This window comes from Oryctolagus cuniculus, chromosome 9 (assembly GCF_964237555.1).
Source record: "Oryctolagus cuniculus chromosome 9, mOryCun1.1, whole genome shotgun sequence".
Classification (NCBI taxonomy): domain Eukaryota; kingdom Metazoa; phylum Chordata; class Mammalia; order Lagomorpha; family Leporidae; genus Oryctolagus; species Oryctolagus cuniculus.
In genome coordinates, this window is record NC_091440.1 from 66,404,198 (window position 1) to 66,548,376 (window position 144,179).

Consider the following 144,179-nt stretch of genomic DNA (forward strand, 5'->3'; position numbering starts at 1 on the left):
TTTTGTTCTGTTATTACTGCTTACCTCTCTTACCTTCATGAAGACATGTCTTGGACCTCTGTAATTATTCCTTTTCTTATTGGTGGGTTTCTCTTATTTTTTCCATTGTTATTTTCCAGTACTCCCCAAATGTAACCCTTGGCTCACAACTTTAGAATGCTATGTAGTTTTCCTGATCCTAGACAATCCCATGTAATTTTCAGGAATTGCATTATTAGCAATGGTACTGGCCCTACAAGCTACACTTTTAACTTAATTCTTCCAAAACTTCAGATTCATATATCCATATGTAACTTGACAGTCCCCTGAAAATTCTGCCCTTTGATCCAACAGTCCTACTACTGGACATATAACCCAAAGACATGGATTCATTTTATCAATAAGCTATCTGGCCCACAATGTTTATTACTGTTCACAATAAAAAATCTGGAATCAATCAAAGTATCAAAGTATCCAGCCAAAATTTGGAATCAGTCAAAGTATCAAAGTATCCATCATTGAATGAATGGATAAAGAAAACGTGGTGAACACGCACACACTCACAATGGGATATTATTCAGTTAAGAAAAACAGCAACAAAATGGCTAGAACTGGGAGATGTCATATTGAGTAAAACAAGCCAAATGCAGAAAGACACAAACACTGTATGTTCTCCCATATATTTATGAAGTAATTTTTTTACAAAAAGAAAAAAAAACTCTAAATGCCCATGTGTATCAGTTTTGCTGCTAACACAGTGTTTTGTCAAGCAGACTTATAGGAATTATATGCAGCTATTGTTTTAATGATTTTGCGACTGTTTTAAAACATGTCTGAGTGAAGCAGAACATCTTTTCACCTGATGGTGTTTGTATCCCTTCCCTACTTTCTTGCTAGGCTATGATCCTTTTCCTTTTTATGTGTTGAACTCTTTATTTAGTAGAACCATTAAGCCTTTGACTTCAACATAAATTAAAAATGTGTCATCTCACAAAAACAAACTAAATATTAAGTTAAAAATCCCAAATTCAACAGATCCCAAACTAAATTTGTCATATTCTCACCTAATTTGCTTTCTTCCCATTTCTCTTCTTCTGCGCCACTATCACATATTGAGTCTCTGAAGTTAGACATTGGAAACTCATCCACAATCCTTCTGTTTGTTTCACACCACAGATACAACACATATTTGGTCAATTCTACCTCATCTGTATGTCTCAAATCCAACCCTCACCTTCAGTTGGCCCTTAAACCATGTTACAGTCACGTCTCTTGTCTGCACTGTAATCATCGCTTCCCAATTTATCTCCCTGCTTCTGGTTTCATCACCTCTCAAGCTTCCAGAGTGACCCACCTGAAACACAAACCTTTGCCTTCAAGGTATGCCCAGCGCCTCTCAGATAAACAAAGAGCTCCGTTGTTTGGCTATAAGGCATTCACAATGTATCTTCTTCATATTTCTCCAGTGTTACCCGTGTTCTTCCTTCATGTTCCCCTTTGGCTGAATTCCATGTGCATCCTTGAGCTCTGTCTGGTGATTTTCCCCCTGAACCCAACTCAAGCACCCCACCTTCCTTACGTTAACTCTTTGCTATGTTTTCAGTGACTGCTCAATTATATTATCTTTGAAAAATTCCCTTCCTACCCTGATGCCCAGCTTGTAGTAAGAGCCCATCCTTTATGTCCCTAGGAAAGCTCAAGTATATGTCCATGATCACATCCTCCAGACTGAATTATAAATATATATGCATTTCTGTCTTTACCTCCCTACTTTTAACCTCAAGAGAAGTGGCTGCGTAAATCTGTCTTTGCATCCCAAATGCCAACTGAAGTGCCTAAAATACAGTAAATCTCAATACATACTTGCTAAATGAATTAGTTGTTGAGTTTTAAATTACTGTAGTTTTGAATTATATGCATTTAAAAAAGATATTCTCACTTCCTATTTTACTCTTTCTGAATATATTTTTCTCTGATAAATCTTTAGCAGAGAAATTATCTTCTATTATCATCAAAATAAGACAAGAACACTGACTAGGATATCTTTATTAGGTATCTGGCACTGTGTTCAATACTTCACATGCGTGTTCTCTCTAATTTGACAAACACCCCTATAAAATAGGTCTAATTATTATCATTCACTGTATAAAGTGTCAGAGGCTTGGAGAGATTAACTTTCTCAAAGTCATGTAGTTAGAAGGGGTAGAATCCACATGATCCAACTCTACCATCTTCCTTGATCTCATTAAAGAAACACTTAGCAGCTACATGAGAGGCCATAGGAACTCAGAAAAGTTTTCACAAAAAAATCAATTTTTGTATTAAGCCTTAAAGACTGAGTAAAGTTTCTGAGAGAAATATGAACAACACACACACACACACACACACACACCCATAAAGACATCCCAGGCTGGGGGAAAAAAAAAAAACCTGCCTAGGATGAAATTCATAGAAAAGGAAGATAAGGGAGTGATCAAACGAGGATGAAGGACCTTTGGGCTGTGGAGTGCAGAAAGAAACTGACAGGTGGGGACTCGGGATGGGAGTTCATTCAAGTCTCCAAAAGGCCATGGAGGTTGTACAAAAAAGTTTAGATTTCTCTGGAATGGAGAAAAAGTTCAGGTTTTTAATCAAGGATCTAATATCAGAAGCATACCTTGTTTAGCAAAATGAAAGCTTCAATGGAATGAGAGTTTATATGAAAAGGAGCAGTACCTGTACTTATTGTCTCTATTTTCTTATCCTTCCTAATTTTAATTTGTTCCTTGGTAAGTTCTTCGGGGTTGGGTATATAAGCATATGTGTGTGTTTATATATAAAATATACAACATATTATTCATAATACATACTACATGTATAACATATATAACCTCACCATCTCCATGTGAAACATCAATCAGTATGGACATTTTCTTTTCTATTTGTTTTGTTTCTATCATAATACCTCCCGTGATTCTTTGAACAAAATAAGTGCTGGGCTGCTGCTCACTTAGTGACTTAGTATATCCTTTAATATGTAAGTTATCTGGAAGGCATAGGCTTACTATTCTTAACATTTCTTAGGAGGAGATAATTTAGATAAAAATAATGATTGATTTTATGCTGAACCTATAAAACATACTTTAAAATCAAGCACTGGTTTTCCAGGAAAAACACTAACCATAATTTGTAATTAAAACTTTAGACAAAAATAAATGTTAGGCAATGTTGTGTGATAGATGACGTCCCTTGTTCTTTATTTTTATATTCAGCCTCTATGTCATGTGGCCTCTTACACATTTCTATTTTGCTATCTCTTTTAAAAAGGAGTGATATACATGCATGTTTTGTGGTGTGCACGTGCAAATGTGTCACACCATGTAACAATGGCTTTGAAAGTTTTTGCAGAAGATGATGGTGAATATTAAATGTCATAGACTGTGATCTACGAGCTCCTTCTTTGTTTTTAGAAAGAATGGTCTTTAAGCAATGAGAGCTTTTAATGCTGAGTTCTTTTTATAATTCTTGTGATGTCCTTTCTAATGGATACATTTTTCTCTATGTGTATTTTTAGCTGTAGTTATCATGAAAACAGAACAAAATGTCAATCTTTGCCCAGTCCTCGCATCCATCAATTTTCCCATCTTCTACACTAATAAATAGTCATCTCACTTACCTTGTACTGAAAGGCTGTTTTTAGGGATCTTCTTGTAAATTACCGGGTATACTTTCCTTTTATTCCTGAGACCATTTCCTGAACAATGGCTACACAGATATTTGGATTACAGTAGATATTAAGTGTTTGAATAGGTGTTTCTCTATTTAGGATTATGATACTGGGGATGTCAAGATGTCACCAGCAATTTAAAGGCCTTTATCTCATACCTGCCAACCTAATTCCATTTATTCATTAAGAATTTATAGGAAATCTATTATGTGTAAGATTAAGTCATAAGCTCACAGTATTTACAGTGCAATGAGGGAGAAAGCAAGCAAACTGTAACCATAAGAGAGCCAAATTTTGAAAAAATAAACAAAACTAAAAAGGAAAGAAATGGCAGTGTTAATCAGTTTTGGTGCAAATAAAGTGTTTTGTCAAACTTAGGTTTAAATTCTGGCCAAATTGTAAAGAATTATATACTACTATAGTTTTAATGAAATTAAAAGAAAGTGACTAGGGACTACAAAAGTGAAATATAGGTGATGAAGATTTCACCAATCAGTTATGCCCCGTTCTATGGTCACTATGGTCTTGAAGAATAAGAATAAAGTGGCAGAAAGCGTTAAAGCATATTTCACTGAAAGACTAACAAAAACTCATAGACGGGCATGTATCAGACATAGAGAAATTTCTAATGACCTAGACTGAATTCCAGGCACACCCATGCCCTTCTTAGCACTGTGAGAATTACAGCTCAAGAAGAGTTTTTTTTGCAATATCAAAAGGAAAGCCTTACTCAACTATGACGTTGAGTTTACTGCTACGTCTGGGTAGTTTATATGATTTAAGATTAGTTATTCATTACTACTATAGAATGGACATGGTTTGAACGTGTTCTGAAGGCTTCATGTACTGGGGCCAGGTCTCCGGAATGAGAGCATTCAGAGGCTGTGGGGCTTTTAAGAGGCCTGGTCTAGTGGAAGGATGAAGATTGTCACCCTGCTTTCAGTGTGGCTCTTTCTCTTACACACTTTCCTCATTGTAATCCCAACTGCTGTAAGACCTTCGCCAGAGCTAGCACCATGTCTTTGATCTCCCAGAAATACAAGCTAAATAGACACTTTTCTTTATAAAGTTACCCAGTCTCAAATATTTCATTATCGTGACAGTCCCGTACGATTACATAATGGTAAAGTAAGAAGATTGCAAAAGCAAATGTGAAAGCAGCTGCAAATGTTTTGGAACCCCTAGAGGAACTGAGCATAGAGGAAAATTTCAAATCTTCAATGTGGGAAACTGCAAATCTTCAATATGGACAAAATTTCCCTATTCTGGAAATAGACACCTGAAAGGCATTTCATCCATAAGGAGGTCCAGTCAACATCATGTTTCAAAAATTTAAAGAGGAGATAACACTCTGGCTTTGGGGTAATGTTTCAGGCTACCAATTGAAACACTCCGTGATCTGGCTCAGGAAGAACCCCACTGCCTTCAAGGTTATCAATGAGCAGACACTCCTCGTGTAACCTAGAAGCAATCAGAAGTCACGGATGACTCACTTCCAGAACACCTTCCTGAACTGCCATGCCCACAAAGTGGACAAGCACTGGTTGAACAGCGTATCTTTCCAGGTTCTTTTTATTGTTAATCGTAATCCTACCCTTCCTCCCTTTAATGTTGATTTTTTTTTTACATTATCAAAGAAATATTTCTCTCTCCAATACGACCTCTTGCTCCAACAAATGAACTGAGGAGTTGTAGGAGTTGTAGGAGTTTAAGGCCGACTACCTGAGAAATATCTTTGTACAGGACATTGCTGCAACTGAGGAAGACAATGAAAGTTCTGGAAGGATCACAATGATGTAAGGAAAAGGGTGGGAGGTGGTACAGCAAGGATACAGGGTGGAAACTTGCAGCCAGAAAGAATTTATTCAGGAAACATGAAGTCGCAGAGGTGGGTGACCAGCTGCCATCGTGCTGTGAATGAGAATGACATTGAGGAACTCCTAGAGGTGGTTCCTAAGGAATTAGCTAATGAGTTACTGGAACTAGAACATGAACATGTAGTGGAACAAGAGGTAAGAGAAAAGACAACTTCAGAAGAAGAAAAAAAGAACTCACAAGAAAATTCACAGTGCGGAGTTTCACAGAAGCTTCTTCATGCCTCAAAGTTTCTTTAAAAAGTTTGAAACTGAAAGGTTTTCATTAATAGAAACATTCACAGTGCATTATCAGCTTACAAGCAAAAACTATGATTAAAAAAAAAAAACACACAAGAAAGCAACCATAAACATGTTTGCTGTAGAGTGATCTTCCTCAAGAAGAACCCAAGGCAAATCTTTCAATGAAAGCCTTGTTATCGTAGGAGATGACAGCTCTGTTGTCAAAGAGGTGGGAATAGTGACATTGATGATACAGCCCTTTGCGAGCCCAAGCTAATGTGTCTATTTGTGTCTTAAATTTCAACAGGAGTTTAAAAACTTAAAAACAAGTAGAAAAAAAACTTATAAAGACATAAATAAAACACCTTTTCTCATTTGTACAATGTTTTTGATTTCAAATATGATTTCAAAAGAGTTGAAAAAGGTAAAAAATTTAAAGTTTATAAAGTAAAAAATTACATTAAGCTCAGCTAAATTTACTATTCACAGAACATTTTTTATAAATTTAGGGTTAATTGTACAGTGTTCATAAAGTCTATAGGAGCACACAGGAATGTCCCAGGCCTTCACAATCTCTCACCACTCACTCAGTGACACACCCAAAACAACTTCCTGTCCCACGAGCTCCATTCTGATTAAGTGCTCTATACCAGTGTACTAGTTTTTCTTTTATGCCATATTTTTATGTACCTTTACTATGTTTTGACATAGAGATGCCATTGCATTATAATTGCCTATAGCAATCAGTGGAGTTAACATGCTGTATATGTTTACAGTCTAGGAGTAAAAGGCTGCACTATGGAGTCTAGGTATGTGGGCTATGCTGTCTCAGTTTCTGTAAGTTCACTGTACAGTGTTCATACAATGGCAAATATGTAATGATGTACTTCTGAGAATATATTCCTGTCATACGAATATATTCCATACTCTATCTCCAATGATCTTTTAATTTGAATGTGAGAACCTGTCATTTTGAACTTTTAACTAAATATGCCATCCATTTTTTTTTTTCAAAACAATTATTTTTAAATCTTTCCAAATGGTGATGTATGCTGCCAGGGACATTTTTGAGTTAATTTTATTTTTTCTTCAAGTGAATAACTTTAATTCTAATATTTTTCTCCCCTTTTCAGTCTTTTTGATTAGATTTTTATTTATTTTCCTTTCATTTTTTTCTAAATTTTTGAGGCAATGTTTAATACATTTATAGACTATATTATTCAAATATATTTATATTTTTACAATCATGAATACATATGTATTAATTACATATTATTCCTGAGAAACTTAAAGGAAAGAAGGGGGATTGAGGGAGGGAGGGGAGGGAAAAGGAAGTATTGTTATCTGAGAAATATATGTATGAAATAGATGAAATCTGTTCTTTATATTAATAAACATTTAAAAATATATGTAATTATGAATTGACCCCCACTACTTAAACTATATTTTATAGACTCTGATCTGTAACACGGCTATTAACATTGATTTTTTAAAACTTCAACTTTAAATTTTGCACTTACTTCTGATAATTTTTGATAAAATTTAAACTTTCCATGTAGAAGTAATTTTTATTTTTATGGATTCCTGTTTTATTGCATTGAGACAGTGAATGTTTTCTGCATATTCTCAAATTTTAGAATTTTCTTTTCATTTTTTTTAAAAATTTTATTTGAGGTTTACAAATTTCATGTATTTTATATGTACAGATTTAGGAACATAGTGATACTTCCCACCCTACCCTCCCTCCCACCCATGCTTCCACCCTTCTTTCTCCTCCCTCTCCTATTCCTACTCTTAATTTTACAAAGATCTATTTTCTTTTTTTTAACTTTTATTTAATGAATATAAATTTCCAAAGTACAGCTTATGGATTACAATGGCTTCCCCCCCATAACGTCCCTCCCACCCGCAACCCTCCCCTCTCCCACTCCCTCTCCCCTTCCATTCACATCAAGATTCATTTTCGATTCTCTTTAACAAAGATCTATTTTCAGTTAACTTTACTTAGTTAGGGTTAATCTTATGAATATAAAGAGTTCAAAATAGTATGAAGAAAAAAAGTTGTTCTTCAGCAGTAGAGACAAGGGCTATTACAGTCATCAAATCTAAAAATACCAATTTCACTCCAATACACTACATTTTAGGTACTCTCTTAGTTACCACAGATCAGGGAAAACATATGGTATTTATCTTTTTGGGACTGGCTAATTTCATTATGTATAATGGTTTTCACTGCATCCATTTTGTTGCAAAAGATTGGATTTCATTTTTTTAAAATCACTGACAGTAATCTATAGTGTATATATGACATAATTTATTTGTCCAGTCAACAGTTGATGGACATCTAGGGTGAATCCATATCTTAGCTATTATGAATTGAGTTGAAATTAACATGGAAATACAGATAACTCTTTCATATGCTGATTTCTTTTGGCTTGTGTAAATTCAGGAGTTGGATGGCTGGATTATGTAGTAGGTCTGTATTTAGATTCCTGAGGTATCTCCATACTGTCTTCCACAGTGGCTGGACGAGTTTACATTCCAACCAACAATGGATTACGGTACCTTTTTGCCCAAATCCTATCCAGCATTTATTTTTTGTAGATTTCTGTAGAGAGCTGTTCTAACTGGGGTAAGGTGAAACTTCATTGTGGTTTGCTTTGCATTTCTCTGATGGCTAGTGATCCTGAGCATTTTTTTCCATGTGTTCAATGCCCATTTGAATTTCCTCTCTTGAAAAAATGCCTGTGCAAGCGGCCATTTGGGGGTGAACCAATGGAAAAAGGAAGACCTTTTTCTCTGTCTCTCTCACTGTCCACTCTGCCTGTTAAAAAAATAAAAAGAAAAAAGAAAAAAATGCCTGTGCAATCCTTTGCCCATTTCTTAATGGGATTTTTTTGTTGTTGTTAAATTTCTTGATCTCTTTATAGATTCAGGATCTTAACCCTTTATCGGTTGCATAATTTGCACATATTTTCTCCTATTCTGTTTGCTGCCTCTTTGCTTTGCTAAGTGTTTCTTTTGCAGTGCAGAAGCTTCTCAGCTCAATTTAATCTCACTTGTCAAGTTTGGTTTTGATTGCCCATGCTTCTGGGGTCTTTTCCAAGAAGTCTTTGCCTATGCTAATGTCTTGCAGAGTTTCCCTAATGTTTTCTAGTAATTGTAATGGTATTGAGTCATAGATTTAGGTCTTTCATTCATTTTGAGTGGATTTTTGTGTAAGGTGTATGGTAGGAATCTAGTTTCAATCTTTTCTATGTGGAGATCCAGTTTTTCACAGCACCATTTGTTAAGAGACTGTCCTTGACCCAGGGAATGATTTTAGCTCTAATTTGTCAAAGATAAGTTGGTTATAGATGCATGGATTGATTTCTGGAGTTTCTATTTTGTTCTATTCATCTATATTTCTATTTTTGTGCCAGCAACAGGAAATTTTGATTATACCTGCCCTGTAGTATGTCTTGAAATCTGGTATTGAGATACCTCCGGCTTTGTTTCTGTTGTATAAACTTGCCTTAGCTATTTGGGGACTCTGTGTTTCCATATGCATTTTAGCATTTTTTTCTAGATCTGAGAATAATATCCTTAGTATTTTGATTGGGATTGCATTGAATCTGTAAAATGTTTTCAGTAGCATGGACATTTGATATTAATTCTTGCAATCCACAAACCTGGAAGATTTTTCCATTTATTTTTGTATCTACTTCTATTTCTTTCTTTAATGTTTTATAATTTTCATCCCAGCGATCTTTTATTCCTTTGATTGAATTTATTCCAAGGTATTTAATTTTTTTGTAGCTATTGTGAATGTGTTTGCATTTCATGAGTGTCAAATCAAAGTCAGGGACCATTACTGAAAATTTTGAGGGTTTTTGCCATATATTTAGATAAAAATTCAAAATATTGGCTGCTTATAGATGAAACAGCATAGGACAGTTTTTATTATTTACTCAGCAAGAGAAATATGCAGGAAAATAAGAACTTTTTTAGGGAAGAAAAGAAGTCTAGCAAAGAAAGAAGTCTAGAAACTAAGTTGAGTCCATACCAGGCAGAGGGCAGGCTGGGAGCCACGTGGAGCAAGCATGCAGTTAGCACAGGTGACATAGTGCAGTCAGGGAAGCAGAGAGTGAGACCTGTCACTCCACACCTTTTATCTGCTTCCAAAAGGGGAGTGGTTATGTAGTGGTTATATACAGGTGAGGTCAGGTGGGGCATGAGATCACAAAAGGGGGCAGAGTGAAGGTATTATCTCCAGCCCACAAATCTAATCAACCTAAGCCAATCTGACTGCCTATATCAAAATGTGTATATGAAAACATGATGTGTTTACATTTTTAAGGAAATAAGTCTAACATGTATTTCTATATGCACCTTAGAGTAGTGAATTAAAGCATTTGAGAGTATAGGTTACACTAGAACATTTTCTCCAAATTACTCTATAAATATTGCTGCTGTGTAATGACACTTAGTGCTATAAATCATTGGTCTATATTTTAGTTAATATTTTTGTAGCCTGAGTCCTACTTCACCTAATTGTAAAATCTGTTCCCCCTTAGTTTTAAATTTGTTAAATTAGTTTTGTATATTTTTAAACAAAGAGAAATCCAATCTTTTTATATCAATCATGTCTCCATTATCCATTCTTTAACTGGGAGAGTTAAATTGGATATCATTGTTGGGAATTCCCTTTTACTCTCCCAACCTTTTAACTTCACACCCGCCACCAGTTTTGGCAAACCCTGCAGCACAAATCCTCATAGATAAGAAGGTAGATCTCTCAAATTTCTCATTTCTCTCATTGACACCATGATAGTTAAGCTGATATCATTGTCCAAACTTCATGAGGATCTCCACTCTGGTCTCCTTTCTCCCTCTCCTCCCATCCTTCTTGCCAATTTTTTGCCTCATGGTAGTAAGAATTATCTTTTTGTCACTTGAATTAAATTGTCATATATTCCCTACCATACTATAAATAATTTCAACTAAAATCTAAACTCATAAGTTAGTGTATATGGACCTATGTGGTCTTCCCCACAACCAATTCTGCCCTCATCTCATGACACTCTCTCCTAAGTGCTAAATCTTCTGGTTCTTCCAACCCAATACTCTTTATATTCTGGATGTTATCTGTTCTGTTCCTTCTACTTAGAACATCCCTAGCTTCACATTAGTTTCTGTTCATCATCCCAATCTCATCTCCAGTATAACTTTCTCAAGAGACGATTCTTGACCACCCCATCCCCATCTATATTAAATCCTTCCAGATTTTTTTTAATAGAAAACCACTGTTTTCCTTTCTCACATTTACAATTTTTACTTCTACAGTTACATGTGGTCTATTTATCTCTCCTCCACTAAAGTCTTGCTCTGTTAGGGGAAAGACTTTTTTTTTTTTACTTAGCCTCATACATCTAGGATCCAGCATAATTTTAAGCAAGTAGTAGGTCCTCTATAAATACTGTTGTGTTAAAAAGATTTAGTTATATATGAGCAAATGGTCTTTGAGAATCTATTATTTTGCTTTTACTTTTTTTACATTTTAGGTCTAGTTATGCCCTAAGAGATTGTGAGACATTTTCACCATGCACATCCATAAAGGTTAAAACTGTGTCAAAGGTTTACACTACTCTACAAGACCCGGGTGCTTACTGGCAATGCAAACATTGCCTCTGTAGCCTTTGTCCTAAGGGTCTTCAGCCTTTCAACACAGCCACATGCAGACAAGGCTGTTATGAGGACCTCTGCCCTAGGACTGCCAGGTCAGTTAGACCTTAGAGCACAAGACATACTTGGTAAAAATCCATCACTGTCTCCACCAACACTATCAGTAGATTTCATCTTTGACTCAGAATATGCTAACCCAAAAATATAACAAGAAGACTGGACCGGTTTATCTCATGAAATGTAAAACATTAACATGACCAATATCACTGTTATTTTTCCATGAGGTTCTCTTAAAAGAAGACATAGACATTCAAAAATCTAAAACAAAAAACAGCATTTAAAAATTCCCATTCTTTCTATAACAGGAGCCAGAATAGAATAAAAATATAAAAGAAGTTTTAAAAGCAGACTTTCAAATGATATTCAACTTGTCAGGAAAGACAAAATAATCCCTGAGAACTTTCTCAATATGGGAAGTGTGGATATTCTTGGCCTAATTCCTGTCTAGCACTTCTCTGTACTGTTCTCCTCCCCTCCACACCTCCCCCAACCTCTCTGCTAGGGAGTGCTCATTTGCATAACTAATCCCCTCTGCTGGGATGCTGAAGAGTAGAACAGGGCTTGCAGGGAGCCTGGGGATCTTCAAATGCCTTCCTCACCTATATCCCACAATAATAGTGAGACTGCTAAACCTTCTGAAGAGAAGGGAAGTTGTATACTGACAGTCACAATGTCTGTCATCTGTTTTGTTACTCATGGGCACACAGGCCTAAGGACCAAAAGAAATAGAGCACAGCCAGGGGGAAAAACTAGGAAGAGTGAGAGCTGAAGTGAATTAAAATGCACTTGGCAGCTCTTGTTGCTGGTCAAGGCTGACCCAATGTAGCAGACATGACTTAATTCATTAAATTTCAACCACCAGATTCCCTAAATTACCTCAGTTTACCTCAGGGAACTACTGTTAAGTTGCACATAGCTATTTGCTGATTGATGATCTACCAACACACATGTATATGTCTGTAACAACAAAGATTTTTTTCTTTTGTTCTTTGCATAAAGCACAGAGGAATAAGGCAAAGGGTTAATAATTCTGAATAGAGGAATAGAGAAGAATTTGGGAGAGGTGAGGGACAGTTTCGAGCTATTGAATTTTGACCTGAAAGAACCTGCAGCATAATGTCTCAGGCACAGAGGTTGCTGTGTGAAACAGGAATTGGCCTTCCTTAGCTTTGCCATAGGGCAGCTCTGCTAATGTTTCCAATCATCCGTTGTTTACCTGTTAATAATCTTAATAGGAAAAATTGGTTGGTGGTTCCAATCATCTGTCATTTACCTGTTAATAATCTTAATAGGAAAAATTGGTTAAAATATTTGTGAGTTGAAACTTACACAGGCTTTGCTATGTCTTAGCTGATGACTGAGTGGAAGAGTTGACCAGAATCCAGGGCACCGGAGTCCGTGGTGGAAGTCACTGGATCTTCCACTTCTGCAAAGACTCAACCTCCACCCTGCCCTACATCTCTCCTGAACAATATTTGTGCCCATGGATGAGCATCTTTCTATGCATGTGCAGTGTGATTGACAGGTTGTATAAGGCCTCGCCATCCCCCTTCTCCATTCGTACAACCTAATACCTCTGCTATGGAATATAAGCTTCAAAACTGCAGGTGCCCTATCTGATTTGCTCATTGCTGTATTTCTAGTACTCAAACCAATGCCTTTTACATAATTTGCACTTAATAAATATTTGCAACAAATAAATGAATAAACAGGAAGCTGAAGTAAAAGCTGAATGGAATAACCAATTCACCCAAGATTTAGAGTGAACGTCTTCCTGCTCTCCTTAGTAATAATTCTGGGTAAATCAGGATAGGTGATGACACTAATGTCCAACCAGACACAGCTGAAACTCATGTGAAGGTATGAAAATTTAACCACCCAACAAATATTTTTTTAGAAAGCTTTTATTTAATAACTATAAATTTCATAGGTACAGCTTTAGGAATACAGCAGTTCTTTCTCCCGTATGCACTCTCCCACCCCCACTCCCTTCCCACCTCCTACTCCCTCTCCCACCCCATTTTCCATTAAGATTCATTTTGAATTATTTTTATATAAAGAAGACCAACTCTATACTAAGTAAAGATTTCCACAGTTTGCACCCACACAGACACACAAAGTATAAAATACTGTTTGAAGACAAGTTTTACTGTTAATTCTCATAGTACAACTCATTAAGGACAGAGGTCCTACATGGGGATTAAGTGCACAGTGACTCCTGTTGTTGATTTAATAGTCGACACTCTTATTTATGAAGTCAGTGATCACCCAAGGCTCTTGTCATGAGCTGCCAAGGCTATGGAAGCCTTTTGAGTCCACAAACTGTCAGTATTTAGACAGGATCATAAGCAAAGTGGAATTTCTTTCTTTCCTCCCTTCAGAGAAAGTTACTGCCTTCTTTGATGGCCTGATCTTCGCGCTGGGATCTCACTCACAAAGATCCTTCATGTAAGTCATTTTTTGCCACAGTATCTTGGCTTTCCATGCCTGAAACCCTCTCATGGGCTTTTTAGCTAGATCCAAATGCCTTAAGGGCTAATTCTGAATCCATAGTGCTGTTTAGGGCATTTGTCATTCTAATAGTATGCTGTGTGGCCTGCTTCCCATGTTGGATCATTCTCTCCTTTTTAATCCTATCTATTGTGATTACTGGATACTTGGTCTTATTTATGTGATCCCTCTGACACTTATTCCTATCTATGTAATTACACACTTAAAACGATTACTTTAACTAGTGAGATGGCATTAGTACCATCCAGCTTAATGGAATTTGGAGTCCCATGCAAGTTTTTAGCTTTACCCTTAGGAGTAAATCTGTAGGAATGTGTGCCAAACTGTACATCTCCTCCCTCTCTTATTCCCATTCTTATATTTTACTGGGATCAATTTTCAATTGGATTTTTTTTTTTGACAGGCAGAGTTAGAGAGAGAGAGACGGAGAGAAAGGCCTTCCTTCCTTTGGTTCACTCCCCAAATGGCTACTACGGCCGGCGCACTGCGCCGATCTGAAGCCAGGAGCCAGGTGCTTCTCCTGGTCTCCCATGCGGATACAGGGCCCAAGCACTTGGGCCATCCTCCACTGCCTTCCTGGGCCACAGCAGAGAGCTGGACTGGAAGAGGAGCAACTGGAACCAGAATCTGGCACCCCAACTGGGCCTAGAACCTGGGGTGCCGGCGCCGCAGACAGAGGATTAGCCTAGGGAGCCGTGGCACCGGCCTTCAATTGGATTTAAACACCTATGAATAATTCTGTGTTTTGTAAAGAGTTCAACAATGGCATTAATTAGAAAACGAAAATAGTAAAAAAAAAAAAAAAAAGCTGTTTCTGGACAGTCAGGGCAAAGACTGTTCAAGTCATTGTGACTCATAGAGGTCTAAGGCATTTTTCGTTTTTTCCAATTCTCATATTAATGTGATATTAATATAAAGAGAACAGATTCATTGTAGTTCACAGATAAAATTCTTGTGTGTGTATGAATATCTATTTAATTGTATATGTATTTAACTGAAACTGTTATAGTTGACTAATTTGGAGACAGTAAATATGCCATGTATATTAGCCACTTGAAAATGACATTTGACCACCTAAGTAAGCAGTGGTTCAGCTTTAAAAACACTCCATGTCTGAGTCAGTGCTGCAACTCACAGGCCCTCATTGCTGGCCATATCTGCTCCCATTTCTTAAGCAGAAACTTCTAAAGAATACCATGTGCTATGCTGATCAAAAAAGCTCCCATTTCTTTGTTTTTCCTCTTCTCATTTCTAATCTAGCATGATGAAAAGTCAGTGATTTCTTTCTGCCTATATTGAAGTTGACAGAAGTCCTTGATTCTACCAGCATTAATTTGCAACTAAAAGGAAACATTTCTTGGAACCTTTCATTGTTATGGTTTAAATTTTATTTTAAAACATAACTTTCTATAAATTAAAATCAGCATTTTCATAGATACTAGCCAAATCCCTTAATCAAAAATTAACAAAATATGATTAATGAGGAAGTTGAAAGTTTCACTATTTCTTACTTTGCAGTAGAGCTGCTTCACTGTATAATTGCAATATATTGCAAAATTAGGATAGTGTTGTTCTTTCTCTGGCACTGTACAAATAACAAAATCTGTTCTGCATTCCCAGTTACTTCCAATGGAAAGATTATTACATATTTTGACCCCAATCCAGGGATGGGTATAGGCAAATTAGAATATTACATAAGGCTTAAGATAACAATGTTACCCTTGAATTACATTATTTGTATAACTAGTTTTTACCACAGAAAACTTCATGTATTCTGAATACTAGTGCCTAGAGCCTAGAATAAAAATCACAAGGTACTGTGAAAAAGATGTGCATTGTGTCCATCTGTAGTCATTACAAAGTTAGGGGAGATTTTCTTCCACTAGCAGAGTTGAAAGTATTTCTTCCCATCGATATTGCTAAAAGTTGCTATTTCAAGTTCTGACTGCCACTAATTTAAGATAACACTGTGCTGGGTTATGTCGTTCCATACTAGTTCATGGAAGGGTTCCACTTTCATTCCTCAATAGATTTTATGTATTTCTCAAAGGCTTCTTCACTCATTAGTTCATCTACTTCTGAAGGGTTACTCAGTGTCATCTTGATCAGCCAACCATCTTCATAACAAGCTTGGTAGATGAGTCCTGGGTTTTCTGCAAGGACTTCATTGATTTCAGTTACTTCCCCTGATGGAGGAAAAGAGAGTTCACTAGCAACTTTCACACTTTCCAAAGCACCAAGCTCATCTCTTTCAATTTTGTCCCAATTTCAGGCCAATTTGCAATAAACAACATCTCCCAAAGTTTCCTGTGCAAAACTGCTGATTCCCACTGTTCCAGTACCATTTTCTGTTGTTATCCATTCATATTTCTCTGTGAATTTATCCACCGGGAGCAGAGCTGGTCCCTTGTGCAGCGTCCAGATGGCCTCTGTGCACAGATGGCAGGGCAGAGGGGAGCAGGGTGTGGCGGTGCAGAGGCTGCCACCAGGCTGCAGGCCATGGCCCGAAGGCCCCAAGCCACTCACTGCACCATGTTCACAGGCTGCCAAGGGTTGCCTACAATTCTAAGAATATAATGATACTTTCATTCTTTCCTCATTTTTTCTTTTTTTCTTAAAATTTTGAGATGATATTTTTAATTTACATTATATTTGAAGGCTTAATGTTCCACTAAATAAAGAGTTCAATAAGTAAAATGTAACAAGACCATAGTTCAACAGGAATATAGGCAGGGGCTATAAACAATAATAAAATTAAAAGGTATCCATTTCCTTCATATACAGGAAGTTTAAAAATAATTACAGGATATTAAAACTACAGTATTATATAAATTATCTACCACAAATGAGAGACTATTTTTCTCTTTTTTGTCTGCCTTATTTCACCTAGCATGGTGACCTCAAGTTTCATCAGTTTTATTGCAAATGTCATCACTTATGGCAGCTAGATTGTTTGCATACTTAGCTATTGTGAATTGAGCTGCTATAAACATGGGTGTGCAAGTAACTCTTTTAGATGCTGCTTTCATTTCCTTTAGGTATATCCCTAGGAATGTGATAGCTGGGTCATATGGTATACCCATTTTCTAGTATATCTTCCATAATGGTTGCACCAGTTTACATTCTTACCAACACTGCAATAGGGTACCTTTTTCTCCACTTTCTGTTATGTGCCAGACAGTGTTCCCATTACAAGAGCTACAGCAGTGAACAAGACACATAGGCATGTACTCAAATGGAGCTGCCATTCTGGTGTGACCACCATCAAATACACAATCAGATGTACACATAATATAAAATCAAGTAGTGACATGTTATGAAGAAAAATGAAGCCACATAAAGGATAGAGGGAAATGGGTTGGGAGGCATTGTTTTAAACATAATGGTCTGCACAGGTTTGCTTTCAGCAGTGCATAGATTAGACAAAGTGAGGGAGTGAACTTAGAGGATATGTGCAGAAAGAGTGTACGAAGAAGAAACAGCAGGTGCACTATGAAGCAAGGGGATGCTAGGCTTGTTGGAGAAGTCACACTCTATTCTGACTGGAATTACACTCTGGGGTTATAGGTCTGCAGGGAATACCACTTCTATGACAATCTCTCCTGATTTGTTCAGTCTTTATTCATTATCATCTTTCATAAACATCTTGCTCAGCGCTGACTACATGCCATTGGCCATGCCATGTACTGCCTGCAAAGATGCCATTGTGCATCCTTTTCTCTAGGGAATAGGACCACTTTCATTTTTCTCAGGGAGTGGCTGAGGAGTTACTCTGAACACACCAAAGATTTTAACCAACCCCGTAGCCTGACGCACTTCTAAAATTGACATTGCTGGGATCACCTTCTTTTCAGCCCTGCCCATGAAATTTGTCACTACAGCAACTATTTAGAGTGTGAGAACAGAAAGGACTCATGAAACTCCATGGGGGCTGCTCATTTAACTTATAATGAAAGCTAGCAGACAGTTCTCAGGATAAAAAAAGTGTAGGCAACCATCAGAGAGATCAGAGACTTCCAGATGCAATTGTCAGAATCCTCTCTTGACAGCATGAGTTGTCTTCATCTTTGATTTGTTAACCTCATGGCACCTACTAAGATACACTGGTCTCAGAGAAGCAAAACGCAAGTGGATTGAAGGATCTTGTGTATCCTCTGGCCAGGTGGCTAAACCCCAGCTGTATAACCAGTTAAATCGGTTACATATTTTCAGTAGACAATGCAAAGAAAGTAGTGAAAGTGCACTGAGGAATGTTTTGGACCTTCATCAACACATCATGTAGAAATTGCATGCACTATTTTTCATCCTTATCTTGGCTCAAGGTTAGTACCAGTTCCAGGCACACCCACAGGTAAGCATAGGGCAACCCCACACCAGATGCAAGGTAACTCAATCTTCCCTTAGTCACCAGTCCCTTTTCAGAAAGCCTCACACCTGGGCCTGGGTCGCTTCCATGACCTCCTTTCCTATCTGCAATTCTCAGTTGTTCCCTGCATGTGCTGGAATTTTAGTCTCTCTGTGCTTTTGCCACTGTACCTGCTGCTGCCCTCAACATTAAGCTGGAGGGAAAAAAGGGTAATCCAGTCTCCACCTATCTTCTTCTCTTCCTCTTGATCTCAGCTCGGTTATGATCACCTGATCTCTCCCACATGTGTCACTTTCCCCCATCTATCTTACTCTGTCCTTCATAGGTCCACATAGAAATCTAGTAATAGCCCCAATGTTACGTGTTCCAATAAAATCCTTATTCTCTTGAATCTCTTCCCTTTTCCAGATATCCTCATCTTAACATATGGCATTAAAACTCATCCAGACAGACATTCCCCATGATGGAAATGAGGGAGGAATATATGAGGAACTTTGAAAAAGTTCATGGAAAATACAAATTCCAAAAAAAGCTACAAATAGATTTCAAAAATGTTTTGCAAACAAAATAAACTTATCTTTTAATTTTGCTTTTCCATAAACTTTCTGAAGTCCCTTCACATTCTTCATTCTTTTTAAAAAATTATTTATTTGATAGAGCAACAGACAGATGTACAGAGAGGGAGTGAAAGAGAGAGAAAAAGAAAATTTTTATCTACTGATTCACTTCCCAAATGCCCACAATGGCCAGTGGTGGGCCAAGGCCGAACCTACAAGATAAGAACCCAGTTCAGGTCTCTCTCATAGCTGGCAGCAACACAGCTGTTTAGTTCTTGGTTTGGCATTAGCAAGAAGCTGGAGGCTAGTATCAAACCTGAGTACTTTCATATGGGATACAAGCAACTTAACCACTAACTGAATGCCTATCTCTCTTATTCTTGTTTCTTGGCTTCCCCTTGAAATCCATATCTAAAGATCAACAAGTCAGTTAGCTTTACTTTCATAAATATTCCAATTTTGACCCCAACATGCTGCATGTTAGAGATTTATAGGAGAATATGCAAAACAGGGCAAGCAGGAGGGCTGGTACAGCTTAGGTGAGGTTTATCTGACTTTCCTGCAGGGTGAACTTGTAATGCTCAGAGACCAAGAAAAAGAATTTTGTGAGGAGTCAGAAGCACACAGATTCTGAGTATCAGAACAAAGCCTTCTGAAGCCCTACCAATAGGCAAACTCAAAATTAAAGCTGTAAGTGCCTCAGGTAGGAAACCTATGGCATAGTTCCTGGCAGGAAAAGAAACAATAAAACCAGTTTAGGTTAATTTCAACCTGTTTGAGATGGGATTGTGTAGTGCTGGGGTGAGGGCAAACTCAGAAAGATAGAAGATGAACTTATTTTGGTTAAGGTGGATTGTGTACAATCAGAAAAAAAGAATTAGTTCCTTAATGCCAGAGAGGAAAATTAGTGAATTCTACTTAGAATTCAACTCCAAGAACGAACATCTTTTTTTTCAGAAAAGCTTTGTTTAGAACTTTTGAGATTCGTAAAATGTTGGCAGGATTTGGCTTTCTGATCCAAATGCAAACAAAACCAAACAGCTGTAGGAGCCCAAATAGACTTAGTTGCATTAGGGGCCATAATTCAGAACAGATTAACAAATTTTCTCATGAAAATTACAATTCATAGAAGTTTTGCTAAATAGGTATTTAACATCTTTCATCTAAAAAATAAGTTACTTGGAATTGCCAATAGCGATGCTATCTGTAACGGTATATACGAGTTAATTGCCATCACACCTGAAGAAAGTTCACTTCCAAAGGACATAGTAAGTGAGGATGAGGTGCAACACAAATGGGAATGGCAAAGGCAACATCTTGTAATTAATCAAGAAATCAGGTGATGGAAGCCTCTCATTTAAAAAAAAGGAAAGAAAAAACAAACGCTAGCTAATAGCATTTACTGAAGAAGCAGTTCTGGCCGTGACTTCCAGCATTAGAGCAAAACTGCCCTGGATATTTTCATTTGCTTTCCACACAAACATGGCTTTTCAATACAGATATTAGACATTATACAACTTAAAATAAATTACTTTAAAAAAAGTTAACTGTTTCAGCCTTGGAAGTAACTTGATGAAACTGATTTACCAACTGCTCTAGTAATTTAAGATCTTTTTAAAAGAGGATAATGGTCTCACAATGTAACTTGATTACATTTACACTTGAAACATTTGGAGTGGGATAAAATGCTGGCATTTTAATGTGACAGTATTATATAACATGGTAATAAATACTTAGCTATAATAAACTTCTACAGGAGTGGGTAGAATGATGATGAAAGGAGAAAAAACTTCCAAATTTAAAAATCTAAACTGTGATTAGCTATAGATCTATATTTGCATTACTGATTTGTGTGAAATATTGAGAAGCCACTACATCAAAATGTCTAGTATGATGTATCCTCAATTAAACTGAATTTTCAATGCAATTTTATCATATACCCAACCTCTTTTTCTGTTAACCAAAAATACTCTTTTCCCAAGTATTTTAGCTATACTATATAAAAAGCCCAAGTATATCATGACGCTATAACTGAAAATGAAAACAACTGTTTCCCCGGGTCATGACAGCCCAACAGTGCTGAATTAACTCATCTCAGATCAATCTCAGAATATGCTTTTCTGCCCCAAAGCAGAACACTGCAGGCAGAGGATTAGCTTAGAAGAAGCAACAGACAACATAGCGTAATGATTCTTTTCTATATCAGCTTTTCCAACTTTTCTGCATTTCAGCATTGAGTGACTGTTCTATTTTGGAGAAAATTATTTAAACATGCTTCGGTTTAAATAAAAAAAAAACAGAATTATTTAAATTCATAACCAATCTAGCTTTTTTTTTTTCTCTTAAAACTAGTGGAAAGTTCTGTGGTACAAACTCCACAGAGAAATCAAGGGAAAAAAATAATCACTAGCTGTATGTATTATACATTCAGATCCCTTAGTGCGGCAGACACATTTTATCGGTCTTTGAGCCTCTGTGCTCTTAAACGTCTTCCAGAGAACGAACTGTCAACAGTCCTTCATCCCAGACAGGGCCCGCATTGAAGCTTCTGCAGCACAAGGAAGAAGCAAACTTTGCCGAGATGTAATTCAAGACCCCATGAATTTAGACGTGAATTTTTTTGTTGTGAGCTTCTCATTCTACAAAATTAAGTCCGTTGGCAAAAAGGAATTTGGCAGAATTTGATGACTGTCTATACTCATCTCAGCCTCAGGCAATGTAGCTTCAGCAGCAGGAGTATCTGGCTCTGTATTTAACAAGGCAAAAGAGTGACTTGAATTAGTTCTCACATTCCCTGAAAACCCTGAATCATTTCAGCTATATCTTCATATTAATTTAATCAGTAAATGATAGTGACATGTTATTTTATTAACAGTAATATCTTTTTTTAAACTTTTATTTAATGAATATAAATTTCCAAAGTACAGCTTATGGATTACAATGGCTTCCCCCCCATAATGTCCCTTCCAGCCACAACCCTCCCCTTTCCCACTCCCTCTCCCCTTCCATTCACATCAAGATTCATTTTCGATTCTCTTTATATACAGAAGATCAGTTTAGCATACATTGAGTATTATCTTTTTAAAACTGTTTTATTTCTATAAGAAGAACAGATTTCATGTGTTTCATATATTCAATTTTAAGCCTATAATGATACTTACCACACCCCTTCCCCCTCTTTCTTTTTTGTAACTTTTAATTTTTTTTTTTTGACAGGCAGAGTGGACAGTGAGAGAGAGAGAGAGAGAGAGAGAGAAAGGTCTTCCTTTTGCCATTGGTTCACCCTCCAATGGCCGCCGTGGCCGGTGCGCTGCGGCCTGCACCGCGCTGATCCGATGGCAGGAGCCAGGTACTTCTCCTGGTCTCCCATGGGGTGCAGGGCCCAAGCACTTGGGCCATCCTCCACTGCACTCCCTGGCCACAGCAGAGAGCTGGCCTGGAAGAGGGGCAACCGGGACAGAATCCAGCGCCCCGACCGGGACTAGAACCTGGTGTGCCGGCGCTGCTAGGCGGAGGATTAGCCTAGTGAGCGGCGGCGCCAGCTAACTTTTATGCAGATTTAGGAACATAGTGATACTTCCTACCCTATTCTCCCCTCCTGCTCATGCTCCCATCCTTCCTCCCCCTTTCTCTTATTCCCTCTCAATTTTTACAATGATCTACTATCAGTTTACTTTATACTCATAAGATTAACCCTACTAAGTAAAGAATTCAACAAATAATAAGAAAAAGAACACTGTTCCTCAGCAGTAGAAAAAGAGCACTGTAAGCAATCATTGAACCTCAAAATGTCAATTTCATCTTATACATTATGGCCTGGGAAAAGAAACAGAAGGTTGCCCGAATACATCAGCCCCTGCACCCACTTAGAAACCCAGAATGAGTTCCTGACTCGGCTTCAGCCTGCCTCAGATGCGGCCATTGCAACCATTTGGGGAGTGAATCGGCAGATGGAAGATGGATCTCTCTCTCTCTCTGTCTCTTCTCCCTGTGTACTTATGACTTTCAAATAAATAAATAAAATATTTAAAGAAAAATGAATATTGAAAGACCACTGTTCCACAGGAATATAAACAAGGGCTATAAACAATAATCACATCTCAAGATGTCAATTTCACTCATGCATGTTACTTTCTTTGTACTCTGTATGTTAGTTTTAAATCAAAGAAAATACATTTTTTGTCTTTTGGGGGTCTGGCTTATTTACTAAACATAATGATCTCTAGTTGTACCCATTTCATTGTTTTTTATGGCTGAGCAGTATTCCATCATGTATATACACTATATTTTCTTTATCCAGTCATCAAATTGATGCACACATGGGTTCATTCCATATCTTAGCTATTGTGAATTCAGATACTGTAAACATTTGGATACAGCTATCATATACCAATCTTCTTTCCTTTAAGTAAATTCCCTCTATTTTCAGATCTCTGAGGAATCTCAATACTGTCTTCCATAATAGTTAAACTAGTTTACATTCCCACCAAGTAGTAGAGTACTTTTTTCCTCTATATCCTTGAAAACAATTATTTTTTTTTGAATTTTGGATGCTAGCCATTCTAATTATAGTGAAATAAAACCCTTTGTGGTTTTTATTTGTATTTCCCTGATGGCTAGTGATCATGAGCATTCTTTCATGTGTCTGTTGGCCATTTGTATTTCATCCTCTTAAAAGTGCCTGTTCATGTCCTTCACCCATTTTTTTCAGGGGATCGTTTAGTTGTTAAGTTTTCGCATCTCTACTTTTATGCCAATAATAGGCTGTTTTCATTATAGCTGCTTTGAAATCTGGTATTGTGATGACTCCAGCTATTTTGTTTGAGATTTCTTTGGCCATTTGGAGTCTCTTGCTTTTAAGATTTTCTTTATGTATTTGAAGGAGAGAGAGAGAAAATGAGAATGAATGTTTTCTACCCATTGTTCCACTCCTCAAATGACTGTAATGGCCAGGGCTAGGCCAGGACAAAGCCAGGAACAGGATCTTCATACAGGTCTTCCATGTGGGTGCAGGGGCAAAAGGACTTGAGCCATCTTTGGCTGCTTTCCCAGATGCATTATCAGGGAGCTGTGTAGGAAGTAGAGTAGACAGGACTTGAACCAGCACCCATATGGGATGCTAGTATTGGAGGGAGCAGCTCAACATATTAGGCCACAGTGCTGGCCCCCAGAACCTCTTGTGATTCCATATGAATTTTAGGATCATTTTTTCTGGACTTGAGATGAATGCCCTTAGTAGTTTGATTGGGATTGCATTGAATATATAAATTATTTGGGGGGTAGTATGGAGGTTTTGATGATATTAATTCTTCTAATCCAAAACAAGGAAGGTTTGCCCATTTTTTAATGTCTTGTATTTCTTATTTCTTTGTAATTTTCATTGTAGAGATTTGTCACATCCTTGGTGAAAAATATCCAAATGTATTTAAATATTTTTTGTAGCTACTGTGAATGGAACTGAAGTTACAAGTTCATCTCAGCCATGGCATTCTTTGTATATATAAATGCTATTGAATTTTGTGTGTTGATTTTATATCCTGCCACTCTACCCAACTCTTTTATGAGTTCCAACAGTCTTTTAGTTTAACCCTAGGTTCCTACATATGGGATAATGTCATCTGCAAACATGAATAATTTGACTTCATTCTTTCCAATTTGTATCCATCTGATTTCTTCTTTTTCTTGCACAATGACTTTAGCTAAAACTTCAAGAACTATATTGAATATTAATGATGAAAGTGAACATCCTTGTCTGGTTCTGCATCTCACTGGGTACGCTTCCACCTTTTCATCATTCAGCATGATGCTGGCTATGGGTTTGTCAAATAATGCCTTGCTTAAGTTTAGGTATGTTCATTCTACACCCAATCCACTTAGGATTTTTATCATGAAAAGCTGTAATATTTTATAAAATGTTTTATCTATATCTATTGAGATAATCGTATGGATTTTATTCTTCAATTTTTTAATGTGATCCAACACTTTATTTGCATATGTTGAACCATATCTTTATCTAGGGGGATTAATCCCATTTGGTCTGGGTGGGTAATCTTTTTGATTTATTGTTGGATTCTATTAGCTAGTATTTTGAGGATTTTTACATGTATGCTCATCAGGAATATCGGTCTATTGTTTCTTTGTTATATCTTTTTTGGTTTTGGAATTATGGTGATGCCAGCCTCATGGAAGGAGTTTGGGAGGATTTCTTCCCTTTCAATTGTTTTTGAATAACTTGAGAAGAATTGGAATTAGTTCTTCTTTAAAAGTCTGGTAGAATTCAACAGTGAAGCCATCTAGTCCTAGGCTTTTCTTTCTTGGGAGAATCTTTACTACTGAATCAATATCTGTCTTGGTTATTTGTCTATTTAGATTTTCTATGTCTTTGTGCCTAACTTTTGGTAGATTGATTGTGTCCAGAAATCTATCCATTTCTTCCAGATTTTCCATTTTGTTAGTATATTGTTGTCTGTAGTAATTCCTGATAGTTCTTTTTATTTCTGTGGCATCTGTTGTAACGTCTCCTTTTTCATCTGATTTTATTGATTTGGATCCCCCTCATTTTTTTTTTTTCGTTAGTTGGGCCAATGGTGTATCAGTTTTGTGTATTTTCTCAAAATACCATCTTTATTTCACTGATCATTTTGTGTCTTGTTTCAACTTTATTTCTTTAATTTTTAGTGTTTCTTTTCTTCCACTAATTTTGAGTTTAGATTTTCTTACTTTTACAGGTCCTTTTTTTTAAAAAAAAAGGATTTATTTATTTATTTGAAAGGCAGATTTACAGAGGCAGAGAGAGAGAGAGAGGACTTCCATGTGCTTGTCCACTCTCTGAATAGCCTTAATTGCTGGAGCTGGGCCACCCAAAGACAGGAGCCAGGAGCTTCTTCCAGGTCTCCCACATGGATGCAGGGACCCAAGGACTTGGACCATCTTCTACTCCTTTCCAAGGCCATAGCAGAGAGATGGATCAGAAGTGGAGCAGCCAGGACTTGAACTAGAGCCCCTATAGGATGCCAGCACTGCAGACAGCAGCCTTACCCGCTACACCATAGTGCCAGCCTCATTTTATAGGTTCTTGGTATACATTGTTAGGTCATTTGTTTGATGCTTTTACAATTTTTTTTGTGAAAAAGTACACAAAAATAGATTTTATTCAAAACAAGAATTTGAAAAACATCCCAAAACACCAAAAAATTAATAATGTAAGTGGCAATCACAAATCCAATTCTGAGTCACTATAGGAAAACAGTTCACTGCAGGAAGTAAAATATTACATATAAATATTTAATAGAGTAACTGTCTACAACTTGTTGAAATAATAAAAATGGAAACCATTCAAGATGTAGAGATTGTTTGGCCTCTAGGCCATCCTAAACTAATAGTATCTCATTGATATCCTTCCCTAAATGTTGAATACATTTGATGCATAAATTGTTATATTATTTTTTGTAATTCTTATTGAGTTCTCAGTTTCTTAGTATTCTTGAAAAGCAAAAAGCATATTCAATTATTTCTTAACTTCATATCCCCTTTTCCTAATAACTTGATGCCTTCATGGGGCTAGAACAATAGTGATGGCTTCCCATCCTAACAGATTAAAAATTTTGTTGGTATTTACTGATATAAGCACTAATCGCAAAAAAATTTTTTCTTAACATTGATTAATAGAATCTTATCTGAGGACACCAAAAATGTCTTTTTCTTTTTTGCCATAAAAGAACATAATTGTCTTTCCAATACATAACTTCTATATAAATAAATAAATAAGACACCACAGTAAACTACAAGAGAAAATCATGGTATTTAATTTGCAATGCATGGTAGAATGTTAACATAGTTAATCACAAATGAACCTTAGAAATAAAAAAAGAGACTAAGGCTATATGATGATGATCTCAGTTAACATTTATGGAAGAAAAAAGAAAATTATTACACTGCATTTGCAATGATTACAAATATTGATATCTAATATTTGTATAATTTATCCAGTGGCTTTTCAAGATGATGTTGTATGAGAATCCAACAGTTCTCCACTTTAAAGTAGATATTCCTTTGTTTTTGAAAGGTAGAAGGTTTCAGAGCCCATGCCTTTATTTCAGAAATACCTTGCTGTTCAGTGTTCAGAAAAATGTTAGAAGGCTAACAAGTTAGTTTAGAAAACATTAGCACCAATACCAAGCCTTGATATCAGCTATGCAGTAAGGAATTACATGTTCCTCTCAGAGACCCAAAGAAAGAAATGAAAAACTGGCCAATTTGAAAGCATAAGCTATTTTTAGTATCTATAACAAAATGTGAATTTACATTTAAGTCAGAATGTTCATTTGATCTGGAAAAGTAAAACAAGTGGTCCTTATACTATTTTTTTAAAAAGAACAAAATGTGCCCAGTAACAATTTCTAGGAAGAGACACAAAATCACCATTAACCTATTGTTCACATGTTAGAGTGAGAAACTAAAGGTCTTACTAAATAATGTAGATTCTGAACCTGGACAGCCTTTGTGCAGATTTTGAGGGAGAACTGCTTGTATTCACTGTATTTTTAGGGTGATTGTGCTGCAAAATATTGCATGATCTTGGGGACTTGAAAGCATTTACATGCAACCAAATGTTTGCAAGAGAGCCAGAGTGCATGGAGGGAAGACATGGATGAAAGTGTTCATTTCATGTTAGTAAAGGAACTGAAAATGAAAAGGTTTTTTTTTTGTTTGTTTTAATGGAAAGCTTTTGACTTGATTTGAACTGAACTCTCGTGCTAAACATGTAGTTATTTAAGATAAGATGCTCTGATGTTGTATTTGCCTGCTATGCTTTGAAGTATTTGCCCTGATTGAAGTCATAGAGACATATGAATGGAATCTCAGCAAGCTTTCATTCACAGGCCTTACAAACTGGGAATGATACTTTGTCCTTGGAAGCACTTACTGTGGGCTCTTTCCTTGGTATCAAGCTATCTATGCTGGTACCAAAAGGAAGCAATGCGATACTCCCAGCCAGCATGGGATAAAGAATGGCATCCCGACTGGGATTATCTAGAAATCTCATAAACACAGAAATTGGAAATAGCTTCTTATGTTGGGTTTTGCCACCTCTTTTCCTCATGGAAAGGGACAGTCTGCCCCTTCTTTAATATCACCTGCCTGGTAGTTTTATTATGTGTATAACACAGTATGTAACAAGAGGGTTGAATGGGACTTTTCCTGCATTAGCTTCCACTGAGATGGCAATTTGACACTAAAGTGAATGTGGGAGTGATTCCCCCACTATCAGATTACTTGAAGAAATGTCCCCAAGATAGCTCCATGACTCTCGGTTCCTTGGTCTGATTAGGAGTAGGAAAAGGCTTTGGCAAGGACAGGCAGGGCATTGGTGAGATTTATTACGAGACAACCTGTCACAGGTTGTGAGGTAAGCTGCCCCATCTTCAAGTGGGAGTGATGCTTCCTTCTCACTGCAAGTTTAGTGATGGGAGCCATAATGGGCCTCTCAGACAACTTCAACATTGCTCTGGCCTCAAAAATCTAGGGTCTAAAAAGACCTGGAAAGCAGTTCTGGGAGTGTCTGCAGTGCCTGCACACGTTGATCTGAAAGCAAATGACATGTGGTGCTTTCCTAGAACAAGTGAGTCTTGCAGGAGAGAACTCTGTGCAAGGATCTCTTCAGAATCCTGTCAAAAACAGGTTGTAATTTTGAACTGACTGTGCATAGCTGTGGGCAGAGAGATGTCCACTCGAGTCATGGAGTTGGAAGCAGATATGGAAGCATCACATTGATACATGTAGACTGGTCTCCAGCCAGTCCCCCAGCTCTCAAAGGTGGAATCAGGGACTAGAACTATTGAGCACAAAACCACCCAGCCAGGGAGGAACAGTCTTACCTTTCACCACTACTCTCTGTCTGGGTTTAGAACTTGGAGGAGTCCTAAACACCAAGCACAAAGGGCCAGCAGCTTGGGAGGAAACTTTAGGAGGGTGATCCTTTCCTTACCCGCAGACTCTCAATCAGAAGGACCTAACTAGGGAAGGGAGGAGACTTAACACAGGAGACAGACAATCTCAGTGGTTGTACTTTGGGGAAAGATTTCCAGAGAATTCTGATGTTTCCCCCAGATGATATACAATTCATTTATATGTAGCCATGGATTGTAGGTCAATAAAAACATGTCACTATAACAAAATAGGATTGGAGAAAAATATGGCAAACTTCAGGAAATTCATTTTGAGCTAGATGAGCTATGCTATAGATATTGTGCAATATTTCTTCTGTGAGGATTGGTAAGTGATGCAATGGGATTAATAGCTAATGCTCTAAATAGTGGTTTATATGCAAACATTGGGATCAAGCGGTATTTGGCTTGAGGAACAATGAATTGTTGAACCCAGAGAAGTGGCTATTCAGTCAGAAGAATGTGGTTTTCCCCACACACACTGATTATGCCTTGTTTGAGCCACACAAGGTAACAACACGGAGTAGTTCTACTACCTGGGGCACCAAGACCCTCACAAGCCATGAGCAATCTGTTAGCTAAACTGGTGTGTGACTTAAAATCAGCAGACCAAAGTGTAGGATGTCTTCCTTGAGGGCCTGTCATCATTTCTTTTCCACTGAGCACCTGGATAGCCAAGGATGGACAAATTTCTGAGAATTAAAAGAATTCAGTATGTCTCACAATTAACTAGCAGCTACTCTCAGAATTAAGGGTGGTGTGAAAAACGATACAACTAAACAAACTCTGAGACAGAAGGTCCCTAACCTCCTTCAGTACAGCTGAAGAGCAAAGGTTGCATCATTCTGGCATTTTCAATTAGAAACTTAAAAAAATATCCTTTACCATACACAAGAGAGGGTGAGTGAAATGAGATAAACTGTCTCAGCCCAGAGTTCAACATCTGTGAAGATCACAGCTCTTCCACTTCATCTCATCTCTAACTAGTTGCTTAGCCTCTGTGAGCCAGCTTTATTATATTAAAAAAAGGCACGTTTTAAATCACATTGGTATAGCTCAAGCATTGCTGGATAGGCTAAAGAAAATGACTCTAAGGCAAGAGATCTAATTTAAAATCCCCCCCCCCACCATGTAAGCCCATATAAGATAAAATTAGTAAAACTTGCAGACTTCATTTTCCTCCCATATTTTGGCCTGTTACATTTATTAAATTCTTTCAAGGACTTGCTAAGTAAAAGCTCAAGTGTCTAAATAAGGAAAAGGCATCTAATTTGAGCCCTGAGTCCACACAGTAGCCATATGACCTTGGTCAAAATCCCTTACATTCTACTCAACATTGTTGTGACATTGTAAAAGCAAATAATACTAGCTACCTTTCTCACTTTATATTATTTAGATCACATAGGCTAAACTATGTGAAATGACTTTATGAGCTGCAGATCACTACACAAATAATAATCTCTACAGGATGTCTCATCACTAGGCAGCACATGTTAAAACATTTCAGTCTTCACCATCAAAATATGGACCAGTCATCCTAGAGCCTCACCATGGCTTGCATTCAACTCCTCTCTCACTATGATCTGGTCCTTGACCTTCTTGGCATTATCCCTTGCTTCTGAACCCAACTTAATGACAGAGGTGACTTACCTGTGTGAACCTCTGGCAAACATCCTACTTAAGTCATGGTCACCACGGAACCAATCTAGCACCCTGCCCCTTAGAAGATGTGCCCTAGAGGGAAGAAGGGAATATATTACTTTCTCTTACCTCTCTATTTCTATGCCCGTTTCCTGGGGACAGGCAAAATGACTCTTCCTAAGCACAAAGGACAATCCTTTGACTCAGCTGAGGATAAGAGGGACCTGACCTACTCGCCACAGGGTCAGCACTGAGAGGCCTAAGAACGTCCACCTTCATGGAGACCGATGGGGCTGTACCAGCTCCACCTGGAGATGGACTCCCAGAAGCTTTGAGAATCAAGGGACAAAGAAGCTCTTCTCTGCTTTGTTATCAGGGGGGAAAAAAGCAGCCCATTGCCCTGTGACTTCCAGGCCTTTATGCTGATGAATACGTTAGCAAAAATAAGCCTCAAAAGAGCCTGCAGAGACTCAAACCATTTCTCTGATCCAATAAGGAAAGACATTCAGCATCATACTATGAGGTGCACCACACAGGCAAAACACTTAACATCACTCTTGAACCTCTACAGAGTGGGGTTTTTAAATTCCTCACCAGAGATGAAATGAAAGGAAACAAAGCTATTTTGCTGCCTCTGTGTCTCAGGCACTGTGGAGGATGCTCTACAACGTGACCTCACTGAGCATTCTCACCCACTTTGGAAGGCAGCTGTGAACATCCGTCATATGTGGCTGCCTGATGTGTTATGAACCCCTCCTTACATTTTCATAATTTCCCGTGTTGATAATTCTGCTCCCAGTCAGATGCACCTGCATGAGACTTCCTCTTGTATGTGAGCAGTAGCAGTGTGGAGGCTTTTTGGGGTATTTGTGTTGCTGGCATGGGTGGTGATAGAAGAGTCCCGGTTTGCAAGAGGAAATTGCAGCTGTAGGAAGATCAAGCTCTGGAAGATGGGTTCTCGCTGGCAGAGGAGGCAGCAGCAGGAGGGTCCTCATGAACTCACTCCTGCAGCATGGTTTTCATCGTTGTTTTAGAAAACTTAGCTTTGAGTCTGGTTCTCTTGCCTGCTCAACAATTTCTGAGCTACCTAGTGTGCTTCAATAAGCTCCTTTCTGTAAATATCATAAAATTGGCTCACACAGGCCAAGCAACTGTCCAAAATCACACAGCTAGTTAGAAATGAAATGGAAATGGAAAACTTCAATCTCCATAGGATGTTGAGCTGTTTACTGAGGCAGCTGATTTCATTTCAGTCCCCCTCTCTTGTGTACTGTAATATTTAACTTATTGATTCAGCCTTCTTTGTTCCAGGCTAGAACCTACAGATTGTGTGGCCATCAAAATATTATGATCTTTGGGGTAGAGAGGGAGGCTCTGCAGAGATTTTCAGCAACTGCCCATGGCATAAACACTAAGTGGCACAACGTGCTGTCAACTGAAATGATCCTTGGTGACTCAGACGTGTTCTTTCGATGCGAGGTTATGCACTCTGTGACTCTCTGAGTCATTTCAAGGCAGAATGTGTCACTGAATAGAATTCCCAGCTCTTTATCAGACAGAAACACATTTCTGAGGAATTCTGGGTGCCTCAGGGGTGACTGGGCTTGGTTAGTGACTCAGAAGGGAGGCAACAGGGACTTAAGAGAGACATGGTTTTACTGCTTCTGTGTGATTTTCATGAGTGTTTTTGACCCAGACACTGTAATGATGAGGAAGCAAGTGGGTCTCCTGGGGACAAACATGTGCCTTGGGAAATACAAGAAACAGGAATTCAATAGATGAGCAGGCGGGGAAAGACCCAAAGTTAAAAAGTACGTGTTGTGACCAGGCATTTATAAATTGTACAGAGCAGCAGTTTAATCCCAGTCATTTTCCCCCTTGCTATAAATTGTATTTTTTCCATTTTTAAATAATTATTATAAAGGGAATCAATTTCATGTATTTCATACATACAGTTTTAAGAACACAATGATACTTTCCAACCTCCCTTCCTCCCCTGCTCCCAATCTCCATCCTCCTTCCTTTCTTGTTTTTCTTTTAATTCCCAAGAAACAGTGGTTTTTCTACCTACAACTTGTTGAATTCTTTATTTAGAGGACGATTAAGCTTGTGATTATAAAGCAATTTGAAACTATGTCATCATAATCCCAGTCTTATATCTCCCAGCCATCTGCTGGTGTGTTCAGAGAATGAAATTAGCTTAGATGTCCTTCTAAAGGACATCATGGGGAAGCAAATCTGCTGAGAAAAGTCATCACAATTCCAAAAGTAAACATTTTCAAATGATCAGCTTGTCTTTGCTATGATCATCTCCCATTGCACCTGCTATATGAACCCCAAAACACTCTCTTGTGATATTAGCCCTGAAAGCAGTGTCTATTATTGTTCTTCCTCACCTACCTCAGTAGTATTTCTCTGGCACATGATGCCGCCTGCAGCTAGGCATTAACTTGCTTTCCAAGTCTTTTCCTAAATGAATTGAAGAAAAGTCATCAATTGGTAGAAGTTTTAAGACATGAATTCTATGTAAGATAAAAACATAATTCGCACTGACCTCCTGAATCAACAATTTTCAGACTTGTGGTCACAGAATTCTTATTTCAAATGAAGATTTAAGACTCCAGTATATAAACTAAAAATAAGGGCTATTTTATTTGTACAAGGGTAGAAATTTAAAAATTGCCAATTTACTTGTTTCGACATGTCAATAATAATGAAACTATCTTGATAGTCACAAAACTGAAATCAACAGTTTGGTAATTATAGTCTTATTTTAGTGCCCAAAAGCAATGCATCTCTATATACTTATGGTAAAAAAAATTTAAAAAGACATAATTCACACAGAATATACTACAAATGTGGAAATTTTAACATCTTGCCTCAAAACTTCAAGATCTTCTTTAATACTTAAGATTATAGAACTTAAATAAGAGTATTACGAGATTATGTTCCAAGGTTGAACATTATGAACAAAGAAGCCAGACAAAAAGCACGAAGTATGTACACGTTCCAAAAATATCAATAAAATAATATCATAATGATGCAACCTACTACATATTCACCTGTTATTACACAATTGAAGATGACCCAGTGGCAAGGGCACAGACTGAGAAGACATGTCTAAGCATTTCAAATGATTGTTTATTGAAATTTCTGTTTAATTATATGCATGTACTCCCCTGTATATAAATCCATAAACAGAATCAAGTTTACATGAAGGTATTACCATTTCCCCAACCTAATACTTTCACAGAATGCTCACATACATGTGGTGTCTCACTCATGGATGCCATAGCAAATCATCAGAAACTTGGTGACTCAAACATTTTCCTCTCACAGCCCTGGAATTTGGGAAATCCAAAATCAGGGTGCCAGCAGAGTCAGCACCTTGGAGGGCTCAGTTTTCTGTTTTGCGGAGCCATCTTTTCATTATAAGGGCACTAATCCTATTCATGAGAGCTTTGCCCTCTTGACCTAATTCCCTCCCAAAGGCCTATCTTCTAAGATCATCACATTAGGGGTTATGATTTCAACTTATGGGCTTTGTGGGGAAATATATACTCAGTCAGTAACATGTAGGAATCACATAAGCTTTGTTATGAAACTTAAGCATATGCACACGTGTGAATGCACACACCCACACAAGTTTACTAAAGCTACATGGTAACAAATTTGAGATTCTCCTCATGATAAAAATATAGTATGTCATATATCTGAATGGTTCCTTGTTTTCATATTGTGGTTTTAAAATTACTAAATTTAGTCCAATGGTAGGTAAACTGCCAAAACTTTGAAAAACTTAGTTTATTTGAACTCTAAAAACCTCTGTAGTAAACCAAAATCAACAGATTGAAATAACAAAATTAAAGAAGAGGCAAACTCTTCATCCTCCTCATCATGACCTTCACACAGCAGAACCAAATCCTCCAGGTACATGCTAACATGGACTGGCTTAATGTGTCAGTGGTTCCTCAAGACCTGCTGTGTGAGATCAGCCATGGAAGATCCCACTAGGACCTGCCTTTCAAGCTACACAAGTTGCTAGTGTTCATGTAATCATGCTTAAAACATAGGCGTACATATGAAGAAATTCTTATCCACAAAACAAGATAAAACCATTTTGATCCCAGAATCTCGGCCTCACTCAATACGTAGTTTAGTCTCTGCTTCTACAGAAATCTGAGAAGGGGTCATATATTTTGAGGACTCTCCTGTGCGTAGAATATATTCATGCTGGGCATAGGACACATGTATTCACAGAGCAACTTATGTGTTATAGTTATCTTTAGGAGAGGTGTATATTTTCCTAATAAGCCCTTTTTTCTTTGAAACAAGATACAAGCCATCAGTTGACTGAGAAGTACATGTATATAAAAGAATTGAAATCATCAGGAGACCTATTTATCATAATGATGGCCTGCCACCAATGAATGTATGAAACTGAGCAGAGGTGAGGACTCAGGGAAGAATATATAACCCATTAAGTATGTTTGCCTCCCAGCAACCAAGGCATTATTTTGTCAGTAGCAGAAAATCTTTTTGGCGGAAGGCCCATAAATCACTTAAATGCCCTATCCATGTTAAGTATATGAATAGCATTGACTTTTGGCAGCATAGACACATATTTTGACATTGGGGGTTAGGATTTCAGTATACGAATTTTGGGGGAGGCTACAATGTTCAGTTCATAAAATGTATAAGCTTTTTGCCACTTTCTGTCTCTTTGCCTTTCCAAGAAATACAAGTAAGAATACTATAAAATAAGTATTTATGGTTGTACAATTCAATCACTGAATGTTAAAACTATCAGTGAAAAGAGTAATTGTGATATATCTAGGAAGTTAAGAGAAGAAATTTACATATCATGGATGCAATAATGGTGAAGTTCCTGTAAATTAGAACTGCAATTCTTCTTTCATTAACATATCTTTAACCTTAACACAGAATGAACCCCTCTCCAATTCAACAAAACATTGTTTTAGCCTAGAAAGAACCAAATAAATAATTTAATTCACTATTCTATTCTCATTTTGGAAATAAGTAAAGTGAGACTTGGAATACAGAAGTCATAGGAGTAGTTGGTAATTGTACAGGGACTGACTCATATGTTGGTCTTCTGATCCTTAGCCTTCTGCACATTTTTTTAAAACCCATCACTGGGTAGAGAAGGGACATGGTTATCCAGCTGCTATAATAATCTACATTTGGGTTCTCTCTGACCTGGTCCTGTGTGACACTCGGCTCATACAGGATTTCCATTTTCATGTATTAGTTGGCCTCTCCAGGCACGGAATAGGAAAGCACAATTTCCAGGTCAGCCATGATTCTAGCATTAATAGAACTCCTGAGACAGGTCACACCTCTCCACAGCGTGTCATGCAGATAAGCCCACCAAATGTGCCCAACACTCTAACATTACATCATTTAGAACATTTTGAACATTTATTTGCACTGGGAAGACTATCAGTAAAGCCAAAGATTGGAGTGAACCAAAGTCAGCTCAAATTTTCCCCTTTCCTTTGACTTCTCTGTTCTATACATTATAAACGATTAAAGGATGGTTCCATACTCTAGGCTGCTTATGAAAAATACAAGCTGTTTGCCAAGATACTGAAATTACCTAGATTCATCTCATTGAACCCCCAGGTTATCCAGGCATGTATTTAAATGAAAGACTGGATAGTTTCTTAGTAACTTGTACTTTCATTGCTAGAGCGGAGTAAAGTAAAATGGTAAGACTTAGGAAAATCCTGTCCAAAGGTGAAATTTTAACATAGTTTGAAGGAACATTTTCTAAAAGAACAATATTAATATCCCAATTACTGGAAAAAGAGGAGACTTTGAACAGTGACTGTAGTTTTCAGATGATAGGTAAGGGCCTGAGATGGTTCATTATCATCCTGGAGGAGTCATTAAAAGGCTACACCAAACTGCATATTTTTCTATATAGTGAGACCTGAAAAGTTATTTTCCTTATTACTGTCATTGTTATAATTACTGCTAAAATTATAAGACAGCATTACACAACAAGAATGAATGAGTTCCATCCCTTCCAAATGTGGTCTTGTACTGTCAAGGAGGCATTCTAGAATAATATCAGGTCATTGGAGCAAATTTGTAGTATACCCAAAACTCTGAGTTATGGAAAAGTTATCTTCAACCCCCTAGAGATGCAAATTTTCTTATTACGTCCATATTAAAACATAAGTGTACGAGTTTAATAGAAACCTGAAAGGAAGGAATGGATGGGTTTGACATCCAGATATTGCCTTTGAGACACAGTGAGGTAGATCAACTTATTCAAGTTTTAAATTTTTGAAAATCTAGTGAAGATGGTTTTTAAGTGTAGAGGGATAAAATAAAGGAATAATTACTGGGAGGAGTCAGATGGGTCAATAGGCAGTCAGGGTGGCCCCAGTGGAATCTGGGGTGTAGAATGCTTGCTTTCAACATAAAAGGTTATCTAAAGGTCCTCCCCTACTTCCTTAGAAACCTTCACATTTACCATGATTATAGCAGGGGAGTGGTGACTGCATCTTCCTGAGCTCACCGTCTATTGTGAAAACAAGTGAGCTATCCCACCCTTCTGGATACTTTTTTTTGTTTTATCATGAGCAAGCCAGACAGGATAAATGATTATAAATCAGGTCTTTTGATGGGTTTTGTTCCTGCCTGGTAACTTCCAATCTGATTATTTTTTTTCCTTTGAAATTGTACTTAAAAACCTCAATGCCACAAGGTCTGCAGGCACCTCCCCCACCCCACCCCTTGCCTCTCTGGCTGTAGATCTCTGACACTACTAAATGTTGCTTTTATACCTTAAAGAGAGAGAGAGAAGAAAGAACAACTGGGAGATAAATAAGGCAAGTAGAAGAAATACCAAAATAGATCAAGAGTCAGAGGCTCAAGCCTCACTTAAATATGTGACTCCTGTTTTTTTAATCATGTTTATTGAAGAACTTATATCTATAGTAAAACTCACCCCTTTTAGTGTGACAATGCATATGAGTGCCCAACTGTAGAGTCAAAATAAAAATGGAGTAAGTGTGACTAACAGCTAATTGCAGATCTCTTATTTCTGTACGTTAACTCTGATAGCTCAAGGCTCAGGGTGTATCTTGTGAAACTATTAGGGCCCAAATTCCTAAGTTGAAAGAAATGTGTCCTGCACAGTCATCTTAACAGCCATATCTTGGGTTTGTGACTGGATTGTTCCTGGGTTTGTTATTGTTAACTGTTATCTTACAACCATGTTATATTTTTTATTGCCCACTGCATACCAACGGTTCAAAATTGTGAGCCCTAGTGGACAGAATACTATAAAAAGCTGTGTAACTCACTGTTGGGGGTCACACTCTGGTAAGAAATGTTGGTCCCTCCAGGTTGCCTTGCCTCTCATTTTCAGTAAGATTCATGTGTGACTGTCACTGGTTTTTGTAATATTCTATTTTAGCTGACAAGTAGACACTACAATCAAGATAAGAAACATATTCATTACCAAAAAAAGTTCTCACATGTCCTTTATAACCAGGCCCTTCCCTTTAATAAATGTTCACAAATTTTAGTTCCTTTTGATCTAGTCTCCCTTTCAGTTTAGTTGAGCTAATATCAGTTGATTTACTCTACTTCATTTTACTGACCCTCCGTACCTCCACAAAGACTATGGAATAAGAGACTATGGTTTCTGGTGATACAGTTTTGATCCCCACATTTATGATTTCTTTTGATGAAATCAAATATGTTATTTTTTCTTCTGTAATTTTTATTTTTTAGATCATCTATTGAAACTATTTTCTAACCCAAGATTCCAATGATTTTTAAGTTTTACATTGCCTTTGTAAAGGGTTATAGAGTTGTGGGCTGATTTTTTTTCTTTTTTTGCACATGGATATACAATTATGCATGCCCTATTTTTTAAAAGATTATGCTAACATGTTGGCATTTGAAGCTGGCTGTTAGCTTGGCCTTCAGCTGGTGTCGTCTTCAACACTAGCTCCATTTGATCTGGGCTTCGGCACAGCATGCTCATGTCAGTGTTGTTACATTTCTTACATGGCTGCACAGACTTTCAAAAGCAAGTGCTCCAGCTAACAATACAGAGGTTGCACCACCACGGAGGACTTAGTCACAGCAGTATTTCTGCTGCACTCTCTATTGGCTCATGTGATTACAAGCCTTCGCAGATTCAGGAGCAGTGTACTGGAGGATTGAGAAGCCCACACTGAAGAAAAGCATGCAAAATATTAGTGTTACCAATACTTTCCTCAGAAAATACATCCTTCCACACTGAGCCCTCTTTATTTTACTATGCTTGATCCAAGGATTAATTGTGAATTGTACTCTTTCCAAAAAGCCAGAAAGAAGTTTTTGGATTCCTGGACAACATGAACTTCCATGAGGCGAGATTGGCCTTCAGGAAAAAAAAAAAAGATGGATTTATGTGAATGAATCCAACAGAGGAACAACATATCCCAGTGAAGATATGTTCATTTTGTCCTTAGGTTGCATAGAAGTGATCATAGAATTTCTTACCTCCTCACATAGTAGAGAGTGAAGACTGATAGGGGAATAAGAAACATATAACTTATTGACACCACCTTCATGGCTGAAAAAATAAGTTTGGAGTTTGACCCCAAGAGGCTCTCTCTTGTTCTTTGTCTTCCCATTGATATGCAGTCTGACCAGAGGACTACGGGTCAGTATCAGACATCCCCTCACTGATCAGGATGGCAGACAATATAATGAAACTTGCCAAATGTACAAAGAGCTGGACCTCCAGACACAACCTCAAGATAGTTGTTTTCTTCCACATGTGGCAGGTATTTTTTTTTTTGCCAAAAAAATTAATTAATTAGATGTTCATAGAGATGCTATCAAAGTTTACCAAGAGAAAAAATATAAAATTATCAGTGGGACCACCCATAAAAATAATTGAGTGGAACATATAAAATATCCCTTCTATCGTTTAATCTTGTAGACACACATATTGTTCAGCTATCTGATGAGATTTTGTCTATTCAAGACTTGATTCCTAAGCCCAATGACTATTTCAATTTTTGGCTCATTATGGAATGTGGGTTGTCATTGTTAAGTGTAATGTACAAGTTCCAGATTCTTAGGGAATTATTTTCTTACCTTCTTATTCCAATTCACATAGAATACATATGTGACACAGCTGAATAATCTGGATCTTCGCTACACAAGCAGCCTGGAGTTGGATTAGGGTCTTGGGCAGATTAGAGCTCTAAGGGAACCACGTGTGATTTTACATTGGGTTTCTGGAGAGGACTATGCTTTAGAATTGTGGAAATTTTCTTCAGAAGGAAAGAATTATGTGTGATTTTACTTCCCAGATGATACACTCCCTGAGTAGGGGGGTAATTACAGCTGGTGACTCGAGGTGGTGAAGGAGATGAGATGAAAAGATAGGATTCCCTGGATAACTGGTGGTTAGTCCCAGAAGAGCTCAGACTCTGCATGTCTCAAGTGAAAGGCATGGCACAAGGAACAAGAGTGAAGCCCTCTTGGATGGAAACAGACACACATTCTAATCTGAAAGGGAATGCAAACTTCCCTGCAGTACATACAATCTGTGACACAAGTTGAAGTGAGTCTATTTAAAAAGACCAAAACACTGCAGTGGATTAGATGTGTCTTTACCTTGTATATCACCAAGACATATGTCTTTCCCTCAAAAATGCAAGAGAGCAGAGAAGGGTGGAGAGAGAAAAGAAATAAACACAGAAAGAATGGGAAGAAATAAATGAAAAAGAAAAAAAAGAAGGGGAAAGAACAAATGAAACATCTTAATAGGTTTTTCCCAGTCAGAGAGCAGTCAGAGAATAATGGACGAGGCAGGTAGACCCTGAAGCCTTGTTTCAGTTGGAAGAAGGTACAGGAGCTGGCTAGTCTTTTTGACAAACTCCAAAGCTGCTCTGAGCTGAGAAGTCAAGGCCGGATTGACAGTCAATATAAATTCATTGCAGACCACTAAACCCAATAAAACAGCCACACTCATCATCATCCAAGTGTACAGAATCCAGGCAGTTCTTTCTGCCAATAAATGACATGAGAAAAAGAGTTTTAAGAAATCTATGAACCAAATAAATGTTTTTGACTTGCTTGAATCCTGACCCAAATGAAACAATCATACAGAGATATTTTCACACAATCATTGGAAAAGTAAGCAAAGTCTGGATATTAGATAATATTAAAGAAATAATGTTAATGGTTTTAGAGTGATATTACTTTGTCATTTTCTATTAGAATTATATATCTGACATATAGGTGAAATTCAATTATACATGAGATTTTATACCTTCATCTATAGGAAAATGTAAGGTGAAAGTGAGACCAGATTGGCCAAATATTTATACCTATTGAAGTTCAGCACTGAGTAAGCAGAGGTGATAATAGTAATCTCTTTGTGCTTTGTGTTTGAAATTTGTCCAGGTGTTTTAAAGCATTGCTTTAATTATTATACACAATGATAGCTATAACTAAATATAATGGTTATAGGCAACTCCAAGAGGCTAAATAAGGTAAAGACATGCCACTTTTGGCCAGGGGAAGATATCAGTAGTGAAGCAGAGGAAGTGCATTTCCAGGGGAGAGTTGGAGAGAAGTTTGCAGTAGAAAAAGGGATGCCATGGAGCAGCGTGGAAGATGAGGATACACAGTGATGAGGAGTGAGGACACCACACACAACCCCTGCAGCCAGGGGCAAGGGGACACACCACCATCTGATGTTGAGGTGAGGGCATACTGTGGCAGCCCATGCCACAGGTGAGATTGCCTGAGGGAGATCTTTGTGGACCACACTGTCTTTGAGTTTTGCCCGGAGTCCTAGTGGTGGACAGGGTACTTGTCTAATCCAGCAAGTTCTTTGTCCCATCTTCTCCCCACAAGGGTGACCAGTAACAGGTGGGCAAATGTAAAATCATCAAGAATGACTTCAAAGAGGTATGTGCCAGTGAATTTGAAAATCTAACAGAAATGGATAGATTCCTAGACATATACAATTTCCCAAAATTGGGGCACAAAGACATTGAAGCCTAAACAGACCACTAATCAAGATGGATATTGAATCAGTAATTAGAACCCTCTGAACAAAAAAGCCCTGGTCTAGATGACTTCATTGCCAAATTCTGAGAGATTTCTAAAGAACTAATTCCAATTCTTCTCAAACTATTCAAAGCAGTTGAATTGGAGGGAATCATCACAAACTCCTTCTATGAGGCCAGCATCACCTTAATTCCAAAACCAGAAAAATGTACAGTGCTGGGGACACTCTCCCCCTCCCTAATAGCTCTAGGCGTGGAAGGTGCCTGCATAGCCTCTTGCCCTGAGGGCTGAAACATTCTGCGATAACTAAAGAACATCCTGTGGTTAAGATAACATGTGCCTGCTTGGGATAACTATGTCCTGCCACCTGACCTTCAACCCTGAACAGATCCTGAAACAGCTCCTCTTTCCCACCCCCTACTGCTTCCCCTAAGAAGTATATAAACCCCTGTGTACAAAATAAACTTTGCAGCTTGATCAGAACTCTTGTCTTGCTGCCTTCCTTGTATCTCCTGTCCCTTCATTCCTCCTTCTAGGTGCTTGGCCCTAGTTGATGTTCTGTGGGACAGGACAGTATAGCAAATAAAGAGAACAGTATCACTGATGGAAATAGATTCAAAAATTCTCAACAAAATACTAGCTAATTGAATTCAATAACACATAAGAAAAGATAATTTGCTCTAACCAAATAGGATGTATCCCTGGTATGGAGGCATGGTTCAAAATATGCGAATCAATAAATGATACAACACCTTAATAAATTTCAGAATAAAAACCATATGATTCTATCAATAAATGCAGGGATACAACATCTTTTCATGATAAAACCCTTAAGGAAACTGGATATAGAAGGAACATTTCTAGCCGGCACCGCAGCTCACTTGGCTAATCCTCCACCTGCAGCGCCGGCACCCCAGGTCTCGTCCCGGTTGGGGCACCGGATTCTGTCCTGATTGCTCCTCTTCCAGTCCAGCTCTCTGCTGTGGCCCAGGAAGGCAGTGGAGGATGACCCAAGTGCTTGGGCCCTGCACCCACATGGGAGACCAGGAGGAAGCACCTGGCTCCTGGCTTCGGATCGGTGCAGCTCCAGCCATTTGAACCAATGGAAGGAAGACCTTTCTCTCTGCCTCTTTTTCTCTCATTGTCTAACTCTGCCTGTCCAAAAAAAAAAAAAAAAGAAGGAACATTCCTAAACATAATTATGGTAATATACAACAAAGTCAAGGCCAGCATTATATTGAACAGGGAAAAATTGGAAACATTTCCACTAATATCCATAACCAGACAAGGATGCCCACTGTCACCACTGTTATTCAATATGGTTCCAGAAGTTTTAGCCAGAGCCTCTAGGCAAGAAAAGAAATCAAAGTGAAATAAATTGGAAAGGAGAAAGTCTAATTATTTTGTTTGCAGATGACATGATTCTATAAATAGGAGAACGATTATGGGAACTCATTAGAGTTTGGTAAAGATGTAGGATATAAAATTAATATGCAAAAATTATAGCCTTTGTATATATAGATAGTACCTCGGCTTAGAAAGAACTTGTAATATCAGTCACATTCACAATAGTTACAACAAAATTTAAATACCTTGTAATAAATTTAATCAAGGAGGTAAAAGATCTCTATGACAAAAATTATAAAACATTAAAGAAAGAAATAGAAGACTCAAAAAATGGAAAAATCTTCCATACTCGTGGATTAGAAGAATTAACATCATCAAAATGTCCACACTACTAAATACAAATGCGACCTCGATCAAAATACCAACATTCTTCTCAGATCCAGAAAAAACGGTGTTAAAATTCAAATGGAAACACAAGAGATCCCAAATAGCTAAATCTATAATAAACAGCAAAAAACAAAGCTGGAGACATCACCATAGCAGATTTCAAGATATATTATAGGGTAGTTATAATCAAGATGGCTTGGTATTCAAAAATAGACATATAGACCAATAAAACAGAATAGCATCCCCAAAAATCAATGCATGTATCTACAACCAACTAACCTTTGATAAAAGTGCTAAAATAAATCCCTTGAGAAAAGAAAGTCTCGTCAACAAATGGTGCTGGGAAAATTGGATTCATGTGTAGAAGTATGAAACAAGAACCCTTCTTTATACTTTATACAAACATTCACTGAAAATGGATCAAGGACATGATACCATCAAATTACTGGATGAGAACTTCAGGAAAACTCTGTAAGACATTTGCATAGGTGAAGATTTCTTGGAATAGAACACAGAAGCATATGCAATCAAATCAAGAATCCAAGAATAAAAAAAAATAAGGAAACATCACACAGATTCAGTGTCAGACACAAGCTACCTAAAGAGCTGATATATGAATATTTCAGGCATGTTTGATTGTACCAAAATGGATGTAACTGGAAATCTTTATACTTGGTGAGATAAGCCAGTCCCTAAAAGACAAATACCATATTTCCCCCCTATCTGTGGGAACTAACAGAGTTTACAGTATGTAAAGTATATTTATTTGCATTTCACTCTGCATAAAATTATTTCTGTGCATAAACTGTTGAGGGGAAATTGCTTAAAGTCTAAATAAACTTAATTATTTTCTAGTAACCACACAGTAAATATTTAGATGCTCTAATTAATTATAAGAAATTATGAATGACTAATTAACCAAAGAAAAACTATATATCAGTGAAATGGTCATTTCTTCATTCAATTATTATTTATATTTGTTGTCTTTATTGCCATTAAATGAGAGTCTTTTTGTTTTTTACTTGTTCTTATTTGGTGAAGTGTTAAGCCTTTTTACTTTAATGTAAATTAACAATTTGTTAACAAAAAAGAACGGTATAAGGAAGGGGTTGGGAGACAGGGAAGGAAGTGCAAGGGAAGGGAGTATTATTATGTTCTTAGATTTGTAGCTACAAATCATATTGAACCTGTTAAAATTAAAATATGAAAAAGTATATAATGTTTACAGGCATAGCAGAGGGAAAAAAAAAGCCTAGTAAAGCAAATATCTCTGTATCTTTACATCCTTACTTTTTCCCAAGGTATTAAGAGTTGAGGCTTGTCGTCCTCTCAATGAGCTGGATGTTACCTTTTACTACAGGACCTGTTAGTTTTAGGTTGTGCTTCATATATTTACTTACATGGGAGGCAAAGGCAGAATAGAATTTGAGACAGGTAGCCTTACCTCCTTGCCCTACTATTGATAATACTTTTCTGAGTTTTCTTCCTTTTCCTTTTGTGTGTATGTGAGAACCACACCAAACAATAAAATTGTATGGCAATGTCAAATATATTTGTTTTTCTATATTCTTCTTTATATTTCCCATACCATTTTTCATGATGTAAATAAAATATTTTTCAAAATCTTTCCCTCTCTTGAGGTGAATGCCTAATAAAAAAGCTGAAAGGAAATAAGCCAGTTACAGAAAAACAAATAATCTCCTCCCTCATGTGAATGCTAGCAAAACCTAATCTGAACATAGAATAGTAAATGCTGGAGCATGGGAGTGCTGGAGAATAGAGAGGAATTCTACAGCTCTGTGTGATGACAACAGTTCACAATACTATTACAAATTTTCTGAGCAAATAGGAAAGAGGGCTCTAGGATGCCACTCATAAAATAGTGACAAGGAGGGGAATTGTTAATTACCCTGATTTGATCAGTATACTTTGCATATGTGAATTGAAATATCACACTGTATTCCATAAATTTGAACCATTGTTAATCCTTTGTTACTAGTGAGTTCTCTAGTTTTCCTTAGCATTGAAACTGATGCACAGTGTATCCATTACTCCTGCCACTCAGGAAAGTCCAATCTTATCTATGAAAACAAAATACAGCCGCGGGTGCCGCGGAAGCCGCAGGGTCTGCGCCAGTGCAGGAAGGGGAGTGCATGTCACACAGACAACAGCGGGGAGAGTTGGGACGTCCAGGGCTCTGAGTCCACACATCGGCGCTGGAAGGGGAGGTGAGCTCAATAACCCGAGATATTGGCAGGGAAACGGGGGTCAGAATCTGGAGGGGGGCCAGAAAGTGCAGCAAACTCACTACCGGAAAAAAGGAAAAAAAAAAAAAAAAGCTTGGGGGTTTCTCTTTCCCCTAACCTTGCAAAGGTTGCAAGGCTGCAAGGCTTGAAGAATTCGCAAGAGACAAAGAGCAGGCCACCTCTCTGGATTTACATATCAACAGGGGAGAGCTAAGGAACTGAGTCACTACAATTCAGTAGCCTAGGCAACCCAGTGGGAGTCCAGAGGAGCCTACACAGACTCTTTAGGTAGAAGCCAGAGACTGGAAGCTAAATACCATCAATTCTGCACAGCCGTGCCGTGTGGTATTACTTACCCCCTGAATAAATAAAATAAAATAAAATAAATAAATAAATAGAGAGAGATTTACCACGCATAACCTGAGGGCGTCACCTTTGCACACCCTTAACCAGGAAGAACCAAGCAGAGCTCTCAGGCCGCACCCATCTCAAGCCTCCAAGGCTCCTCCAACAGCAGGCAGTTCACTTAACACGGACATAGTATAAAACAAAAAAAAATTAAAAAAAAAAAAAACGCACAGTGACGAAAGAAGAATTAACAATAGTCACATTAAACATTAATGGTCTGAATTCTTCAGTTAAAAGACACCGCTTGGCTGATTGGCTCAAAGAACACAACCCAACTATTTGTTGCCTACAAGAAACACATCTCTCTAACAAAGAGGCATGCAGACTGAAAGTGAAAGGTTGGAAAAAGATATTCCATGCCAACAGAAACCAAAAAAAGCAGGTGTAGCCATACTAATATCAGACAAAATAAACTTTAATACAAAAACTGTTAAGAGAGACAAAGAAGGACACTATATAATGATTAAGGGTTCAATTCAACAGGAAGATGTAACTATTATAAATGTATATGCACCTAATTACAGGGCACCGGTCTATTTAAAAGATATGTTAAGGGACTTAAAGGGAGATTTAGATTCCAATACAATAGTACTGGGGGACTTCAATACTCCACTCTCAGAAATAGACAGATCATCCGGACAGAAGATCAACAAGGAAACAGCAGATTTAATTGACACTATTGCCCAAATGGATCTAACATATCTACAGAACTTTCAACCCTACATCTACAGACTTCACATTCTTCTCAGCAGTGCATGGAACCTTCTATAGGATTGATCACATACTAGGCCATAAAGCAAGTCTCAGCAAATTTAAAAGAATTAGAATCATACCATGCAGCTTCTCAGACCATAAAGGAATGAAGTTGGAAATTAGCAACTCAGGAAACCCCAGAAAGTATGCAAACACATGGAGACTGAACAACATGCTCCTGAATGAACACTGGGTCATTCAAGAAATCAAAAGAGAAATCAAAAACTTTCTGGAAGTAAATGAAGACAACAACACAACATATCAAAACTTATGGGATACAGCAAAAGCAGTATTGAGAGGCAAATTTATAGCAATAGGTGCCTATATCAAGAAATTGGAAAGGTACCAAATAAATGAACTTTCAGCACATCTCAAGGACCTAGAAAAACTGCAGCAAACCAAACCCAAATCTAGTAGGAGAAGAGAAATAATTAAAACCAGAGAAGAAATTAACAGGATTGAATCCAAAAAAAACACTACAAAAACTCAGCCAAGCGAGAAGCTGGTTTTTTGAAAAAATAAACAAAATTGACACCCCATTGGCCCAACTAACTAAAAAAAGAAAAGACCCAAATCAATAAAATCAGAGATGAAAAAGGAAACGTAACAACAGACACCACAGAAATAAAAAGAATCATCAAAATTACCACAAGGACCTGTATGCCAGCAAACAGGAAAATCTATCAGAAATGGATAGATTCCTGGACACATGCAATCTACCAAAATTGAACCATGAAGACATAGAAAACCTAAATAGACCCATAACTGAAACAGAAATTGAAACAGTAATAAAGGCCCTCCCAACAAAGAAAAGTCCAGGACCAGATGGATTCACTGCTGAATTCTACCAGACATTTAAAGAAGAACTAATCCCATTTCTTCTCAAACTATTCAGAACAATCGAAAAAGAGGGAATCCTCCCAAATTCTTTCTATGAAGCCAGAATCACCTTAATCCGTAAGCCAGAGAAAGATGCAGCACTGAAAGAAAATTACAGACCAATATCCCTGATGAACATAGATGCAAAAATCCTCAATGAAATTCTGGCCAATAGAGTACAACACATCAGGAAAATCATCCACCCAGACCAAGTGGGATTCATCCCTGGTATGCAGGGATGGTTCAAAATTTGCATATCAATCAATGTGATTCACCACATTAACAGACTGCAAAAGAAAAACCATATGATTATCTCAATTGATGCAGAGAAAGCATTCGATAAAATTCAACACCCTTTCATGATGAAAACTCTAAGCAAATTGGGTATAGAAGGAACATTCCTCAATATAATCAAAGCAGTTTATGAAAAACCCACGGCCAGCATCCTATTGAATGGGGAAAAGTTGGAAGCATTTCCACTGAAATCTGGTACCAGGCAGGGATGCCCACTCTCACCACTGCTATTTAACATAGTTCTGGAAGTTTTAGCCAGAGCCATCAGACAAGATAAAGAAATCAAAGGAATACAAATTGAGAAGGAAGAAGTCAAACTATCCCTCTTTGCAGACGATATGATTCTTTACTTAGAGGATCCAAAGAACTCTACTAAGAGACTATTGGAACTCATAGAGGAGTTTGCCATGTGGCAGGATGTAAAATCAATGCACAAAAATCAACAGCCTTTGTATACACAAGCAATGCCATGACTGAGAAAGAACTGCTAAGATCAATCCCATTCACAATAGCTACAAAAACAATCAAATACCTTGGAATAAACTTAACCAAGGACGTTAAAGATCTCTACGATGAAAATTACAAAATCTTAAAGAAAGAAATAGAAGAGGATACCAAAAACTGGAAAAATCTTCCATGCTCATGGATTGGAAGAATCAATACCATCAAAATGTCCATTCTCCCAAAAGCAATTTATAGATTCAATGCAATCCCAATCAAGATACCAAAGACATTCTTCTCAGATCTGGAAAAAATGGTGCTGAAATTTATATGGAGGCACAAGAGACCTCGAATAGCTAAAGCAATCTTGTACAACAAAAACAAAGCCGGAGGCATCACTATACCAGATTTCAGGACATACTACAGGGCAGTTGTAATCAAAACAGCATGGTACTGGTACAGAAACAGATGGATAGACCAATGGAACAGAATTGAAACACCAGAAATCAACCCAAACATCTACAGCCAACTTATATTTGATCAAGGATCTAAAACCAATTCCTGGAGCAAGGACAGTCTATTCAATAAATGGTGCTGGGAAAACTGGATTTCCACGTGCAGAAGCATGAAGCAAGACCCCTACCTTACACCTTACACAAAAATCCACTCAACGTGGATTAAAGACCTAAATCTACGTCCTGACACCATGAAGTTATTAGAGAACATTGGAGAAACCCTTCAAGATATTGGCACAGGCAAAGAATTTCTGGAAAAGACCCGGGAGGCACAGACAGTCAAAGCCAAAATCAACTATTGGGATTGCATCAAATTGAGAAGTTTCTGTACTGCAAAAGAAACAGTCAGGAGAGTGAAGAGACAACCGACAGAATGGGAAAAAATATTTGCAAACTATGCAACAGATAAAGCGTTAATAACCAGAATCTACAAAGAGATCAAGAAACTCCACAAAAACAAAACTAACAACCCATTTAAGAGATGGGCCAAGGAGCTCAACAGACATTTTTCAAAAGAGGAAATCCAAATGGCCAACAGGCACATGGAAAAATGTTCAAAGTCACTAGCAATCAGGGAAATGCAAATCAAAACCATAATGAGGTTTCACCTCACCCCGGTTAGAATGGCTCACATTCAGAAATCGACCAACAACAGATGCTGGTGAGGATGTGGGGCAAAGGGGACACTAACCCACTATTGGTGGGAATGCAAACTGGTCAAGCCACTGTGGAAGTCATTCTGGAGATTCCTCAGAAACCTGAATATAACCCTACCATTCGACCCAGCCATCCCACTCCTTGGAATTTATCCAAAGGAATTTAAATTGGCAAACAAAAAAGAGGTCTGCACCCTAATGTTTATTGCAGCACAATTCACAATAGCCAAGACCTGGAACCAACCTAAATGCCCATCAACGGTAGACTAGATAAAGAAATTATGGGACATGTATTCTCTAGAATACTATACCGCAGTAAGAAACAACGAAATCCAGTCATTTGCAACAAAATGGAGGAATCTGGAACACATCAGGCTGAGTGAAGTAAGCCAGTCCCAAAGGGACAAATACCATATGTTCTCCCTGATTGGTGACAACTGACTGAACACCAAAAAGGAAACCTCCTGAAGTGAAATGGACACTGTGAGAAATGGTGACTTGATCAGCATAGCCCTGACTGTTAATGAACAACTTAATACATTATCCCTCTTAGTAGTTTTTTTGTCTGTTCTACTTAATATGACTGGTTTAGTTCTGTAATTATCACACAGTTATTCTTAAGTGTTGAAAATTAACTGAAATGTGATCCCTGTTAAACATAAGAGTGGGAATAAGAGAGGGAAGAGATGTATAATTTGGGATATGCTCAAGCTGACTTGCCCCAAATGGTAGAGTTAGAAACATACCAGGGGATTACAATTCAATCCCATCAAGGTGGCATGTACCAATGCCATCTCACTATTCCAAGTGATCAATTTCAGTTCACAATTGATCATAATGAAAGGACTAAGAGTCAAAGGGAGCACATAAACAAGTCTAGTACCTGCTAACACTAACCGATAGAATAAATAAAGGGGAGAGTGATCCAACATGGGAAGCAAGATACTCAGCAGACTCATAGAATGGCAGATGTCCTAATTAGCACTCTGGCCTCAGAATCAGCCCTAAAGGCATTCGGATCTGGCTGAAAAGCCCATGGGAGTATTTCAGGCATGGAAAGCCAAGACACTCTGGCAAAAAGATCTCTGTGAGTGAGATCCCAGGGGAAAGAACAGGTCTTCAAAGAAGGAGGTACCTTTCTCTGAAGGGAGGAGAGAACCTCCACTTTGACTATGACCTTGTCTAAACAAGATAAGAGTCGGAGAACTCAGAGGGCTTCCATAGCCTTTGAAACTCATGACTGGTGCATAGGGAGATTACTGATGCCATAAACAGGAGTGTCAATTTGTAAAGTCAACAACAGTAGTCACTGTGCACTTACTCCTCATGTAGGATCTCTGTCCTTAATGTGCTGTACATTGAGATTTAATGCTATAATGTGTACTCAAACAATATATTTTACTTTGTGTTTCTATGTGGGTGCAAACTGTTGAAATCTTTACTTAATGCATACTAAACTGATCTTCTGTAAAAAAAAAAAAAAAAGGAAAAAGAAATTATCAATTCCCAACTTGACTCTCACTGGGATTAAACATGACAATAGGTCTGATCTGATTTCATCATCATTTAAAAAAATCATCTATTATTTTTCACTTTATGTTTCTGTGTGGGAGCAAACTGTTGAAATCCTTACTTAATGTGTACTAAGCTGATCTTCTGTATATTAAGATAATCGAAAATGAATCTTGATGTGAATGGAAGGGGAGAGGGAGTGGGAATAGGGAGGGTTGTAGGTGGGAGGGACGGTATGGGGGGGAAGCCATTGTAATCCATAAGTCGTACTTTGGAAATTTATATTCATTAAATAAAAGTTAAAAAAAAAATACAAACTCAGCCTAGGTAAGATCAGGGTCATTTCAGCCTTGAAGTTTTTGTGTATCTCTTAAAAACATTGGTTATACAATGGGTTTGCTGTCATACTACCCCAACCCAGCCAACAGGAAAATTAATCGAAAATACCCAATTAGAGGTTATACCCCCCGCCAACTATAGATGCACCAGTAGTTGCTATAAGCAGAATTCTGCAGAATGCTAAAGTCTCATCAGAGAGATGATGAGTTTAAAGCCTACCACTGTGATCTTAATTAGACAATGGAACAAGGAAACATCACACAGACTCAGTGTCAGACACAGGCTACCTAAAGAGCTGATATATGAATATTTCAGGCATATTTGACCTGTGGTTTACATACCTCCTCTGAAAGAAGTTTAAAAGAATATTGAAATAATACTTCTATTCCCATTTCTCTATTTTGTTCTCCTTCCAAATTGGTTAATAGGAATCTGTTATTAAGTTTATGAAGATGCAAAATTGAGGTCCCTACCAACTCTAGGTAATCATAGATGATACATAATTATTTATTTTCTCTATGTCAGCTAAATCTTTCAAGGTCCCCTACTACCTGCTCAACAGTGCTTTATTTTCACCTTTTTAAAAAATTTTATTAACATGTAGTACTCGTACATTTTATGGGGTACTATGCAAGATTCCAACACATGTATATAGAATAAACTAATCAAATACAGTAACTAAGATTTCTAATTCCTCATCTTTGTTTTGTTTATGTGTAGAACCTACCAGCTCCTCTCTTCTGGAAAAGTCATAGAGTATAGAATACATTACTGGAACCATAGTCACTTCACTGTTTTGTTTCCTTTTGCCAGACATCCACTGCATTTCCTACTTGCTTATTCTTTCAGACTTTATTTAAATAATCTACTTTCCAGAAAGTTTGTCTTGGCTCCAGATAAAAATAACATCTGATACACATTTCTTTATCATAGTATTGTATTTATGTGACTCAGCATCCAGATCCCCATCCTATTTCTTTCTTTCTTTTTTCTTTTCTTTTTTTTTTTTTTTTTTTGACAGGCAGAGTAGACAGTGAGAGAGAGAGAGAAAGAGAAAGGTCTTCCTTTGCCGTTGGTTCACACCCCAATGGCCGCTGCGGCCGGCACACTGATCTGAAGCCAGGAGCCAGGTGCTTCTCCTGGTCTCCCATGCAGGTGCAGGGCCCAAGCACTTGGGCCATCCTCTACTGCACTCCCAGGCCACAGCAGAGAGCTGGCCTGGAAGATGAGCAACTGGGACAGAATCCGGAGCCCCATCCGGGACTAGAACCGGGGGTGCCGGTGCAGCAGGTGGAGGATTAGCCTATTGAGCCACGGCGCCGGCCATCTCCATTCTATTTCTACCTCCATCTGCATTCCCTAGTTTACTATGTTGCTTGAATAAAAGTCCCTAAGAACCACTTTTACCTCTAACTTTGAGCAGCATTATGCCTGGCACATAGTTTTGTCAAGCTGAGTTGAATATCAAATAGACAGAAGAGAATTCTCTCCCTATTTCTCCCTTCCAGTTGTTAAGTGTTTATTAGCCTTGCTGCAGCAAGCTAAGGCTGGATGTGTTTCAAATTTAATTGATGATGTCATAACCTCTGGACTGCACATTGTAGTGACTCTGATTAAATTATTTTAGATAGAAAGAGTTTTGTGCTGTAGACTTCTCCAAGATTAGTGGCTTTGGGGAGCCAAATCTCCAGGTGGGATTTCAGAGACCCACGTAATGCAGTTTCCTTTGATCTCATGCTGCCCTTCTCTGGGAACATAAGCAAGTTACTTAGAATCCCTGTCCAAAACAGAAACAGTATAATATAGTACTGGCAGCCTAGCAACTTCTCACATCAAGATATGATAATGTCTATAGAGTGTTTTCTTCTTGTTAGATGGAAAGTGCTTTTGTACAAATAATCCATTAGTGGCATGGTGAAAGCAGTACCTGCTGCAGCATGGTCATATTGCCCTACATTTTCTCACTACTTTTCTAATTATCTGAAGAGCTAAACTCTCGACAATTGGAAATCATTTTAATAGTGTGTGCACAGGGAAACCTCAGTTAACCAATTCAGAACAATAGGCTTTGAGAAACCACCATTTCTACTGTGTGCCAAGAACTCCTCTAAATGTTTAATGTGCAATTCCTCAATTATCACAGCCACCCTATGAAATAGATAATATTATTATTCCCAATTGACAGAAATAGGATACCAAATTCGGCAATCTGACTCAGGGTGCAGGATCGCAGTCACTATTCCTATCCAGTAAGAAGGAAAAAGGATGAATACCATGAGAGGAAAAAATTATATGACTTTTTGACATCAGCAAAATTTTTCATGTTATTTCCAGTTTTAGGGCTGGATTATACACACAAGTTATAGAAGGGAAGGAGGTAGAAGCCCCTGTTAATATCCTGAAAGGATTATAGTTTCAGAAAAATCTTATGCGGCCATAAGAAGCCTTCATGGATAGGTAAACAACATGTCCAGCTGGGACCTGTAGGCTTCTATAGACCATCTGCTCCCTAGAGTTTGCTAACACTGCAGACAATGCAGTACAATCGTGAGACCACTCCCAATTTAGCCTTGATCTAATAAAAATTTCACTCAGTGAAATTAATTAGGAAAAGAGGTGATAAGAAAAGGAATCCATGTGCTCACAAGTTATTTTGACCACTGCCAATTACTTTTTAGAAAAGAGTCTAGACTGGTTGATAAAGAGGATGCCATCAAGTTGCAATACCTGGAAGTCAGGAAAGGTTTCAGACAAATTACTCAAATTTAGGCTGGTGATGACACACATGGATGGACTTAGACCTTGTTGTAGAACTATTGAGGGCTCATTAATGAAAAGTCAGTTTAATGGAATGCAACTGGTTTCATGATGCACAGAATTTGCCTGTTGTCTTCAACATTTCTGGCAGTAATTTGGATGAGAACATAAAAAACAAGCACATTTAATTTGCCGATTTCCAGAAGCTTTAGGATACCTAAAAACTGAATAACAGAAGCAGAAACTAAAGCTTAGAAGATTGCAATTAGGGATTCAAATGAACAAAACATAACATAAACAGGGCTTGGTTCATTCCCAGAATTGCCAGGAGAATTTATTTAAAGGCAAATTTTAGTTAACTCTGATAGGTATCTTTCTAACATTACTACTATTTTAAAACAGTTTAAAATAAGTATCTTATGAAAATTAGAGAAGTAGCCCAGGAAGTTTTATATTGCATCATTGGTTGCCTAAATGGTTTGAGCTCTTGAATAGAGTACTGGATGGTCTTTAGATTTATAAAAGCATCTCATGTGTTTAAAAAAGATGCAGATATGTCATTGGCAAAATAGAAGTTATTAGCCTCTCTATAGTTAGCGGGGTTTCTTTAAAAATCAACTCAAATAAAAGAAAAAATGTAAACATTTTCAGCATCCATGAAGCCAAGCTAGGAATAGAAGCTGACGCAATTTTGCTTCACCAGCAGAATTGCCTGTGTATGGCTATTTAATCACACTCCCTTATCTCCAGACGTAGTGATGTGTGAGGAGAACATCCAGAGGCACCCAAAAGCAAAGAGTACCTTAGTTTTCCTGTGCTTGAATTTAATGTACTATTAACTTTCCTGCATACATGGCCCCTAAGGTGTATTTTTAGCCATTTTTAAATTCATTTATCTCACTAGACAAAAAATAAGATAAAATATATCAGTGGTAAAATTAGATTTTCAGAGTCTACTTTATCACAACCAAGATTTTTTGTTTCTTTTTAACCAATACCTTCTAACATCTAAAGAGATTTTGTAGCCCTAATTTTAATTCAAAAGCTGTTGAGTTTTCATTTTCTTGTTACTCAAATTCCAGTAATAGTTTTATTATATGTGTTCTGGATATGGTCATTAAAATTTAGAAAACTTTGGAGGAGGGAACAAGATGGCAATATAGCAACAGGACATTCTGAGTCTCGTGGGGCAAAATAAAAGTTAATAACAGAGGAGATACAACCTGGTGATGAAGTCATAGAAAGTTTGCTCAGAGAGGCCCAAGAGCTCACCAGAGACTGCTCAGGTTCATGATAAGGGGGCAAAAAGAAAGGAGAATTGGTAGAGGCACCCTGAAGGTACAGTAGAGAGGATGAACCAGGAGATTGGTGCCCCCCACCCCCAAACACATGGGGAATGAACAACATTCTTCTGAATGAATAATGGGTCATAGAAGTAATCAAAATTTTTGGAAACAAATGAAGATGACAATACAACATACCAAAACTTAGAGATACAGCAAAAGCAGTGTTAACAGGAAAGTTTATAGCAATTGGTGTCTACATCAAAAAACTGTAAAGACACCAAATAATGAACTCTATATAACTCAAGGATCTAGAAAAACAAAAGCAAACCAAACCCAAAACTACTAGAGGAAATAATTAAAATTAGAGAAGATAACAACAAAATTTAAACCATTTACAAAAGATCAGCAAAACAAAGAGGTGGTTTTTTGAAAAAATAAACAAAATTGACACACCACTGGCCCGAAAAACCAAACAAAGCAGATGGAAGACCCAAATTAATAAAAATTAGATATGAAAAAGGAAATGTAATAACAGACACAACAGAAATAAAAAGAATCATCAGAAACTACTACTAAGAACTGTATGCCAACAAACTGGGAAATTTAGAAAAATTAGATAGATTCCTGAATATATACAACCTACATAAATTGAGCCATGAAGACATACAAAACCTAAACAGACCCATAACCACGACAGAAACTGAATCAATAATAAAGACCCTTTCAACAAAGAAAAGCCAAGGACTCTAACAGAAACCAGAAAAGAGCTGGTGTAGCCATCTTAATATCAGACAAATAAACTGTAACACTAAAACTGTTAAGAGAGACAAAGAGGGGCACTATATAATGATTAAGGGATCAATTCAACAGGAAGATGTAACTATTATAAACATATATGCACCTAATTACAGGGCACTGGTTTATTTAAAAGATATGTTAAAGAACTTAAAGGGAGACTTAGACTCCAATACAATAGTATTGGGGGAATTCAATACTCCACTTTCAGCAATAGACAGATCAACCAGATAGAAGATCAACAAGGAAATAGCAGATTTAATCGACACTATAACCCAAATGGAACTAACATATCTACAGAACTATTAATCCTACACTTAAAGAATGCACATTCTTCTCAGCTGTGCATGGAACCTACTCTAGAGTTGGCCACATACTAGGCCATAAAGCATCAACTTAATCCCTAAACCCAGAAAAGATGCACCAGAGAAAGACCAGTTACCATGATGAACATAGATACAAAAATCCTCAATAAAATTCTGGCCAATAGAATGCATCAACTAATTAGAAAGATCATCCACCTAGACCAAGAGGTATTTATCCCTGGTATGCAGGGAAGGTTTAACGTTCACAAATCAATCCATGCAACACACCACAATAACAAAATGCAGAAGAAAAACCATATGATTATATCAATAGTTACAGAGAAAGCATTTGATAAATTCAACACCCTTTCATGATGAAAACTCTAAGCAAATTCGGTATAGAAGGAACATTCCTCAATATAATCAAAGCAATTTATGAAAAACGCATGGCCAGCATCCTGTTGAATGGGGAAAAGTTGGAAGCATTCCCACTGAGATCTGGTACCAGCAGAGATGACCACTCTCACCATTGCTATTCAGTTTAGTACTGGAAGTTTTAGCCAGAGCCATTAGGCAAGAAAAAGTAATTAAAGGGATACAAATTGGGAAGGAAGAACTCAAACTATCCCTCTTTGCAGATGATATGATTCTTTATTTAGGGGATACAAAGAACTCTACTAAGTGACTATTGGGACTCATAGAAGAGTTTGGCAAAGTAACAGGATATAAAATCAATGCACAAAATCAACAGCCTTTGTATACACAAGCAATTCCTCAGCTGAGAAAGAACTTCTAAGATCAATCCCATTCACAATAGCTACAAAAACAATTAAGTACCTTGGAATCAACTTAACCAAGGACATCAAAGATCTCTACGATGAGAATTACAAAACTTTAAAGAAAGAAATGGAAGAAGATACCAAAAAATGAAAAAATCTTCCATGCTCAACGATTGGAAGAATCAATATCATCAAAATGTCCATTCTTCCACAAGCAATTTACAGATGCAATGTGATACCAATCAAAAGACATTCTTCTAAGATCTGGAAAAATGATGCTGAAATTCATATGGAGGCACAAGAGACCTCGAATAGCTAAAGCAATCTTGTACAACAAAAACAAAGCCGAAGGCATCACAATACCAGATTTTAGGACATGCTACAGGGCAGTTGTAATCAAAACAGCATGGTACTGGTACAGAAACAGATGGATAGACATATAACAGAAACACAAGAAATCAACCCAAACATTTACAGCCATCTTATATTTGATCAAGGATCTAAAACCAATTCCTGAAGCAAGGAAAGTCTATTCAACAAATGGTGCTGGGAAACTGGATTTCCACATGCAGAAGCATGAAGCAAGACCCCTACCTTACACTTTACACAAAAATCCACTCAACATGGGTTAAAGACCTAAATCTGCAACCCGAAACATCAAATTATTAGAGAACATTGGAGAAACCTGCAAGATATAGGTACTGGCAAAGACTTCTTAGAAAAGACCCCAGAAGCAAAGGCAGTCAAAGCCAAAATTAACAGTTGGGATTGCATCAAATTGAGAAGTTTCTGTACTTCAAAAGAAACAGGAAAGTCAAGAGGCAACCGACAGAATGGGAAAAAATATTTGCAAACTATGCAACAGATAAAGGGTTAATAACTAGAATCTACAAAGAAATCAAGAAACTCCACAACATCAAAACAACCCACTTAAGAGATGGGCCAAGGACCTCAATAGACATTTTTCAAAAGAGGAAATACAAATGGCCAGCAGACACATGAAAAAAATGTTCAGGATCACTAGCAATCAGGGAAATGCAAATGAAAAGCACAATGAGGTTTCACCTCAACCCAGTTAGAATGGCTCACATACAGAAATCTACCAACAACAGATGCTGGTGAGGATGTGGGGCAAAGGGGACACTAACCCACTGTTGGTGGTAATGCAAACTGGTTAAGCCACTGTGGAAGTCATTCTGGAGATTCCTTAGAAACCTGATTATAACCCTACCATACAACCCAGCCATCCCACTCCTTGGAATTCACAAAAGGAAATTAAATAGGCAAATAAAAGAACTGTCTGCACCACAATGTTTATTGCAGATCAATTCACAATAGCTAAGACAGGGAATCAACATAAATTCCCATCAACAGTAGACTGGATAAAGAAATTATGGGATATGTATTCTATAGAATACTATATAGCAGTCAAAAACAATGAAATCCGGTCATTGGCAACAAAATGGAGGAATCTGGAACACATCATGCTGAGTGAATTAAGCCAGTCCCAAAGGGACAAATATCATATGTTCTCCCTGATCAGTGACAACTAACTGAGCACCAAAAAGGAAATCTGTTGAAGTGAAATGGGCACCATGAGATCTGGCTAAAAGCCCATGAGAGTATTTCAGGCATGGAAAGCCAAGACACTGACACTGTGGCAAAAAAAAGGACCTAAAAGAAATATCTCTGCAAGTGAGGGCTCAGCAGAAAGAAGGGGTCATCAAAGAAGGAGGCACCTTTCTCTGAAGGGAGGGGAGAACTCCTACTTTGACTATGGCCTTGTCTAAATAAGATTGGAGTTGGTGAACTCAAGAGGTTTCCATAGCTTTGGCAGCTCATGACCAAAACCTCTGGGGATTACTGATGTCATAAATACGATTGTCAATTATTAAATCTACAACAGGAGTCATTGTGCACTTACTCCTCATGTAGGATCTGTCCTTAATGTGTTGTACTATGTGAATCAACGGTATAACTAGTACTCAAAGAGTACTCTATACTTTGTGTTTCTGTGTGGGTTCAAACTGTTGAAATCATTACTTAGTAAATACTAAATTGATCTTCTGTATATAAAGTTAACTGAGAATGAATCTTGATGAAGATGGGATGGTTGCAGGTGGGAGGGTAGTTATGTGGGTAAAAAGCTGGTGTAATCTAAAAGCTATAGTTTGGAAATTTATATTTATTAAATAAAAGTTAAAAACAAAAAGCTGAGGACCCGATGGCTTCACTGCTGAATTCTACCAGACATTTAAAGAAGGACTAATTCCAATTCTTCTCAAGTTAACATCAGAAAGAGCATTGACCCGGAACAAGTGGGATTTTTCCCTGGGATGCAGAGATGGTTCAACATTCTCAAATCAATCAATGTGATACATAATACAAATAATTGAAGAACAGAAACCATATGATTATCTCAATAGTTGCAGAGAAAGCATTTGACAAAATACAATGCCCTTTCATGATGAAAACTCTAAGCAAACTGGGTTTAGAAGGGATTTTTGACAAACCTATGGCCAACATCCTATTGAATGGGGATAAGTTGGAAGCATTCCCACTGAGATCCGTTACAAGACAAGGATGCCCAGTCTCACCATTGTATTCAATATAGTACTGGAAGTTTTAGTCAGAGACATTAGGCAGGAAAAAAGATGTCAAAGGGATACAAATTGGGAAGTAAGAACTCAAACTTTCCCTATTTGCAGATGACATGAATGTATATATAGGAGGACCCAAAAGACTCCACTAAGAGACTATTGGAATTCATAGAAAAGTTTGATAAAGTAGCAGGAAATAAAGTCATTATACAATAAAGAACAGCCTTTGCATAAACAGACAATGCCATGGCTGAGAAAGAACTTCTAAGATCAATCTCATTTACAATAGCTACAAATACAATCAAATACTTTGGAATAAACTTAACCAAGGATGTAAAATACCTCTATGATGAGAATTACCAAACATTAAAAAAAGAATTATTAGAAGATACCAAAAAATGGAAAAATCTTCCATGCTCATGGATTGGAAGAATCAATATCATCAAAATGTCCATTCTTCCACAAGCAATTATAATGCAATGTGATACCAATCAAAATATCAAAGACATTCTTTTCAGATCTGGAAAAAATGATGCTGAAATTCATATGGAGACACAGTGGACCTCGAATAGCTAAAGCAATCTTGTACAACAAAACAAAGCTGGAGGAATCACAATACCAGATTTTAGGACATAATACAGGGCAGTTGTAATCAAAACAGCATGGTACTGATACAAAAATAGATGGATAGACTAATAGAACAGAATGTAAATGCCAGAAATCAACCCAAACATCTACAGCCAACTTATATTTGATCAAAGATCTAAAACCAATCCGTAGAGCGAGGAGATTCTCTTCAACAAATTGTGCTGGGAAAACTGGATTTCCACATGCAGAATTATGAAGCAAGCCCCCTACCTTACACTCTTCACAAAAATCCACTCAACATGGGTTAAAGATCTAAATCTACAACCTGACACCATCATATAAATTGAGAACACTGGGGAAACCCTGCAAGAAATTGGCACAGGGTGTCAAAGCCAAAATTAACAAGGGAAGTGATATCGACAAATAACAGAGCTATCTACACCTCCATGTTTATTGCAGCTCAATTCACAATAGCTAAGACATGGAAACCACCTAAATGCCCAACACTGGAAAACTGGATTAAGAAAGTATGAGGTATGTACTCTATGGAATACTGCACAGGGGTAAAAAACAATGAAATCTGGTCATTTGCAACAAAATGGATCTATCTGTAAAACTTCATTATTAGTCAAATAAACCAGTCCCAAAGGGACAAATTCTATATGTTCTCCATGATTTTGAGAACTAATATAGCAACTAAAATGAAAGCTGTAGAAGTGAAATTGTCACTTTGAGAAGCAGTAACTTGAATAGCCATTTTTTGATTGTTGAGGAAGATTTTTTTTCTCCTCTTCTTACTATTTGTTGAACTCTTTACTTAACATAGAGTTAATCATATGTATATAAAGTCAATTGAAAATAGATCTCAGTAAAAGTTGAGGAGGAATAAGAGGGAAGAGGAAGTTCTTAACTATAAAGCTGTATAGTTCTAGATACATGTCTATGGACTTACTTCTAAGGGTACAATTTAAACACTTGTCATAGGAATCCAAATCCCATTAAAATTGGTGGTAAAAATGCCATCTTAATCGCTAAAGTGAACATATAGATATGATTAAGTTTTAAAGAGATCATATAAATAGCATCAAGTACCTGGTAGTAATAATAGACCGAATTAAAAAGGAGGGAATGCTTAACATGGGAAGCTGACTCATCAAATGACAATTGCTTTAAGTAACACTCTGACCTCAGAAACAGCCCTTAAGGCATCCGGATGTGGCTGAAAAGCCCATGAGAGCATGTCAGGCATGGAAAACCAACACTGTGGGAAAAAAGATGCTATATGAAGGATTTCTGTGAGTGAAACCCCAGTGGAAAAAAACGGGCCATCCAAGAAGAATGTACTTTTCTCTGTATGGAGGAGAGAACTTCCACTTTGCTTATTGCCTCTTCTAAATAGAGTGTGTGGTCACAAAAAGTTACCATTGCCTTGGCAGTTCATGGCAAGAGCCTTGGGTATCTGTATGAAGTATCTTCCAAATGCCATTACTTTTATGGTGATTGCTATCTTGTTTTCTACAGTGCTAATTAAAGTTCCTCTTAGATAATTCTGTTGTAAGAATGGCTGCTGTGTGGTTTAATTCTTTGCAGTTTCTCTGGAAAAAAGTAGCCAAAACAACAATGACCACATTCCTCAAAACTAATTAAATGAAGTTCCTAGAAGCATATGTTATTCATGTTATAAGTTCTTTTTTTTATAAAGTTGCTTAACTTTGTACTTATTATTTTCAATTTCCAGTTTCAGAAAAAGGTAATTTAAAAATCAGATTACTTGTCATAGTTATTCATCTTTTCTTAATATTCCACCCACAGGACTACCTCCAGATGGAAACTCGCTGTGTAGAGTACATTCTTTCCTAATGTAAATGATCTATGGGGCTCGTATCAGTTTCTATCACTTAAATCACATTGGAGAAATCCCAAGGTCAATTGAAAACCCCTAAAGTATGGAGAGAGAAACTGGTTGATTGAAATTTTTACAATTGGGAAGATGTTTCTGATCTTTTTTTTTTTTTTTTTTTTTTTTTGACAGGCAGAGTGGACAGTGAGAGAGAGAGACAGGTGAGAAAGGTCTTCCTTTGCCGTTGGTTCACCCTCCAATGGCCGCCGCGGCCAGCGCGCTGCGGCCGGCGCACCGCGCTGATCCGATGGCAGGAGCCAGGAGCCAGGTGCTTTTCCTGGTCTCCCATGGGGTGCAGGGCCCAAGCACCTGGGCCATCCTCCACTGCACTCCCTGGCCACAGCAGAGGGCTGGCCTGGAAGAGGGGCAACCGGGACAGAATCTGGCGCCCCGACCGGGACTAGAACCCGGTGTGCCGGCGCTGCAGGCGGAGGATTAGCCTAGTGAGCCGCGGCGCCGGCCAGATGTTTCTGATCTTTTAAAAAAAATTTTATTTGCATGTATGTCAAAGGTCAATACACATGGCCGGCGCTGCAGCTCACTAGGCTAATCCTCCGCCTGCAGCGCCGGCACCCCGGGTTCTAGTCCCAGTCAGGGCGCTGGATTCTGTCCTGGTTGCCCCTCTTCCAGGCCAGCTCTCTGCTGTGGCCAGGGAGTGCAGTGGAGGATGGCCCAAGTCCTTGGGCCCTGCACCCCATGGGAGACCAGGATAAGTACCTGGCTCCTGCCATCAGATCAGCGCGGTGCGCCGGCCGCAGCACGCTGGCCACGGCGGGCATTGGAGGGTGAACAAACGGCAAAGGAAGACCTTTCTCTCCATCTCTCTCTCTCACTGTCCATATTATGTCCAAATATTAAGAAAAAAAGTTCAATACACACAGAGTAGTGCCATGTGAGTGGCAGGAACCCAACTAGTTGAGCCATCACCTACTGCTTCCAAGGATGCTTTTTATCAGGAAGTTGGAATTAGGAGAAGAGCCAGAACTCAAACTCAGACATTTGAATATGGGATGCACGTAGCCAAAATGACATCTTAACCACTCTGAAATAGCTGACCCATATATAAACTTTTCTAAAGTCTCTTGCTCATAAAGTTTAAAATTAATTGATATTCCTGTAATATAAGCCTCCAAATTAGCGATTTTATTGGATTGCTCTCTTTTTTTCTCCAGCATCAGTGTAATTAGAGGAGAGAAAGTGGTACTGGATGTTGGAGTTCACATTTACCCAATAGTCCCAGATTGAAATTGATTGTTACATTATGCATTTGAAATGTATCCTATTGGCAAATTTAAAATTAAGTCTGATTTCCAAAGATCATATACACACATACACACACATATATTTCTAAATTTTATTCATTTTATTTGAAAATGTTTGCATAGTTTTATATGATATCAATTGTATTCTTTCTAATCTCTAAATTTCTGTATAAATGTAAATAAGTAATATTTGTCTATATGATTGCATTTCTTTGTTGGCAGTTGGGAATGGTGTTTTCTAACTGGAGAAAGAGGAGAAAATGTAGTAAACATACTTTGTAACTTTTAGAGGGATGTCCCATTTGATATTAATTTGGCAGATGAACTTTTGTTACCTCTTTTCTAAATACAACTACAGCTTGTCATAGAAACCAGTTGCATGGTTAGAACTCTCCCTGAGTGCAAGCTAGATCCTCTTATATACATTTTTGTTTCCATATCCATTTCTTGGGTACCCTGGGTTACTTATGCATCTGATGAATTAATATTTTCAAACTCTAACTGACATCAATGGTTTTCCATACACATCGTTAAATTATTAGATATTTGAAACATGTAGAGAGGTACAAAGTACATGCAACCCATTGTTGAGCCCATTAATATTCTAACATTTTCATACATGGGGCCAGCACTGTGGCTCACTTGGTTAATCCTCCGCCTGCAGCGCCAGCATCCCATATGGGCACTGGTTCTAGTCCCGGTTGCTTCTCTTCTAGTCCAGCTCTCTGCTGTGGCCTGGGAAGGCAGTGGAGATGGCTCAAGTGCTTGGGCCCTGCACTGGCATGGGAGACCTGGAAGAAGCACCTGGCTCCTGGCTTCAGATCAGCGTAGCTCCGGCCACAGCAGCCATTTGGGGGGTGAACCAATGGAAGGAAGACCTTTTTTCTGTCTCTTTTTCTCACTATCTGTCAATCAAAAAATTAAAAATAAAAAAAAAATCATACACAAGAGCCAGGTCCCTGTGTCCCTCTTCTTTCTCCTCTTCTAGATCTCATCACAAATGTAACCATACAAATATATAACTTGGTGTTGTACATTCTTATTCACATTGGTATAGATTTATGCTCTTCCTAGAATTTTTGCAGGTATATAAAGTTGGATAGATGTTCAAATGCAATATACAATTTTATACAATATTCTTTCACTCAAAACTATGTCTCTGAGATTTAACCACATTTATATGAGTGACACTGGTTTACTTATTTTCACTGCAACAGGATTATCCATCTTCTGAATATATTCAGTCATTTATCCATCTTCCTTTCAGTGGTTGTTTCTATATTTTTACTTTCAATAAAATTTCTGCTACAAATATTTGTATATCTTTCTCCCAGGGCACATATACCTGAGTGTTTCTAGGATATATTTCTAGGGGAGAAACTGCAGAGTTCTGGAAAATGAGCATCTTTGACTTTGGTAGGTGTCACCAAGTTGTTTTCCAAAAAAATTATTTCATCTTTCTTCTACAGGAAAGATGTGACAGCTATTTCCCTACATTATCTTCACCATTTTTTTTTGAACAGGTAGAGCTATAGACAGTGAGAGAGACAGAGAGAAAGGTCTTCCTTCCATTGGTTCACTCCCCTAATGGCCGCTACAGCCAGCGCTGCGCCGATCCGAAGCCAGGAGCCAGGTGCTTCTTCCGGGTCTCCCATGCAGCTGCAGGGACCCAAGCACCTGGGCCATCCTGCGGTGCCCTCCTGGGCCACAGCAAAGAGCTGGACTGGAAGAAGAGCAACCGGTACTAGTACCTGGCGCCCCAACCGGGACTAGAACCCGGGGTGCCGGCACTGCAGGTGGAGGATTAGCCAAGTGAGTCAGGGCACCAGCCTGTCTTCACCATTTTTAAAGTCAGATGATTTTGTCTCATTTTATTGGTATAAAATGATTTTTATCATTGCTATAATTTTCATTTCCCTCATTGCTACTGAATTTGAGCATTGATTCATATGTTTATCTGCCATACATGTTTTTGCCTCCATGAAATTGCCTGATTATCTGAAATTCAGAGTCACTTCATGATCTTAAGTGAAATCCAAAACAGATGACATTTATCTTTCAAAGGATGTCTCTTAGAGATAGGAAACATGAAAAAACTTAAGGTTTTTCACACTACAGTGGACAATGGCCCCTGCACCAATGCATATCATCCAAATTCTGAGCTGGAAAGAAGTGAAAAGGGAATCAGGTAAAATATGGATGCCACTAATTCATTTAAAATAAATAGACTTCTATGAGTCTCTACCCAAGAGATTTTCATTTAAGACTCATTGGCTAGAATTATGCCATGTGGTCATCTATAATACTGAATAATGGTTTAAGTACAAACTGTTCCACTTGTGATTCATCTCCCTGCTAAAGCACCCTGGGAAGCAACAGAAGATGGCCCAAATGTTCGGGCCCCTGCACCAATATAGGAGACCTGGATGAAGCTCCTGGCTCGTGGCTTCAACCTGGCCCAACCTAGCTGTTGGCTCTTGCCATTTGGGGAGTGAATCAGTAAATGGAAGATATTCATATTCTCTCTGTGTCTCTGTCTCTCTCTGACTCTGCCTTTCAAATTAATAAATATATGTTTTTTTAAAAGAAAAGAAAATCTCCCATTCTGTCGCTCTGACTTTGAAATAAATAAAAATGCATAAATATCTAGCACATCTACCACATACCAGGCTTCTTAATATAGATAGAAATATAGGTAAAATGTGGCTCTTTCTTCTAAGTTAGTGAACTCTGTCCCACTAATACCAATTTTTGATGTTATAAATGCAGTTTTATGCATAAACACATCTATAGAATTGTTACTTACAACACTAACATATGTCTTAACTACCCTTCATCTCTTGGACTTTGGTCTCCAGCTATTTACTAACACAAGTATGCTTCTACCAATACAAGTAATTAAGTTTGCAAATGAAGATGACAATTCTTTTGGATTTACAGCAGTGGTTGTTATTCACAACGGTTATGTTCTATAAAGCCATCGCACATAATGAATTAGTAAATACTGAGCCATTGCTCCTAGGGAAATACATGGTTAGGTTGCTGCAAATCTCTAACAACATTTTTGTCAACTAATCAATGCATGACCTCATTTTGTGTGTGTTTCTGTATAAAGACACCATTGACCCATTAGGATTTAACTCAGGACCAACAGTTCTATACCTCGGACCTTAATAAAACCCATCTAACAGATGTATTTTCTCTGAAAGACATAGACCAGCCTTCTTGAACATAGGAACTCCAGCACTTCACAGAAAAACCACTAACAAACATATTTTTAAAAACATGCTAGTAATTGAAACATGGAAAGGACACTATTCTACAGTGTGAGAGCTACAATAGGAAAGGCAGAGTTTAGCCTTGTTGAACTTCAACTGGCAAGATGTGTGTTAAGAGAATGAGATATTTTGCTCCTCTACCTGTGTCGAGGAAGACAATGAGTTTTGATTTGAGAGTCACAAATAAATTTTAGTGAATAAGTCAATTCACCTGTACAGAATCTACAAATAATAAATAGTCTTACAGTTCATACTTCCAATGGAATATCTATGATTTATTATTCAAATTGCTAACATAAGTTGAGTACCTTTAAACAAAAAATGTCAAATCCAAATGCTTCAAAAATAAAAAATGTTTGAGCACTGACATGATGCCATAAGCGGAAAATTAGATACTTTACCTCCTCTTGCAGTCAAAATAGTCACCCTATAAATACTGTATAGAATTACCTTCAGCCACTCCCAGCTTTTATTTGTTGAATATTGTCTTAGACTTAACTAAAAATCTGACCCCTTTCTGGCTCTCAGACTTTGTTCTTTGTTACTTTCTCTAAATTTCTATTGCCCATATAAAAATACGCTATTTCCAGACTAAGTATATATAAAATGTTTATGAAACATACATGAATTTAATATTTAGACTTCCAATATATCTCATTGTATAGAATATGCAAGTGTTCCAAAATCTGGAAAAAGCTGAAATCCAAAATACTTCTGGTCTCAAATCTTTGGATAAGGGATGCATCAATCTGTAATGTACGGCAAACATTGACCAAGCAAAATAGCAGATAATTGTCTCTAACAACCAAACCATGGCAGGAGGCAAGAAGCTTAGATCTAGAAAAGATCTAGAAACCAAGTTTTCAGGATCCTCTCTCTCTCTCTCTCTCTCTCTCTCTCTTCTCTGTTGTTCTTTGAGATTCCCACTTTCCACTCTCTCAAAAACACTTTACTCCTTTTTGCCAAGGACATGACAATACTCAGCTCTGGCTTACGTTCTATCATGTCCTATTTCACAATGAAAAGAAGTCTCTAACCCAAGTCTGAAAAATCTTAAGAACATGAGTGGTTGAGGCCTCAATCCCATTCTACTAGCAGGGATTAGTGGAGGCAGGCTTTGTGATCTTAAGTGTGAGTAGTCTAGCTGCGGCTTACATAGGATGCTATCTGCCGTCTAGTCATCATCACATATCATAGTTATTCCTTCTGTAGCATGCTTTGAATACATTAAAAGCAGAATCCATGGGACGGCATTTAGCCTAGTCATTAAAATACCAGTTAAGACGCCTGCATCCCATGTTGGATGCCCAAGTTCAATTCTGGGCTCAATTCCAAATTCAAGTTCTGCAATGCAGACTTTGGGAGGCAGCAGTAATGCTTCAATTAATTAAATTCCTGCCACCCAAATGGGAATTGAGTTCCAAGCTCCTGACTCCAAATCCTGGCCAGGCCCCCACTTTTGTCTGCAGATACTTGGGGAGTGAACCAGCAGATGCAATTCTCTCTTTCCTCTCTCTCTCTCTCTCTCTCTCTCTCTCTCTCTGTGTATATCTGTGTGCCTCTCAAAAGCAAAACAAAACAACAAAACAAAGATGAACCCATATACTATTCACCTTAATATTCTTATGATTTAACAATGATCCCAGAGTTGTTGCTTAATGTTCATTAAGTAACTATCACCAGACTGCACTCAGAAGGACAATTTCTAGATGTTTACCCAGAAATCTTCCAACAATGAATTATATCATCGTAATCCCAATTTTCTAGCTACTAACAAAAACACCTTAAGTTTAATAAGAAATAAGATAAATATGCCACAAGATAATCATAAAGTACAGCTTTAAGAAAAAACACCCTGCTGTAAATTTTTAACACCTTACATGGAAGAAACAAAGGAAAAACCCCAGAATAATGCAAGTTGATGTTCCAGATAGTGCAGTGAATTGAGAAAGCATCCCAAAGAGTTTTAAATAAATATAAAGCTGTACTGTATGAGACTTCTTGTTTTGGAAACACTGTTTACACAACAGGAGATACACTGGATCTAGTTGCAGTAAACTACAAGCTGCCTTGGTAATCCATTTAGAATCCAGTTCCTTTCTCCAGCCACTCATTTGTAAACACCCAGGAAGAACACACTACTACTGGTGGACACTATTCCTGTTTAACAAAGATAATCATGAAATGTATTATAGACCAATTATTTATTACTCTGGTGTTATCACTGCTTCTTCCCACACTAGAGAAAAGAACTTAATTGTGGTAAATTTATAAAGTACTGTACACCTTTATACCTTCCAAAGTACCTTCAGATAGTATCACATTGTTCCTATTGTTAAGAGGAAGCCAAGTTATTATTCCTGTTTTATTTGAGATAGTATCTTAAGGCAGAGGTTCTGAAATCTCTCCACAATGTACATTTCAAAGACATTTTTCTGTAACTGAAATTATTGAGCTTAAGAGACCAGAATTCTAATATGTCTTAATAATAAATCATTGTTTCACAGCCACTCCCCTAATCTTCATTTGGAAACCAAAAAAGTAATAGGAATCTCTCACTGAAGCCTGGTGAGCAGTCATGGAGTGAGGGAGTCCTAGCATCTGAGTCAGAGGCACCGGATTCTTGTTCATGCTCTTGGTGTCCTCACCTTGAGTGACCTTGACCTTGACTGAGCTACTCAACAACCCTGGGCCTCATTTTTCTATGTAACTGGAGAAATAGCGACATCAATTTCAGAGGGTTCTTGTGAAGATTAAAGAAGATAATACATGAGAAAAATGCTACAAAATTAGAAATCAGTATTTCTAAATATATGACATAGTTCGATATGTGCACCTGACCAAATATGCTACTAGACAAAATATTTCATGAAAGCAGAGTCTGCATGTCTTTTATCTCAATTAATCCCTCTAAGATAGGTCATGGTAAATGGTATATATAAATGTAAATACTTTGTAAAATAATTATATAAAACCAGAGAAAATTAGAGACATGAAAAACTATATTTTCCTCATGTTTCAAACTTAATTCAAAGGAAGGAAGAGAAAGAAAATTGGAGAAGGAAAAGAAGCTAAAATTTGTTGTACAAACTTTATATTCTAAGCATAGCTTGAGGTCCTTGCATAAATATCTTAGATAATCATATAAATATCCGCACCAAATAAGAATTACCACTTTTATAAACAAAGAAATGATGCCCTGAGAGCTAATGAATTTACTAATCTCATTCAACCAGTGCGCAGTTTAAATCCAGATGTTACTTTTTCCAAAGCCCTTGTTCTTTGGATCCTGATGTCTTCTTCTAAACATATTAAATTGCCTTGGGTCTCTTAGTTATCCCTGATGAAATCAAGAAGACCCATTTTCCACTTGGCCAAGAACAGATACCTGCCCTGCACCATCTGTCATCCTATCTGAAATCAACACCATTGCTCAAAGTCTTTATAGCAGTGGGTCCCAAAATGTGGTCCATCTAAACGTTTTCCCATGGGATGCTCCACAATAAAAAGTCACATATTATATCACTATACAGGGATTCATATGGTGTTATGACAAAATAAGGACTCTGAGAAGCCCTAATATAAGGAAATCTGTTACTAAAAGTATCTTTTGAATATGAAAGCCTTTCTCTTGCCACATAGTACAGATTAACATCCAGGAAAATAGAATTATGCATTGGGAAATATTATTTTAGGGAATTTTTGGAACAATGCTCTTTAACTAGATAAAACATTATCATTGTATGAGACATAAAACTAGCGCACAGGATCATAGGTTCAAGTCCAGTCATGTACCCTTTACTAGAAATTAAACAAAAGTGCAATGGTAAAGGATACAATCATTCTCAACACAGCAGTTGCAGGGGAGAAAAGTTCTGGGTCATTAGTGTTAGTTCCCTGATAGAGGAATTGCTAAATTTGCAGGGTGAATAGGTAAACCCTGGGGAAAAATTTACCTTCTCCATTATTTTACTCAGTGACTCTGAAGGAACAAAAGGAAATGTTTTGAAAATAAGAAAGTAAATTTAGGGGACGGTTCTGTGGTGTAGTAGTTTAAGTCTCCACCTGCGGCACCAGCATCCCATATAAGCGCCAGTTTATAGCCCAGTTGCTTCTCTTCCAATCCAGCTCTCTGCGATGGCCTGGGAAAGCAGTGGAAGATGGCCCAAGTGCTTGGGTCCCTGTGCCTATGTGAGATATCTGGAAGAAGCTCCAGGCTCCTGCTTTGCAGCCTTTTGGGAAATGAACCAGGGTATGGAAGTCTTCTCTCTACTTTTCTCTCTGTCTTTCCCTCTCTATGTAACTATACCTCCTAAATAAATACATAACTATTTAAAAAGAAAATAAATATAATTATACAAATATGTTAAACTGGGGTTATCATTTGGGTATAATTCTGGGATGCTCATGGAAAGATTGCATGTAAAGCCTAAAGTCCTTTTTGAAATGGAAAAAAAAAAAACTGAGAGTATGTTTCCTTATAAGTGAACTAACTTGTCCCAAGAGGGGGTCATGAAGACTATATGTTAGTTTATTATAAAATTATGAACCAAGGAAGACCCTGAAGAACATGATACCAAGAAAAAAATATGCTACCAATCTACTTTCATTTGAAATGACAGGTAGTAGAGATGAGAAACCCTGCATTTGTCAGGATAACATCCAGAGTGGGAGCTTCTGCTGCAAGCATCTGCCCTTATCAGGGAGAACTGGGATTACATAATTCTCTCTGATCTCAGGGAATAGTCCAGTACTAGCAAGCCAGTTCCCAGCCATTAATATTCCAAACATCCATTGTAGCTTTACTTGTAATATAACTTGTACTCATACTAAATTTCCAGGTATAGGATTCCTATTAATACTATTCGCCAAGCTCATCAGATTACTTTGCTTGCCTTCATTTGTTATGTTCTTCGAGCTGGTGGTGGAGCTTGGGCAGTAAGCAAGGAAGTTCTACAGCATGTCACTGTTAGGTCTCACCCCACTCTTCCTAGTAGTCACGTCATTCCAGCCCTGGAAAGTCACTCAAGATGGGAAACAGTTTCTTCTCTCTTATTCAACAATTTGTTTTCTTTAACTGATTTTGGAGATCTTTCTCTGTGTTCTGGGAAATCAGACAAGTAAAATAAATTTGCTCAACTAGAAACATCTTGGTTCACATACTATTTTTAATTCCTAATATTATGGATTGCAGACTCACAGGCAACAGTAACAGACTAAATTTCCAACAACAAACTCATAATACATTTGTTTGATCTAAAAGGAAAATGGGCTATCTCCGATATCTATCTCTGCTTAGTAGGAACAAAAATTTATTAATAAATGAAACAAAGGGGTCTTATCCAGCACCCTCAGGTCAGTTCATGAGAACAATTTCCTAAAAACTCCTGTCATTGGAGCTTATATGTAGATAAGATCAGGGCCTACAAATTCTACCTTGAAAATTGCATGCTTCAAATCCCACTAGAGACTCCTGCAGAATGAAAGTAGACTATATTTAGAACATAGAGACTACTTCTGCCAGGAAAGAGAAAGGCCTGGGAACTCTGACTCATGTTTTACTGCCTTGAACCTACCTTTTCTAATTAGGCAAATGAAAGGAATCTGGGGATGGGGGAATAAATGAAGGTTGATGTTATTTCTCACCAAATGGGAGCCAATCCATGAAGTACCTTACATTAGGAACCCCTTAAGAGGTAAAACCCAAAAGGTAGCTGTGATGGTTAATTTTATATGCCAACATGACTGGTCCATGGGTATCCAGAAATTTGGTTCAATATTATGCTGGATGTATCTGTGAGTTTGTTTCTGGAAAGGAACAGCGTTTCAGTCAGTAGACTAAGCAAAGAAGATTGTCTTCGCCAATGTGGGTGGTCCTTAGCCAACCAACCAGAGGTCTTAATAGAATACAAGACTGAGTAAGGAAGAAGTCACCATGTCTCTGAAAGCTGGGAGACTGGAACTCACACCCAAAGCTCTCCTGGTTCTCAGGCCTTCAGGCTGGTATTGGAACTGGGCCAATAACACTCCTTGTTGTCCAGGTTGCCAGCTAAATATTTGGGATATCTCAGCCCCATATTCATGAAAGTCAATTCCTTATAACTGATCACTCTTTCTCTCTGTCTCTGCACATGTACATATGTATATATAAGGTATATTCATATATATAAATCTCTACATACATATATAAATCTATGTAAATATTTATGAATATATGTATATATACATACATAGATATATTCTTAATACTTTGATAGTGTTCACTTCCCAAATGCCCACAAAGCCAGGGGCCTAGAACTCAATACAAGTCTCCCTTGTGGGTAGAAGGGACCCAAGTACTTAAGCCAATCTGTAGCTGCTCACGGTGTGCATTAGTAGGAAGCTGGATCAGAACTGCAAGAGCGAGGATTCAAACCAGGTGCTCTGATATGGGAAACAGGCACTACAAGCAGTGTCTTAACCGCTGTGCCAAATGCCTACCCCTAAACCTTAAGTTTCAAACGATAAAATAATCAGGAGGCATAGTTTACATCTCAGAGACTACATTTTTTGGAATACACCATCAGGTGTAAATATTACTCAAGGTTCTGAGGGTGGAAACTTCCCCATTCTGAGGATCTTTCATTCTTTGTCCCAACCTCATGTAATAAATCAGAGATGAAGAAGGAAATTTAACAACTGATACAGTAGAAATCAAAGAATCTCAGGAATTACCTCAAAGAGCTATATGCCAACAAATCAGAAAGTCTAGAAGAAATGGATAGATTCCTGGACACATACAATCTAACATAATTGAGCCATGAAGATATAGAAAACCAAAATTGACCAATAACCAAGGCAGAGATTGTATGAGTAATAAAGTCCTTCCCAATCAAGAAAAGCCCAGCACTGAATGGCTTCATTGCTGAATTTTAGCAGACTTGTAAAGAAGAACTAATTCTAATTCTTCTCAAACTATTCAAAAAAATTGAAAGGGAGGGAATCCTCCCAAACTCCTTCTCTATAGCTTGAATCACCTTAATTTTCAAACCTGACAAATATACAAAACACTATAGAACAATATCACTGATGAACACAGATTCAAAAATCCTCAACAAAATATTAGCTCATGAAATCCAACAAAATGTCAGAAAGATCATTCACCCAAACTAAGTGGGTTTTATCCCTCATATGTCGGGATCGTATAACTGCAAATCAATAAATGTGATATATCACATTAATAAACTGAACAACAAAAACAATATGATTATTTCAATAGATGCAGAGAAAGCATTTAATAAAATACAACATCCTTTCTGATGAAACCTCATGCAAATTGGATACGGAAGAAACATTCCTCAGCAAAATTAAGGCAATTTATGACAATCTCACAGCCAGCATTTTTACTGAATGGGAAAAAGTGGGAAGAATTCTCATTAAGATCCATAATCAGACAAGCATGCCCACTCTCACCATTGCTATTAAATTGACCTGAAAGTTTTGGCCAGAGCCATTAGGCAAGAAAAAGAAATCAAAGGGCTACAAACTGTACAGGAGGAAGTCAAATTATCTCTATTTGTAGATGTCATGATTCTATATTTAGGGGAACCAAAAGACTCCAATAAGTGATTATTGGAACTTACAAAGGAGTTTGGAAATGTGGTGGGATATATCAAATAGCCTTTATGTACACAAATAATACCATGCTGAGAAAAAACTTTTAAGATCAATCCCACTCAAAATAGCTACCAAAATTACTAAAATCATTGGAATAAATTTATTCAAGGAGGTCAAAATTACTACAAAAATTGAGGAAATACTGGAAGACATTGGCATAAGCAAAGACTTCTTGGAAAAGATGCAGAAGCACAGGCAATCAAAGCCAAATTATCAAATGGGATTACATCAAGCTGAGAAGCGTGTGAACTGCAAAAGAAACATTCAGCAAAGTGAAGAGGCAATCAGTAGAATGGGAGAAAACATTTGCAAACTATGTAACTGATAAAGGATTAATATCCAGAATCTATAAATAGCTCAAGAAACTCAACAACAAAACAATACAGTTAAGAAATGGTCAATGGACTTGAACAGGCATTTCTCAAAAGAGAAAATTCAAATAGCTAATAGACACATGAAAAAATGCTCACTATCACTAACCATCAGAAAAATACAAGTAAAATCCCCCATGAGGTTTCATCTTACCCTAGAAAGAATGGCTCTTATACAAAAAAAGGGAGGAGAGAACTTCCACTTTGACTATGACCCTGTCGGAATAAGATCGAAGTTGGCGAACTCAAAAGGCTTCCATAGCCTTGGCAACTCATGACAAGAGCCTAGGGAGATTACTGACGCCATAAACAAGACTGTCAAATTGTTAAGTCAACAACAGGAGTCACTGTGTACTTACTTCTCACGTGGGATCTTTCCTTAGTGTGTTGTCTAATGTGAAGTAATGCTATAACTAGTACTGAAACAGTATTTTACACTTTGTGTTTCTGTGTGGGTGCAAACTGATGAAATCTTTACTTAATATATACTGAATTGATCTTCTGTACATAAAGATAATCGAAAATGAATCTTGATGTGAATGGAACGGGAGAGGGAGCGGGAGATGGGAGGGGTGTGAGTGGGAGGGAAATTATGGGGGGGGGAAGCCATTGTAATCCATTAACTGTACTTTGAAAATTTATATTTACTAAATAAAAAAAATCAACAAATAATAAATGCTGGAAAGGATATGGGGGAAGGTACCCTAAGGCACTGTTGGTGGGAATATAAACTGGTACAGCCATTGTGGAAAACAGTATGGAGATATCTCAGAAATCTGAATATAGATCTATCATATGCCCCAGCCATCCCACTCCTTGGTGATAGATGCACTTCCACTGATGACTGGATAAAGAAATTTCATATATATATATATATATATATATATATATATATGACACTACATATATATAATGTAACATACACACACACATATATATATAAAATGTAACACTACTCAGTGTATAAAAAATGAAATTGTGTTTTACAACAAAATGGATGCAACTGGAAACCATTATATTTAATGAAATAGACCAGTCTCAAAAAGACAAATACCATATGTTCTCCCTGATCTGTGGTAACTAATAGAGTACCTTATAGGTACTCCGTGAAATTGACACTTTGAGATGTGATTATTTTAACACCCCTTGTTTCAACTGTTGAGGAACAGTGTTTTTTTTTTTTTTATTCATAATATTTGCTGAATTTCTTTACTTAGTTTAGGGTTAAACCAATAGGTATAAAATTAACTGAAAATAGATCTTTGTAAAAAATAAGAATGGGAATAGGAGAGGAAGGAAAAGAGTATCAGAGTGTGAGCAGGAGGGAGGGTAGGGAAATAAGTACAACTATGTTCCAAAATCTGTGTATATGGAATACATGAAATTTATATACCTTAAATAAAATTAAAGAAAAAGAAAGCAGCATGAAGAGCAATAATCAAGGCCTTTGCTGCTGTAAATCATTAGCGACTCATGTCATTATCCAGCAACTACAGTGTTACCAGAAACTGTCCATCTTAGATTGTGGATGGACTTGACTTTCAATGGGAACCTGTCTCTATTTCAATACAGCATCGATACCAAGGTTCAGACTGCACAGGTAGATGGACCTTCTTGCAGACACATTGGCCACTCTCTGGCAGTTCTGCTTATTCTCTTGTGATCAATGTGTTGTGGGTTACATAGTTGGAAAGAGGAATGTAAGGGAAACAGATTGGTTGAAGCATTATGAGATCAATAATCATGCTTTCCACTCTCCATTGGAAGAAAAGTAGTCATAGCTGAGTGAACTGGGTATTGGATATGATCTCAAAGGACCTGAATTACAATTCCTAGTCTGCAACTAAGTGACTGTGCAATGAGCACTCAATATCCCTGACATTGTTTCTTCATCTATCAAAATTGGCCATGATGACAAAAGGATAGACACAGAGATCAGTGGATCAGAATATATATCTCAGAAATAGGTACACATAAATATAATCACATAGTCAACTGATCTTTGAGAAGGAAGCCAAAGCAACTCAATAGAAAAAGTATAGTCTTTGTCTTTTCAACAGATGATGCTGCCACAAATGAGTATCCCTATGATACCAAATTTACACAATTCACAAAATTAATTCAGGATGGTTGATATACCTAAGTGTAAAGTGCAAAAATAAAAAACTTCGGGGCCAGTGCTGTGATGTTGTAGTAGGTTAAGCCTCTGCCTGCAGTGCCAGCATCCCAAATGAGCCAGTTTGAGTCTTGGCTACTCAACTTCCTATCCATCTCTCTGCTAATGGCCTCAAAAAAACAGTGGAAGATGGCCTAATTGCTTGGGCCCCTACTGCCCATGCAGGAGATCCAGAAGAGCTCCTGGCTCCTGGTTTCAGATCAGCCCAGCTCCAGCTATTGTAGCTGTTTGAGGAATTAACCATTGGTTGGAAGATTTCACTCTCTGCCTCTCCCTCTTTCTCTAACTCTGCCTCTCAAATAAAAAAATAAATCTTTTAATATCAATTACTAAAAACTTATAGGAGACAACACAGGAGAAAATTTTATCAATGAATTTTTAGATGCCATAATTTAGATATCAGTAGCATGATCCAAGAAAAAAAAAAACAATTTTTAAGTGTGACTTTAATAAAATTAAAATTTTTTCCTCTGTGAAAAATATTGTTAAGTGAATAACAAGAGTAACTACTGATTGGGAGAAAATATTTCCAAAACACATGTTGAATAGAAGACTGGTATCCAGAATGTAAAATTGGACAAATTGAAATTTATCTTGTAAAAATATTAAATTAAAGGAGATGCCAAATGTAAAAGTTGTTGACTTACAATATGAACTCCATAACAATTTGCTTAATCTGAGGGCAAATGTAAATAGGCTATCCTGTAGATATATAGCTTCAAATCAATACCGATATTTTATTCTATGTGCTTTTTTTTTTTTTTTTTTTTGACAGGCAGAGTGGACAGTGAGAGAGAGAAACAGAGAGAAAGGTCTTCCTTTTGCTGTTGGTTCACCCTCCAATGGCTGCGGCAGCCAGCACGCTGCGGCCGGTGCACCGCGCTGATCCGATGGCGGGAACTAGGTACTTCTCCTGGTCTCCCCGGGGTGCAGGGCCCAAGTACTTGGGCCATCCTCCACTGCACTCCTGGGCCATAGCAGAGAGCTGGCCTGGAAGAGGGGCAACCGGGACAGAATCCGGTGCCCCAACCTGGACTAGAACCTGGTGTGCCGGCGCCGCTAGGTGGAGGATTAGCCTGTTGAGCCGCGGCGCCGGCTCTATGTGCTACTTACACAGGCTCATAAGGAACTCTTTATGATGATAATGCTGATGGATATTTTCTTTTTTGCCTCACTCATGTAACAGTTACTTCTTTATTGTGTAGGTAGGAGTCCAAAGAATGTGCAATTTACAACATGTCTGATTCTGAAGCTGCCTAAACAACACTAAATTAATGATGAGTCATGCTTTCTGAGAAAGACAGAAGATGATAATCAGAAATACCTGTGAAAAAGCATATCTAAGATCATACACAAAGAAGTATTACTTAGATCTAGACACATGGAAAATTTTCTAGAATGCTTTACCCACAGGCCCCAAATTCATTGGTGAAATTTAAGAATGATAAAAAATTTTGACATAAAATCAGCAAAATCTGGTTACTATTTTCATGCACAAAGTCAAGTTGTACAATCTTTAAATTGTATAAATTATCTTAGTAATGTGTTTCATATATTAATACAAAATGGTAGATCATTGGGGACATAAGATAGTAAGACAAATTTCAAAGTATTTCGTTGACTACCTTTAATAGAGACTGGCTGATTTGCGTAAAAGATCCCAATCTACTGTGGTCCATTTCACTTCTGAGCACCTGTCATTGATGCTCCATGCAGACTCACTGGGTTTTTACTAGTTAATATGTATAAACTTTCTCCTCTCTGATGAAATAAATTTCAGTGAGTACAAGGACTTTCTGTTGCATTTTGTCAAAGCACTCAATTGAGGGTCCATGAGACAGAGCCAAAGATGGTTCCCAGAGAAGCAGAAGCTATGGACCCTAGTAGGGAAACTAAAACATCCAGGGCTAGTACTGTGGCTCAGTTGGCTAAGCCGCCACCTGCAATACGGGCACACCATGTTGGAGCATAGTTGGAGTCTCGGCTGCTCTGCTTGTGATCCAGTTCCCTGTTAATGCACCTGAGAAGGCAGCAGCAGGTAACAGCCCAAGTGCTCAGCCACCTGCATGCATGTGAAAGAGTCAGATGGAGTTCCAGGCTCTAGGCTTCTGCCTGGTTCAACCTGGTCCATTGCAGCCATTTGAGAAGTAAACTGGAAAATAGAAGATCTCTTCATCTCTCTCTCTCTCTCTCTCTCTCTCTCTCTCTGTGTGTGTGTGTGTGTGTGTGAGTATGTATGTGTGTGTGTGTGTGTTTTCCTGCTTCTATCACTGTGCCATTCAAATAAACAAAAATCTTTTTTAAAATATATCAAAAGCCTGAGATTATAAAGTAAAGTGAAATTATGATATTGCAAAAATTAAAGGAGAAAAGAACAAGGTAATGAAGGGGTCTTGAGGGAGGAGGAGGGAAGTATAGTTATCTTCTTAGAATTGTATCTATAAAATACATGAAATCTGTTTCCTTTATGTTAATAAAAATTAATTTAAAAAAGAAATAGCATTGACAGGGATATTTCTCTCTGGTAACAGCCTACATAAATTTGCTTTGAAAATGAAATTGTGATACACAAAGGAAGACTTTTATTCCACTTTAGATTTTAAAAAAATTGGGAAATTATCTGAAGGCTATAAGAACATGGATCATGGCCTAAGGCTTTATGAATCTGAATAGATGGTAGGTTAGGAAACCCTTCTGGGGAGAGCTGGTGATCCTGGAGGTAGGCCTTAAATTAGGGGAAGATAAGGAGAATGTTAAAACAGAGATGTTGGGCAGGACAAACAGCAAGAAGGAAATTAACTTGACCAATGGTAAAAAGTGTGTGGAAAATCCCAGGGCTGTCATGGAGAAGCCATTTGGGTCAAATAGGGAAGAGGACATAAGAAAGGAAAAATTGGATTTGTGGAGAATCCAAGCCACTTAATGAAACTTTCCTCATTTTCAATCCTATTGTCTGTAAGTGATCTCCAATGCTCTTGTCCGAGTAGTGCTTATTACATCTAGGATGGTTCCTGACAAAGACTTCAGGATTACTTCTCATCCAGCAGCTGTGACAAAGAACCTGACCTTGTTAGCAGATGCAACTGGGAAAAGCAGCAGGTGAACGTGGTCTCTTCACGGTAGAGGCTGATGCCAAAGTGGGCTGAAATTGACACAAAGGTCAGATACCTTCTAATCCTTTAATCCAAATCAATCACCACATACTGAAAGCTACATCTTATATTCCCGGAAGAAAAAAAGAAAAAAGAACTCATGTCTAAAAGCAGAATGAAAACAGATCTTTATCGACAAAACTCTAGCATTCTTGATTTAGATCCTAAGTAAATTTTTTATTTTCTCCCACCAGTAGTTCCTCCCCATTATGATACTGTCCAGGAGAGATGAAGTTTTAGCAATGCCATCTTTCCTCCCAGATGACTGTGGGGAGTGAAAATGCTCCAAATATAATCAGCCTATTATCTGGCATCAGGAGTAAAGTGTTCTTTTTAATTTGGCTATCATCACACCCTAAGAGTGTCCTCCATATGCTAAGGTGCCATAACCTGTAGGCTATAGCTTGCTTTTGCTTTGCAGATTTCTCAGTGTAATTGCATGTAACACTTTATTTATAGTATTGAAAAAGTACTTAAAATCCAATTATATAGCTGGAAATTGCATATCTCTAAACAGATGCAGAATAATTAAAAGAAATCCAGTGCATATCTATAGAAACTCTTTCGAATTAGCAAAATGACTTATTTCAGCATCTGCTAAGCAGTTCCTCCAGTTAAATTGCTAGCCTATACTGGGCGTAAGCGCTGGTACATATTTCACATGGCTTAATGGGAAACTAAAATAGAATCTATGTGCATTTGTTTTTCTTTATGGCCACAATAATGCATTTGGCAGCAGTATGTTTCTGTGAATTTTCTTTTCCAAGAGATGGATTTAGTGAGGAAAATTTCTTGCTGGGAAGAGTCCCTAAGGTATTTAGTGATGGGAAAAGGTAAAAGGATTGGTTTTTTGATATAGGTCAGGAAAAGTGTGTCTTTGTGTCACTAATATTCACTGATGGTAACAAGTTGCTCAGAAATTCAAAACAGCAGGAATCAGGAAATCCCTGGTCAAGATCCATTCACTTTGAGGGCAGACAGGATAGCATGAGTAATAGCACGAATAATGGAAGTCCACCAAGAGTAGTGTTATTACTTCTCTTAACTAGTCCCTTCTGAACCACCCCCAAAACAAACAAGCAAACATACAAACAAGCCATTTATCGGTGTAGAAAACAGCCATTTTTCCCTTTGGTAATGGAATGGTTGCTGCATTATAGAAGCTAACAACTCACATAAACCTCACAGTTGTTAATGAGAATATTTTGCATAAAGGAAGATTCCTATTCCCTTTTGCAGTTTAAAAAGTCACTCTCAGAACTCCAGGGCTTAATAAAAAATAATCTGTTTGAAATTTTATATTAAAATTTTTAATAGAGTATTCATGTAACTTTCAGATTTAATTTATCTGGCATAACTGAAAACATTTTCAATAATAAAAATATATGTATTATTTATACCTAGTATGGAAGAGAAGTTGAACTTACTATGGAAACCATGAATTTATTAGCTAAATTTATTTCTTCTTCATAATGGCAACAATCGCCCTAGTGCAGTCATCCTTCAGTATCCTGGGGATTTGTTCCAGGATTCCCTGCAGATATCAAAATCCAAAGATGATCAAATGGCATCACAAGAGCTGCGCTGTGGCATATGCGTGCCAATGTGATTGCTGGCTGCTCCACTTAAGATCCAGCTCCCTGCTAATGCACCTGAGAAAGCAGCAGAAGATGGTACAAGTGCTTGTGCCCTTGCATCCACGTGGGAGACCTGGAAGAAGCTCCTGGCTCTTAGCTTTGGTCTGGTTCAGCTCTGGTCATTGCAGCCATTTAGGGAGTGAACCAGTGAATGGGAGATTTCTCTCTCTCTCTCTCTCTCTCTCTCTCTCTCTCTCTCTCTCTTTTTATTTGACAGGTAGAGGGTAGAGTTATAGACAGTGAGAGAGAGAGAGAGAGACAGAGAGAAAGGTCTTCCTTCCATTGGTTCACGCCTCAAATGGCCGCTATGGCCAGGGCTGCACCAATCTGAAGCCAGGAGCCAGGTGCTTCCTCCTGGTCTCCCATGTGGGTGCAGGGGCCCAAGCACTTAGGCCATCCTCCACTGCCTTCCCGGGCCACAGCAGAGAGCCAGACAGGAAGAGGAGCAACTGGGACTAGAACCCAGCGCCCATATGGGATGCCAGCGCCGCAGGCAGAGGATTAACCAAGTGAGCCACTGCGCCGGCCCCCTCCCCCCTCTCTTTCTGTCTCTCCCTCTCTCTCTGTAACTCTGTATTTCAAATAAATAAATCTTTTAAAAAATGGCATTATATTTGCATACAACCTACACAAATTCTCCTGTATACTCTAATTCATCTGTAGGTTATACTATCTAATGTAATCTAAATTCTATGCAAATAGATGTTATGCTGTATTATTTAGGGAATAATGACAATAAAAATGTTCACATTTGTTCCTACAAATGGCAATTTTCAAAATATATTTTCAATTCCCAGTTGACTGAGCCTGTGGATACAGAACCAGTGGATCCAGACAGCTAGGTCTGTGCTTTTCAACTGTCAACATTTTTGAGAAGCTCTTCTCCTATGTTTGCATGTTTTTTTTTTTCTCATTCTTGTATTCTTCAATACCTCAATGGAAATTTAGGAAAATTATTCCCAATCAGTATGAAGGTGACACTGCATCCCTTGGGCCCTCACCTCCCTATTGCCTCCCCTGGCTTTGCCACATCCTTCAGGATGAATCATTACTTTCCTTTAGTGGGGGGTGTTTTCTTCCTCTCTCCTCCTGCCCGCTTTCTTATCAAAGCAGCCTGGGTCCAGTCTCTATCATATGAGTGGGATGAGTCAGTCGCTGTGTTATCTTTTCAGGCAAAGAGATGCATGAAATGGGAAAAAGCTTTACTACACAGCTTCAGATTATTATCAGCAATATAATACCTCATTTATCAAGGGGAAGAAAGGATGGTCCGTTCAGATTTATGGATCAAATAAATCTCGGTGTGGCTCTGTGACTTCTAGGGCTCTAATTACTCACTGACATGTTTGGCAGAAGATCCAGCAATTTGTGACTTTTGCTTCACCATTTACTGGTCCGTACTTCCTATTATCCCTATTAGCAAATTAAGGGACTTATTTTATTTATATATAACCTGTTTCTTCTGTTTCTATCTGGCTAAATGAAGCATTCTTCTGATGATTCATTTTTAAGGAAATGAGTGTACCTATTACTCCCATTGAGCAGCTTTATTTTTTTAAAAAATTATATTTGAAAGAGATGAAGAGAGAGGGGAATAGGCAGATAGAGAGAGATCTCCCACCCACTGTTTCACTCCTCAAACACCCGCAGAACTATGCCAAAGTCAGGAGTGCAGAATTCAATCCAGATCTCCCATATGAGTGGCAGAGACTCAAACACTTGAGCCACCACCTGCTATCTCCCAGGGTGTACACTAGCAGGAAGCCAGGTTGGGGAGCAGAGCGAGGACTCAAACCCAGGTACTCCAATGCTGAATGTGGGTACCCCAAGCAACATCTCACTGCTGTGCCAAATATTTGAGTCGAAGATAATTTTTTAATGATGGGTTAACTATGTAGCTACATCGCCTTCTCATTATCCCAGATGGAGAAGTCCATTCAGACAGGTAAGGGACTTAGGTGAGGTAACATGGCAGTCTCAAGTAGTCACCAATGATTTCCATCACCACTAGAAGTTTTCAATCCATCTCTCAGTTGACTGGTTTGTCATGCACCTGGGCAGGGAAATCAAGAGAATTATGGATTACCAGGCTAAGACAGACGCTGAGTGCCATGTAGAAGGAGCTCTCTCTGGCAGAAATGGTTGCCTCACTCAGGCATACCTTCCACTCTGCACAATCTATCATTAAAAGTTTTCTTCCATGAGGAAACTCAGTTGGGAAAAAAATTACCCCTCAGTCTTTAGACAGTTCTTTACCAAGAAATTATTAGGCATCTTCTCTTTCCTGGGCACCCTTAACCATATGGCCAGGCAAAGGATTTGCAATACAAGCACTGATAGGAGATAATGACTCCCATTAAGAAGCTCTCTGCATGGAAGAATATTTTGGGCCATGATACTAGAAGGCCAGAGTGCAGGGATGCATGGAGAAGAAACCAATGGACTCTAGACTAGGGATTCTCAATGCCTTCACAGAGGAGGTGATATTTAAGCTGAGTAATGAAGGATTAGAGAAGTTGACCCAAAAGAAAAGTGGGGAGCAATACACAGTGCTTCCTGAGAACCATCATCTGTGTGGTTTGTATGGGGAGCAGATGGAAGATTGACAGAAAGCTGGAAATCAAGGTTGAAGAACGATTTCAAAGTGAATAGAGTGCTACAATAAAGAGTTTGAATTTCTCCTCTAGGTGATAGAAAGTTTTATTCAAAGAAACAGTATGGTCTAATTTTATGATTTTTAATTCAGGGATAAGAAATATAGATAAGAAATGAACCCTAAGGCAGGGTGACAAGTTAGAGAATGTATAACTAAACTACCAGAAATATAAAAAAATTAACTAGGGTCATGGTAATGAAAATAAAAGAGACAGAAAGATAATGGTGGCCAAGTCAACAGAAAAAAAGTCCTTCTTGAATGTCTATGCTACTTATTGTCTAGTCTTTGGTGCTGACTTTAAGGAAGACATTGAAATCCATAGGACTGAGAAATAAAGAAGTAGCTGGAGTCAGAGGTTCTGCAAATTGAAAACTCAGCCTTCCTCATGCTGCTGCAAATGATGTCAATCCAGCCCCAATCACCTGACTCCTCAGAAGTGAGGATGACAGATCAGAGAGGGTAGGAGAAGGTCACATTTGCATAAGAACTTCACATGGAAGTCAAAGTGAGTAAAGGCTGAGCAGCCAACATCAAATATCCCTACAGCTCTTTAAGCTATTTCTTGGAAGTTTTAGGCTGGATTCTATGACTATAAGGTACAGTTGTAGACAATGTGCTCAGAGCATTTTAAATTCCAAGTAGAAACAAACAATATCCCATACCACACAAGGCAGAACCCATGAAGTCTCCATACTCCCCAGTTACTCTGAAGGTATACAGTGCCCAGAGCGGCTCATCCAGTAAGATTAGAGAAAAAAGCAACATGAAGTCTTTGGGAATTTCCCTGATTTTGGAAATATGGGACCAGCTTCAGTTAATATAAATAAAGCTTGGTAATTATGCAACTGAAGAGAAAGCAAGCCAGTTCATTGGATGAAATTGACCAAGTGGGCCTTAACATTCCCTTCAGCTTGACTTAATCCAGGCAGGTCTTGTCTTATTGTATGCAATTTACCTCCCTTTATTACAGCATTTATATTAGAAAACTTGCGACTGTAAATTCTGTCTCTTCTATGAAATACATGTCTTCTCCCAGCCTCTTGCCAGTTTGATGCACAGGGACTGGGGACAGCATTCATGACTCCCACAGCTAGAGGCTGGAGGAGACACCAGGATCTGAGAGACAGGTAGGACCAGACAGTGGTGACAGTGGCAGCCACTGGTGCCACTAGTGTTGTTGCCTGAGGGAGAGCTTAGTATTCTTTACGGTCATTGTGTCTGGCCTGAAGCCCCAGCAGGGGCCAGAGTACTCCACGATCTAGCAAAGGAAAAGCACATTTTTTCTCCCTATCCCCACACAAGGGTGCCTGGCAGGGAGAAGGCACCATCTTGACAGCAGGAGAGGCTATAGCGGCACTTATGCTCACAACCAGGGGATTTTAACAGAGGGAGCAATCTGCATTTCACTCTGCCTTTGGAAGGATTGGGAGGATTGTCAAGGGGCTGAGCACGCACTTAAGATTGTGAGGTGCCCCCATCTTCTCAACCTATCAACGACTCCAGGACTCAAACTTCTAAGGCAGAATGCACACAGGCAGCTGACTCTGGAAGTGACCCTTCTCTCTCTCGGGATGGGCAGGCTTATGGGGCAAAGAGGAGATTCTCAGCATGCTGTGATTATGGGAGCCTTGTGCACTGTGGATGTGGGAATCCTGTGACTGCATGATAGGCTGTGAAGTGTGGCTGGGTCTCTGGGAAATAAATGTGCCTGGTGTTAGAGGCACACTGCTCCCGGACTGCTAGGAGTGGGTCATTACTGAGGGCTGTGACTATAACAATAGACGTGATCATACCCTCCCCTCTGCTAACAATAGAATAGATCTACCATGCCCAACTGGGTTTCACCCTGGATTCTAACTCCAACACTGAGAACTGGCAAGAGTTTTCTAGCCCAACCAAGCAGATGCCTCGTTATTCCTGAAGGAGCAGACACTCCAATAAGCCATAGTGGTACAGTTTAAAGATAAAACCAATCAGTGGAGAAAACCAACAAGTGTTTTCACAAATGCCTAAAAATAAATGCATAAATACACAAAACAAGAACAGAGAAGATGAGATGACTCACCCGAAGAACACAACCCTTCAATATTAGAATGTGAAGACAAAAAGATCCATGAAATGCCTGAAAAGGAATTCAAAAAAATGATCATAGGATTACTCAGAATCAGTGAAAAGCAAATTAATGAGTTAAAGAAATCCATTCTTTCAGTTGCCTCTTCACGTTGCTGAGTGTTTATTTTGCAGTACAGAAGCTTCTCAATTTGATGTAATCCCATTTCATCATTTTTGGCTTTGATTGCCTGTGCTTCTGGGGATTTTTCCAAGAATTCGTTGCCCGTGACAATGTTTTGTAAGGTTTCTTCAATGTTCTCTAATAATTTGATATCAGTATGTAGATTTCGGTCTTTGATCCTAAATCTACATGGATTTGAGTGGATTTTTGTGTAAAGTATAAGGTAGGGGTCTTGCTTCCCCAGAGGCACACACAATCAAAGTTAAAATTGATAAATGGGATTACATAAAATTGAGAAGCTTCTATACTGCAAAAGAAACACTAGCAAAGAGAAGAGGCAACTAAAAGAATAGGAGAAATTATTTGCAAACTATGCAACTGATAATATCCAGAACTGATTAATATCCAGAAATTATAAAGAGCTCAAGAAGCTCAACAACAAAATAAACCACCCAGTTAAGAAATGAGCAAAGGACTTAGACATTTTTCAAAAGAGGAAATCCAAATGACCAACAGACTCATGAAAAATTGGTCCAATCACTAACCATCAGAAAAATGCAAATCACATCCACAATGAGGTTTCATAACACCTCAGTTAGAATGGCTTTCATACAGATATCAACAAACAACAAACAGTGGTGAAGATGTGGGGAAAAAGGTACCCAAATTCATTATTGATGGGAATCTAAACTTGTGCAATTACTGTGGAAGACAGCATGGAGATATCTCAGAAATCTGAATATAAACCTACCGTATGACCCAGCCAGCCCACTCCTGGCAATTTACCAAAGGGAAATGAAATCAGTGTATGAAAGAGTCATCTGTACCCCTTGTTGATTGCAATTCAATTCACAATAGCTAAGATATGGAATCAAACCAAATGTCCATCAACTGAAGACTGGATTAAGAAATTATGGGATATGTACACCATGGAATATTACACAGCAATAAAAAATGAAATTCTTTCATTTGTAATAAAATGGAGGAAAATATTATGCTTAGTGAAATAAACCAGTGCCAAAAGAAAAAAATACCATATGCTCTGCCTAATCTGTGGTAACTAACAGAGTACCTAAAAGGCAATCCACAAAAGTGAGATTGACACTTTGAGATATGATGATTTTCAATATCCCTAGTCTTGACTTTTGAGGAACAGTTTTTTTTTTTCATACTATTTGTTTAACTCTTTATTTAGTATAGGGTTAATATTATGTGTGTAAATTTAACTGAAAATAGATTTTAGTAAAAAAATAAGAATGGGAAAAGGAGAGGGAGGAGAAAGAAGGGTGGGGGTACAGGTAGCGGGGAAAGGATCACTATGTTCCTAAATTTGTATTTGTGAAATGCATGAAGTTTGTACACTTTAAATAAAGTTTTCTTGGGAGAAAAAGGATGAAGAAAATGTTCAAAATTGACTGGTGATGGTTGCAAAATATATGTATATACTTAGAAACTCTTCATTATATACTTCAAATACAGCACACTTTCATAATGAAAACTTAAAGCAAATTGGGAATAGGTGGAACATTTCTCAACATAATCAGAACAATATATGAAAACCCACGACCAGTGTCCTACTAAAGAGGGAAAAGTTGGAAGCAATCCCCCTGAGATCCAGAACACAACAAAGGTGCACACTCTTACCATTGCTTTTCAATATAGTCCTAGAAGTCTTAGCAAGAGCCATTAGACAAGAAAAACAAGTCAAAGGGATACAAATTGGAAAGGAGGAAGTCAGACTATCCCTATTTGCAGATGACATGTTCCTGTATAAAAAAGGACCCAAAAAACTCCACTAAAATACTTTCGGAACTCATAGAAGAGTTTGGTAATGTACCAGGATATAAAATAAACACACAAAAATCAATAGCCATTGTATACATATATAATGCCACAGCTGATAAAGAGCTTCTAAGATCAATCCCTTTCAAATTAGCTACCAACAAAATCAAATACCTTGGAATAAATTTAACCAAGGATGTCAAAATCTCTATGACAAGGATTGGCACAGCGCTGGCTGTAGCAGCCATTTGGGAGTAAACCAACAAAAGTAGGACCTTTATCTCTGTCTCTCTCACTGTCTGTAACTCTACCTGTCAAAAAATAAAAAATAATAAATAAATTTTTAAAAAATAAAAAATCAATATAATCAAAATGTCCTTAATAAAAAAAGCAATTTACAAATTCATCACAATAACAATCAAAATACCGAAGATATTCTTCTCAGATATAAAAAATGTTGAAATTCATTTGGAAAAATTGCATATGAAATTCACATGGAAAAACCAAATATCTAAAGCAATCTTATATAACAAAAACAAAGCCATAGGCATACCAGATTTTCAGACATAATACAGGGCAGTTATAATCAGAACAGCCTGGTACTGGTACAAAAACAAATGGTTAGACCAATGGAACAGAATAGAAACACTTGAATTAAACAACTACAATCAATTAACCTTGACAAAGGAGATAAAAATCAACCCCTGGCACAAAGACAGTCTCTTCAACAAATGGTGCTGATAAAACTGGATTATCACATTCAGAAGTATGAAGCAAGACCTTTATATGACACATTTCACCAAAATCCATTAAAAGTGGATTAAAGACCTCAATATATGACCAGGCATCATCAAATTATTAGAGAACATTGGGGAAACCCTATAAGGCAGAGTTCTTGGAAAAGACCCTAGAGTCCCAGGCAAAATTAAAACCAACAAATGGGATTACATAAAATTGAGAAGCTTCTGCACTGTGAAAGAAACAATCAGCAAAGTGAAGTGGCAACAGAAAGAATGGGAGAAAATATTTTCAAACTATAAAACTAGTAAAGGATTAATACCAGAATATATAAAGAGATCAACAATATCAAAAATCTGGTTAAGAAATGGGCAAAGCACAAAGGGATCCCATAAACAAGACTAGTGTCTGCAAATACTAACTGATAGAATAAAAAAGGAGAGAACAATCCAACATGGGAAGCGAATACACAGCAAACTCATAGAATGGCAGATGTCCCAAACAGCACTTGGCCTCAGAATCAGCCCTTAAAGCATGCGGATCGGGCTGAAAAGCCCATGAGAATATTTCAGCATGGAAAGCCAAGACACTCTGGCAAAGAGAAAAAAAAACAAAAACAAAAAAAAAACACAACCCTAAATGAAAGATCTCCGCTAGTGAGATCCCAGTGGAAAGAACAGGTCATCAAAGAAGGAAGTGCCTTTCTCTGAAGGGAGGAGAGAACTTCCACTTTGACTATGACCTTGTTTAAATATGATCAGAGTCAGTGAACTCAAAAGGCTTCCATAGCCTTGGCAACTCATGACTAGAGCCTAGGGTGATTACTGATGCCATAAACAAGAGTGTCAATTTGTTAAGTCAACAACAGGAGTCACTGTGCACTTACTCCTCATGTAGGATCTCTGTCCTTAATGTGCTGTACATTGTGATTTAATGCTATAACTAGTATTCAAACAGTATTTTTCACTTTGTGTTTCTATGTGGGTGCAAACTGTTGAAATCTTTACTTAATATATGCTAAACTGATCTTCTGTATATAAAGAGAATTGAAAATGAATCTTGATATGAATGGAAGGGGAGGGGGAGAGGGGGAGGGAAACGGGAGGGTTGCGGGTGGGAGGGAAGTTATGGGGGGGGGGAGCCATTGTAATCCATAAGCTGTACTTTGGAAATTTATATTCATTAAATAAAAGTTAAAAAAAAAGAAATGGGCAAAGGACTTAGACATTTTTCCAAAGAGGAAATCCAAATAGCCAATAGACACATGAAAAAATGCTCAGGATCACTAGTCTTCAGAGAAATGCAGATCAAAACCACAATTAGGTTTCACCCAACCTAGAAAGAATGGCTTTCCATACAGAAATCAACAAACAACAAATGCTGGCAAGGATGGGGGAGGAAACGTACCCTAATCCACTGTTTATGGGAATGTAAACTCATAAAGCCACTATGGAAGACAATGTGGAGATACCTTAAGGTCTGAACATAGGCCTACCATATGACCCAGCCATCCCACTCCTGGTATCTACCTAAGGGAAATAAAATCAGAATATCAAAGTGCTATCTGTATCTCCATGGTTATCACAGCTCAATTCACAATAGAAAAGACATAAAATCAACCCAAATGCCTGTCAACTGAAGATTGGATAAAGAAATTATGAGATATGTATGCCATGGAATACTACATAGCAGTAAAAAAAATGAAGTCCTGTAATATGCAACAAAATGGGTAAAACTGGAAAGCATAATATTTAGTGATATAAGCCAGTCTCAAAGGGACAAATTCTGTATTTTCTTGCTGACCTCTGATAACAAAGAGAGTACCTAAAAGGCAACACGTAGAAATGAAATTGTCAATATGAGAAGCCATGATTTTGAACAGCCCTTCTCTTGATGTTGGCAAGAAGCTTTTTGTTCTATATCTTTGATTATTTCTTCCTTTCTTTTCCTTTATAATATTTTCCTTATCTTTTTTTCCTTTATACAAATCATTGAATTCTAAACTTAACATAGTTAATCATATATTTATAAAATTAATTGAAAATAGATCTTAGTAAAGAATAAGAGTGAGAATAAGAAAGGGAAGAGGGAGGGGAATGAAGTCTGGGTGGCAGGGCAGGCATGATGGAAAGAATTACCAAGATCCTAGAGCTGTAATTTTGAAATGTATGATGTTCTTAAGTGCAAAGCAGTATAGTCCTACATATTTCACTATGGACTCACTTCTAAGGGTAAAGCTAAACAACTTGCCATAGGATCTTAAAATCCCTTAAGCTGGCTAATAAAAATAGCAGCTTAAGTGTTATAAAGCCCAAATGGACAGGATTAAGTGGTAAAATTACCATATAGATAGGATCAAGTGATAAAGTGATCATATAAATAGGACTAAGTGTATGAAAACAATAACGGAATTAAAAAAGAGTAAAGGCTCCAACATGGGAAGCCTTCCATACAGCAGACTTATAGAATGACAATCGCTTTAAATAGCACTCTAACCTCGGAATCCACCCTTAAGGCACTCCGGGCTAGCTGGAAAGACCAAGGGGAACATTTCAGGCATGGAAAGCCAAGACACTCTGGCAAAAAAAGTCTTACATAAAGGACCCCTGTGGGTAAGACCCCAGAGGAAAGAAGAGGCCACAAAGAAGGAGGTACTTTTTTCTGAAGGGAGGAGATAACTTTTACTTTGCTTATGGCCTTGTCAAGCTAGTGGATACAAAACTCTTAGCCAAGGCAGATCATGTCAAGAGCCTTGGGTGATCACTGAAGTCATACATAAGAATGTTATTTGTTAAATAAACAATAAAAGTCACTCTGCACAAACTTCCCATGCAGGACTTCTGTCCCCAAAGAGCTGTACCATGAAACTTAATAGTAAAACATGCTCACAAGAATCACTTCCTTTTAGTGTATTAAAAGGAGGACATTACTATGTCTCATAAGTTATAGTTATGTCTAAGAGATCACAAAAGATGTATCATCCATGGGTTCTTCTTTAAAGACAATTCAGTTTCAAAAGGAAAGAAGGGAGAGGAAGGAAGGGAAAAGAGGGAGGGGGAAAAGTGAAATCACCTTCAAGAAGCAATAACAGGGGCTGGCACTAAGGAGTAACGGGCAAAGCCACTGCCTATAGGGCCGGCATCCTACATGGGTGCTGGTTGGAGTCCTGGTTGCTCCACTTCTGATCCAGCTCTCTGCTATGGCCTGGGAGAGCACTGGAAGATGGCCCAAGTCCTTGGGCCCTTTCATGCACACAGGAGATCTGAAAGAAGTTCCTGGATCCCAGCTTTGGATCGGCACATCTCTGGTCATTGAGATCAGTTGGGAAGTGAACCAGCAGATGGAAGACCTCTCTCTCAGCCTCTCCTTCTCTCTCTGTGTAACTCTGACTTTCAAATAAATAAATAAATCTTTAAGAAAAAAAGGAAGCAATAGCAGCAATAACATAGAATAGCCCTTGTATCAATTGTTGAGGAATAGTTCTCTCAGTTTATTTTACTTCATTCATTATTTTTTCTTTTTCTTTCTTGGATTAAACAGAAGAGGGAGCAGGAGGGGGGGAGAATGAGTGGGAGGGTGGGGACAGCGGGAAGAATTACTATGTTCATAATGTTGTATTTATGATATATATATACAAATTAAAAATTTTAAAAAGAAAGACATGAGTATTTGAAATTTACCAAAAAAATACATTTCAACCAGTAGCTTTCTTTTGGATGCTAATAATGAATGCACTGAAAGAAACCAAGCAAGAAATTCCATTTACAATAGCCACAAAAAAAAATCAAATATTTAGGAATGAATTTAACCAAAGCAATGAAAAATCTCTGCAATGCAAATTATCAAATACTGATGAAATAAGTCATCAAGGACACAAAAAAAAAAATGGGAAGATACTCCTTGATCATGGATCAGAAGAATCAATATCATTAAAATGTCTGTACTACAAAAGCAATCTACAGATTCAATGCAATCCTTATCAAAATACCAATGACATTCTTTACAGAATTAGAAAAAGCAATCCTAAAATCCATATGGACTCACCAGAGATGCAGAACAGCCAAAGCAATCCTGATCAAGAAAAATCTAGCTGGAGTCATCAGAATACCTGATTTCAAAGCATACTACGAAGCTACAATAATTAAAACAGCATGGTACTGGCATAAAAACTGATAGATAAATGGAACAGGAGAGTCCAGAAATTAATCCACATACATACAGCTAACAGATTTTGACAAAAGTGCTCAGGCCATCCAGTAGAGTAAGGATGATCTCATCAACAAATGGTCCTAGGAAAACTGGATGTTTTTATACTATACAGCAGTAAAACACAATGAAATCCAGTCATTTGCAACAAAATGGAGGAATCTGGAACACATCATGCTGAGTGAAATGTGCCAGTCCCAAAGGGACAAATATCATATGTTCTCCCTGATCGGTGACAACTGAATGACCACCAAAAAGGAAACCTGTTGAAATGAAATGGACACTATGAGAAAGAGTGACTTGATTGGCCCTTGTCCTGACTGTTGATGTACAACTAAATACTTTATCTCTTTTAGTATTTTTTTGTTCTACTTAATACTATTGGTTGAACTCTATAATTAACACCCAATTATTCTTAGGTGTTTAAATTTAACTGTAAAGTGGCCTCTGTTAAATATAACAGCGGGAATAAGAGAGGGAAGAGATGTACAATTTGGGACATGCTCAATCTGACTTGCCCCAAATGGTAAAGTTCGAAATGTGCCAGGGGATTCTAATTCAATCCCATCAAGGTGGCATGTACCAATACCATCTCACTAGTCAAAGTGATAAATTTCAGTTCACAATTGATCATAATGATAAGACTAAGAATCAAAGGGATCACATAAACAAGATAGTGTCTGCTAATACTAACTGATAGAATTAAAAATGGAGAAAACGATCCATCATGGGAAGTGGGATACACAGCAGACTCTTAGAATGGCAGATGTCCTAAATAGCACTCTGGCCTCAGAATCAGCCCTTAAGGCATTCAGACCTGGCTGAAGAGCCTATGAGAGTATTTTAGACATGGAAAGCCAAGCCACTCTGCCAAAAATAAAAAATAAAATAAAGGAAAGATCTCTGTGAATGAGATCCCAGTAGAAAGAATGGGTCATCAAAGATGGAGGTACCTTTCTCTAAAGGGAGGAGAGAACCTCCACTTTGACTATGACCTTGTCTAAATAAGATCAGAGTAGGTGAACTCAAGTCTTCCATAGCCTTGGCAACTCATGACAAGAGCCTAGGGAGATTACTGATGCCATAAACAAGAGTGTCAAATTGTTAAGTCAACAACAGGAGTCACTGTGCACTTACTCCTCATGTAGGATCTCTGTCCTTAATGTGTTGTCCAATGTGAATTAATGCTATAACTAGTACTGAAACAGTATTTTACACTTGATGTTCTGTGTGGGTGCAAACTGATTAAATCTTTACTTAATATACACTAAATTGATATTCTTTATATAAAGATAATTGAAAATGAATCTTGATGTGAATGGAATGGGAGAGGGAGCAGAAGTTGGGACGGTTGTGGGCAGGAGGGAAGTCATGGGGGGGAAGCCATTGTAATCCATATACTGTACTTTGGAAATTTATATTTATTAAATAAAAGTTAAAAAAGACCTACATGAAAGGTCTCTGCGAGTGAGATCCCAGTGGAAAGAATGGGCCATCCAAGAAGGAGGTACCTTTCTCTAAAGGGAGAGGAGAACTTCCACTTTGACTATGACCTTGTCTAAATATGATCGGAGCCTGCAAACTCAAAAGGCTTCCATAGCCTTGGCAACTCATGACAAGAGCCTAGGGAGATTACTGACGCCATAAACAAGACTGTCAAATTGTTAAGTCAACAACAGGAGTCACTGTGCCCTTACTGCCATTGTAACATCTCTTTCCTATTGTGTTGTTCAATGTGAATTAATGCTATAACTAGTACTCAAACAGTACTTTATACTTTGTGTTTCTATGTGGGTGCAAACTGTTGAAATCTTTACTTAATATATACTAAATTGATCTTCTATATATAAAGATAATTGAAAATGAATCTTGATGTGAATGGAATGGGAGAGGGAGCAGGAGATGGGAGGGTTGTGGGTGGGAGGAAAGTTATGGAGTGGGGGGAGCCACTGTAATCCAAAAGCTGTACTTTGAAAATTTATATTTATTAAATAAAAGTTAAAAAAAACTGGATGTTTTTATGTAGAAAGATAAAATTAGATCCATATCTCTCACAACATACAAAAATCAACTCAAGATGGATCAAAGACCTAAATTTAAGACCTGAGGCTATGAAGAAAAAGTAGTGGAAACACTTTACAGCATTGGTGTAGGGTCAGCTTCTTAGACAAGACCTCCAAGGACAGGCAGTAAAAGCAAAGCTAAAATGGGCTATATCAAATTTAGAAACCTTTGCACAGCAAAAGAAATAATCAAGAGAGTGAGGAGACATCCAACAGAATGGGAAATACTTTTGCAAACTATATATTTGACAAAGGATTAAAAGTCCAAATATATCAGAAACTTTAAAAACTCAATGTTAGAAAAACAACTACTCTTTAGAATATTATACTGCAGTAAGAAACAACGAAATCCAGTCATTTGCAACAAAATGGAGGAATCTGGAACACATCATGCTGAGTGAAATAAGCCAGTCCCAAAGGGACAAATACCATATGTTCTCCCTGATCGGTGACGACTGACTGAACACCAAGAGGGAAACCTGTTGGAGTGAGGTGGACACTATGGGAAATGGTGGCTTGATCAGCATAGCCCTGACTGTTAATGAACAACTTAATACATTATCCCTCTTAGTAGTTTTTTTTATCTGTTCTACTTAATATGGCTGGTTTAGATCTGTAATTGATGCACAGTTATTCTTAAGTGTTGAAAATTAACTGAAATGTGATCCCTGTTGAACATGGTGGTGGGAATGGGAGAGGGAAGAGATGTATAATTTGGGACATGCTCAGGCTGACTTGCCCCAAGTGGTGGAGTTGGAAGCATACCAGGGGATTCCAATTCAATCCCATCGAGGTGGCATGTACCAATGCCATCTCACTGTTCCAGGTGATCAGTTTCAGTTCACAGTTGGTCATGGTGAAGGGACTGGGAGTCAAAGGGAACACATAGACAAGTCTAGTACCTGCTAACGCTAACCGATGGAGTAAATAAAGGGGAGAGTGATCCAACATGGGAAGTGAGATACTCAGCAGACTCATAGAATGGCAGATGTCCTAAATAGCACTCTGGCCTCAGAATCAGCCCTAAAGGCATTCGGAGCTGGCTGAAAAGCTCATGAGAGTATTTCAGGCATGGAAAGCCAAGACACTCTGGCAAAAGATCTCTGCGAGTGAGATCCCAGTGGAAAGAACAGGTCATCAAAGAAGGAGGTACCTTTCTCTGAAGGGAGGAGAGAACCTCCACTTTGACTATGACCTTGTCTAAACAAGATAAGAGTCGGAGAACTCAGAGGGCTTCCATAGCCTTGGAAACTCATGACTGGAGCATAGGGAGATTACTGATGCCATAGACAGGAGTGTCAATTGGTAAAGTCAACAACAGGAGTCACTGTGCACTTACTCCTCATGTAGGATCTCTATCCTTAATGTGCTGTACATTGAGATTTAATGCTATAACGAGTACTCAAACAATATATTTCACTTTGTGTTTCTATGGGGGTGCAAACTGTTGAAATCCTTACTTAATGCATACTAAACTGATCCTCTGTAAAAAAAAAAAAGAAAAAAAAAAGAAATTATCAATTCCCAACTTGACTCTCACTGGGATTAAACATGACAATAGGTCTGCTCTGATTTCATCATCATTTAAAAAAATCATCTATTATTTTTCACTTTATGTTTCTGTGTGGGAGCAAACTGTTGAAATCCATACTTAATGTATACTAAGCTGATCTTCTGTATATTAAGATAATCGAAAATGAATCATGATGTGAATGGAAGGGGAGAGGGAGTGGGAAAGAGGAGGGTTGTGGGTGGGAGGGACGGTATGGGGGGGAAGCCATTGTAATCCATAAGTCGTACTTTGGAAAATTATATGCATTAAATAAAAGTTTAAAAAAAAAAAAAAAAAAAAAAAGAAAAAAGAAAAAACACAAATGGCCAGCAAATATGTGAAAAACTGCTCAACATCACTAGCCATAAGGTAAATTCAAATCAAAATCATGATGAGATATCCCTTTACCACATCAGAATGGCCAAAAATTCAAAACACAGAGAATAACTTATGCTGGTGAGGATGTGGAGAAGGGGGAACACTTATTAACTGTTGGTGGGAATATAAATTAATGCAACCACTGTGGAGATTCCTTAAAAAACCTGGAAATAAACTTACCACATGATTCAACAATCCCACTAGGATATATATCCAAAAGACTTGAACACAATGAATCATAAGACACTTGCCTCCCCATGTTTATAGCAGTACTGTTCATAATCACCAGAATTTGGAATCAACCAAGGTGCCCATAATCAGATGGATGAATAAGGAAAATGTTGTAAATTTATACAATGGAGTATTATTCATCCATAAAAAAGAATTAACTTCTACCATTTGCAGCAAAATGGATGCAAGTGGACAACATCATATTATGTCAAATAAGCCAGAACCAGAAAAATAAATTCTGCATGTTCTCTCTTATAATGTGGGAGCTAAAATTTAAAAAATAAACAAATGTCCATGTGTATCATTATTGCTGCAAATATATTTTTGCAAAACTTTGTTTTCTATCTTTGTCAAACCGATGGTTAAGAATGTTATTCTACTATAGTTTAATGATCTGTGATTAAAATTTACTGTATATGTGTGAAATGGTCATTCTTCCATTGAATTATTGCTTAAAGCAGTTGTCAATATTCTAAACTAAACTAGGGTTTTGTTTGCTTTTTACTTGTTAAACTTCTTATTTAGTGAAGTATGATGCCTTTTTACAATAATGTAAACTTAAAATATGTTATCTCAAAAACTAAAAAGCAAAAGAAAGGGAGAAAGGGTGGGAAGGAGAGAGAGGCAAGAAGGGAGGAAAGGAATATAATATTCTTAGAATTGTATCTACAAAGCACATTGAATCTCAAAAACTAATTAAAAATTAAAATTTAAAAAATACATTTTACATATTTCTCAACTTAACTCATTCCAGGAACTAGAGATTACCAGTCCAAATACAATCAATAACTTAATCAATCCACTGGTCTACCAAAAAAGGGAAAGGAGAATTAAGAAAACAAACAAGATAAATATGAAGCGAATAAGATGGCAGAAATAAAATCAACTACATAAATCGAGAGCAAAAATGTGAGTGAGTTTATTTTCTAGCTTTATATTCTTCTTGAGGGGTCTGCACTGTAGCATATAGGTTAAGCCTCCACCTTCAGAGCCGGCATCCCATATTGGCACCATTTTTTGTTGTGGTTGCTCCTCTTCCGATCCAGCTCTCTGCTTATGGCTGTCTTTGGATCAGCCCAGCTCCAGCCATGGTGTACATTTCGGGAGTGAGCCAGCAGATGGAAGACCTTTCTTTCTGTCTCTCCCTCTGTCTGTAACTCTACCTCTCAAATAAATGAATATTTTTTTAAAAATATACTTCCTGATACATTTTGAAAAAATGGACTTTTATAAATACTTGTTTATATTAGAAGATCCAAGTGGGTAAACAAACACAAATAAAAACCCCCACAAAAATGTTAACAGAGAATTGGATAAAAATAAAATCAGAACAACGATTTGACATTGATTTCTGACTAACTGGAATATAAAACAAAATAATTTAACTACAATGTTTTATGCATTGAACTACAAGGTAAGAATTACTGAAAAAAAGAAAATTTGAAAAATCTAAAGGCAGGGGGCAAGGACTGTAGAATATCAGGTTATGCCAACCGCTGCCTACCTAAAATGAGCCATGAAGACATAGAAAACCTAAACAGACCAGTAAGCAACACAGAAATTTCTGTGATGAACAAAGATGCAAAAATCCTCAATAAAATACTAGCCAATGCAATTCAGCAACACATCAGAAAGATCATTCAATGGGACAAAATGGGATTTATGTTGGTATGCAAGATGGTTCAACATTCACAAATCAATCAATGTTATACATCATATTAACAAACTGAGAACAAAAACCATTTGATTATTTCAATAGCCATAGAGAAAGCATAAGAGAAAATATAACACCCTTTCATGATGAAAACTCTACTGTTAAATATAAGAGTGGGAATAAGAGAGGAAAGAGATGTGCAATTAGGGACATGCTCAAGCTGACTTACCTCAGACAGTAGAGTTAGAAACATACCAGGGGATTCCAATTCAATCCCATCAAGGTGGCATGTACCAATGCCATCTCACTAGTCCCGGTGATTAATTTCTGTTCACAATTGATCATAATGATAGGACTAAGAACCAAAGGGATCACATAAACAAGAATAGTGTCTGCAAATAATAGCTGATAGAATCAAAAAGGGAGAGAATGATCCAACATGGGAAGTGAGATACACAGCAGACCCATAGAATGGCAGATGTCCTAAACAGCACTCTGGCCTCAGAATCAGCCCTTAAGGCATGCAGATCTGGCTGAAAAGCCCATGAGAGTATTTCAGGCATGGAAAGCCAAGACACTCTGGGGAAAAAAAAAAAACCTAAATGAAAGATCTCTGCGAGTGAGATCCCAGTGGAAAGAACGGGTCATCAAAGAAGGAGGTACCTTTCTCTGAAGGGAGGAAAGAACTTCCACTTTGACCATGGCCTTGTCTAAATATGATTAGAGTCAGTGAACTCAGGGGGCTTCCATAGCCTTGGCAGCTCATGAGCCTAGGGTGATTACTGAGGCCATAAACAAGAGCGTCAATTTGTTAAGTCAACAACAGGAGTCACTGTGCACTTACTCCTCATGTAGGATTTCTGTCCTTAGTGTGCTGTACATTGAGATTTAATGCTATAACTAGTACTCAAACAGTATTTTTCACTTTATGTTTCTGTGTGGGAGCAAACTGTTGAAATCTTTACTTAATGTATGCTAAACTGATCTTCTGTATATAAAGAGAAACGAAAATAAATCTTGATGTGAATGGAAGGGGAGAGGGAGTGGATAAGAGGAGGGTTGCGGGTGGGAGGGACGTTATGGGGGGAAGCCATTGTAATCCATAAGCTGTACTTTGGAAATTTATATTCATTAAAAAAAGTTTAAAAAATGTTTAAAAAAAGAAAAAAAAAAGAAAACTCTAGGTAAATTGGGTTAGAAGGAGCATTTCTCAACAATCGAGGCAATTTATGACAGACCCATGGCTAAAATCCTACTGAATGGGAAAAAAATTCAAAGCATTCTCACTGAGAACCAGAACCAGACAAGGATGCCCACTCTCACCCTTGATATTAAATGTAGTCTTGATGTTCTATTCAGAGCCAATAGGCAAGAAAAAGAAATCAAAAGGATACAAATTGGGAAGGAATAAGTCAAACTATCACTATTTGCAGATGACATGTTTCTATACTCAGGGGATCTAAAGGACTCTACTAAGAGACTACTGGAACTCATAAAAGAGTTGGGAAATGTAGCAGGATATAAAATAAACACACAAAAAATCAACAGCCTTTGTATACACAGAAAATGCCACGGCTAAGACAGAAATTCTAAGATCAATCCCATTCACAATAGCTACCAAAAAATCAAATATATTGTAATAAATTTAACCAAGGATGCCAAAGATCTCTGTGATAAGAATTATAAAATTGGAAGTGAAACTAACTTTGAGATGCGATTACTTTGAACAGCCCTTGTCTGAACTGTTGAGGAAGAGTTTCTTTGTTTTGTTTTTGTTTTTGTTTTTGTTGTCTTTATCTTTTTCTTTCTCATACAAAGTTTTGAACCCTTTACTTAGAATGGAGTTAACATTCTGTGTATAAAGTTAATTGAAAATAGATCTTGGTAAAAAAAAATAAGACTGGGAATGGGAGAGGGAGGAAGAGTGGCAAGAATGTGGGTTGTAGGGTGGGTACAATGGGAAGAATTACTATTTTCCTAAAGTTTTTATGAAATGCATGCAAATAAATAAATAAATATAGAAATCTTTATAAAAATACTTGCTGATGCAGGAGAAAGGATATCTAGTTAGAAGACAAATCTCTGGAAATTTTTCAGTCAGACCGAAAAAAAAAGAGAGAAAAAATTAGAAAATTTCAAAACAGTGTTCATGATTACTAGTATACTATCAAATGACCTAACATAAGGTACTTATGATTTTCTGAAGGTATGAAAAGAGAAAATGGAATGCCTATTCAATGAAATAACAGCAGAAAATACCCATCATTTGGAGAGAAAAAGGGACATCCAAGTACAGGAAGCACAAAGGACTTCTAATGACCAGAAAATATCTTTCACCTCCACAGACTGTAGTCAAAATTTCAAGAGAAAAACATAAAGAAAAGATTCTTGGGGCCAGTGCTGTGGCATAGTGGTTTAAAGCCCTGGCCTAGAGTGCCAATTCTAGTCCCAGCAGCTCCTCTTCCAATCCAGCTCTCTGCTATGGCCTTGGATAGCAGTAGAAAATGGCCCAAGTCCTTGGGCCCCTCACTCACATGGGAAACCTGGAGGAGGCTCCTGGCTCCTGGCTTTGGATCGGCACAGCTCCAGCTGTTCTGGCCATCTGGGGAGTGAACCAGCGAATGGAAGATCCCTTTCTCTTTCTCTTTGTCTCTCTGTAACTCTGTCCTTAAAATAAATAAAATAAATCTTTAAAAAAAGATTCTAAAATGTGCATGAGAGAAATGTCAGATTACTTGCAGAGATTACTTTCCAAATAGCCTGACAGCTGTTTTCTCATCAGAAACTCTACAGAGTAGGAGAGCGTGAAGAGACATTGTCCAAGTCTAAAAAAAAAAATTGTCAACCCAGAATACTGCACCCTGCAAAACTGTCATTTGTGAATAAAAGTGAAATAAAGATCTTCCATAACATACAGAAATTGAAAGAATTTGTAACCACTTGTCCAGCCTTACAAATGATATTTTAAAGATATGCTACAAACAGAAACACAATAATATGGTCATCATTATGAAAGAATGTGAAGCAGAAAAATTTCCTAGTAAAAGTACAAAGGAGATTCAAAGCGATCAATAGAAATATTTTGGGGAAAATGGCAAGGCCAAGTCGTTACTTATCAATAGTAACCTTGAATGTAAATAGCCTAAATTCTCCAATTAAAAAATACAGACCTGCTAAATGAGTTTGAAAACAACACTCACCTATTTGCTGCCTAAAAGTAACATACCTCTGCAACAAAGAAACATGCAGACTGAAAGTTAAAGGATAGAAAAATGTGATCATCCTAATATCAGAGAAAATAGACTTTTACACAAAAACTGCTAAAAGAGACAAAGAAATAATGTTAAAGGATTAATTGAACAGGAAGATGTGACTATACTCAATGAATATGCACCAATTATACAGTGCTTGGCTATTTAAAACAAATCTAATGGATACAATGGGAGACATAGACTCCAATACAATAATAATAGAGGACATCAACACACCACTTTCTTCAATATACAGATCAACTAGATAGAAAATCAATAAAGAAAAATAGAGCAAATCTATACTATGGAACAAATGGACCTAACTGATATCTACAGAACATTTCATCCCACAGTAGAAAAAAAAAAAGGATTCATCAGTGCAAGTAACTTACTCTAGGATAGACCATATGCTAGGCCATAAAGCTAGTCTCTGTAAATTAAAAAAAAAATGAGATCATACCATGGATATTTTCTGACAACAGTGGAATGAAGCTGGAAATTAACATCTTAAGAATCTTTAGTAAATATGCAAGCACATAGAGACTGAAAAATATGCAAATGAATGAACAGTGGGTCACAGAAAAGATCAAGAGGGAAATCAAAAATCCCTGGAAACAAATGAAGATGATATTACACCATATCAAAACTTATGGGATACAACAAAAGCAGTGTTAAGAGGGGAATTTATATCAGTTAGTGCCTACATTAAGAAATTGGAAAGGCATCAAATAAATAAACTATCAATGAATCTCAAGTACCTAGAAAAACAACAATAAACACAGCTCAAAATTAGAAAGAAAGAAAATTAAAATTAGAGAGGAAATATACAAATTTGAAATAAACAAAAAATGCAAAGGTCAATGAAACAAAGAGCTTTTTAGAAAAAATCAATAAAATTGATACACTGTTGAACCAACCATCCAAAAAAAAAAAAAAAAAGAGGTAGAGGGTTCAGATCAATAAAATTAGACATGAATAAAAGATTTGTAAAGTAGGATACCACAGAATTAAAAAAAAAATTATCAGAAATTACAACAAAAAGCTATATGCCAGGAAATTGGAAAATCTGGAAGAAATGGACAGATTTCTGGGCACATACAATCTACCAAAATTGAGTCATGAAGACATATAAAACTTAAATAGGTCAATGATCAAGATGGAGATTGAATCAGCAATAAAGACTCTCCAAACAACAAAAAGCCCAGGACGAAATTACTTTACTGCTGAATTCTATCAGACATTTAAAGAAGAACTAATTCCAATATTTTGCAAGCTATTAAAAAAAACTGAAAGGGAGGGAATCCTCCCAAATTCCTTCTATGAAGCTAGCATCACTTTAATTCTCAAACCAGAAAAAGATACAAGAAAGAAAGAAAACTACAAAATATCACTGATGAACATAGACGCAAAAATTCTTAACAAAATAATAGAAAGAAAATTAATCCGGATCAATTGGGATTTATCCTTGGTACGTAGGGATGGTTCAACATATGCGAATCAATAAGTGTGATATATCACTTTAACAAATAGAAGAATAAAACTGTATGATTATATCAATAGATGCTGAAAAGAATTTGGTAAAATATAAATGCTTTTCTTGATAAGCAAATTGGGTATCAAAGGAACAAGAGAACATTTTCTGAGTTTCCAGATTTCATTAAAAAGAAAAATTGCTTGAAACCAAAAAATGTTTCAAATTCATTCTGCATCATTAAATCTTATATTAATTGCTGGATACATGTCATTATACTGTTGTCAAACCCACAGAGTCCTATACAACACCAAGAATGAACCACTAGAAAAACCATAGACAATGGATGATAGTGATGTGTCAAAGCAGGATCATTGATTGTAACAATGTTCCACCTGGTGCAGGGTTCTGATACTGTGAGAGGCCATATGTATGTGTCTGTGTGCCTGTGAGCGGGAGGTATCTGAAATTGTTCTAATAACAGTCTACTGATTTTTAGAAAAATTGACTGTTTTATTCTTGTTTTACCTTAAATGAATTCCTCATAAGCCTGTGGAAAGATCAGAGAAGGATCACTTAAACTCTCACTGAGAATGCAAAAACTGAATTCAGCATATCATTTCCGAAATCTTGTGACTAAAAACAACTTCATTTAAAGTGAAAACGCTGGCCACAAAGGGGACGTTAGGAAGATGACCTAAGAGGATCTGGGCATCTTGGGAATACTTTCTGTTGAAGTGGCCTCCAGAGCCTTGTGGTGCTCAGTAGTCATGATCCACTTCCATTTCATCAGTTGTATGTTGTAAAATAGGAAAATATCTTAGACAAGAGACTATACATACACGGTTTAGCCCTAAATATGTATGACCGTACATGTATATTAGTTTAAATGACTATTATTTGTAAAAGGTAGACCACACTGCAATTTTCCCTTTATCATAGAATGCATCCTCCATCATCTCCTGATTGGATTGTCCGTATTTTTCCACTGAAGCTTCTAGTTCATTAGAGTTTAGTTTTCCTGATTTAACTACTGTGAAATTAAATGTGCACACTGGTCTTTATGGAGCTACATAGGTCCTCATAGAATAAGACAGACCATTCTGGAGGGAGTCTCTGCTCCATTGTGGATCGCTACTGTACTTCTATAACACAAAGAATCCCACATATATTCCTATATTGTTTCCCTACCTTATGTGCCACTTGTATATTTTTACTTCCTATTTGATTTGTCATTGCGAATTGCATGCTAATAAACGTTTGCTTAAACAAGTTATACGAAAGAAAATTGGATCCCTACAAATTAGTCAATTCTTAGTGGTTACTTTCTTTTCATCATTTCACCCTTAACTAAAGGCTGTAACATTTACAAAACACTATGTGACTTGCCTATGTAAGAACACTGCCTAGCAATTTACACCACTAAATTGCCTTGAGAGGGGAGAGAAATCCCCTCTCACATTAAAATACTCAGAAGCAATTAGCTGTGCTGTGTATAGTATAATCTATGTAAGTAGTCTAAGTAAGATCATAAAGGAAAATAAGAATTATGCTCAAACTGAATCAAATTGCATCCCAAGTAGGTCTGTGTTTACATACATAAAAATATTTTGTTGGGTGAATTGCTTAGTTTTAAGATTTTTTTTTTAATTCATAGGCTGAAATTGTTTTTAAAGGCATGGAGAATATCAAAAACATCTTGTTCTCAAAATTCATAATGTCCTGATAAAGAGAAGCCATGATTCAGACGAATTTTAATTCCCTTTTAGGGTAATCACAAAACAAAAATCTCATTTAGTAGACACCAAATTGCCTCTTTTTACTCTCATAGGAAATATCTAAACATTTTAACTTGTATGCCAGTTTTGAGCAGCATATATTTTTTTCCATTTCCAAGATCCAGAGAGGGTCAATCCTATTAAAATTCTTTTGGCTGTAGAGGTTGATCCATTCTACAGAATCACTCATATTATTTAAATACAGCAAAGATAAATACTGCTTGTGAAACTACTGCCTGTGCTTCCATACTGAGCTAGCATCTATCTGCATGTATCTCCCTAACCCTATCCTACTCATTGGCCCAAGGCTGAGACTGATTCAGCCTTGCATTATAACTACCACATATTTTTCTCCATCCATGCCACTACAAGTCTAAGTGCATGTTCTTTGAAATCAGAATGTATGTCTCAATCAAATTGTATCTCTAAATTTCTTAAGTATAGCACCTAGTTCACAGTCTGCATAGGAAATTCCAAAGGAATAAATAAGGTGCTCCACATTTTGATAAACTATAAACAAAGGATATAATTACCAAAAAGTACCCCTAGTTCCTATTTCTTTGCCCTTCCACAAAATTCAACATATGATGATACTTCAAAAAGTTTATGGGCTTTTTCCATGAACTTTCTGAAATACTCCATGCACACAACACACACACACACACACACAACAAACACACACAAACATTTAAAGCCATTTTCCCTTGTTCTTTATTCTCTGTTTTTTTATCTGCTGTAAAATTGCCATAGAGTTGGCAGAAATCAACATATGCAAGCCACAGCTCATTCAGGCAGATCTACAGAAAAATACTCTCGCTGCATGTAATTCTCGCTGCATGTAACTTTTGTTACTGAGTTTGTATATGTTCACTGCGTCCTGGTGATATGCCAGGTACTTTCCTACAACCAGGACACAGTGGGGAGTAAGATGGACATGTCACCTACCTCATGGTGTCTGCAACTCACATGGAGAGGTAGACATTAAGTAAACAACACCAAGACAAGTACAGTTTTGGTAAAGGGTATGAAGGGAAATAAAATGACACAAGGAGAAAATTATGTTGGGGAGAACTCAATTTGGAATGGGAGGTCAGGGAAAACTTCTTGAAATATTATTCATGTTGAATGAGCAAAGAATCAGTAGTAACAAGTAAGAGAAAATGCATTTCACATACATCAAAAACAGAGTTAGGGAAAAACAGAGTGGTTTACAAGCTGACAGAGAGATAAGAGCATTTCTGGAGATTTGGACAGAAACACAAATGCTCAATCCTGCTGAGCCATAGGCATCATGGTGAGCCATTAAAAAAAAAAAAAAAAGGAAAACTTCAAGTCTGGTTGCCATATAAAGAAGGAATTGGAATGGGAAGAAAATTGGAAGTGGGACCATTTAGAATCACCATAGTTGTCCAAATAAGTTAGGAAGAGTTAGCCTTTGATTGTGGTAGGGGACAGAAAGAAAAGTGGAGAGATTTAAGGGACATTTCAAAGGAAAATATGCATAGGACTTGGTGATAAAATTAATATATGAGATAAAGGAGAGGGATGAACAAAAATTGATTCCCAAATTTTAGACAAATAACTGGTGGTTGGGGATGCCATTTATGGAAAGCAAAAGGACTGCAAAACAGATTAAAAATATGTTAATTCCATTCCATTAAGGTAAACTAGTAAGTGTAGTTTTATATGTGTTTGAACAAGATTTGATTGAAGTATAAGAAAAAACTCTTGAGGTTCCTGAGGAGATGAGCCATTATCATTAGCTGTGCCCACCCCAAGGCCCTACCTTGTTCATGTTCCTACCTTGTTCTAGTTCATGGAACCCAGTAACGAACATGTGTGGGTCCTGGGGAAAAAACCTAGTGGAGAGAAGAACCAGATGCCATGGGCCTGAGCGAGCCGAGAACACATTTTAAGTATTGGCATTTCTCTAGATACATTTCTCTGGCTGGGCCATTCTGTAATGCTGTGAGGCAGACAAGGAGTTATCCCAGCTCTCTAGGCCAGCTTCAGGCAATGGGGAAACATTATGGTCTGGCTGTATGTAGAGGGGCAAGTGGACAGATCTAGCCCTTGGTGTTCCTTCCTGCTGTCTTTCCCACTGCAGGATAGGTGAAACAATTCAAGAAGTACAGTTGATTAGCAGCCCTGAAAGCCAGAAGCCAATACAGTGGCGATTTTGGCATTCTAAGGGAGAACTGTTTCAAATGCAAAACTTCATCCTATGAAATATATTAATCAAGTGTGAAAGGAAATGATATTTTCAGGTAAGCAAAGTCTCACAAATCTTCCTTCTATGGATTATTTTCAAAGATACTGTAATAAGTGTTCTACAAAATAAGAGAGTAAACTAGAAAATAGACAAGAGAATCAGGAGATGGTTGCTTCTCAGGAGAATAGATAAGGCAATCTTTAGGAGGTTGGTTTTAAAAAATATTCATATACAACAGACTTAAAGTATGGTGAATCCCAAATTAAGTAAGAAAATAAAATGTTTAATTGACCGATTCTATGATAGGTTTGATCATATTGAAAGCAGTTTTATATTTCTCATAACCAGCAAGTGAGAAGATTAATCAGTTATTAAACACAACCAAAAGTACATAATAAAGAATATATAATTGTAGCATTTGATGCACTCAGCTATATGTGGTGTAACTATTGTGTGAGTGATGGAGAAAAATGGGGACAAAAAGTGTTTGTAATGACTGGCATGCTTCTCTCAGAATAACAGGTATTCAATAGATAATGCCTAAAGTGTTATATATGTTATATGTGTGTTTATACATAAGTTATATGTTATGTACATGTGTTTTATACATGTTACATGTATTTATGTCATGTGTGTTTAAACATAAGTTATATGTGTGTATAAATATATATGCATATGTCCAAATAGAAATTTTAAATTTAGCAATGTGGAAAATTAACAAAAGAAATCATATTAAAAAACTTAAATTATATGTTTGAAGGAAACAGAAAGTGGGGGTTATAAGAGTGTAGTGTAGGGGACTTGTCAATGTATTGTCCTGTAGTGCATTCTGGTCTTTTAACTATCTGATCTTGGTAGAAAAAGATTATAATCAAGTTTTATAACCATTGCCTCAGAAACTGATAGATCAAGAAGCCAAACTAAATAAAATTATTAAAAAATGCCTATAAAATCTCTAAAATATAAACCTAATAATGATGCACAGGGATATTTTGGCATATGTGTGTTATGCCACGCTTATTTTTTCGTGCCCACACATGAACATTTACAAAAGGTGACCATGTCATGATAACAAGGAAGCATCAGTATTACCCAAAGAAACTGTCAGATACCCTGTTTTTTAAGATTATTTTATTCAATAAAATTAGAAATCAATTATAAAATGATAGCTAAAAATAAACACACACCTAAGAACTACAAAACCTACTACCAAATAAAGCTTTTGTTAGAGAGAAAATAGATCAACTGTGATACCAGAAAACAATTATGATTAATTGATAATTCAAGATCTGTATGTCAAAATCTATGTTAAAGTAATATTTAGAAATTTATACATTTCAGTACATTGATCATAAAAGCAAGAAATACAGAAAATAAATGGATAAGCTTGCAATGAAGAAACTAGCAATTAAAAGGAATGGAAAACATCCTTTAAAAAAAAGCAAAAGCAAAAAATTGAAAGAAATCAGTAAAAAATAATAAATATCATTGATCAAATCCCAAAAAATCTTCACACATATACAGTTTTCAGATGAATTTTACCAAACTGTCAAGGGACAGATAACCTTCCTTATGAGTATAAAATATTAAAGAACAAAGCATGAAGCAGTTGTTGAACACAACCCAAACTACACTCAGCTCATTGTAAGAGAATAGTACATCCAGTGGCCAAATGCCTACTGAGTAATCATGGCCTCATTTCACTTACGATCATAGATATGAAAATTCTAGATAAAATTTAAATGGATTTCAGGTTAAGAAATGTATCATGACCAAATAGCTTTCATCCAGGAAACAGAAGACAAACTAACAAAATTAACATCATAATTATTAAAATCATTACCACTATAATCACTATGATTCACCATATAGATGAATTAAAAAAAATAAATGTCTTCTGAAAAAGAGAAATATAAGCACATTTCTTAACAAATTAACTGACAATTGACAGATTAGGAGAAGATATTTGTAACATCTAAAACTAAGAAGGGATTATATTCTTGTTGTTGTTGTTGTTTTTAAATTTATTTGACAGAGTTAGACAGTGAGAGAGAGCAAGATAGAGAGAAAGGTCTTCCTTCCGTTGGTTCACTCCCCAAATGGCCGCTACGGCCAGGGCTACGCCAATCCGAAGCCAGGAGCCAGGCACTTCCTCCTGGTCTCCCATGCGGGTGCAGGGGCCCAAGTACTTGGGCCATCCTCCACTGCCTTCCCAGGCCACAGCAGAGAGCTGGACTGAAAGAGGAGCAACTGGGACTAGAACCCAGCACCCATATGGGATGCCAGCACTGCAGGTGGAGGATTAACCAAGTGAGCCATGATGCCGGACCTGGGATTATGTTCTAAAATACAAATGAGCTCCTACAAAATGGCAAGAACATGATAGAAACAGTATGAATGGAGAAAAACTTGAACAACTAATAACTATAAAAAGAAATGTTCAATTCATCTACTATTAAAAATGAAAAAGAAAACAAAGGAAAAAAAGAAAATTATAATGAAGCACTTTCTTTGAACAAATTGGTAAAAATCAGAAATCCAGATCCTAATGTGTTAGTGAGGAGAAAACAGAGAAGTCAAGTCCTAAACATCATTGATACAAGCCATGTAGACAGCATTATGGTAGTCCTTGGAAAAATATTCAGACACCAGGTGGCCAGTCATCATACCAGGGTCCACAATCCGCATAAAACTCTCTCATAGTCTTTCAGGGGGTAAAGGACATTCATTATACAATATATAGGGATAAAAACAGCGTGGGTATCTATGTAAATGAGGAATATATAGGCGAAATGCACACAAGGCAGGGGCAGGCATTAGAAACATTGATTAGGTGCTATTGGGATACCTGCATTCTAACAGGCTACCTGGGTTTGATTTCCAGCTCCACTTCTGATGCAAGCTTCCTGCTAATGTACACACCAGGAAGCATCAAGTGATGGTTCAACATTAAATCTCTTCTCTTTATGTTCATAAAAATGTAAATAAAAGTAAAAAACAAACAAAAACAAATTAATGTTTCAAAACAGAAGAGATGGTTCAAGTAGCTGGATCAATGCTACCCTCATGGGAGACTTGGGTTGACTTTTCACTCCTGCCTATTATTGGCAGTTGGGGAGTGAACTTGCAGACAAGTGTCTCTCTCTCTCCCTCTCTCTCTCTCTCTCTCTCTTCTTCCCTCCCCCTTCTCAAACAAAATGGAAATAAAAATATTTTTAAAAATTTAAGAAACATTAAAAAGGAAATGTATGGGATGCTTATAGAATAATAAATAACAGTCAGAAAGAATGTCCATACAGAAAATAGGAGGAGGGGTCCTACAAATAGCTGTATGTGAAATGTTCATGGAAAAGATAAATGATACCTATAGCTCCATAACATGTCCACAAATTAAATATATAGAATAACTAGAATTTATATTCTATCTGCTAGGCATGATTGTAAGTATATTAAATGTATTTAATCCACTCAAGTACCCATTGAGATGGGTACCATTTCTATCCTCATTGTCAAGATGAAGATTCTGAAATGCTGTGGCATTTGTTAACTGATAGCCCCCAAAGATATGTGCCTGCTGAATAATGAAGATAGTCTGTCAACCAAAGCAGGTGGATCCAGAGTCCACACCCTCAAGCACTATGCTTGTCACCTAATAAAACAATTCTGCATATTCCTCATGGATATAACTTTATCCAAGAATGTTTATCAAATGCATAGAACAAGGACATATTTAGCACGTGAAAGTAAATGTCAATGGAAGGAGAACTGCAATGTGGCAAGGAAGGAAGTTATAATAGATACCAGCTTGAGCATGTCCCAAATTATACATCTCTTCCCTCTCTTATTCCTACTCTTATGTTTAACAGGGATCAGAGATGTATAATTTGGGACATGCTCAAGCTGACTTGCCCCAAATGGTAGAGTTAGAAACATACCAGGGTACTCCAATTTAATCCCATCAAGGTGGCATGTACCAATGCCACCTCACTAGTCCAAGTGATCAATTTCAGTTCACAATTGATCATAATGAAAGGACTAAGAGTCAAAGGGAGCACATAAGCAAGTCTAGTACCTGCTAACACTAACCGATAGAATAAATAAAGGGGAGAGTGATCCAACATGGGAAGTGAGATACTCAGCAGACTCATAGAATGGCAGATGTCCTAAATAGCACTCTGGCCTCAGAATAAGCCCTAAAGGCATTCGGATCTGGCTGAAAAGCCCATGAGAGTATTTCAGGCATGGAAAGCCAAGACACTCTGGCAAAAGATCTCTGTGAGTGAGATCTCAGTGGAAAGAACAGGTCTTCAAAGAAGGAGGTACCTTTCTCTGAAGGGAGGAGAGAACCTCCACTTTGACTATGACCTTGTCTAAACAAGATAAGAATTGGAGAACTCAGAGGGCTTCCATAGCCTTGGAAACTCATGACTGGAGCATAGGGAGATTACTGATGCCATAGACAGGAGTGTCAATTGGTAAAGTCAACAACAGGAGTCACTGTGCACTTACTCCTCATGTAGGATCTCTGTCCTTAATGTGCTGTGCATTGAGATTTAATGCTATAACGAGTACTCAAACAATATATTTCACTTTGTGTTTCTATGGGGGTGCAAACTGTTGAAATCTTTACTTAATGCATACTAAACTGATCCTCTGTAAAAAAAAAAAAAAAAAAAAAAAAAGAAAAGAAAAGAAACTATCAACTCCCAACTTGACTCTCACTGGGATTAAACATGACAATAGGTCTGATCTGATTTCATCATCATTAAAAAAAAAAATCATCTATTATTTTTCACTTTATGTTTCTGTGTGGGAGCAAACTCTTGAAATCCTTACTTAATGTATACTAAGCTGATCTTCTGTATATTAAGATAATCGAAAATGAATCTTGATGTGAATGGAAGGGGAGAGGGAGTGGGAAAGGGGAGGGTTGTGGGTGGGAGGGACGGTATGGGGGGGAAGCCATTGTAATCCATTATTCGTACTTTGGAAACTTATATTCATTAAATAAATAAAAAAAAAGAAAAAAAATAATAATAGATACCAGCAATTCAGGAGAAAATCAGGAACACAAATTTCCAGAAGACCAATGATGACAGCACAGATTAACTGCACATCAGTCAATACAGTGCCATGCACTGATCAATTCAAGTCTCCACTCCTACACTGAAATCACACAAGTAAGTGTAAAAATGCTTTAAGATGAAGGGGAAAATGATACTAATTAAGGACAAGATACATTGGAGACTGGCATAGGGATTCCTCAGAAGTTAGAAAAGCTAGTTTTACTTCCAGCACTGGAGCAAATTACTTTTTCTGCTCTTGAACTTCAGAGGAAACAGTTGTCTTTCTTGATAAAAGAAAAAGACAGATGTACACTAACTAATGGCTCAGAAACACATGCACCTGGGAATTTTTTTCTCCTGTAATATATGAGGGCATTTAAGGAGTGGACACTGTGAGATCTAGCACCACATTTCACACTAGTATCATGTTGCATCATTTCACATGCACTCAACTTACGCTGGGTTACTCTAATACAAAATTATTGGCATTCTCACAAGAGCCAGTGAGGCATTTAACCTCATATATAATCCACACCATTCTGTGTATGTTAATAATTTGTTCTGAGTCTTACTCCACTTTATGTTCCTTTTGAACAGAGACTATGACTTGTCTTACTTTGCTTGTTCTGCATTCCATCACTTGGGATGGAAATACTTGATAATTAAAGGGAAATGAAATATTTAGGTAAAATACACATTTGAAGACACCATCCTGCCACCAAATCCTAGCATAAACACACACACTCACACTGACACACACACACACACAAATGTAACAGAAAATGTTAATGGTTAATAGATGGAGATTAGGGCAGAAGACAAAGCAAGGAAAACATATATTGGACTCAGCTGGAGACAAAGGAAGCAGAATTTCAGGATCTATGCTGACAAAGAGAGAGAAAACATTGAAAGACATGCTAAGCTCACACCCCCAAGACAAATCATGGACAGTTCTCATTCCAGGGCCACATTTTCTAGGAGAAAAATAGGTAGGGGAGGAGGTAGGAAACAGTGAACACTGCTAGCTAAATCTACTCCATGAAAGAAAATAGTAACTGTTATGTGTGTGTACAATGCGTACATATATGTGAATATACATTCACACAACACCCATCTGTCAAACAGTAATTAAGTTGTATCTTTCAGGAAGACAGGAATTGCTTCACAGGTTAACTTGAGCACTAACTTCCAGGTTTCTATTCAATAGATAAACCTATTTGTCTCTAAGTCGGATCATAAGGTGTCAGATTTTAGAATTCCATTATGGTTCTGAATTTTGACTTTTAAGTCACTGGATTAAAAAGGACATTTTTATCTATTGTCTTTTTCTTCAACTACCCAGAGTGCCTGACAAAGCAGCTTGAAAGCTCTGGGCAAAAGACCTTGGGGCATTTGAAGAAATGTTAGCAAGAAGGAAACATTCAGCTTGATTTCACCATTCTTCCACTTACCTTACAATGGCAACTGCAAAATTCTTATTGAATGGATTGAGCAGCTGTCTGGTTTGATTGTAGCTTCAGCAAATCTGTGCCTCTGACCTCTTCCGAATTGCTATTTCATTGCTATTTGTGGCAATGTTTTCCGGTAAATCACAATCCCTATGGCAACCACATATACCTGGGATGTTACTGCCTCTTTTTCTGCCAGTAGAAAAGCGTAGTTATAAGAGAAAATAATACATCTGGCTACTGACCCTTTCTACATTATTATGCCTGTCTCTTGCTTTGAGTTGTGCATTTTCAATTAGGATTCCCCAAGCTGAACTCAGCAGTTGCATGCACAAGCATGCCATTTCTTCAGCAGGTGCAAATGAAAGGCAAATGTGTAAACTGTATGTGTGATTACCTCCTGGATAAAAGCAGAACAATGCATGTAATATATGCATGGGTACACATAAGGAATGTTTGCTGTCTGAGCATAATTGCTGGAAATCCTAGGATGAAAGATTTCCTTTTGTCCTACTCATCATCATTCCTCTTCTGCTTTTCTAGTTCCCTCTTGTTAAATACGTACTACTCAGAATGGGATTCTTGAAAAGAATAACCTAAGGACTTTTATAAAAATGTGGAGCTCAGAATTCCACCAGGACCTGTGAAATTAGAAGCTTGGGAGGAAGGTAGTAATCAAAATTGTAAACAAATTTCCACTGGATTCTTATAAATGTCAAGAGTTAAGAACCAAGGCAGCAGAGAGCCTTTGAGAGAAAACGTTGGGGAGGAAGTTGAAATAAGACTGTGTGTGTGCAAATAGGGCCTGAGGAAGCCGGCATCTGCAGAAGCCCACTTTAGAAGCAGCCCAGCATCTGCACTTCCAAGTCCTGCCCAGACCCTGATAACCTTTCAGGTGGTGGTCCTAGCCCTTCTCCCAGGGGACAGCTCTCTCTTTAGCACCAAATGGGTTACCTGGCCTGATAACATGGAGCAATAAAACCTCTATATTCTCCTCCAAGTCAGGCACCCTGGGGGAAAGCCCTATGGCCAGCAAGACTTCCTGTCTAACAAACTTATTACACTCAGCAAACCCTTTGTCCTGGAGGAGAAGGGGGAGGAGGTAAAGAGAGATCCCCTTAAAAAGCAGGAGTCTAAACGAAGACCTCGGGCTCAGCTTTCTGCTTTCTGCTGCGCCACCCACCTGGCCCTCCAGATGTATTCTCTCCATTTAACCAAGTAACCTCACCTCCCCCAGTCCGAGCAACTGAGCACTCTCTCTCTCTCTTTGTGCTTTCCATTCTTACAGATGCCCTGTCCTCAATAAAACCTTGCTACTCTGCTCTCTGTCTCATGCCTAAATTCTTTCTTGCATAAAGACAAGAACCCCACGGCTTTTCTCTGGTGACAAAAAGACTGTATTGTGCTTACCTTAGTCTTTATAGTAGCTTTCACAATGTTGGCCTGGTTTAAAATAGGGTATAGTCTGCTCTCAAGATACTGACCAACATCATCCTGCAATCGGCTAAGAGTCTATGAGCCAGACTGGTCCTGTCCTCTACAAGTACATAGGGTCCACAATCAAGGGGGTTCCATGTCATTAAAAATAACTGAGCCGCAAGAGGAGCTGTCTCCTTCTTTCAACTTACCTGTGATGACTTCAGATAGGAACTGTAAAGACTGTTGGAGGGTACAACCAAAAGAGCCCCTGGGCTGAGCAAACAGAGATAAACTCACTTGGAAAGAATACTGGTCTCTGGTTCATTCTGGTCCTTAGCTTGCTTCCCTTCATAGACACTGCCCCCAGAACTCTGCTCAAGAAAATCAAAAGTCTGAAATATGAGGCCTGGAGCATCCACTCATAGCAAGGCTACTCTCTCAGAGAAGGGAGTTAATATTGGGTCGAGGCCGGCGCCTTGGCTCAATAGGCTAATCCTCCACCTTGCGGCGCCGGCACACCGGGTTCTAGTTCCGGTTGGGGCGCCGGATTCTGTCCCGGTTGCCCCTCTTCCAGGCCAGCTCTCTGCTATGGCCAGGGAGTGCAGTGGAGGATGGCCCAGGTGCTTGGGCCCTGCACCCCATGGGAGACCAGGAAAAGCACCTGGCTCCTGGCTCCTGCCATCGGATCAGCGCAGTGCGCCGGCTGCAGCGGCGGCCATTGGAGGGTGAACCAACGGCAAAAGGAAGACCTTTCTCTCTCTGTCTCTCTCTCTCTCACTGTCCACTCTGCCTGTCAAAAAATAAAAAAAAAAAAAAAAAATATTGGGTCGAGACACTGGACAGCTCTCAATGTATTCACTACTACAGATAGTCCCAGGATGGTTTTATGTGTTCTTCATTGTCTCAATATGTTTTCCTATACAAGGGCAGACAATTCTCAGGGAATAAGATCAAACTATATAGAGATCCAATGCAGTACATTATTTTACAGAGCCCGTTGATTTCAAATGGGGAAAATATTCTGTGTGTTAATATGGATACAGAGGAGAAACAAAAAGAAAGAAGAGTGAGATGATGTATTCTGCACCCAAAACTGTTAGATAGGAAGTCAGATATGAGCTTATGTGTGTGTGACAAAGGCCTAAAGAGAAGACGTCTATGTCCAGCATCTGCATCTCAAAGTCATCCCAATAACGTTTCAGGGGCAGCCCAGTGTTCGCATCCTGCCCTGCCCCCTCCTACCCGATAACCTGCCAGGTGGGGGTCCCTGCCCCTTCTGCCTGATAACCTTCCAGCTGCAGCCCAGTATCTGCACTTCAGCCCTCCTTGCCCTTCCTCTAATGGGGGTGGTGCCAGCCAGACTTCCCCCTGTCTGATAACTTCAGGGAAAAAACTCAGATAGGGGTTTTTCTATTTATATACATAAAGTATTTTGTTTCAGAAGGAGCTGTGTGAAGACAAAGACCTATCTCCTTAGAAACTCCCAGCCTCAATCAGACTGCCCACTCAGTCCTCTGCCTCTCTGCTGAGCCAACCGCCTGGCCTGCCCAGGTGTACTCTCTCCACTCAACCATGTAACCTCACTCTTTCCCCAGTCTGAGCGACTGGGCACTCTCTCAGGTCCTGTCTGGAGAGGTGCCCATCCGTTCTTACGGATGTCCCTTCCCTAATAAACCTTGCTATTTTATTTTTCACTACTCTGTGTCATGCCTGAATTCTTTCTTGCGTGAAGACAAGAACCCTGACACTCGCCAGTAACAAAACCATTTCAGGAATTCTGCGGCATCACACCACAAAGCATCCCACCAGGTCTCCTTGTAAGATGGATTTCTATGGTGGAAATGGTGAAGGAGATTTGAAGGTTGAAAATGGACATTTGGAGGCTGGTGCTGTGGTGCAATGGGATGACGTCCTGACCTGAAGCGCCAGCATCCCATATGGGCACCGGTTCAACACCTGGCTACTCTACTTCCCATCCAGCTCTCTGCTATGGCTTGGGAAAGCAGTGGAAGATGGCCCAAGTCCTCAGACCCCTGCACCTGCATGAGAGTCCCAGAAAAAGCTCCTGGCTCCTGGCTTCGGATCGGTTTAGCTCCGGCCATTCCAGCCAACTGGGGAGTGAACCAGCGGATGGAAGACCTCGTTCTCTCTCTCTCTCTCTCTCTCTCTGCCCTCTTCTCTCTGTGTAACGCTGACTTTCAAATAAATAAAAATAAATTTTTTTAAAAGAAAATGGACATCTGGACATCAGGATTTAGATTTTAAAAGATAAATCAAAGCAGGAAAGGTCTGCCACCCTCCCTGGGAGACAAATGGGAGCATGAGAAGGTGGAGAAAAAAATGACAGGCAATGGAACACAAGTTGCTGCACCTGGGATGATATTTTTGGAAAAAGAAAATATATAGGATGGAGTAGCTGCCATTTCTTGGTATGAACATAGCCGGTGTCATTGCAGGAAATTGAAATCTAAAAGAAAATGGTGGATAGGTTGAAGTTAAATATGGCTGGGGGAGGGGAAAGCCTGCAGTAGGGCAGGAACAAAAGTAGGGCCTCCGTAAGGGTTGGATACAGGTATGGCTGTGCTGCTGGTGTGGCCAAGTGAGTCGGGGCTTTATACCAGTTTTTGGTATAATGCACAAGGTAAGAGAAGCCAGGCTGTAGAGCAGACACCGAGGTTCCATCTAGAAATGAGTAACACCAGCACAAATGCAAGGCTTTTAGGACAGAGAATTTTCAGGAAGCTCTAACTCTAAAGAGGAGACACTCTCCAGTATTTAGAACTTAGAGGTTTTGCTCCTTTTTGCTTATCTCTGAACCTTTGAATGGTAAAGCCTTCCTCTCTGAAAAGCCCAGTCACAGAATTGTCCACCACTAAAGTCACATTTCTAATTTAGCTATGCTTGCCTTGCCTCCTTGGCGTCTTCTTCCGCCAGTGATCTTGATCTTGATGGTTCTTGTGGTGCAGCCTTTGGTTTCAACTCACACTGCTCTTTCTGCATGGACTTCAGTCACCTGCAAGTACAGGGGATTCCACCATCATTAGGGCCAGAGAGTAGTGTAGATGATTTTACCACTGGTGTCCTGTAGGCACAAACTAGGGAGAAATTGGGATACAAGTGAGATTTATCTTTGTTTTGCCTTCCCCCATTTGCTGTCATCCACCCCCTTACTGAATAAGTGATAAAAATAACAAACTGTCCAATATCACACTTCTAAAAACAGAAATAATGCCCTGTGGTGTAATAGACAGTGGTACTGTCTCATTACTTCCCCTGATGTGCCAGCATGTTTGAAACAGAAAAGATGATATCTATTCGCACATTTCTTGGATTTACTTTGTTATGCAAAATTATTCCACTTTGCTTTCACTGTTGTATCTTGGGGCCTCCAGGAACAGCTCTTTCTTTTGAGCATCTGGAAGCTCCAGTCCTTAGTGTCAACTTTGGGGCACAGGATTTTGTCTAGAAGTTCAGACCACTGCCGATGTGGACTGAGAGGAGTGTATGTACACACAGCAAACACACAATGGCAAGCATGCAGTCATAAATACACATGAAATGCCCAATAGAGTTTTACATCCCTTAACATTTCTATTTTCAGAACACTTTGTTTAAATAAGGTTTTAGCCTTGGGGATTATCTTCAACAAGTGCAGCAGACCTAGATGATCCAAGGTCATCTGTGTCTAACATGAGACTAATCTTCTATGTTTGTGTTCAATATCCTTCACAATGACCTTCAGTATATTGGGGATCTTTGTTCTGGACGGCCATTGTCCTGATGACTTTGTGAAAGCATACAGCAACTTTCAGGATCTTTGCTGAGGTACAGATTTTAACAGCCATTATCCTTTGAGTGAACTTTGAAATATTTTCTCTTGCCACATTATTTCATGTATTTGTGTACAGAAACATTTGCCATAGCCTGCTGACTCCAAGGCTCAGGCTCTTGGGGTTATTTTAAATCACAAAATGTTACCCAAACACTATGAACTCTTTTTCTTGTAATTTTAGGGGAAACTATAAGCAAATAGGTCTTCCTGAATTTTAATTCCAGAAAATAAAAATTCAAGATTAAAATGACATAAAGAAGTTTTTACCATTTATAGATTTGAAGATTTTTCTGCATATTCCTTCTTTAGTTGCTTGATTTACTAAGATATGCTATTTCACTGAAATCAATGTCCTTATTTTCTGTAACATTTATTTGTTTGGAAGGCAGAGTGACAGCAAGTCAGAGAGAGATGGGGAGAAAAGAGATGTTCCATCTACTGGCTCATCCTGCTATGGCCGGGGAGGGGTCAGGTGGAAGCCTACAGCCTGGAACTCCATCTGGATCTCCAATGTTGGTGGAAGGGGTCCAAGCACTTGGGGCATTTTCAGCTGCTTTCCTAGGCACATCAGCAGGGAGCTGAATTGGAAGCAGACCAGCTTACTCAAACTGGCATTTTGAAATGGGACACCAGCATGTCAGGTGGCAACTCAACCCATTGTTCCACAACACCTGGGCCAATGCTCCTTAATAGTAATGCCTCTGTTTGCACTTAATTTAGTGAATTTGCTGTGGAGATTTTGCACAAAATAGAGGCTGCATTTCACAACCTCTACCATATATATATAGGGCCAAGTAGCTAAGTCATGGACAGTGAGATGTGGGTGGAGAAGACACATCACACTTTCAAGCACAATCTGCATAAATCTCTTAGATGATCTTCAATTTTCTCTTTCCTCTCAACTTTCATCTGGCTTTCAATGCCAAAGTGACTTCCAAAGTTCCCTGTTGTTGGGGGGAGTGAACCAGTAGATGGAAGATCTCTCTCTCCCTCTGTGTGTGTGTGTGTGTGTGTGTGTGTGTAACTTCGCCTTCTAATTAAATAAATAAATTCTAAAAAATGAAAGAAAAAAATTTCCATGTTGAAACTGCAGATCTCCATAGGTCTTGCTCTCTGGACAACTGCATGGAGTCATTATCTCAAGGACTGATGGGACTTTATGTGAGCAAGAAAAAGATATCTGCCCCACCTTGTTTATAGCAGCACTGTTCAAAGTAGCCAAAATGTGGAATTGACCAAGACGACCACCATATAATGAATGGATAAAGAAAATGTGGTATATATACACTTCAGAATACCATTCAGCTATTAAAAAAAGGAGATCCTGTCCTTTGCAGCAAAATGATTGGAACTGAAGGACATCATATTGAATTAAACAAGCCAGAAACAGAAGACAAATACTGGATGTTTTCCTTCACTCGTGGGAACAAAAGTTAAAAAGAAAACTCAACCTGAACACAAAATGTTGACTAGAAGAGGCTAGAAGGGGTAGGAAGGATAAAAGTAGTTTGGGAAGGAAGATGGGTGTGGTTCATCAATTGTGAAGAATACACAAATATGAGATGTTAATAACAGGGTGAGTGAGTGATTGGTATTTGGGCACTTTCTATGTTACTATTTCAAATTATTGATATGTAAATTTAAATATCAGAAATATTTAAAAAGCAAGTAAATACAATATCAGAATTACAAATAAAGATCCATTTAGTCTCTTTCTTTGTTTACAAACGTTAACCATAAAGATCTGGTAAGATTTTGTGTTTTTACATATTTTTAACATATCAAGAATGAAATCTTATTAGGAAGCTTTCATACAAAAAGATTTGCATGCATTTTTACAAAGACATGCTCATCATGTGAGAGTCCTCTTCAACCTACTTGACAAGTCCCCAGGCAACTTATTCTCACTGTAGCAAGCACAGGAATGTAGTTCTCTGTATCTCTGGAGCCTAAAGAATTTTTAACCAAGGATTGGGTCGGGGGCAGAGGGAAAGTTCATCATCTTGAAGTATAAAGCCAAAATTACCAAGTCCTAACATAGACCATTCTTACTCTGGATCACAAAATATATTTAAAAAATGTTGTGATTCTCATGAAATATTACAAACATAGGGATGGGCATTTAGCACAGCAATTGAGATGCTGCTTGGGATGCCTTCATCTCGTATCAGAGTGTCTGGGCTCCGATCACAGCTTCACTCCCAACTCCAACTTCCTGCTAATGTACACCATGGTAGGCAGCAGTTAATGGCTCAGCATTTGGGTTCCTGCACCTATATGAGAAACCAAGATTGAATTTCAGGCTCCTGGCTTGAGCCTGGCCCAAACCCAGCCCTTGAAAGCATTTGGGGAGTAATCAGCAATGGAAGATCTCTCTGTCTCTCTGTCTCTCTGTCGCTCTTCCTTTCAAGTACAAAGAAAATAAAAGTGAAATAAACAAAACTTTAGAAAAAGAAATATAAACAGATGTCCAGAAATAGAGGCAGGTATGTGTACACACACAGAGACACAAACACACACACACTGCTGTCTCTTTCTCTTTACTCATGAATTTTTTTTTACTTATTTGACATATAGAGTTAGACAGTGAGAGAGAGAGACAGAGAGAAAGGTCTTCCTGCCATTGGTTCACCCTCCAAATGACCACCATGGCCGGCGCACTGCGCCAATCCGAAGCCAGGAGCCAGGTGCCTCTTCCTGGTCTCCCATGTGGGTGCAGGGCAAAAGGACCTGGGCCATCCTCCACTGCCCTCCCGGGCCACAGCAGAGAGCTGGACTGCAAGAAGAGCAACCGGGACAGAATCCAGCGCCCCAACCAGGACTAGAACTTGGGGTGCCGGCACCGCAGGCGGAGGATTAGCCAAGTGAGCCACAGCGCCAGCCCCTATTCATGCATTTTAATATACAGGCATACCACTAAAACACACAATACTTCATTCTCTTATGGTTGCTCCTAATCACTTGTTAAAATATTATCCATTATCTGGGGGCCAGCACCATGGCTCACTTGGTTAATCATCCACCTGCGGCACCGGCATTCCATATGGGCATCGTATTCTGTCCCGGCTGCTCCTCTTCCAGTCCGGCTCTCTGCTGTGGCCTGGGAAGGCAGTGGAGGATGGTTCAAGTGCTTGGGCCCCTGCACCCACATGGTAGACTGGGAGAAAGCACCTGGCTCCTGGCTTCAGATCAGCGCAGAGCCAGCCTTAGAGGCCATTTGGTGGGGTGAACCAATGGAAGACTTTTCTCTCTCTCTCTCTCTCACTGTCTATAACTCTACTTGTCAAATAAATAAAAAAAAATTATCTATTATGGATAAATTATACACTGACTCCCAGAAACATCATGTTTTGAAATACCCCCATTAGAGCAATATAGTTGGTTGATTGAATACTTGAGCCTTGGAATTTCAGAGCAACATTTGAAAAATGCTGCCCTCACTTACCGTGTGACCTCAGCCAAATTATTTAATCTCTTGGAGACTCAAGTTTATTTTTCTGCAAACCAGAATAACTTAATCATTGGACTGCTATGAGGAGTAAATTAAACAATGCCTCTAAAGTGCCCAATATAATTTCCTGTACCATAATAAATTGAATAGATATAATTATTATCCAAGAGATTTGACTTTTATATCTTTAAAGGAACTATCACACACATCACAAAAGAACAATCCAGTATTTATTTTGCATGCACAAAACCAAAAAGCCAACCAAGGAAATTAAATAATTTTTCCAAAAATAGGAAGTAGCATTAAAAGGAAAAATAGAGAGTACCTCAAAAGCATAAAAACCACAAACATGCAAGACTGCTACAAAGTCTAGGGCTTTTTTATTAATATAAAGAAAACTGATTTCATGTATTTCATAGATACAATTCTAAGATGATAACCATACTTCCTTCCCTCTCCCTTTCCTAAATCCTATCCCCCCTTTCCTCCAGTCACTATTTTTTGCAGATAATTTAATCCACTCTATTCACCACTAACCATAATATTCAACAAGTAAAAAAGTAGGAAGACCACAGTCAGTTCCAGACAAGTATAAACAAGAGCTAAAAGAGAAAGCTGTATCACAGGATGCCCATTTCATTCCTATACATTTTTCATATTCTGTATTGACTGCACCATATCAGGGAAAACATGATGTTTGTCTTTTTAAGACTGTTTTATTTCACTAAGCATACTGGTTCCAAGTTGCACCCATTTTGGTGTAAAAGATAGGATTTCATTTTTGATGTGTTTTTTTTTTTTCATAGTTTTCCGAGGTGTAAATACACATTTTTTTTTCATCCAGTCACCAGATGATGGACATCTGGGTGGATTTCATAACTTAGCTATTGTGAACAGAGCTGCAATAAACATGGGCCCCTGCCTTTGGATCAGCCCAGCTCCAGCTGTTGCAGACATCTGGGAAGTGAACCAGCAGATGGAAGACCTTTCTGTCTCTCTCTCTCTCTCTCTCTCTCTCTCTCTCTCTGTAACTCACCTCTCAAATAGAAAATTTTAAAAAGAGCATGAGAAGTTTATAGTAACCAATGCCTCCTTCAAGAAATTGGATATTCATCAAATAAATGATCTAACATTGCATTTCAAGGACCTAGAAAAACAAAAAACCAAATCCAAAATTATAGGAGGCAAAAAGTAATTAAATTAGAGAATAAATTTAAAAAATTGAAAACACAAACAATAAAAAAGATCAGTGAAGTGGAAGTTGGTTTTTTGAAAAAAACAAACAAAACTGATAGCGTATTAAAATCAGAGATGAAAAAGGGAGCAGGAGCCCACGCACTTGGACCATCTTCTACTGCTTTCCCAGGCCACAGCACAGAGCTGGATCAGAAGAGGAGCTGCTGGGACATGAACTGGTACCCATTTGGGATGCCAGTGTCACAGGCAGCAGCTTAGTTTACTATGCTACATTGCTGGTCCCTATAAAATTCTCTCATAACACTGCTTTTGCTGTACACCATGAGTTTTGATATGTTATATTATCATCCTCATTCATTTCTAAGATTTTTTTAAATTTCCATTTTGATTTCTTCTATGACCATCTATTCAAGAGCAATCTGCTCAGTCTCTATGTGTTTGCATATTTTCTAGGGTTTTTTAAGTTGTTAATTTCCAGCTTCATTCCACTGTGGTCAGAAAAGACCCACAATGTGATTTCAATTTTTTTTTTTTTAATTTGCTGAGGCTAGTTTTATGGTCACACATAAGAAACAGCTCTTGCAAATCATTTTGCCATTGCTATCTCAATAAACAATTGACATTTTGTTAATTAGCTTACTAGAAGACAATGGATTCTTGTTGACAGAAGTGGTCCATTATCATTCACTGTGATGAATAGTACAGATGGGATATAATTAGAAGATAATTAGCCTATTTTACTTGTGTGGATTGGCTAACGTGGTTGATATTCTCCTTGGCAACCAAAGGTTATAAGAACGCACCTTGGACTGGATTCCCTTGAGATGGATTCCATGGATACTTGATCCCTAATCAGGTCTGCATCTAGCAAGTGATTTTAGATTTTTTTTTAAATTTATATGAGAGGCAGAGAGATGGAGAAATAGGAAACTCCCATTCACAGATTCAGTCCCCAATGCCTGAAATAGCCAGGGCTAGGCTGGGCTAAAGCCAAGACCCAGAATTGCGATCCAACTTTCCCAAGTGCATGGCAGGAATGCAGTTACTTCAGTCATGACTGTGGCTTCACAGGATTTGCATTAATAGGAAGATGGAATTAGGAGCCAGACCCAGGAATGAACCCCAGGTGGTTTTATGCAGGGCACGGGCATCCTAACTTATCTCTTAACTGCTAGGCCAAACATCCACCCCTGGTTTACATTTCTGATCATAGCAGAATGTTGTCTCACAAATGTGGTTGGCTGCATTCCAATAAGGCAGAATAGGGAAAGGACACAATGATTTAGGGTAGGGAAAAATAGCAGCAAAGTGGAGGAAGTGCCTTCCCAGGGGCAGTTGGAGAGAAATCTGCAGTGAAAATTCTACAGAAGAGGGAAGCTGTGGATCAGTGCAGAAGGTGCAGATGCACAGCCCTGAGCATGGACACCACACATGACCCCAGCAGCAGAGAGCTAGAGGAAGCACCAGCTTTGGAGAGCGAGGCGAGACCACCAAACCCAAAATTAGTAGGAAGAAAGAGATATTTAAAAACTAGAGAAAAAGGAAATGTAAAAACAGACACCATAGAAATAAAAAGAATCATCAGAAATTACTACAAGGACTTGTATGCCAGCAAACAGGGAAACATATCAGAAATGGATAGATTCCTGGACACATGCAACCTACCTAAATTGAACCAGGAAGACATTGAAAACCTAAACAGACCCATAACTGAGACAGAAATTGAAACAGTAATAAAGGCCCTCCCAACAAAGAAAAGCCCAGGATCAGATGGATTCACTGCTGAATTCTACCAGACAATTAAAGAAGAACTAACTCCAATTCTTCTCAAACTATTCAGAACAATCGAAGAAGAGGGAGTCCTCCAAAATTCTTTCTATGAAGCCAGCATCACCTTAATTCCTAAGCCGGAAAAAGATGCAGCATTGAAAGAGAATTACAGACCAATATCCCTGATGATAATAGATGAAAAAATCCTCAATAACATTCTGGCCAATAGAAGGCAACAATACATCAGAAAGATCATCCACCCAGACCAAGTGGGATTTATCCCTGGTATGCAGGGGTGTTTCAATGTGCGCAAAACAATCAATGTGATACACCACATTAACAGACTGCAGAAGAAAAACCATATGATTATCTCAATAGATGCCGAGAAAGCATTTGATAAAATACAACACCCTTTCATGATGAAAACTCTAAGCAAACTGGGTATGGAAGGAACATTCCTCAATACAATCAAAGCAATCTATGAAAAACCCACAGCCAACATCCTATTGAATGGGGAAAGGTTGGAAGCATTTCCACTGAGATCTGGTACCAGACAGGGATGCCCACTCTCACCACTGCTATTCAATATAGTTCTGGAAGTTTTAGCCAGAGCTATTAGGCAAGAAAAAGAAATTAAAGATTTACAAATTGGTAAGGAAGAACTCAAACTATCCCGCTTTGCAAACAATATGATTCTTTATTTAGGGGACCCAAAGAACTCTACTAAGAGACTATTGGAACTCATAGAAGAGTTTGGCAAAGTGGCAGGATATAAAATCAATGCACAAAAATCAACAGCCTTTGTATACACAGGCAATGCCACGACAGAGGACGAACTTCTAAGATCAATCCCATTCACAATAGCTACAAAAACAATCAAATACCTTGGAATAAACTTAACCAAGGACGATAAAGATCTCTATGGGCCGGCGCCACGGCTCACTAGGCTAATCCTCTGCCTTGCGGTGCGGGCACACCGGGTTCTAGTCCCGGTCGGGGCGCCAGATTCTGTCCTGGTTGCCCCCCTTCCAGGTCCGTTCTCTGCTGTGGCCAGGCAGTACAGTGGAGGATGGCCCAAGTACTTGGGCCCTGCACCCCATGGGAGATCAGGATAAGTACCTGGCTCCTGCCATCGGATCAGCACGGTGCGCTGGACGCAGCGCACTAGCCGCGGCGGCCATTGGAGGGTGAACCAAAGGCAAAGGAAGACCTTTCTCTCTGTCTCTCTCTCTCACTGTCCAATCTGCCTGTCAAAAAAAAAAAAAAAAAAAAAAGATCACTACGAAGAAAATATGAAAATTACAGAACCTTAAAGAAATAGAAGAGGATACCAAAAAATGGAAAAATCTTCCATGTTCATGGATTGGAAGAATCAATATCATCAAAATATCCATTCTCCCAAAAGCAATTTATACATTCAATGCAATACCAATCAAGATACCGAAGACCTTCTACTCAGATCTGGAAAAAATGATGCTGAAATTCATATGGAGACACAGGAGACCTCGAATAGCCAAAGCAATCTTGTACAACAAAAACAAAGCTGGAGGCATCACAATACCAGGTTTCAGGACATACTACAGGGCAGTTGTTATCAAAACAGCATGGTACTGGTACAGAAACAGATGGATAGACCAATGGAACAGAATTGAAACACCAGAAATCAATCCAAACATCTACAGACAACTTATATTTGATCAAGGATCCAAAACCAATACCTGGAGTAAGGACAGTCTATTCAATAAATGGTGCTGGGAAAATTGGATTTCCACATGCACAATCATGAAGCAAGACCCCTACCTTACACCTTACACAAAAATCCACTCAACATGGATTAAAGACTTCAATCTAAGATCCGACACCATCAAATTATTAGAGAGCATTGGAGAAACCCTGCAAGATATAGGTACTGGCAAAGACTTCTTGGAAAACACCCCAGAAGCACAGGCAGTCAAAGCCAAAATTAACATTTGGGATTGCATCAAATTGAGAAGTTTCTGTACTGCAAAAGAAACAGTCAGGAAAGTGAAGAGGCAACTGACAGAATGGAAAAAAAATATTTGCAAACTATGCAACAGATAAAGGGTTGATAACCAGAATCTACAAAGAGATCAAGAAACTCCACAACATCAAAACAACCCACTTAAGAGATGGGCCAAGGAACTCAATAGACATTTTTCAAAAGAGGAAATCCAAATGGCCAACAGGCACATGAAAAAATGTTCAAGATCACTAGCAATCAGGGAAATGCAAATCAAAACCACAATGAGGTTCCACCTCACCCCAGTTAGAATGGCTCACATTCAGAAATCTACCAACAATAGATGCTGGCGAGGATGTGGGGAAAAAGGGACACTAACCCACTGTTGGTGGGAATGCAAACTGGTTAAGCCACTGTGGAAGTCAGTCTGGAGATTCCTCAGAAACCTGAATAGAACCCTACCATTCAACCCAGCCATCCCACTCCTTGGAATTTACCCAAAGGAAATGACATTGGCAAACAAACAAGCTGTCTGCACATTAATTTTATTGCAGCTCAATTCACAATAGCTAAGACCTAGAACCAACCCAAATGCCCATCAACAGTAGACTGGGTAAAGAAATTATGGGATATGTATTCTATAGAATACTATACAGCAGTCAAAAACAATGGAATCTAGTCATTTGCAACAAGATGGAGGAATTTGGAAAACATCATGCTGAGTGAAGTAAGCCAGTCCCAAAGGGACAAATATCATATGTTTTCCCTGATCGGCGACAACTAACTGAGCACCAAAGGGGAAACCTGTTGAAGTGAAATGGACACTATGAGAAACACTGACTTGATCAGCTCTTGTGCTGACTGTTGATGTACAATGTAATACTTTATCCATTTTAGTATTTTCTTTGTTCTAGTACTATTGGTTGACCTATGAAATTAACACACAATTATTCTTAGGTGTTTAAATTTTAACTGAAAAGTGATCCCTGTAAACATCAGAGTGGGAATAAGAGAGAGAGGAGATGTACATTTTGGGACATGCTCATGCTGACTTACCCCAAATGGTGGAGTTAGAAACGTGCCAGGGGATTCCAATACAATCCCAGCAAGATGGCATGTGCCAATTGTACCAATCACTACTCCAAGTGATCAACTTCAGTTCACAATTGATCACACTGATAGGTCTAAGAGTCAAAGGGATCACACAAACAAGACTAGTGTCTGGTAATACTAACTGATAATATCAAAAAGGGAGAGAACGATCCAACATGGGAAGCGAGATACACAGCAGACTCTTAGAATGGCAGATGTCCTAAATAGCACTCTGGCCTCAGAATCAGCCCTTAAGGCATTTGGATCAGGCTGAAGAGCCCATGAGAGTATTTTAAGCATGGAAAACCAAGACACTCTGGCAAAAAAAAAAAAAAAACAACCCTAAATGAAAGATCTCTATGAGTGAGATCCCAGTGGAAAGAATGGGGCCATGAAAGAAGGAGGTACCTTTCTCTGTAGGCAGGAGAGGACTTCCACTTTGACTATGACCCTGTCAGAATAAGATTGAAGTCGGCAAACTCAAAAGGCTTCCATAGCCTTGACAACTCATGACTACAGCCTAGGGAGATTACTGACACCATAAACAAGAGTGTCAAATTGTTAAGTCAACAACAGGAGTCACTGTGTGCTTACTTCTCATCTGGGATCTGTCCTTAATGTGTTGTCCCATGTGAAGTAATGCTATAACTAGTAATGAAACAGTATTTTGCACTTTGTGTTTCTGTGTGGGTGCAAACTGATGAAATCTTTGCTTAATATATACTGAATCGATCTTCTGTATATAAAGATAATTGAAAATGAATCTTGATGTGAATGGAATGGGAGAGGGAGCGGGAGATGGGAGTGGTGCGAGTGGAGGGAAATTATGGAGGGGGAAAGCCAATGTAATCCATTAACTGTATTTTGGAAATTTATATTTACTAAATAATAAAATAATAATAAAAAAATTCAAAGCAGACCCCACATGATTCTTAAAAAACAACAAAACTGGAGAAAAATAAATAAAATTGAAAGAAAAAAGTTCACTGAAATGAAGAGCTCATTTTTTGAAATAATAAATAAAACTGAATTAATAAATAAAACCATTAGCCCAACTAACTAAAAACAAAACAAAAAAAAGAAGACCCACGTTAATTGAATCAGCAATGAATAAGGAAATATAACACTGGATACCACAAACATAAAAAGAATCTTTAAGAATTACGAAAAAGAGCCACATTCCAACAAATTGGAAAATCTAGAAGAAATGGTTAGGTTCCCAGACACATACCTTCTACCAAAATTGAGCCGTGAAGCCACAGAACGATGAGAGACCAACAACCAAGACAGAGATTGAATCAGTAATAAATAGTCTCCCAACACAGAAAATCTCAAGACTAGATCCGCTGACAACTGAAATCTTCCAGACTTAGCGAAGAACTAATTCCAAGTATTCTCAAATTATTCAAAACAATTCAAAATGGAGAGTATCCTCCCAAACTCTTTCTATGAGACCAGGATCTCCTTACTTCCAAAGCCAGTAAAAGATGAGAGAGACCGATATCCCTGATTCACAGAAATCCATATTATCTTTAGCAATATAAAGGTAATCATTCAGACAATGTTCCAGCCAGGACTGGAACCGGTGCTCACATGGGATTTCAGCACTGCAGGCAGCAGCTTTACCCAGTACACCACAGTGCCGGACTCTATTTTCTTTTTTTCTTTCCTCCCTTCCTCCCTTCCTCCCTTCCTCCCTTCCTCTCTCCCTCCCTTTCTTCCTTCCTTTCAATTTATTTATTTTACTTGAAAGAGTTACACAGAGAGAGAAGGAAAGGCAGAGAAAGAGAGATCTTCCATCTACTGGTTCACTCCCCAACTGGCTGCGATGTCCGGAGCTGCGCCAATCCAAAGCCAGGATCCAGGAGCTTCTTCTGGGTCTCCCATGTGGGTGCAGGGCCCAAGCACTTGGGCCATCTTCTACTGCTTTCCCAGGCCATAGCAGAGAGCTGGATCAGAAGTGGAGCAGCTGGGTCTCAAACCGGTGTCCATATGGGATGCTGGCACTGCAGGCTGTGGCTTTGCCTGCTATGCCACAGCACCAGCCCCCTATTTTATTTTTTAACAACCTTTTTATTTATACAAATAGAATAAATTACATGTATTTTATAGATATAGCTTTTTTAAAGATTTACTTATTTGAAACTAAGAGTTATGAGGAGGGATCTTCCATCCATTGGTTTACTCCCCATATGGCTGCAACAGCCAGAACTGAAGCCAGGAGCCAGGAGCTTCTTCCAGGTCTCCCCCATGGGTGGTAGAGGCCCAGGGACTAGGGTCATCTTCTGCTGTTTCTCAAGCCACTAGTGGAGAGCTAGTTAAGAAGTGGAGCAGCTAAGACATGAACTGGTGCCTCTATGGGATGCTGGTGTTGCAAGCATCAGCTTTACCCATTACACCACAACGTGGGCCCCCATATATAAGAGCATAATGATAAGTTTTAGAGCCCAATGACAATTCCCACTCTATCCTTCTTTCCGGTGTCACTAACTCCCACCCTTCCTCCTCTTATTATTGTTATTTTTAAATTTTACAAGGGAATACTTTGAATTTATTTTATAATTCCAAGTCTAACACTCCACTAAATAAAGAATTCAACAATAAGTAGAAAAACCATTGTTTCTCAGGAATGCAGACAAGAGTCATAAACAATAATTGAATCTCAAAATGTCAATTTAGTTCAAATACATTACATTTTTTACTCTGTAAATTAGCACAAATCAAGGAAAACATGATATTTGTCTTTTTGAGACTGGCTTATTTCACTAAACATAATGGTTTCAAGTTGCATCAGTTTGGTGGTAAAAGACAGGATATATAAAATATTTTAGAAGTTCAATGCGCTATTCATTGTAAGTGCAGCCACCCTATTTTAAAGATTTAACTTTTTTGAGAAGTTCTAGGTTCATACCAAAATTAGAGGAAATCAAAGAGTCCCAATTGAACGCCTGACCCACATACCCACAGCCTCCTATACTATCAGCATTGATGGTGAAATCAGTGTTTGTGATTTTTGCCATTCTAATGACATAGTGGTATCTCATTGGGGTTTTGATTTGCAATTCCCTGACGATATATGAGGCTGAACATCTTTACACATGCTTATTTGCCACTTGTATATCTTCTTTGGTGAGCTGTCTGTTTAGATCTTTCCCCCATTTTTTAAATTATATTGTTTGCTTCTTTACTACTGAGTTTTAAGAATTTATTGTGGGTGTTATAATAGGTTGAGCCTCTACTTGCAGTGTGGGCATCCCATATGGGTGCCAGTTTGAGTCCCAGCTGCTCCAATTCCAATCCAACTCCCTGCTTTTATTACTGGGAAAGCAGTGGAACATTGCCCAAGTTTGTGGGTCCCTGCACCCACATGGGAAACCTAGAAGGAGCTCCTGACTTGGATCAGCCCAGCTCTGGCAGTTGCAACCATCTTGGAAGTCAACCAGTGGATGGAAGACCTCTCTGTCTCTCCCTCGCCCTCCCTCCCTCTTCCCCTCTCTCTCTCTTTGTGACTCTGTTAATCAAATAAATAAATCTTAAAAAAGAATTTATTGCATATTTTATATAACAATCCTTTATCTGATTTATCTTTTGCAAAATTTTCTTAGTTTTATCAGAGTTTGTTTTATATCTTTGTCAAACTAATGGTTAGGAATGATATAATACTATAGTTTTAATGAACTGTGATTATTTTAAAATTCATTGTATATGAATACAAGCTTTTCACAGACATCTTTTCACTTGATTATTGTTCATAGCACTTGTCTATATTCCCACTGAACTATGCCATTTTTAATTCTTACTTGTTGAATTCTTTATTTAATGGAGTATTAAGCTATTGAGAATAAGAAAAATTAAAAATATATCATCTCAAAAATTAAGAAAGAAGGAAAGAGTAAGAGAAAATGGAGGAGGGGAAGGAATGGAGGGCAAGAAGGAGGGAGGATGAAAAATGCCATTATATTCTTAGAATTGAATCTACAAACTATATTGAATCTTTTCTGTATTCACATCACATTAACATGAGAATTGATGAGAATTGTGTTGAAGTAGTTATACATTTGCTGTGATCCTGAGATTCTAATGTATTCATAAATTCCTTAAAAACTCAGTTCAGATGATCATGTTTTCTCCAAATTATTTTTCCTAATCTGCAGCTTGTATTCTCATTCTCTTGATGTTAATTATTTTAAAATACTCTGTAAATATCAGCACATGCAATTTTAGGTATTAAGGGGATTTTGCATACATTATTTTATGTGATGCTCACAATTATTCCATACCATTGGTATTAATCTTCCTGGTAAAATAGGGATAACAATACTATCTTTTCCAGAGGAAAAAGGATTACATGAGTGCTAACACAAGTGCCTAATATACAGTGCACACTATGAAAGAGTTAGCTATTATTATCCTTGCTTTGAAAATGAAGAAGCCAAGACTCAGAGATCCCACAACCAATGAGATGGGAAGCTGTGACTGGATCCCAGACAGTGTTATATTATTTTCAGTCCTTTTTCACTGATGGCATAGAAGAAAGGTGGAAGGACAAGTTCTTGAAGTTGCTGTTCTCCAAAAACATGTCACTTAAGGGGGCCTTTTCTTCTCTGGGGACAAGTTTGATGATCACAAACTTATCCCTTTGTATGTATGAGGCTTTTTGCCTCTGACCATTTTCAATTATTTGCAGAGGCACTGATCTTGAAAATTCAAGGATGTGGAGAAGCTGTTAGGAATCAACTATTTCACATTCTCTATTCAGCATGCGCTGAGCCAAAGATGGAGACACTAATAAGACACAAGGAGACTGATTGATTTTCATCTGTCCCACTGAGTCATGGGCAGAAAACACAATTGCCTCTCAAGTCTCCTAGTTCTTACTAGGGAGTTCTTTCCTCTCTACCTTCCTGCTACTTGATTTTTATTCTCCTCCTTCCCTCTCTTGTCTCCTTCTGTTGCTCGTGGTCTATATCTTTTTTTCTTGCTCTTTCTTTTCTCCTTCACTCTGTGTGTATATGAAATATTACGAAGGGACAGAAAAATATTTAACACACACATGCACATGTCACTTGTAAAGCAAACCCCACTTAAGTTTTTAAACTTACTGATTTGAAAGCCAGAGTCAGAGAGGGACATTGACTGACTCTCATCTGCTACTGACTCCCCAAATACCTGCAATGGCTGTGAGGTTAGAGCTGGGAGAAAGAAAACTCAATTTTTCTGATGCATGAGTTGCAGAGACCTAAGTACTTGAGCCATCATCCCTGCCTTCGAGGTTTCACATTAGCCAGAGGCTGGAATTTGGAACCAGAGCTAGGATTTGAACCCAGGCACATTGATATGGGATGTAGGACATCCTAAGTAACTGCCAGACCAAATGCCCACCTGAGAAACTCTCACTTATAAAGCAAGATCCAGATCAAGAAACAGAACATAGTTGGCTCCCAAGAAGCCGCCACATAATCCTCTTTGATCATCAACCCATCCTCTTCCCATCCCCAGTCAAGGGAACTGCTATTCTGACTTTTCAGTGATTTCTCTTGTTCTATTTAGTAGTTTCATTATCTGTGTGTGCATCTCTATTCAAATAATTTAGTTTTGTCTACTCATTTACAGTGGTTTTGATATACAGTAAGCTACACAAAGTGTAAATTTGACATTTTTGACATATGTATGCACACATGAAACGATCACCACAGTCAGTAAGCATACATATTGATCAACCCCAAAGTTTCCTGGTGCCTTTTAGTGTTTTCTCTTTCAGGTCCCTCCCTGACCCCACACAATTTCCCCATATCTTCTCTAGTCAATCTCTGACCTGCATACTGTAATGAATAGTTAGCATTTTTTAACTGTTATTTAGTAAATATAAATTTCCAAAGTACAGCTTATGAATTACAATGGCTTCCCCCCATAACTTCCCTCCCACCCGCACCCCTCCCATCTCCTGCTCCCTATCCCATTCCATTCACATCAAGATTCATTTTTAATTATCTTTATATACAGAAGGTCAATTCAGTATATATTAAGTAAAGATTTCAACAGTTTGCACCCACACAGAACATAAAGTGTAAAATACTGTTTCAGTACTAGTTATAGCATTAATTCACATTGGACAACACATTAAGGACAGAGATCCTACATGAGGAGTAAGTGCACAGTGACTCCTGTTGTTGACTTACCAAACTGACACTCTTGTTTATGGTGTCAGTAATCTCCCTAGGCTCTAGTCATGAGTTGTCAAGGCTATGGAAGCCTTTTGAGTTTGCCGACTTTGATCTTATTTAGACAAGGTCATAGTCAAAGTGGAAGTTCTCTCCTGCCTACAGAGAAAGGTACCTCCTTCTTTCATGGCCCCATTCTTTCCACTGGGATCTCACTTGCAGAGATCTTTCCTTTAGTTTTTTTTTTTTTTTTTTTCCAGAGTGTCTTGGGTTTCCATGCTTAAAATACTCTCATGAGCTCTTCAGCCAGATCCGAATGCCTTAAGGGCTGATTCTGAGGCCAGAGTGCTATTTAGGACATCTGCCATTCTATGAGTCTCCTGTGTATCCCATTTCCCATGTTGGATCGTTCTCTCCCTTTTTGATATTATCAGTTAGTATTACCAGACACTAGTCTTGTTTGTGTGATCCCTTTGACTCTTAGACCTATCAGTGTGATCAATTGTGAACTGAAGTTGATCACTGGGACTAGTGAGATGGCATTGGTACATGCCACCTTGATGGGATTGAGTTGGAATCCCCTGGCACATTTCTAACTCCACCATTTGGGGCAAGTCAGCTTGAGCATGTCCCAAATTGTACATCTCCTCCCTCTCTTATTCCAACTCTTATATTTAACAGGGATCACTTTTCAGTTAAATTTGAACACCTAAGAATAATTGTGTGTTAATTACAGAGTTCAGCCAATAGTATTTATAGAACAAAAAAAAATACTAAAAGGGATAAAGTATTAAGTTGTACATCAACAGTCAGGACAAGGGCCAATCAAGTCACTGTTTCTCATAGTGTCCATTTCACTTCAAAAGGTTTCCTTTTTGGTGCTCGGTTAGTTGTCACCAATCATGGAGAACATATGATATTTGTCCCTTTGGGACTGGCTTATTTCACTCAGCATGATGTGTTCTAGATTCCTCCATTTTGTTGCAAATGACCAGATTTCATTTTTTTTTTTTTTTAGTGCTGTTTAGTATTCTATTGAGTACATTTTTTAGAATTGGACATTAACACAGTCAATAGACATGTTCTCTTTCTGGTCTAGCTTTGTTTATTCTAGCAGGTTGTAGGGCTGCACTGTTGGGGTTTTCATTTGTACTGCTATGATGATCAATGACACTGAGCATGTTTTCATGTGTTTGTCATTTGCTTTGGTAGAGCATTAGCATCTTCTGCACATTCTTAAAAACTTTACTTTTATTTTAAAGGGAGAAAAGGAGAGGGAAAGGGAGAAGGAGAAGGAGAGAGAGGAGAGGGTGCTCCCTTCAATTGGTTTTTCCCCCAAATGCCTAATGGCCAGGGCTAGGCCAAGCCAAAGCTGAAGGCCAGTAACCCAATCCAGACTTCCCACAGGAACTCAATTATTTGAATCCTTTCCAGGGTGCGTATTCAAGAAGCTGGAATTGTGATTGGAGCCAGGACTCTAATTTGCATCTTAATCACCAGGCCAAATATGTGCCCTGTCTCCTGCATATTCCTTACTGAGTTCTTTGTCTTCTTGAGATGCAAAAGACCTCTATAAAAATCCTTTATAAGCCTTAGGCAGATGTTTTGTCAATATTTGCTCGAAATCTGTGGTTTTCTTTGTCATTTTTGTGACAGTGCCTTTTGAAGAAAAAGGGTCTTAATTTTGAGGAGGCATCATCTTTTGAGTTTACCTTTATATTTCACGCTTTTTATGTATGTGTATTGGGTTGTAGAAATCTTTTCTAAAGCCAATGTATCTCAGATTTACTACTGTGTTTTGGATGTTATTTAGATGTAAATCTTACATTCAGATATATAATTCATTTGGAGTAAATTTTGTAAATTTTGTGCATATAAGTCAAAATTTGAATTTTATATGTAGAGCTAAAAACTTTTATAGACATATTTGTTGCAAATATTACTATTTTCCATTGGACTGTCCTGGCATACTTGTCAAATGCTAACTTACCATAATGTGCCTATTTTAGTATATCTATTCTGTTCCATGTATGTATATATATATATATATATATATATATTTATGCCAATATATCTTATTAACTTTATTGTTAAAAAATATACTGTCTTCAAATTAGAGAATTTAAGTCCTCCTAACTTAAGTGACTTTTTCAAAATTTTCTTGGCTATTTGAGATGATTTGTATTTTCAAAAGAATATAGTCAGTTTGTCAACTTCTAAAAAAATCCTGAAATTCTGAGATTATATTGAATCTTGAGGACAACTTGGGGGGAATTGATATCTTAACAATACCAATTGTTCTCATCTTGAACATGGTATCTCTTTCCTATGTATTTAAGTTTTTAATTTATTTTGTTTAATTTTAATTTTAAATTGAATTTTTTCATATTATAATGTTCTTTGGCATTTTTATATAGTTTTGTTTATCCTTGGGTTATTCTAAGTTTTTTTTTTTTATCTTGGTTCTTTTCAAATCAGGAAATTTTTTGTGATTATTTCCTCAACTATCCATCCTGCCCATATCTTATTTTCTTCTTTTGATGTTTAATTTCAAATCAGATGATCTGAAAGATCATTTATAATTTAGTTTATTTTTTCTTGGTTTGCTTTATTTTTATTTTCTATTGTTATGCACTCCAGTTGCCTGATCAAAATTCTACCACTACTTAATTTACTATAGCTCCATTTTGAGTATTTTTAATTTAGATTTTTTTCACCTCTAGAACATCCATTTGATTCTATTTGATTCTTTTATGTCTTGCATTTCTCTTCTTATCATGTCCATGTTTTTTCTTTCTATGTTGAAGAATTTAATGGAGTAAAATTCCATAGGGAGAGGATATTTTGAAAAATTTGAGAGGCTGGTACTGTGGCATAGCAGGTAAAGCCTCCACCTGCAGTACTGGCATCCCATATAGGCACCAGTTTGAGTCCCAGCTGCCCTACTTCTAATCCAGCTCTCTGCCATGGCCTGGGAATGCAGTGGAGGGTGGCCCAAGTCCTTGGGCCCCTGTGCCCACATAGGAGACCCGGCATAGGCTCCTGGTTCCTGGCTTCAGACTGGCCCAGCGCCAGCTGTTGCAGCCACTTGGGGAGTAAATCTGCAGATGGGGGACCTCTATCTCTGCCTCTGCCTCTCTGTAACTCTTTCAAATGAATAATAAATTTATTTTTTTAAAAAAGGGAAAGCTTATTTTATTGGAAAAGGAGGAAGAAAGACTCTCCTGTGTTTCTTCATTCCCCAGTTGACTGTAGGAATAGTCAAGACTGAAGTCAAAATCAAGGAATTCAATCCATATGGGTGGCAAGGACCCAACTACTTGAGCAATCATTATTTGCCTCCCAGGATATGCAATGGCAGGAGATTGGATTTTAGGCAGAGCTGTGACTTGACTCTGATATGGGATATGGGCCAAATGCCAGCCCCTGGAAATGATTTAATTTTTTAAAAGAAATTTATTTATTTTAATTTTATTTGAAAGGCAGAGAGGCAGAGGTAGAGATGGACAGAGATCATCTATCTTCTGGTTTATTCCCAAACGCCTGCAAGAGATGGGGATGCCCCAGACCAAAGCATTGAGCACAGAACTCAATTCAGGAAGGACATGGGGGTGGCAGAAATGTTGAAGTATTTGAACAATCATCTGCTACTTCCAAGGATACACACTAACAGGAAATGGGATCAGAAGTGCTGTACCTAGGACTCAGATCAGAGTCCTTTTGATATGGGAAACAGGCATCCCATACGGCAACTGAACCATGACACCAAGTGCTCAGCCCTGAAGAAGACTTTTTCAGTAAGATGCATGAGTATTGTGTCCCTGGGGTCATTTCATGATCTTGGCATAGGCTGGAGGATGAGAATATTCCTTAGCCTTGTGATGAATTTCACTGCTGAGGAACTGAGAATCCAACAGATATTAATGGTCTCCTGAGTGCGGGATGACAAAAATCGAGACTTGAACATCTTCAAATGTATGACCAATTTCATTGCAAGTAGTTGGATGGAATCTCCTTAAACCAAGGTTCAATCTAAAAAAGTCAATCTCATAGAAACAGTAGAAATGTGGTTGCCAGGGACTGGGAGTCAGGGGAAATTTATAGAAAGGGGAAGATATTAATCAGAGTATAGAGTTTCAGTTAGACTGGAGGAATGCATTTTAATAATCTATTATACTCATGGTAACCACAGTTAATGTAATGTATTGTATGTTTGAAAATCACTAAAAGGATGCATTTTTAATGTTCTTCCTATAAAAAGTAAGTTTATGAGTGATGAATATGTTACTTTTCTCATCTTTCTACAACATATACATAGATCAAAATGTCACATTGTATCCCATAAATATACAATTATTTGCCAATTAAAATAAGTGTGCTGTACATTGAGATTTAATGCCATAGCTAGTACTCAAACAGTGTTTTTCACTTTATGTTTCTGTGTGGGAGCAAACTTGAAATCTTTACTTAATGTATGCTAAACTGATCTGTATATAAAGAGAATCGAAAATGAATCTTGATGTGAATGGAAGGGGAGAGGGAGTGGGAAAGGGGAGGGTTGTGGGTGGGAGGGACGTTATGGGGGGGAAGCCATTGTAATCTATAAGCTGTACTTTGGAAATTTATATTCATTAAATAAAAGTTAAAATAAAATAAAATAAAATAAAATAAATTAATTTTATAAAACATGTCATCTTATATAATTCAATTTATTTTCAGCAGAAGAGTTGATCCCAATAATTTAGTCTATCTTTACTAGAGGTCCAAAACCACTTTACTTTCTTCAACAAGGCAATTTGCTGAATATTGAGAGACTAAAGTACAGGAAAATGGGACATAGTTTAGACTCTTAAGAGGTAACCAAAGACTTTTTGGCTGCTCATTTGTTTTAAGATAAACTTAAATCTTATTACCTGGCTGGCATATGTGGCTCTTTGTGGATTGCTTACAGTTGTAATTTGAGGCTCATCTAGTTACATGTCTATCAAATGCTCAGCTCCAAGCCACTTGGACGTCCTTGTTTTTCCCTGGATGCACCATAGTCTTTTTCACCCTGCCTTTGCACATGCTATTCAAGGAGCCAGATTGATTTCATGACACCTGAAAACCATATTTAGGTGCTACTTTCTGGTGCTTCTGCACATGCCCTGTGCTTGAACTTAGCGCATTACATTTACCCACTTTTTCAAAAAATCATTCACTCATCCAGCGAATATCTGCTTAGCATATTCTACTCCCTACCCAGATAGTGATACAGACACAGAAGGCAATCATTGCCCTGGCTTTATGTTCTTATTTGTACTTGTCTAGTCAATGGTCTACCTTCCTTAGCTGATTATGAGCTTTACCTTTTCAGGAACTAGTACAGGAGCTACACTTTTGAAAGACCAAATAAATGTCTTTGGAATCAATTAATGAGTGAGTATGACAGCAGAAAAAGGAGGAATTATGAAGTTTCAAAAAATAAACTTCCATTGTAAACAATGCTTTAGCTCTTTGCTGCAAGTTTTCAGAGCAAATTTATTTTCTTTATATTTTTATATTATTTGATTTTATATACAAGTGATTATGCATGATTTGATCTTCAGCATATTTATATTCACAAGAATAAAATAATAAAAGTGTGCAAAAAATGTAAAGCAATTCTACAGCTATTCACAGCAAGCCCAGACATTTTTATAATTATTCAGGAGCTGTGTCAAATGAACATATCCTGCTGTTTGCCCTTAGTTCTGGCAAATGACAGTTTTGAGGGTTTGTTGTATTAAAAATATCTATGAGGACTTTTGTTAGTTGCTTCAGAAACTGGCATACCAAACACTGTCAAGGAGGATGTGAGAAAAGTTGGACACTTAAAACACATCTTTCTTCATAATAATTCCTATAAACTTATAAATCCAATTCTTTCCAGCAAACTTCAAGTCTGCCTTTTTTAAATAGAAAACTTTTATTTAATAAATACAAATTTCAAAAGTACAACTTTTGGATTATAGCAGTTCTTCCCCCTATAACCACCCTCCCACCCGCAAACCATCACATCTCCTACTCCTCCCATCCCATTCTTAAGATTCATTTTTAATTATCTTTATATACAGAAGGTCAACTCTATACTAAGTAAAGCTTTCAACAGTTTGCACCCACACAGACACACAAAGTATAGAGTACTGTTTGAAGACCAGTTTTACCGTTAATTATCATAGTACAACTCATTAAGGACAGAGGTCCTACATGGAGAGTAGTTGTTGATTTAACAATTGACACTCTTATTTATGACCTCAAAGATCCTACATGAGGAGTAAGTGCACAGTGACTCCTATTGTTGATATAACAATTGACACTCTTATTTACGACGTCAGTAATCACCCAAGAGGCTCTTGTCATGAGCTGCCAAGGCTATGGAAGCCTCTTAAGTTCACCAACTCCAAACTTGTTTAGACAAGGCTATATCAAAGTGGAAGTTCTCTCCTCCCTTCAGAGAAAGGTACTGCCTTCTTTTATGGCCCGATCTTCGCTCTGGGATCTCACTCACAGAGATCTTTCATTTAGGTTTGGTTGGTTTTTTTGGTGTTTTTTTTTTTTTTTTTTTTTTTTTTTTTTTTTTTTTTTTTTGCCACAGTGACTTGGCTTTCCATGCCTGAGATACTCTCATGGGCTTCTTAGCCAGACCCGAATGCTTTACGGGCCGATTCTGAGGCCAGAGTGCTGTTTAGGGTATTTATCATTCTATAAGTCTGCTGTGTATCCCACTACCCCTGTTAGATCATTCTCTCCTTTTTAATTTTATTAATTATTATTAGCAGACACTGGTCTTATTTATGTGATCCCTTTGTGGGGAACACTGGCACCAGAAGCCATGGTTTTGTCAGACTCTTCAGCAATTCCAGGGGAGAGGAAAACATTTGAAAACCCTATGAGACACATGAAATTTGTTCCATTTATATAAATTAAAAATTTTTAATTAAAAAAAACAAGGAAGAATTGTTCAACTAGGGAAAGAACTGTTATTAAACACAAACTTTAGTGAATAACAACTTGGGATATGGACTCCAAATCCCCCAAGAAACCTCTGTCTCTCATAGTCTTGGTCCCATACTAACCTCTCGGAATTCACTATTCACCTCTGTAAAAAGAGCTTCATAAAAGACCTGTTTCAAGGGAAGGTTGTGGGTATATCCATGAAGCATACTAAATGTTAGTTTCCCTTTCCCAATCAAGCAAAGAAGAAGCACTTAACAAGTAGGAGCATAGCTCAGTGCCTACTCAAGCTTACTCTACTGACTTCACTTCCTGTTGTGTTAGAATTTTTACCCTCAGTATAAACTGCTTTATAAAAAACTTTTCAGTTCCAATAAAACAAGAAACACCATATTGAAGTCTAGAATAAATATTAGGATAAAAATTCACCTATAAAAAACCCACACGTATGTCAAAAGACAGCAGTCCAAAACTTTGAAGTATAAGCAGCAAAATCAAAAAGGCTACTCAAGACAAAGAAAACAACTTGCTGATTGATAGAAATGCAAGCCAGCCCAGGGAAGAAAGGAGGGATGCCCCTTTCAATGTGCCCCTCCCCACTCAGCGTTCTGTGTCCTCCTCCTGTCTCTTTCCCTTCCTTTCCTCAAGTCTGAGTTGTAGGTAAGAAGAGAAGGTGCTCAGGGGAACTTTTCCTCCCCACCTCTCTCCTTTCCTTATCAGAGCAGGAAGTCTCATGTTATTCCGCAATTCCTGTGGAACTTGACAGAAGATCTAAATTTGTAATGGAAGTATTTAATAAGTATGGTCTGATCCTTTTGGGGGAAAAAAGCAGGAAGTCTGGGACAGGTGTTGTGGGACAACAGGTTAAACCACTGCTTGTGTTTCCCACATCCCACATCGCAGTGGTTTGTTCACCTCTCAGCTACTCTGTGCTTCTGATCCAGCTTCCTGCTAATGTCCCTGGGAGGCAGCAGGCAATAGCTCAAGTGCTTGGGTTCCTGCCACTTTCATGGCAGACTTGGAGGGAGTTCCTGGTTCCTGGTTTTGACCTGGGCTTGCTCTGGCTATTGTGAGCATCAGGGGAATGAACCCACAGTTGGAAGTGCTTGCTGTCTCTCTCTCTCTCTCTTTCAAATAATTAAGTCTTTAAAAAAAGATCAGGATGTCTGCTAGACTGTGGAAATGGTGCCATTCTATGATTATAGTGCAAAAGGGGTACTTCAAAATGAAATGGTGATTTTAGCAGAAGAAAGTACATTGGAAGTATTTGTACCAAGTAAGAAAGCAAAGAGATAGCAACTTTTCCAATTTCTAGGTTGAACACAGCATAGCCAGATAGAGCCACAAATGCCTCTAAATGACGAACTGGATAAAGGCCCAAGACTGAGCACCAATCTAATCCTTTCAAGGGTTTTTTAAGGCACAAACACAATTGTGACACAATTGCCACAAAAAAGTGATAATTAGCATCTTATTCTTAGAATTGTATCTATGAAATGCATGAAATGTGTTCTACTTATATTAATGAATACAAATGTTTTAAAAAGCCATATTTCTGCAATAACCAGTGGTTGCCAGCCAACGCTGCTTCTACTCCAAAGTATGTCTCTGGTGGGGAATTTGGTAACTCTAACCCTTACTGAGACATGGTGGGAGCTGTTTTCAGTGTGTC

General features: G+C 38.0%; 2 long non-coding RNA genes and 1 pseudogene across 4 annotated transcripts in view; all 3 read right to left on the reverse strand.

Moving 5' to 3' along the window:
* Positions 1–13,588: 13,588 nt before the first annotated feature.
* LOC100341309 (glycine cleavage system H protein, mitochondrial-like) lies at positions 13,589–17,264 on the reverse strand (annotated as a pseudogene).
* Positions 17,265–22,135: 4,871 nt separating this feature from the next.
* On the reverse strand, positions 22,136–116,509 carry LOC127487256 (uncharacterized). The gene is made up of 3 exons (XR_007913925.2): positions 114,633–116,509; positions 32,928–32,996; positions 22,136–32,273 (listed from the first exon to the last, which is right to left on the reverse strand). It is a non-coding gene; the product is annotated as an uncharacterized lncRNA (long non-coding RNA).
* A 2,444-nt stretch (positions 116,510–118,953) lies between these two features.
* Positions 118,954–144,179, reverse strand: part of LOC127487255 (uncharacterized) — a 67,181-nt gene continuing 41,955 nt past the window's right edge. For all 3 annotated transcript variants that reach the window (XR_007913924.2, XR_007913923.2, XR_007913921.2), the window contains one exon: positions 118,954–119,061. This is a non-coding gene — a long non-coding RNA (uncharacterized lncRNA). The remainder of the gene's footprint in view (positions 119,062–144,179) is intronic.